Genomic DNA, 112485 nt, shown 5'->3' with positions numbered 1-112485 from the left:
CTGCACCAATCCAGTTTCCACTATTTTCAAATCTACCAATCACTGTGATCAGCAATAGCAGTGTATAAGCCCATTGTATCGGGCACTCGGGGCCTTTTCCCTTAAGGAAATGAGCCTGCTGGGTGTGTTACCCCCATTCGGTCTTCTAGGCCTTTTCCCTTAAGGAAATGAGCCCTCCGGGTACGTTACCCCCTATTCGGTCTTCGGCCTTACCAATAAAAACTTTATTAAAACTTTCAGCAGTCACATGCTGTCTGACTAATTCTTTAGTTGCCCGGAGACTTGGTGGCCATCCGGAACAACCGCTGCCATCAGTCTGTCTCCCCGTTCTAGCCTGTGAGCCCGTTGGGTAGGGACTGTCCCTATCTGTTGCTGAATTGTATTTTCCAAGTGCCTAGTACAGTGCTATGCACACAGTAAGTGCTCAATAAATATGATTGAGTGAGTGAGTGAGTGAGTGAATGAATGAATGAATGAATGAATGAACCTGGGAGGGTGCAGGGAGGAGATGGGTGAGGAGAGCAGGGCAAAGGCGGATGAAGGGGGCAAGGTGGAGATGTGTGGGTCGGAAGGCTGTAACTTGGGGGAGAAGAATGAATTGGAGACAACCTGAACCCCAGGAAGTGTTACCTCTGCAGGGTGGCCCATGGACGGACCATGAGCCGGAGAGTTGGAAGAACTGGGTCTGATCTGGGCTGTGGTCCCCTCCCAGCCTGCAGGGTGATTTGGCTGTACGCTGAACCTCTCTGGGCTTGGTTTTTGTCATCTGCAAAATGGAGAGGGGATCCCTGTTCTCCCTTTCATTCAGACTGTGAGCCCCTTGGGGGACGAGGACTGTACCTGGCCTGATTATTTTGTATCGGCCCCAAGGCCTAGCACAGTGCTTGGCATACAATAAATGCGTTCTGTACCCAATCATGGTGAAGTGGGTCCCTGCTTAGTTGGCCTGCTCTGGGCCCAAACATCCCTGTGGGCCTGGTCCAGCTCAGATGGGTGCACTACCAGGAAGGGCTTCCCGTGACCCCCGACTCAGGGCAGAACCTCAGTGATCGGCCAGCTCCCAGTGGCATATGTCCTGGTCAGCAGCTCCCCCAACCAGACCTGTTGTGCTCGGCAGCTCCTCCATCTGCATAACCAGCCCAGCCCTCACCCTCCACTTCTCTGACACTAATCTCCTCACCATTAGGCCTCATTCTCCCCTGTCCCGCCATTGACCCCCAGCCCATGTCATCCCCCTGGCCTGGAATGCCCTCGCTCAGCACATCCACCAAGCTAGCTCTCTTCCACCCTTCAAGGCCCTACTGAAAGCTCACCTCCTTCAAGAGGCCTTCCCAGACTGAGCCCCCTCCTTCCTTTCCCCCTTCTCCCCCACCCCATCCCCCACGCCGTACCTCCTTCCCCTCCCCACAGCACCTGTATATATTTTTATACGTATTTATTACTCTATTTTATTTGTACATATTTATTCTATTTATTTAATTTTGTTAATATGTTTTGTTTTGTTCTCTGTTTCCCCTTCTAGACTGTTAGCCCACTGTTGGGTAGGGACCATCTCTATATGTTGCTAACTTGTACTTCCCAAGTGCTTAGTACAGTGCTCTGCACACAGTAAGCGCTCAATAAATACAATTGAATGAATAACTGGAGCGGTCAGCAGTTCCCCTGTCTTTGTGGCTGGAGCAGTCGGTGGCTCTTCCATCTGCATGGCTGGAACGGTCAGCGGTCCCCCCATCTGTGTGGCTGGAGCACCCTATGCACCCATGAGTGGACTGTTGTCCTGGACACTGTTGTCCCAGATGCCCCCTCCCGAGCCCTGGTTCTGAGTCCCAGGTGGCCCAGGTGAGCACATGACACTCCCATGGAGGAATCCAGAACACCATGGTTCTGACTGCCCCCTTCCCTGGAACTGCCAGGGTCGAGTCCTCGCCAGCCCTGTGGAACTCTCCTTTCCTTGGCTCCTCTCCCAGCCACCCCCAGCTCTGGAGGGCACGTGGAGGAGCATCCCAGAAAGCTGGCTGGAGAAGCAGCCACCAACAGAGATTCCCCCGACCCGGGTCCTGCTGGTCCCAGCCCTGCCTTGGCCTATTGTGTGGCCTTGGACAACTCCCTGAACTTTTCAGTTCCCATTGCCCTGGGAGCCCTATGTAGCAGGGACAGGGAATGTGAACCGTCTGGTTGTCCTTGGCTCAGGGCTTGGCATAGAGTAACTGTTCGGTCCCCTGAGAGGGCAGTGAGGCCACCGAGTGAGGCCGGGGCCGGGGCCAGCCCAAGGCTGGCAGGGACAGTTCTGAGCCCTCCTGGGCTTAGGCCTTCAGACCAAGGGTGGGGCACGAGGGGCCGGGCAGCTGCGAGGGGTCCAGCCTCAGAAGGGCCCAACCTCAGGTTGCTTGAGAACTGAGCATCTGCACCCTGAATGTGGAGCCCACATGCGCTGAGCACTGAACCCACACACACTGAGCACTGAACCCATACTCCCTGAGCATTGAACCCACACACCTTAAGCACAGAGCCTGGACACCCTGAGCGCTGAAGCAGCATGACTCAATGGAAAGAGCATGGGCTTGGGACTCAGAGGTGATGGGTTCAAATCCCAGCTCTGCCAATTGTCAGTTGTGTGACTTTGGGCAAGTTGCTTAACTTCTCTGTGCCTCAGTTACCTCATCTGTAAAATGGGGATGAAGACTGTGAGCCCCACGTGGGATGACCTGTTCACCTTGTATCTTCCCCAGTGCTTAGAACAGTGCTTTGTACATAGCAAGCGCTTACCAAATACCATTATTATTATTACTATTATTATTATTATTATTATGTCTCCTGAGCACTGGGGCTGCAAGTCCTGTGAGCCCATACTCCCTGAGCAAATGAACCCATGCCCCCTAAGCACTGAGCCTACACACCCTGTGTACTGAGCCCCGTGTCCTGAGAATCGAACACACACAACCTGAGCACTGAACCCACGCACCCTAAGCACTGAGCCTATACGCCCTGAGCACTGGGCCCACAAGTCCTGAGCATTGAACCCACACACCCTGAGCAATGAACCCACATGACCTGAATACTGAGCCCACAAGCACTGAGCAATGAATCCACATGCCCCAAGCACTGAATCCACACTGAGCACTGAGCCTATATGCCCTGAGCAACGAGCCTGTGCCTCTTGAGTTCCGAGTCAATCAACCAATCAATCAATCAACCAATTGTATTTATTGAGCGCTTACTGTGTGCAGAGCACTGTACTAAGCGCTTGGGAAGTCCGAGTTGGCAACATATAGAGACAGTCCCTACCCAACAGTGGGCTCACAGTCTAGTAGGGGGAGACAGAGAACAAAACCAAACATACTAACAAAATAAAATAAATAGAATAGATATGTACAGGTAAAATAAATAAATCGAGTAATAAATATGTACAAACATATATACAGGTGCTGTGGGGAAGGGAAGGAGGTAAGACGGGGGGATGGAGAGGGGGAGGAGGGGGAGAGGAAGGAGGGGGCTCAGTCTGGGAAGGCCTCCTGGAGGAGGTGAGCTCTCCGTAGGGCCTTGAAGGGAGGAAGAGAGCTAGCTTGGTGGATGGGCAGAATGGAGGCATTCCAGGCCAGGGGGATGACATGGGCCGGGGGTCGACAGCGGGAGAGGCAAGAACGAGGCACGGTGAGGAGATTAGCGGCAGAGGAGCGGAGGGTGTGGGCTGGGCTGTAGAAGGAGAGAAGGGAGGTGAGGTAGGAGGTGGAGAGGTGATGGAGAGCCTTGAAGCCGAGGGTGAGGAGTTTCTGCCTGATGTGCAGATTGATTGATAGCCACTGGAAATTTTTGAGGAGCGTTTCTGGACGAGGACAATCCGGGCAGCGGCATGAAGTATGGATTGAAGTGGGGAGAGACACAAGGATGGGAGATCAGAGAGGAGGCTGATGCAGTAGTCCAGACGGGATAGGATGAGAGCTTGAACGAGCAGGGTAGCAGTTTGGATCAATCAATCAATCAATCAATCAATCAATCGTATTTATTGAGTGCTTACTGCGTGCAAAGCACTGTACTAAGTGCTTGGGAAGTACAAGTTGGCAACATATAGAGACAGTTCCTACCCAATAATGGGCTCACAGTCTAAAAGGGGGAGACAGAGAACAAAACCAAACATACTAACAAAATAAAATAAATAGAATAGATATGTACAAATAAAATAAATAAATAAATAAATAGAGTAATAAATACGTACAAACATATATACATATATACAGGTGCTGTGGGGAAGGGAAGGAGGTAAGATGGGGGGGGATGGAGAGGGGGACGAGGGGGAGAGGAGGGAAGGGGCTCAGTCTGGGAAGGCCTCCTGGAGGAGGTGAGCTCTCAGTAGGGCCTTGAAGGGAGGAAGAGAGCTAGCTTTGGATGGAGAGGAAAGGGCGGATCTTGGCAATGTTGCGGAGCTGAGACTGTCAGGTTTTGGTGACGGCTTGGATGTGAGGGGTGAATGAGAGAGCAGAGTCGAGGACGACACCAAGGTTGCGGTCTTGTGAGATGGGAAGGATGGTAGTGCCGTCAACAGTGATGGGAAAGTCAGGGAGAGGGCAAGGTTTAGGAGGGAAGACAAGGAGTTCAGTCTTGGACATTTTGAGTTTTAGGTGGCGGCCAGACATCCAAATGGAGATGTCCTGAAGGCAGGAGGAGATGCGAGTCTGGAGAGTGGGGGAGAGAGCAGGGGCAGAGATGTAGATTTGGGTGTCATCAGCGTAGAGATGATAGTTGAAGCCGTGGGAGCGAATGAGGTCACCAAGGGAGTGAGTGTAGATCGAGAACAGAAGGGGACCAAGAACTGAACCTTGAGGAACCCCCACAGTAAGGGGATAGGAGGGGGAGGAAGAGCCTGCAAAAGAGACTGAGAATGAATGACCGGAGAGATAAGAGGAGAACCAGGAGAGGACGGAGTCTGTGAAGCCAAGGTCAGATAGTGTGTTGAGGAGAAGGGGGTGGTCCACAGTGTCGAAGGCAGCTGAGAGGTCGAGGAGGATTAGGATAGAGTATGAGCCGTTGGATTTGGCAAGCAGGAGGTCATTGGTGACCTTTGAGAGGGCAGTTTCCATGGAATGTAGGGGACGGAAGCCCGACTGGAGGGGGTCGAGGAGAGAGTTGGTGTTGAGGAATTCGAGGCAGCGCATGTAGACAACTCATTCAAGGAGTTTGGAAAGGAATGGTGGGAGGGTTATGGGGCGATAACTAGAAGGTGAGGTGGGGACAAGGGAGGGTTTTTTTAGGATGGGAGAGACATGGGCATGTTTGAAGGCAGAGGGGAAGGAACCAGTGGAGGGTGAGCGGTTGAAGATGGAAGTTAAGGAGGGGAGAATGGATGGAGCGAGAGATTTCATGAGATGAGAGGGAATGGGGTCAGAAGCACAGGTGGCCAGAGTAGCACTCGAGAGGAGGGAGGAGAGCTCCTCTGAGGTTACTGCTGGGAAGGATGGGAGAGTAGCAGAGAGTGTTGAGAGCCGGGGGGTTGGAGAAGGGGTCGGGGGGAGTGACTTTGGAGAGGTCAGACCTCCCCAAATATGGGAGTCTATATTCCTTGGGCTTTGGGGAGGATTCAAACTCAGGATTAAAGAGGCAGACCCTGTGGGCCAACAGGTGTGATCTCCCTCAATTCTTCCCTGCTCCTCTCTGGTCCCCCTGCCCCCTCCCCCCCACCCCGGGCCCTCTGCAACTCCCCCAGTAGTCCCACCAACAGCTCAAAAAGAAATCTCTCACCTCCTCTCAAAATCCTCCCACTCCACATGTGCCTCCAACCTCATCCCTTCTTACCCTATTAAAACACTTGCCCCCTCCCTTCTGCCTTCTTTGCCTGCCATCTTCAACTGTTCACTTTCCAATGGCATCTTCTCCTCTGCTTTCAAACAGGTTCATGTTTCCCCTATCCTAAAAAAACACTCATTTTGACCCCATGACTCTCTCCAGTTATTGCCCATCTCTCTCATACCATTCCTCTGCAAACTCCTTGGAGAGGTGATATGGAGGTGTCCATATCTGCTGCTTCTACTTCCTCTCCTCCAATTCTTTCCTTGATCCCCTCCAATCTGGATTCTTCTTTCTTCTCTTCACAGAAACCACCCTTTCAGAGGTCACCATTGACCTCGTTCTTGACAAATCCAACAGCCTCTACTCCATCCTAACCCTCCTCTACCTTTCAGATGCCTTCAGCAGTGCGGAGCACTCCCTTCTCCCAGAAACATTAGCCAACCTTGACTTCACTGCACTGTCCTCTCCTGGTTCTCCTCCTATCTCTCTACCAACTCCTAATTGTGGGAGTCCCTCAAAGTTCAGTTCTGGGTCCCCTTCTATTCTCCATCTACACTCACTCCCTTGGAGTACTTCCCAAGTGCTTAGCACAGTGCTCTGCACACAGTAAGCGCTCAATAAACACAATAGAATGAATGAATGAATGAATGGAGAACTCATTCGCTCCACAGCTTCAACTCCCATCTCTACATGGATGATTCCCAAATCTCCCTCTCCAGCTCTGACCTCTCTCCTTCTCTGTGGTCTCACATTTCCTCCTTCCTTCAGGACATCTTTACTTGGGTGACCCACTGACACCTCAAACTTAACATGTCCAAAGCAGAACTCCTCATCTTCCCACCCAAACCCAAACCCTGTCCCCATCAGGACTTTCACGGTAGATGATACCACTAACAATTCTATCTCACAAGCCTTTAACCTTGGCTTTATCCTTCTCTCATTCATCCTACATATTAATTCTGTTACCAAATCCTGCCAGTTCTACCTTCACAACATTGCTTAAAATCTGCACTTTCCTCTTTATCGAAACTGCTACCACATTGATCCAACCACTTCTCCTACCCCTGAATAGTCAGTCAGTCAATTGTATTTATTGAACACTTATTGTTTGCCGAGCACTCTACTAAGCACTTGGGAAAGTACAATGCAGACACATTCCCGGCCACAGGGAGCTAACAGTCTAGGGGGACTACTCCTAGTGGATAAAGCATGAACCTGGGAGTCAGAAGGACCTGAGTTCTAATCCTAGCTCTGCCACTTGTCTACTGTGTGACCTTGGGCAAGTCACTTTGCTTCTCTGTTCCTCAGTTACCTCATCTGTAAAATGGAGATTAAAGCTGTGAAACAGCATGGTTTAGTGGAAAGAGCATGGGCTTGGGAGTCAGCAATCAATCAATCAATCATATTTATTGAGTGCTTACTGTCTGCACAGCACTGTACTAAGCGCTTGGGAAGTACAAGTTGGCAACATATAGAGACAGTCCCTACCCAACAGTGGGCTCACAGTCTAAAAGGGGGAGACAGAGAACAAAACCAAACATACTAACAAAATAAAATAAATAGAACAGATATGTACAAACAAAATAAATAAATAAATAGAGTAATAAATATGCACAAACATATATACATATATACAGGTGCTGTGGGGAAGGGAAGGAGGTAAGATGGGGGATGGAGAGGGGAACGAGGGGGAGAGGAAGGAAGGGGCTCAGTCTGGGAAGGCCTCCTGGAGCAGGTGAGCTCTCAGTAGGGCCTTGAAGGGAGGAAGAGAACTACCTTAGCGGATGGGCAGAGGGAGGGCATTCCAGGCCCGGGGGATGACGTGGGCCAGGGGTCGATTGTGGGACAGGTGAGAACGAGGTACGGTGAGGAGATTAGCGGCAGAGGAGCAGAGGGTGCAGGGTGGACTGTAGAAGGAGAGAAGGGAGGTGAGGTAGGAGGGGGGGCGAGGTGATGGAGAGCCTTGAAGCCCAGGGTGAGGAGTTTCTGCCTGATGCACAGATTGATTGGTAGTCACTGGAGATTTTTGAGGAGGGGAGTAACATGCCCAGAGCATTTCTGGGCAAAGACAATCTGGGCAGCAGCATGAAGTATGGATTGAAGTGGGGAGAGACACGAGGATGGGAGATCAGAGAGAAGGCTGATGCAGTAGTCCAGACGGGATAGGATGAGAGCTTGAACGAGCAGGGTAGAGGTATGGTGGAGAGGAAAGGGCGGATCTTGGCAATGTTGCGGAGCTGAGACTGGCAGGATTTGGTGGCAGCTTGGATGTGAGGGGTGAATGAGAGAGCAGAGTCGAGGACGACACCAAGGTTGCGGGCTTGTGAGACAGGAAGGATGGTAGTGCCGTCAACAGAGATGGGAAAGTCAGGGAGAGGGCAAGGTTTGGGAGGGAAGACAAGGAGCTCAGTCTTGGACTTGTTGAGTTTTAGGTGGCGGACAGAAATCCAGATGGAGATGTCCTGAAGGCAGGAGGAGATGAGAGCCCGGAGAGATGGGGAGAAAGCAGGGGCAGAGATGTAGATCTGGGTGTCATCAGCATAGAGATGATAGTTGAAGCCGTGGAAGCAAATGAGGTCACCAAGGGAGTGCGTGTAGATAGAGAACAGAAGGGGACCAAGCACTGAACCTTGGGGAACCCCCACAGTAAGGGGATGAGAGGGGGAAGAGGAGCCTGCAAAAGAGACTGAGAATGAACGACCGGAGAGATAAGAGAAGAACCAGGAGAGGACGGAGTCTGTGAAGCCAAGGTCAGACAGCATGTTGAGGAGAAGGGGGTGGTCCACAGTGTTGAAGGCAACTGAGAGGTCGAGGAGGATTAAGATGGAGTATGAGCTGGTGGATTTGGCAAGCAAGAGGTCATTGGTGACCTTTGAGAGGGCAGCTTCCGTGGAATGTAGGGGACGGAAGCCCGACTGGAGGGGGTCGAGGAGAGAGTTGGTGTTGAGGAATTCGAGGCAGCGCGTGTAGACAACTCGTTCAAGGAGTTTGGAAAGGAATGGTAGGAGGGATATGGAGCGATAACTAGAAGGTGAGGTGGGGTCAAGAGAGGGTTTTTTTAGGATGGGAGAGAGATGGGCATGTTTGAAGGCAGAGGGGAAGGAACCAGTGGAGAGTGAGCGGTTGAAGATGGAAGTTAAGGAGGGGAGAAGGGATGGAGTGAGAGATTTCATGAGATGAAAGGGAATGGGGTCAGAAGCACAGGTCAGCAGTCATGGGTTCTAATCCTGGCTCTGCTGCTTGTCAGCTGTGGGACTTTGGACAAGTCACTTACTTTATCTGTGCCTCAGTTACCTCGTCTGTAAAATGGGGATTATGACTGTGAGCCCCACATGGGACAACCTGATTACCTCATATCTATCTCAGTGCTTAGAATAGTGCTTGGCACATAGTAAGTGCTTCACAAATGCTATTATTATTATTATTATTATTATTATCATGTGGGATATGGACTGTGTCCAATCTGATTACCTTGTATCTACCTCAGCACTTAGAACAGTACCTGGCACACAATATGCACTTAACAATTACCTTAAAAAATGAAACAAAACAAAAAAAACTACTGCACCTACCTCTTCACTGACTTCCTTACCTCTTGTCTCTCCTCACTCCAGTCCAGACCTCACTCTGCTTCCTGGATCATTTTTCTAAAAAATGTTCTGTCCATGTCTCCCCATTCCTCAAGACCCTCCAGTGGTTTGCCTACGCATCTCTGAATCAAGCAGAAACTCCTCACCATCAGCTTTGATGTCTTCCTTCCCCTTTCCCCCACCTACCTCACCTTGCTGATTTCCTACTACATCCCAGCCCAAATAATAATAATAATAATGGCATTTATTAAGCGCTTACTATGTGCAAAGCACTGTTCTAAGCGCTGGGGGACACAAGATGATCAGGTTGTCCCATGTGGGGCTCACAGTCTTAATCCCATTTTACAGATGAGATAACTGAGGCACAGAGAAGTTAAGTGGCTTGCCCAAGGCCCCACAGCTGACAAATGGTGGAGCCGGGATTCAAACCCAGGACCTCTGACTCCAAAGCCCGTGCTCTTTCCACTGAGCCATGCTGCTTCTCCTCTACTAGTTTAGTAGAGTTAATAGTTTGCTCCTCTACTGCCAGCTTGCTCTCCATGCCCCGATCTCATCTATCTCACTTCTTACCTCTGTCCCATATCCTTCCTCGAGCCTGGAACTCCCTCCCTGTCCACATAGGCCAGACCACCACTCTCCCCACCTTCAAAGCCTTATTAAGGTCACATCTCTTCCAAGAGGCCTTCCCTGACTAAGCCGTTTTTTCCCCGGCTCCCTTTTACCTTCTGCATCCTCTCTGCACTTGGACCTGAACCTTTGGGCTCTTAGTATTCACCCTACCCTCAGTCCCACAGCACTTATGTACATACTGTAATTCATTTATTTATTTATATTAATGTCTGTCTTCCTCTCTAGACTGTGATCTCCCTGTGGGCAGGGAATGTGCCTACCAACTCTGTTGTAATATACTCTCCCAAGTGTTTAATACAGTGCTCTGCACACCGTAAGTGCTCAAGAAATATGATGGATCGATTGATTGATTGAGTGATTGGGCAGTCACACCCGCGTGCAGGGGGCCCTCAGACCCAGTAACACATCTATAGAGGTGGCCGTTTATTGTGTGGGGAGGTTCCCCCGCCCCCCAGCTGCTCCCATGGTGAGCTGGACCTTCCCTGTCCTCGCTGGCCAGGTGGGGAGACACGGAGTGGGGAATGCAGGGAAGGGGGACTTGGGGTGGAGGGCTCAGGGCCTGGCATAGAAAGGCAGGGCCAGAAGTGGTTCCTGGGGTCCAGGGTTACTGTCCTTTCCTGGTGCCCATGTCCAAGCCGGAGTTGGCAGCTGGTTGGGGGGAAGACAGGAGTGACCCCGTGGCCGAGGGCCGATTCGTCCTCGCAGAGGATGGAGGGCAGATGGCAGATGTACAGATGATGATCGGATGGATGGTGAATGGAGGAATGGGTGGGGCTGGGGGTGTCCCAGGATCCCAGCAGCGTGGAAGGGGACAGTGGCTGAGGCTTGGGGAAACTGGGGAAGGGGTCGGGGGTGTCACTGCTTCTCCACGTCCAGGTCGCCCCCTTCTCTGTCCTGGGCCGGGGTGGGCTTCTCCCCCTCCCACTCTCCATCCCGTTTCTGCTGCTCCAGCTTCTGCTCCAATTGCTTCCACTTTTCCCGCTGTTCCTGCTCCTGCTGCTCTTGCTTTTGCTTCCGCTGCTGCTCCCGCTGCTCCCGCCGCTGCTCCCGCCGCTGCTTCTTCTCCCGCTTCCGCTGCTGCTTCTGCTCCTCCTGGATGATCTGCTGGGTCTTGGCCCAGGGCACATAGTGGTAGCCCATGATGGAGAACAGGAGACACACACCCAGCAGGAGGCATGCGAACAGGAGGAACTCTGCCCACTGGGGAGAGACAGACATGGGGGTTGGACAGACGGACAGTGGATGGGGGGCAGAGGCAGTGGGGGGAGGGAGGAAGGGAAGGGAAGGAGAAGGGAAGGGGGAGATGGACAGGAAGATAGCCTAGCTGGGAGATGAACGGGGGCAGAGCAGAGATGTTGCCATCATTTCTGGCCCTTCTTCTTCTTCTTATTATTATTATAATGGTACTTGTTAAGTGCTTACAAGCACTGCCAAGCACTGTTCTAAGCACTGCCGTAGATACAGGTTAAACACAGGCCTTGTCCCACACAGAACTCACATTCTAAGTAGGAAGGAGTAGGATTGAATCCCTATTTTACAAATGAGGTAACTGAAGGCACAAAGAAGTTAAGTAATTTGCCCAAGGTCACACAGCTGACAAGAGGCAGAGCCGGAATGAGAACCCAGGTCCTTCTGACTCCCGGACCCAGGCTCTAGTCACTAGCCCATGCTGCTTCACTATGTTTTTTCTTTTGTGTTGACTCACCTCCCTCAGCCTTATCGGACAATCAGATGTGGATGTGGCAAGGAACAGTCAGTGACTGGTGACAGTCAGCTCCTCATGTGCAGGGATTGTGCCTACCAACTCTGTTTTACTATACTCTCCTAAGCGCTCAGTACAATGCCACAGATTGAATGATTGAGGGGTGGGGACCCTCCTGTGGCTGGGCCAGGCTGGATTCTGGCTCTTGGGTCCCTTGGGGCCGGCCAGGACCTTCCCCAGTGTCACCCACAATGTATCTCAGTGGTGTGCCCATATGGACATCCTTCTAGTGCCTAGGAAGAATGGTTTGGGCTTTCTGGGATGTTTTCCACAGGAGAACTCTCTTGAGCCCCTGCGGGGCTGCAGTACTGATGGATGCAAGGGTGGAAGGCAGTGGTGCTGAGAGGCTGCAAGGCTGCAAGGCTGCAGGGGCGGCAAAGCAGGGCCGATGCAGCTGTCAATCTGCTAGAAGCAGCATGGCTCATTGGAAAGAGCATGGGCTTTGGAGTCAGAGGTCAGGGGTTCAAATCCCGGCTCCGCCAATTGTCAGCTGTGTGACTTTGGGCAAGGCACTTCACTTCTCTGGGCCTCAGTTACCTCATCTGTAAAATGGGGATGAAGATTGTGAGCCCTCCGTGGGACAACATGATCACCTTGTAATCTCCCCAGCGCTTAGAACAGTGCTTTGCACATAGTAAGTGCTTAATAAATGCTATCATTATTATTATTATGGCACCAGGGGACTTCTCTGGGCCGGGCTCAGTGTCGGCACAGAGGTCAGTGGAGAGGAAGAGGAAACTCTACTCGCTGGCTGTGGGGTGGTAGTTGTCCCCAGGAAAGAAACCTCTGCAGGCTGGAGGGTCCCAGAAGCCGGCAAGTCCCAGAAGCTGGCATGTCCCAGAGGCCGGCATATCCTGGGGGTCGCTGAGTCCAGGAGGCCAGCGAATCTTGGAGACCAGCATATCTGGAAGGCCAGCGTGCCCCAGGGGCCAGTGAATCCTGATGCCTGGAGTTTCTCGAAGGTTGGCCCCTGCTTGAGGCCAGACATGTCCAGTGGGCTGCCGTGATACTTTTGTCTTCAAATACTTAACATTTCATTGAGGGCAGTCTGGGGACCACTTTCTTAGCCCTAGAGGTGAGGCATGTTATGGTGTGTTGTGGTGAGGTGTGTTGTGGTGAGTTGTGTTGCAGTGTGGTATGCTGTGGTGGGGTGGGTTGTGGTGAGGTGAGTTGTGGTGAGGTGTGTTCTGTTGTGGTATGCTGTGGTGGGGTGTGTTATGGTGAGATGTCTTGCGGTGTGGTAAGATGTGCTGTGGTGTGTTGTGGCAAGGAGAATTCATTTGCTGCCATGGCTTCAACTATCATCTCTATGCGGATGCCACTTAACTCTACATCTAATAATAATAATAATGGCATTTATTAAGTGCTTACTATGTGCAAGGCACTGTCATAAGTGGTGAAGGGAATACAAGGTGATCAGGTTGTCCCACATGGGGCTCACAGTCTTAATCCCCATTTTACAGATGAGGTAACTGAGGCTTAGAGAAGTTAAGTGACTTGCCCAAGGTCACACAGCAGACATGTGGCAGAGCCAGGATTCAAACGCATGACCTCTGACTCCCAAGCCCGGGCTCTTTCCACTAAGCCACACTGCTTCTCTTCTTCTACATCTCCTCCCCTGTTCTCTCTCCCTCCCTCCAGGCTCACATTTCCTCCTGCCTACAGGACATTTCTCCTTGGATGTCCTCCAGGCACCTGGAATTCAACATCTCCAAGACAGAGCTACTTATCTTCCCTCCCAAACCCTGTCATCTACCATCCTTTCCTGTCACTGTGGACGGTACAACCATTCTTCCCATCTCACAAGCCCATAACCTTAGTGTCATCCTTGACTCTGCTCTCTCATACACCCCACATATCCAATCTGTCACCAAATCCTGCCAGTCTCACCCTTATAACATCACCAAGATCCGCCCTTTCCTCTCCATCCAAACCACTACTACATTAGTACGATCACTCGTCCTATCCTGACTGGATAACTGCATCAACCTCCTTTCTGATCTTTCAAACTCCTGCCTCTCCCCACTTCAGTCTATCCTTCACTCTTCTCCCCAGATTATGTTTCTACAGGAACGTTCAGGGCTTGTCTTCCCCCCTCCTCAAAAATCTCCAGTGGTTGTCTATCAACCGCCGTATCAAGCAAAAACTCCTCACTATTGGCTTCAAAGTTCTCCATCACCTTGCCCCTTCTTACCTCACCTCCCTTCTCTCCTTCTCTCTCTCCCAGCCTGCACAGTCCTGTCTTCTGGTGCTAACCTCCTCACTGTAGCTCAATCTCACTTGTCTCACTGTCGACCTCTGGCTCACGTCCTACCTCTAGCCTGGAACACCCTCCCTCCTGGAAATCTGCCAAACATTCACTCTTCCCCCCTTCTAAGTCCTATTGAAGGTGCACCTCCTCAAAAAGGCCTTCCCAGACTAAGCCCCCCTTTACCTCAGCTCTTCCTTCCTTCCGCATCACCTAGACTCACTCCCTTTGCTCCCCCAATAGCACTTATGTATATGTGTATATATCTATAATTCTATTAATTTGCATTGATGCCTGTTCACTTGTTTCGATGTGTATATATCTATAATTCTATTTATTTATATTGATGCCTGTTTACTTGTTTTGATGTCTGTCTCTCCGCCCCCCCCACCCCCGCCCCGTAGACTGTAAGCCTGGTGTGGGCAGGAATTGTCTCTCTTTATTCCTGAATTGTACTTTCCAAAAGCCTAGTACAGTCATTCATTCAATCGTATTTATTGAGTGCTTACTGTGTGCAGAGCACTGTACTAAGCATTTGGAAAGTACAATTTGGCAATAGATAGAGACAATCCCTACACAACAATGGGCTCACAGTCTAGAAGGGGGAGACAGACAACAAAACAAAACAAGTTGACAGGCATTAATAGCATCAAAATAGATAAATAGAATTATATATATACACATCATGATAAATAAGTAGAATGATAAATATGTACAAATATACACAACTGCTGTGGGGCTGGGAAGGGGTAGAGCAGAGGGAGGAAGTAGGGGTGATGGGGAGGGGAGGAGGAGCAGAAGAAAAAGGGGGGCAGTCTGGGAAGGCCTCCTGGAGGAGGTGAGCTCTCAGTAGGGCTTTGAAGGGGGGAAGAGAGCTAGCTTGGGGGATGTGAGGAGGGAGGGCATTCCAGGCCAGAGGTAGGACATGGGCCAGGGGTCGACAGCGGGACAGGTGAGAACAAGGCTCAGTGAGGAGATTAGAGACAGAGAAGTGGAGTGTGCAGGCTGGGTTGTAGAAGAAGAGAAGGGAGGTGAGGTAGCAAAGGGCGAGGGGATGGAGATCTTTGAAGCCAATAGTGAGGAATTTTTGCTTGATATGGCGGTTGATAGGTAACCACTGGAGATTTTTGAGGAGCGGGGTGACGTGCCCAGAGCCTTTCTGAAGAAAGATAATCCAGGCAGCAGAGTGAAGTGTAGACTGACAACGCTCTACACGCAGTAAGTGCTAAATAAATATGATTGAATGAATGAATGAATGGTGAGATGTATTGTGGTGCATTGTGGTGAGATGTGTTGTGTTGTGGTGGGGTGTGTTGTGTTGAATTGCATTGTGGTGTGCTGTGCAGAGCATGGACCTAGGAGTCAGAGGATCCAGGTTCTGGTTTCAGCTCTGACAGTGGCCTGCTATGTGGCCCCGGGTCAGTCAGGTGGCCTCTTTGGGCCTCAGTTTCCTCAGCTGAACAATAAGGATGCTAACCTGCCTCTCCCAACCCCATGGGGCAGGCCAGGGTGGAACCCGATGCTTGCTCAGTGGCCGGCTGGCCTGCCTGCCCAGTGCCTCGGGGAAGCCACCGACCCGAGGGTGGCCGAGCTCCACCGGCTGCTGCACCTCCCTCGGCCATCATGACCCCCTCGGCTGCCACGACTCCCAACCGGGGCCGCCCCCGTACCTGCACCAGCAAGTCCATCTCCGCCACGATGAGCACGATGAGGTTTCCAAATGCCACTGTCAACAGCCAGGCTGCCTGTATCACCGACTTCATGCTGGCTGGGGCCTGCCCGACACACCAGCTTGTTAGCCCAACACCCACCTGTGGCCACCATGCCCGCCCCTCTGTCCACCCCCATGCCCATTCCTCCAGGCAGTCCCCAGGGGCTCCTCTCTCCGGAGGAGGTCGTGACCCCTGCTGGCTTCCATCTGATTTAGGCCCCTGGTTGTCCTGCCATCGTGGGCTGCCACCCATCTCTGTGCCCAGCCTGGAAAACCCCAACAGACACACAGGGAGATGCTTGCACCTTATGGGGCAAGCAGGGCAGGCTAGGCCAGGCCAGGCCAGGCCAGACCAAGCTAGACTAGGCCACAACATGACATGGAATGGTAGGGTAGGGCACAGCGGGGCACGGCAGGGCAGGGCAGAACAGAGCAGCGCATGGCAGGGCAGGGCAGGGCAGGGCAGAGCAGGGCATGGCATGGCAAGGCAGGGCAGGGCTGCACAAGGCAGGGCAGGGAAAGGCAGGGCAAGTGAGGACAAGCTAGACCAGGGAGTGGCATGGTAGGGTAGGACAGGGAAGCACAGGGCAGGGCAGGGCGGTGTGGGGTGGGGCACGGCACGGCAGGGCAGGGCAACCCGGCAACAGGATTCAGCACCACAGACCACAAGCCCACCCTCTGAGAGCAAGCCGGCCACTGGGGTCGCCCACCTCAGCATACAAGAACTCGAAGCTGGTGACAGAGAACATGACCTCGGCGGCAGTGATGAGCACATACTGCGGCACCTGCCACAGGATGGACACGGTGCTGGCCAGGACAGGGCTGGTCTTCCAGGCCCACAAGCCCTCCTCGGAATTCTGGGAGGGGTAGACAGTGGGGACACATTAAGACTGTGAGCCCTCTGTGAGGCAACCTGATGACCTTGTATCTCCCCGAGTGCTTATAACAGTGTTTGGCACGTAGTAAGCACTTAACGAATACCATCATTGTAAATATGATTGAATGAAGACTGTGAGCCCGCTGTTGGGTAGGGACCATCTCTATATGTTGCCAACTTGTACTTCTCAAACGCTTAGTACAGTGCTCTGCACACAGTAAGCACTCAACAAATACGATTGAATGAATTGAATGAATGAATGACCGGGAGCCCCCAGCACATTCGCCTTGCAGCACCCAGCAGCCTTTGCTGCATCTGTGGATTGACCACTGCCTTGCTTTGATTAAATCATTTGGGTTTACTGCTCCCAGCCCCCGTTAACCACTCCATCAGAGGGAGGATGCACCTGGGGACTGAGAACATCAACTGCCTGAGGAAAGAACCATGATAGGGACAGATTTCCCTTATTTCTCAAATTCATAGTGATCGAGAATAATCCCCTGCTGGCGGGGTAGGGGTGGGGGTGGGGGGGGGCAGGTTGAGAGTTGCCAGTTTCCCTAACTAAAGCCAAAGCTTTGAGTTTAGTGGAAAGAGCATGGCTCTGGAAATCAAGAGACCCAAGTTCTCATCCTAGTGCTGCCTCCTGGGGCCATGTCCTCAGTGCTGGTCTTTCTTTTTCTCTCCTTTTCATGGTTTTGTTTATGTTTTTTTGTTTTCCTTTTTTATGGTATTTGTTAAGCACTTACTATGTGTCAAGCACTGTTCTAAGCCCTGGGATACATCCAAGTTTGTCAGGTTGGACAGAGTCCTTGTCCTACCTGGGGCTCACAGTCTAAGTAGGAGGGAGGAGGATTTAATACCCATTTTACAGTTGAGGGAACTGAGGTATAGAGAAGTTAAGTGACTAGCCCAAGGTCATACAGCAAGCAATTGGCAGAGCCAAGATTAGAACTCAGGTCCCCTGACTCCCTCACTCTGCACATAGTATACGCTCAATAAATACTAATTGATTGGTTGGACCTGGTAGCTGGGGTCAATCAATCAATGGTATGTATTGTAAATGCTTGGGAGAGTCCAAAAGAGCAGAGTTGGTGGACACATTCCATTCATTCATTCATTCATTCATTCATTCTTTCTTTCGTTCATTCAATCTTACTGAGCACTTACTATGTGCAGAGCACTATACTAAGCCCTTGGTAGAGTACACTATAACAGCAAAGAGACACATTCCTTGTCCACGGAAGCTTACAGTCTAGACAGGGAGACAGACATTAATGTAGATAAATGAATTACAGATATGGACATAAGTGCTTTGGGGCTGAGGGAGGGGTGAATAAAGGGAGCAAATCCTAGTGCAAGGGCAAAGTGGCAGGCGGCAGGAGAAACCAGAGGATGACAAGGGGTGGTGAGGGAGAGAGAGATGATAGGGGGCAGCGAGGGAAAGCAAAGGGATGATGAGGGGGCGAAGAGAAAACAGTGAGGGAGAGACTCGAGGGGCAGCAAAAGACAGGAAGGGAGAGGCAAGATGGAGGCGAGGAAGAGATTTGAGGGACAACAAGGGAGAGATTTGAGGAGCAGTGTGGAATCAGTGAGAGGGAGGTGAGGGGGAGATTCGAGGAACGGTGAGGGGCCAGTGAGGGAGAGATAATAATAATGCCATTTATTAAGCACTTACTATGTGCAAAGCACTGTTCTAAGCGCTGGGCTCTGCGGGGCAGAGAGGGAGAGATTCAAAGAGCAGTTAGAGGGAAGTGAGGGAGAGGTCTGAGAAGCAGTGAGGGGGTGGCGCGGGAACGGCTCACCTTCATAATAAAAATCGTGTAGCTGGTGCCAAAGGTAAGTGTGCCCAGGGGCAGCGTGAACGTCTTGCTCTGGGTCTGGCATCTTGCAATGCTTTGTCTAAGTCCAGAAAGGAGGGAGGCACATCCCGATGAGACTGACCTGTCTTCTTGCCCCCTACCCTCCGCCCCCCTCACCGCACGGGAACCCACCTCTGCCAGGATGGGAGCTCAGTGGGCCTCCGGGGGTTCCCTCTTTCCAAAACATCTGTTGTCCCTGACGTCTTCTCCCTCCCCTCTCCTACCGAGCCCACAGCTCCCCGGCTTCCATCCGTGCTCCAAAGTCCGATCACAAAGGACCCAGTCCCCAGAGTGAGGACCCTTGGAGCACGGATGATCCCCTCTTCCCAGTGGGCCGTCTCTTGCCCCCTTCCCTCACTCCTCACCCGATGATAATGACAACCGCCCTGCATGTGTGGCCTGGAGAGGGAGGCCGGGGCTGTTGACCCATTACCCCTATTTGACCAGGGAGGCCGCCAAGGCTCGGGAAGCCCAGAGGCACCTGGGTTCTCATCTCAGTTCTGCGACTTGCCTGCTGGGTGACCTTTCTCCCTTCCCTCTAACTGTGAGTCCCGTGTGGGACAGGGACTTTGTCCAACCTGATGGTTTTGTATTTCAGCGAGTGCTTGGTACAGTGTTCAGTGCATAGTGAGTGCTTAAAAAATCAATCGATGGTAAGTGCTGTGCTAGAACAATACAATAGAGTTGGTAGACATTTGGCTTTCCCTGCCCACCATGAGCTTCCAATGTTAGGAGTATCATTAGGTATGCAGATTGCTCCCACTGCCTGGCCCCCCGGACTATCCCAGTGCCCCCTGGGATCCCTCTTTGCCCCTCTTCCCAGGCTCTCGGCCTCCCCAGTTGGGCTGGGCATGCCTCAGAGGCAGAGATTGAAACAGCCAGAGTGTTGGGGCCTGGGAAGGTGGACCAGACTGTATAAAGTGCGGGCCTGCTTTGTCTCCAAATATGGAATTTCTGCCTTGGGGAATGGCCTGATTTTGGAGCCCGAGGATCCTGCTTCCAGATCGGCGAGACCTTCGCTGGCAGTCTCTGCCCTTCCCAAAGGAAAGCTGCCCTGGGAGTGGAAGTGCAGGCAGTTGAGGCATTTTTTCTAGTGCTTTGATTTTTTTCCAAGTGCTTTCCCATGTGCTACCTTGTGTAAACCACACAACATCCTCGAGACGCAGGGACGAGCAGGAGAGACGGGTCCCTTTCTCCCCATTTGACGGAGGAGGAGACCGAGGCCCAGAAAGGTGGGTGGCCTTGCCTGAGGTAATCCAGCAGGCCAGCGGCAGAGCTGGGACAAGAACCTGGGCATCCCTATTCCCGGCCTGATGTTCATGCTGTGGGGCATCAAAGGGAGCCCTTGATCCTCTCTCTGCCTCTGTTTCCCTGAGGTTAAGCAGGAGAGAAGGCGGCAATCAGACCAAGCGAGAGTAAGGAGACTTCCTAGAAGATCGCCGTCCTGTGTGGAGATAGAAGGGAAGGCCATCCATGCTGCCCAAGATGGGGCAGCGAGGACAAAGGGATGGCCAAACCCCTTGGGCTAATAGTAGTAATAATAAAAAATAATAATTGTGGTATTTGTTAAGTGCTTACTATGTGCCAGACACCATACTAAGTGCCAGGGTAGATGAAAATTAATCAGGTTGGACACAGTCCCTGTCCCAAGTGGGGTTCACAGTCTCAATCTCCATTTTACTGATGAGGTAACTGAGTCTCAGAGAAGAGAAGTGACTCGCTCAAGGTCACACAGCAGACAAGTGGTGGAGTCAGGATTAGAACCCAGGTCCTTCTGTCTCCCAGGCCCATGCTCTATCCACTGCACCGTGCAGCTTCTATGGTGGGTGGAGCCTTGGGCGCCCACACTCTGGGGGCCAGGGGCAGGGGTGCTGACCTGAGGTCATAATAATAATAATACTAATAATAATAATGGCATTTATTAAGTGCTTACTATGTGCAAAGCACTGTTCTAAGCGCTGGGGAGGATGCAAGGTGATCAGGTTGCCCCACAGGGGGCTCACAGTCTTCATCCCCATTTTACAGATGAGGTAACTGAGGCCTAGAGAAGTTAAGTGACTTGCCCAAGGTCACACAGCTGAGAACTGGTGGAGATGGGATTTGAACCCATGACCTCTGACTCCTAAGCCCATGCTCTTTCCATTGAACCACACTGCTTCAGTGTGGAACCAGGTCATGTGGAGCCTGCGGGGTGAAAGGGCAGCCAGGGGACTGGAGTGCTCCAGCTGGGCCAGGATCCCCCCATCATCAGGGCCAGGACTTTTAGTACAGTGCTTAGTACAGTGCTTTGCACACAGTAAGCGCTCAATAAATATTAATTAATTAATTAATTAATTAATGACTTGGAGCCCTTAAACCCCTGGGTGGCCCCAGCTACTGTCAGCCAAACACGGTTCCCCATGGGTCCCCTCCTGCCTGTGGATGGATGGACGGAGGGGGAGTAACAGATCTAATAACAATAATAATAATAATTATGATTTTTTTAAGTGCTCACTATGTGCCCAGCACTGTTCTAAGCACTGGGATTGATGTAAGGTAGTCAGGTTGTCCAACGTGGGGCTCACAGTCTTAATCCCAATTTTACAGATGCGGTAACTGAGGCCCAGAGAAGTAAAGTGCTTAGAACAGTGCTTTGCACATAGTAAGCGCTTAATAAATGCCATTATTATTATTAAAGTGCCTTGCCCAAGGTCACACAGCAGACAAGTGGCGGAACTGGGGCTCGAACCCATGACCTTCTGGCTCCCAGGTCTGTGCTCTATCCATCATGCCATGGATCTGCGGCAGGAGGGGCCGCTGTCAGGTTGTCCCGGCAGTGGAAGCACCGAGCATCCAGGGGCTCCTGTCAGGAGACGGCCCTCTGCTCAGCGGAGGGGCCTCAGGTCTGGGATGGGGCCTCTGGTCCCAAGGGGTGCTTCTGGTCAAGGAAGAGGCTTCCTGTCAGGGGAGGGGCTGCCAGTCTGAGAAGGAACCTCTGGTCAGGGGAAGGTCCTCTGGGCTGAGGAAGAACCTCTGGGCTTGGGGAGGGGCCCCTGGTCTGGAGAGGAATCTCTAGTCTGGGAAGGAGCCTTCTAGCAGGTGAGGGGCTTCTGGTCAGGGGAGGGGTCTCTGGGCTGGGGAAGACTTCCTGGGCCTGAGCCAAGGGGCTGAACCAGGCGAAGAAGGCTAGGGCCCTGCAGGGTGTGCTCCCCACCTGGCCCACCCAAAACCTCCCCACAAAAGCCTTTTACTTTCTCTTCTCCATGATCCTGTACGCAGATACCCCGTAGTTTCCTGGAACCCAGAGAGCATCCTTTTGGTCAAGGGAGATGTTGACGTCTTCGTCCAACGTGTTAAAAAACCTGTAACCAGAGCAGGGCTGCTCGTGACTGCTCCGGATGGTTTTCCATTAAGGTGGCACTCCCTGTGGGTCTCTGGGAGGTCCTGGACTGAGTACCCCAGTGGCTGCCTATTCTCCAGACCCTCTGACAGCCCCACAGGAGGACATGGGATCTGGCAGTAGGGCTTCTGGCCTGGGAGGAACAGGAAGCCCCACCTAGGCAGAGCAGAATATTGAGAATTTCTGGTCCTAGGAACCCCTAAAACCAAAGAGGGAGCAAGGGACCAACATGATATTGAGTGCCCAAAGTATAATAATAGCAATGATTGTGGTATTTGTTAAGCGCTTCCTATATGGTACTCTTCCAAGCACTTAGTACAGTGCTTCACACACAGTACTAAGTACAGTGCTTTGTACACAGTAAGCGCTCAATCAATTTGATTGAATGAATGAATATGTGCCAGGTGCTGCATTAACCACTGGGATGGATATCAGCGCTTAGAACAAACAGTTCTTCGCACAATGTAAGTGCTTAACAAAGGCCATTATTATTATTATATAAGCAATCAGGTTGGGCAGTGTCCCTGTCCCACATAGGGCTCGCAGTCTTAATCCCCATTTTACAGATGAGGGAACTGAGGCACAGAGAAGTTGTGACTCGCACAGCAGACAAATGGTGGAGCTGGAATTAGAACCCAGGTCCTTCTGACTCCAAGGCCTGTGCTTTATCCACTAGGCCTTGCTGATTCTCCACTAGTGAGTGCTTACTATGTTCAGAACACTGTACTGAGTAGAGAAGCAGCATGGACTACTCAATAGAGCACAGGCCCGGGAGTCAGAAGGTCATGGGTTCTATGCCCAGCTCTGCCACTTGTCTGCTGTGTGACCTTGGGCAAGTTACTTAACTTCACTCTTACCTCAGTTACCTTACCTTTAAAATGGGGATTATGACTGTGAATCCCATGTGGGACAGCCTGATTACTTTGTATCTCCCCCAGCACTTAGAACAGCGCTTCATTCATTCATTCATTCATTCATTCATTCATTCATTCATTCAATCGTATTTATTGAGTGCTTCCTGTGTGTAGATCACTGTACTAAGAGCTTGGGAAGTACAAGTTGGCAACATAGAGTGACGGTCCCTACCCAACAATGGGCTCACAGTCTAGAAGGGGGAGACAGACAACAAAACAAAATATGAGGACAGGTGTCAGGTTGTCAGAATTTCAGTGCTTAGAACAGTACTTTGCACATAGTAAGCACTTAATAAATGCCATAAAAAATAAATACAAATAAAGCTAGATGCACATTATTAACAAAATAAATAGAATAGTAAATATGTACAAGTAAAATAAATAGAGTAATAAATCTGTACAAACATATATACAGGTACTGTGGGGAGGGGAAAGAGGTAGGGTGGGGGGATGGGGAGGAGGAGAGAAAAAAAGGGAGCTCAGTCTGGGAAGGCCTCCTGGAGGAGGTGAGCTCTCAGTAGGGCTTTGAAGGGAGGAAGAGAGCTAGCTTGGCGGATGTGCGGAGGGAGGGCATTCCAGGCCAGGGAGAGGACGTGGGCTGGGAGCTGACGGCAGGACAGGAGAGAACGAGGTACAGTGAGGAGGTTAGTGGCAGAGGAGCAGAAGGTGCGGCCGGGCTATAGAAGGAGAGAAGGGAGGTGAGGTAGGAGGGTGAGAGGTGATGGAGAGCCTTGAAGCCGAGAGTGAGGAGTTTTTGCTTGATGCGTAGGTTGACTAGAGATTTTTGAGGAGGGGAGTAACATGTCCAGAGCGTTTCTGTACAGAGATATTCCGGGCAGCAGTGTGAAGTATAGATTGAAGAGGGGAGAGACAGGAGGATGGGAGATCAGAGAGGAGGCTGATACAGTAATCCAGTCGGGATATGATGAGAGATTGAACCAGTAAGGTAGCAGTTTGGATGGAGAGGAAAGGGCGGATCTTGGCGATGTTGCAGAGGTGAGACAGGTAGGTTTTGGTGACGGATTGGATGTGAGGGGTGAATGAGAGAGCAGAGTCGAGGAGGACACCAATGTTGCAAGCTTGTGAGACGGGAAGGATGATAGTGCCGTCTACAGTGATGGGAAAGTCAGTGCTTGGGAAGTACAAGTTGGCAACAGATAGAGATGGTCCCTTCCCAACAACGGGCTCACAGTCTAGACGAGGGAGACAGACCACAAAACAAAACAAGTAGACAGGTGTCAAAACTGTCAGAATAAATAAAATTATGGCTATAAACACATCATTAATAAAATAGAGTAATGAATATGTACAAGTAAAATAAATAGAGTAATAAATATGTACAAATATATACAAGTGCTATGGGGAGGGGAAGGGGATAGGGCAGAGGGAGGAAGGGGGGAGATGGGAAGGGAAAGAGGAGAGGAAAAGGGGGCTTAGTTTGGGAAGGCCTCCTGGAGGAGGTGAGCTCTCAGTGGGGCTTTGAAGGGAGCTCAGGGGTCCCTTCAAATGATGAGGAGTTTCTGTTTCTACATGGTGAGTAGTTTCTATATTTCCTCTCCTGATCTCTCTCCTTCTATCCAGGCTTACATCTCCTCCTGCTTTCAAGACATCTCTACTTGGATGTCCTCCCAACACCTCAAACTTAACATGTCCAAAACAGAGCTCCTTATTTTCCCAGCCAAACCCTGTCCTCTCCTTTACTTTCCCATCACTGTAGAAGGCACCACCATCCTTCCCGTCTCACAGACCCGTGACCTTGACTTTTCCTTGAATCCTCTCTCTCATTCTCATCAGGCAAAAACTCCTCACCCTCAGCTTCAAGGCTCTCCATCACCTCGCCCCCCCCACCTCACCTCCCTTCTCTCCTTCTACAGTCCAGCCTGCACCCTCCACTCCTCTGCCGCTAATCTCCTCACTGTGCCTCGTTCTTGCCTGTCCCGACATTGACCCCCAGCCCACATCATCCCCCTGGCCCGGAATGGCCTCCTTCTGCACATCCATCAAGCTAGCTCTCTTCCTCCCTTCAAAGCCCTACTGAGAGCTCACCTCCTGGAGGAGGCCTTCCCAGACTGAGCCCCCTCCTCCCCCCCGCCATCCCCCCTGCCTTACCTCCTTCCCCTCCCCACAGCACCTGTATATATGTATATATGTTTGTATGTATTTATTACTCTATTTTACTTGTACATATTTATTCTATTTATTTTATTTTGTTAATATGTTTTGTTTTGTTGTCTGTCTCCCCCTTCTAGACTGTGAGCCCGCTGTTCGGTAGGGACCGTCTCTATATGTTGCCAATTTATACTTCCCAAGCACTTAGTACAGTGCTCTGCACACAGTAAGCACTCAGTAAATACAATTGAATGAATGAATTAATTAATTCAACCCACATATTCAATCCGTCACCAAATTCTGTCAGTCCCTACTTCACATCACTAAAATCCACTCATTCCTCTCCATCCAAACTGCTACCGTGTTAATACAGTCACTCATCCTATCCCACCTAGATTACTGCATCAGCCTCCTTGCTGACCTCCCAATCTCCTGTCTCTCCCCACTCTAGTCCAAACTTCACCCCGCTGCCCAGATCATCTTTCTACAAAAACATTCAGTATATATCACCCCACTCCTCAAAAAACTCCAGTGGTTGCCCATCCACCTCCACATCAGTCATTCATTCAACCGTATTTATAAAGCGCTTACTGTGTGCAGAGCCCTGTACTAAGCACTTGGGAAGTAAAAATCAGCAACATATAGAGACAGTCCCTACCCAACAACGGGCTCACAGTCTAGCAGGGGGAGACAGAAAACAAAACAAAACAGACAGGTGTCAATACCATCAGAATAAACAGAATTATAGCTATACACACATCATTAATAAAGTAGAGTAATAAATATGTACAAATATACACAAGTGCTATGGGGAGGGGAAGAGGGTAGGGCAGAGGGAGGGAGTGGGGGCAATGGCAGGGGAAGGAGGAGCAGAGGAAAAGGGGGCTCAGTCTGGGAAGGCCTCCTGAGAGGAGGTGAGCTCTCAGTAGGGCTTTGAAGGGAGGAAGAGAGCGAGTTCAGCGGATGTGTGGAGGGAGGGCATTCCAGGCCAGAGGTAGGATGTGGGCCAGGGGTTGATGGTGGGACAGGCGAGAATGAAGCACAGTGATGAAGTTAACAGCAGAGGAGCAGAGTGTGTGGCCTGGGCTGTAGAAGGAGAGAAGGGAGGTAAGGTAGAAAGGGGCACGGTGATGGAGAGCTTTGAAGCCAATAGTGAGGAGCTTTTGCTTCATGTGAAGGTTGATAGTCAATCACTGGAGATTTTTGAGGAAGGGAGTGACATGCCCACAGCATTTCTGTAGAAAGATAATCTGGGTAGCAGAGTGAAGAATAGACTGAAGTGGTGAGAGATGGGAGTATAGGAGATCAGAAAGGAGGCCGATGCAGTAATCCAGTCCGGATAGGATGAGAGATTGAACCAACAAGGTAGCGGTTTGGATGGAGAGGAAAGGGAGGATTTTGGTGATGTTGCGGAGGTGAGACCGGCAGGTTTTGGTAATGGATTGGATGTGTGTGGTCAAACAAAAACTCCTCATCATTGGCTTTAAAGCACTCCACCACCTTACCCACTCCTACCTCACCTTGCTTCTCTCCATCTGTAACCCAGCCCGCACACTTCGCTCCTCTCTAGTGCGAACCTTCTCACTGTGCCTCGATATTGCCTGTCTCGCAATCGGCTCCTAGCCCACGTCCTGCTTCTGGCCTAGAATGCCCTCCCTCCTTAAATCCAACAGACAACTACTCTACCCCCTTCAAAGCCTTATTGAAGGCCCATCTCTTCCAAGAGGACTTTCCAGACTGAGCCCCACTTTTCCTCATCTCCCACTCCCTTCTGCGTTGCCCCAATTTGCTCCCTTTGCTCATCCCTCCCCCAACCCCAGCCCCACAGCACTTAAGTACATACCTGTAATTTTATTTATTTGTATTGATGTCTGTCTCCCCCCTGCTGAGTCTAGACTGTGGGCAGGGAATATCACTCTTTATTGTTGTATTGTACTTTCCCAAGCACTTAGTACAGTGTTCTGCAATTCAATTCAATCGTATTTATCGAGTGCTTACTGTGTGCAGAGCACTGTACTAAGCACTTGGGAAGTACAAGTTCTGCACACAATAAGCGCTTAATAAATTTGATTGAAATACAAAAAAATGAAATGCACAGATGGAGGGGAAATCACTGGAGTTTGTTGTGGAGTGGGGAAACATGGACTGAACATTTTTGTAGAAAAATGATCTGGACAGCAAAGTGAAGTATAGACTGGAGTGGGGAGAGACAGGAGGCAAGGAGGTCAGCAAGGAGAGGTAGGATAAGTGCTTGGATTAACGTGGAAGCAGCTTGTATGGGAGGAAAGCATGGATTTTAGCAATGTTGGGAATGTAGTATCGACAGGATTTGGTGACTGATTGAATATGAGAGTTGAATGAAAGAAATGAGTCAAGGCTAATGACAAGGCTATGGGCTTGTGAGGCAGGGAGGATGGTGGTGCTGTCTACAGTGATGGGAAAGTCATGGGGAAGGCAGGGAAGGTGGGAAGATGAGGAGTCCTGTTTCGGACATGTTAAATTTGAGGTGTCAGCAGGACATCCAAGAAGAGATGTCCTGAAGGCATGAGGTAATGTAAGACTGCAGGAAAGGAGAGAGACCAGGGCTGGAGAGGGACATTTGGAAATCATCCACATAGAGATGGGCGTTGAGGCCACAGTAGCTAATGAGTTCTCCATTGGAGTGGGTGTAGATGGAGAATAGAAGGGGACCCAAAACTGAGCCCTGAGGGACTCCCACAATTTGGGGGTGGACGGCAGAAGAGGAGCCTACAAAGAAGATTGAGAATGAGTGGCTGAAGGGATGAGAGGAGAACAAGGAGAGGACAGTTTCAGTGAAGGCAAGGTTGGATAATGTTTCCAGGAGAAGGGGGTGATCCACAGTTTTGAAGGTTGCCGAGAGGTCAAGGAGGATTAAGATGGAACTGAGGCCACTGGATTTGGCAAGAAGGAGATCATTGGTGACCACTGAGAGGGAAGTTTCTCTGACGTGAAGGAGGCGGGGACCAGATTGGAGGGGATGAAGGAGAAAGGAGAGGAAGTGGAGGCAGCGGGTATAGACAACTTGCTCAAGGAGTTTGGAGAGGAATGGTAGAAGGAAGATGGGGTGAAAACTGGAGGGAGCCGTGGGGTTAAGGGAGGGATTTTTTTGGCATACAGGAGATAGGAGCAAGTTATGAGAAGCAGGGCAAGGCAGGCCTGAGACAGAGCAGGGGAGAATCGGGCTCGGTCTGTCCTCAGCAGTGAGACAAAGGGGCTGGGAGCTGGGCCAGCCAGGGACACAACCTTTCCTGCTGTCTGCCCTCCCACTCCTGTTTCTGGGCCAGTGCCTGTACCTCCCCTCCCCTGGCTGCCTCTCTCCCCCACATTGTCCCAGTCCACCCATGTGGAGGGTCTCAGCCCACTCTGCCCAGCCCAGGCACTGAGCCCTGCCCCACAGGCAGCCATGCTGGAAACCTGAGGCTGCGGCCCGGGAGGCAGGGAGAGGGGCAAGGTGATGGGCCCCTCCCGCCCCCCACCCAGCAGGGCCAGGAGCCCCCCTTCAGCTGCACCTCATGGCTGCCGTTCCTCTGGGCGGTTTGATGTCCATATCCTCCACCTGCAGCAGGGAGAGAGGAGAGTATTCATTTCCCTTCCCCAGGAGGACAGATGGGCCTTCCCTAGCTCGGTAGAGTAAGGGACAATGGTGCCCTCAGCCCTCTTCAGCCCCCTTCAGCCCTACTCAGGCCGCCCAGTTTCCCTCCTCGGCCCCGTTCACGGTTTCTGTGGGTCAAGGTTTCTGCCCTGAGAAGCAGCCATCGGGGTCCAGGCTTCTGGCCTCGAGTGGGACATAGACAGCCTCAGGGAGAAAGGAAAAGGGCAGTCCACATCCCTGACCACACAACTCACCTCCCTCAATCCCCTGGGATAATAATAACAATAATATGTCTGGTATTTATTAAGCACTTATTATGTGCCAGGCATTGTACTAAGAGCTGGGGTGGATACAAGCAAATTGGGTTGGACACAGTCTCCGTCCCACGTGGAGCTCACAGTCTCAATCCCCATTTTACAGATGAGGTAACTTCTCTGTTGTCTGTTGTCAACCCCCGGCCCACGTCATCCCCCTGGCCTGGAATGCCCTTCCTTCCCACATCCGCCAAGCTAGCTCTCTTCCTCCCTTCAAGACCCTACTGAGAGCTCATCTCCAGAAGGCCTTCCCAGACTGAGCCCCCTCCTTCCTCTCCCCCTCGTCCCCCTCTCCATCCCCACCGTCTTACCTCCTTCCCTTCCCCACAGCACCTGTATATATGTATATATGTTTGTACATACTTATTACTCTATTTATTTATTTATTTCACTTGTACATAATTATTTTATTTATTTTATTCTGTTAATATGTTTTGTTTTGTTCTCTGTCTTCCCCTTCTAGACTGTGAGCCCACTGTTGGGTAGGGACCGTCTCTATATGTTGCTAACTTGTACTTCCCAAGTGCTTAGTACAGTGCTCTGCACATAGTAAGTGCTCAATAAATACGATTGAATGAATGAATGAATGAATGAAGTGACTTGTCCAAGGTCACACAGCAGACAAGTGGCAGAGCCAGGATTAGAACCCATGACATTATGACTCCCAGGCCCTTGCTCTATTAACTGTGCCATGCTGCTTCCTAGAAGCCCCTCACTCCCACGAAATCCACTCAGCAGCCCCCCTATGGCACCCTCAAATGTACCCTCTTGAACAGGACACTGTCTTCTTCCCTTTGTGGTTTTCCAAGAGGAAGAGAGCGGGGTGGGACTGTTGGGGGGGCGGGGGCAGGTAGATGGAGAGGGAGCCCCAGCTTCCTCGGCAGCTGGCAGGGGGCAGAGACCCGGCTTCCTCCTCTTTGGGTCCCATCTGGGGGGTGTACCTGGCCAGCAGGGACCAAATGCCCACTACCTTCACTGGGAGACCCATGTGAGCCTGGGGGAGACCAGCTAGGGAGAGCCGACAGGCTCCCCTGGGTTTCCACTCCAGGCTGGGGCACCCGCTGGGTCCCTGGGAGGAGGGGTTCCTGGCTGCATCCCCAGAGGAAGGCAACCCCCAGCCCCCTCCGCCTGGCTGGCAGGACTTTCCACAGTGAATTCTGGTCCAGGCTTCAGACAAAGCTCTGACACAGGCCCCTAAGAGGCTGGCCCCATGCAGTGGCCGAGGGGACCCGCCCTCACCAGGGTGCTGGCTACGCTGTCGCTGTTGCTGTCACTGTCCTTGTGAATGACCAGGCTGTACCACTTCCTTCCCGTGATGTTGTGGTCCACATGGATGGCGGTGCTTTGGGCCTGCAGCAAGAAGCTCAGCTGCTGGTGCTTGGACCCCAGCTGCAGCAGGGAGTAGGGAGACGGGTCCTGGGGAGAGGAGACGCACTGAGTGGGGGGCCCTGGCCCTATGCAGACTGTGTCAGGGCAGGGGTCCCCTGGGGACTCCTAATCGCATCTCTCAGGAGCGGGACAATGGTCCTGGAGTCCAGGGGGTCCAATGTCTGAGCTCTTTTGCTCTGGGCACTGAGGTGCCCGGCATCAGTCTGCAGGGCCCCGTACCCAGCCGAGGCTCCCCAGAGGATGGGGAGATGGGAGGGACCAGAGCCCCTGTGGGGCTGGGCTGGGGGAGCTGGGTGTTGTGGGGGCTAGAACAGGAGGCGCATAGCTGCTCTTTCCCAGACAAATGGGTCCAATCTCTAAAATCCAAACCATCAAGGGGAATTTGTACCTTATTTTCCCTAGACAGAACGGAGACCAAAGTCCTTTCTGCACTCCCCACCCCTGCCTCCTTCCAAGCTTTGAATAAGCACTGCCCTGCAAGTGGTGGGGGTGGGGAGTCCCGATGCCCTCCCCAGGAGACATTGCCCTGCTCGGCCTTTTCCGAACCTGGGAGCCCCTCAGGCTAGAGATCAAGGTTCTGGAGGAGCCCCTCCACAGCATTATTAAGGTCACATCTGCTCCAAGAGGCTTTCTCAGATTGAGCCCTCTTTTCCCCAGCTCCCTCTCCTTTCTACATCATCTCTCCACTTGGATCTGTAACATTTGGGCTTATAGTATTCACCTCACCCTAGACCCCCAAATCACTCATGTCCATATAGATAAATTCTATATTATAAATTATTTATATTAAAGTCAGTCTCCCCCTCTAAACTGTAAATTCGTCATGGGTAGGGAACGTATCTGCCAACTCTACTGTACTTTCCTAGGTTCTAGTCCCAGCTCCGCCACTGCTGCTGCGTGACCTTGGGCAAGTCACTTCACTATGCCTCAGTTACCTCATCTGGAAAATGGGGATTGAGACGGTGAGCCCCATGTGGGACAGGGACGGTGTCCAACCTGAATTGCTGGTATCCACTCTAGCGCTTAGTACAGTGCCTGGCACACAGTAAGCACTTAACAAATACCATTATCATTATTATTATTATTATTTAGTACAGTGTTCTGCACATAGTAAGCGCTCAATAAACACTACCGATGGAATGATTGAGAGGGGAGGGGAGCCTTAGCTGGACCACTGTCCGCTCCTCACCCTGAGCTGAGCATCTTTAGGGGCCCAGTCTACATGGGCCTCCAGATCCTTTGGCCAAAGAGGACAAGGATGTTTGAGGCCCCACATGCCCCCTGCCCCCCAACACACACACCACGGATCACTGGTCCAGCTCCTACTCACCTGGAAGGGGACGATGGGTTCCAGGAACAGCAGAGGGTCTCGATAACCCTGCAAGATGACACGCACCTTGCCATCCGCCAGGTTCAGGATCTGCAAGAGGCTCTCATTGAGGCCCAGCCTGGTCCTGGTGGTTTCCTGTGGAGATGGGGAGAGTCTCACCCAAGCTATGCCATAGACACATCTGGGCCACACCCAAGCTATGTCCAGGCCGTGCTGCAGCTACATCCAGGCCATGCCCAGGCCACACCCGAGCCATACCCGGGCCACATTCAGGCCCCACCAGAGCCATATCCAGGCCCCACCAGAGCCATTCCCATCCCACATAGGGGCCAAGTCTGGGCCCCACTACCGCCTCATCTGGGCTACCCCCAGACCCCACCGCAGCCACATCCAGGCCACGACAAAGCCCATGTCTGGGCCCCACTTGAGCCACGTCACAGCCGTCACCCTTAGAGCGGTGCCCTCCGCCACAGCAGGTCCAGCTAGTGGGCCCAGAGCCCGGCCGGCCCGGCAGATGAAGTGTCCCCTAAATCTGGAGAAGTTGCGGCCCCAAGAGGCTGGCCTGCCGGCTTGACTGGATCTCAGGGTGCTCAGCCTCCTTCCCCACAACGTGCGCTCAGCTATTGCCACTGCCAGGATGGCTGGAAAGCTGCAGGGCTGGGGGGCTGGAGAGCCAGGGGGTTGGGGGGTTGGGGGGCTGGAGGGCAGGGAGGGCTGGAGGGCTGGGGGCTGGAGGGCTGAAGTCCCTTCTAGACTGTGAGCCTGTAATTGGGTAGGGATTGTCTCTATCTGTTGCTGAATTGTACTTTCCAAGCACTTAGTACACTGCTCTGCACACAGTAAGTGCTCAATAAATACAATTGATTGAATGAATGCATGAATGAATGAAGGGCTGAAGCGTTGCCTAGGCCAGGACTCTGGTCCTTCAGGGGAGCCGGCCGGGGCTGGGCATCCCAGACTTGGTGTACGCACTCACATTCACTTTTATCTCAACGACCGCCGCCATGGCGAAGGCCAGGGCCGCCAGGATCATGCCAACCACCATCTTCCTGATGGGCCTGTGGGGAGAGAGAGGGAGCCACTGGGGAAACTGAGGCAAGGCAGCTACTCCAAACTTCCCCTTTGCCGCTCCGGCCTGGGCCGACCCATCATCGGCTGTTGGTCGTACTTACAGAGTGCCTACTGAAGGCCAAGCATTGGAAACATATTTACCAATTCTGCTGTATTGTCCTCTCCCAGGCACTCAGTACAGAGCTCTGCACACAGTAAGCACTCAATATATGCCTCTAATCGATTGACTGACAGTCCCTGCCTTCAGAAACTTATGGTCTAATACGTGCAGAGCACCGTACTGAGTGCCTGGGAGAGGACAGTAGAGCTAATAGAGATAGGTCCTGCCCTCAAGGGGCTTACAATCTACTGTGTGCAGAGCACTGAGAAGCAACATGGCCTAGTGGAAAGAGACTGGGCCTAGGAGTCAGAGGACCTGGGGTTTAATCCTGGCTCTGCCAATTGCCTCCTGTGTGACTTTGGACAAGTCACTTCACTTCTCTAGTTTTCAGTTTCCTCCTCTGTAAAATGGGGATTCGACACCTGTTCTACTTCTTACATAGACTATGATCCCATGTGGGACAGGGACTCTGTCCAACATGATTAACTTGTATCTACCACAGCGCTTAGAACAGTGCTTGACACATAGTAAGCATGTAATAAATGCCACCATCATCACGGTACCGAGCCCCTGTACTGAGCACAATAGAGCTAGTGGACATCGTCCCTGCCCTCAAGGGGCTTACAGTCTCTTGCGTAGAGCACTGTACTGAGCATTTGGGAGAACACAATAGAGTGTGTAGATGCATTCCCTGCCCTCGAAGGGCTTGCAACCACTGTGGGCAGGGCACTGGCCAGGTGGATAGCACGGGCCTGGGAGTCAGAAGGAGCTGGGTTCCAATCCTGGCACCACCATTTGTCTGCTGTGTGACCTTGGGCAAGTCACTTAACTTCTCTGTGCTGCAGTTACCTCATCTGTAAAATAGGTATTAAGAATATGAGCCCCATGTGGGACAGGGACTGTGTCCAAACTGATGGGTTTGTATTTACCCCAGCTCAAAGAGCAGTGTTTGACACACTGTAAGCACTTAACGAATACCATAATTATTATTATTGTTATTTTTATTATTAGGAGAGGACAATACAGCTACTAGACATGGTCCCCTGCCCTTGAGGAGTCTAGCCCAAATCCTAGGCCCAAGCTGAGCCCCAAGGCCTAGAGTCCACACCCAAACAAAAGCCCCAGTGTGATCTGCCTTGCTTCCAGGGGACTCTGTAGTCCCCAAAGCCCTCAGGGCCCACACCCACAAGACAACTGCTCATCCCACCCCCTAAGGGAGGGAGAGGCCCAAGGCAGGTTCCCACGGTCCGGCCTGAGCCTGGCCCATCCCGATCTGACCTGTGAGAGCCCTTCCTGGGCCGGGATCGGCCCTCCACGTCTCCCTCGGACCGCCACACCCGGCCTCTTCTAGGAAGCCCTCCCTGCAGAGGTGGGAACAGGAGCTGTGTCCACCTCCCGGAACACAAGCCCTACTTGTACAACCGCACCCCACCGCGCCCTCTGTGCCCTCTGCTCCTGCGCTCCTGCCACTGCCCTGGCCGAACCCGGGAATGGGGCCCAGCGGAGGGAAGCGGACAGCTCGCCCCACCCTCCACCTCTGCACCATCTGCTCCAGGAGGAGAAGCAGCCTGGAGGTTGCCAATGGGGAGCTGGACTGGTCCAGCCTGGGGTAGGGGGCAGGGAAGGCAGGGGTGGTGGCGGGGGAACCTGTGGAACCAGGTGACTCTCACCCAGGTGAATTGGCCTTTCCTTGGCTGAGCAAGAGCTCCTCCCAGCAAATGGACCCTTTTCGCCTGAGAAACAGGGTGGCCTAGTGAGAGGAGCCCAGGCCTGGGAATCAGAGGACCTGGGTTCTAATCCCGAGTCTGCCACACGACTGCTGTGTGACCTTGGGCTAGTCACATCACTTCTCTGTGCAAAATGGGGATTCAATGCCTGATACTATTCTCCTTCATAACAATAACAATAATAATGACAATTGTGGTATTTGTAAAGCACTTACTATGTGCCAGGTGCTGTACTAAGCACTACAATGGATACAAGCAAATCGGGTTAGGCAGAGTCTCTGTCCCATATGGGGCTCACACTCTTAATCCTCATTTTAAAGATGAGACAAATGAAGCACAGAGAAGTGCTTAGAACAGCACTTAGAACAGTGCTTTGCACATAGTAAGCGCTTAATAAATGCCATCCAAAAAAAACAAGTGAAGTGAGTTGCCCCGGGACACACAGCAGTCAAGTGGTGGATCCTGGATTAGAACCCAGGTCCTTCTGACTCCCAGGCCCGGGCTTTATCCATGCTGCTTCATTATTAGTATGGTATTTGTTAAGCACTGTTCTAAATGCTGGGGAAGATACAAGTTAATCAGGTTAGACACAGTCGCTATCCCACATGGGGGTCACAATCTAAGTAGGAGGGAGAAGGATTTAATCACCATTTTACAGTTGGGGAAACTGAGACACAGAGAAGTTGAGTGACTTGCTCAGGGTCACAGAGCAGGCAATTGGAAGAGATGGGATTAGAATATAATAATAATGATGACATTTGTTAAGCGCTGGGGGGGATACAAGGTAATTACATAATAGTACATATTACATATTACATATGTACACATTACATATTACACACTTCATTCATTCATTCATTCAATCGTATTTATTGAGCGCTTACTGTGTGCAGAGCACTGGACTAAGCGCTTGGGAAGTACAAGTTGACAACATATAGAGACGGTCCCTACCCAACAGTGGGCTCACAGTCTAGAAGGGGGAGACAGAGAACAAAACAAAACATATTAACAAAATAAAATAAATAGAATAAATATGTGCAAATAAAATAGAGTAACAAATACGTTCAAACATATATACATATATGCAGGTGTAGTGGGGAGGGGAAGGCGGTAAGGCAGGGGGATGGGGACGGGGAGGAGGGGGAGAGGAAGTGGGGGCTCAGTCTGGGAAGGTCTCCTGGAGGAGGTAAGCTCTCAGTAGGGCCTTGAAGGGAGGAAGAGAGCTAGCGTAGCGGATGGGCGGAGGGAGGGCATTCCAGACCAGGGGGATGACATGGGCCGGGGGTCGACGGCGGGACAGGCGAGAACGAGGGACAGTGAGGAGATTAGTGGCAGAGGAGCACAGGGTGCAGGCTGGGCTGTAGAAGGAGAGAAGGAAGGTGAGGTAGGAAGGAGGGGGCGAGGTGATGGACAGCCTTGAAGCCGAGGGTGAGGAGTTTTTGCCTGATGCGTAGGTTGACTGGTAGCCACTGGAGATTTTTGAGGAGGGGAGTAACATGCCCAGAGTGTTTCTGGACAAAGACAATCCGGGCAGCGGCGTGAAGTATGGATTGAAGTGGGAAGAGACAGGACAATGGGAGATCAGAGAGGAGGCTGATACAGTAATCCAGACAGGATGAGAGCTTGAACGAGCAAGCTTGAACACACGTACATATTACATATTACATATACACATATTACATGTTTACATACATTACAGACAAGGTAACATGAGAAGCAGTGTGGCTCAATGGACAGAGCACAGGCTTGGGAGTCAGAGGTCATGGATTCAAATCCTGGCTCTGCCAATTGTCAGCTGTGTGACTTTGGGCAAGTCACTTAACTTCACTGGGCCTCAGTTACTTCATCTGTAAAATAGGGATGAAGACTGTGAGCCCCACAGGGAACAATCTGATTACCTTGTATCCTCCCCAGCGGTTAGAACAGTGCTTTGCACATAGTAAGCACTTAACAAATGCCATTATTATTATTATTATTATTATCAGGTTGTCCCACATTGGGCTCACAGTCTTAATCCCCACTTTACAGATGAGGTAACTGAGGTAACTGAGGCCCATAGACTAATAATAATAATAATAATAATAATAATAGCATTTATTAAGCACTTATGATGTGCAAAGCACTGTTCTAAGCGCTGGTGAGGTTACAAGGTGATCAGGTTGTCCCACGGGAGGCTCACAGTCTTCATCCCCATTCAACAGATGAGGGAACTGAGGCCCAGAGAAGTTAAGTGACTTGCCCAAAGTCACACAGCTGACAAGTGGCAGAGTCAGGATTAGAACCCATGACCCCTGACTACCAAGCTCATGCTCCTTCCACTGAGCCACGCTGCTTTCAGGTCTTCTGACTCCCGGGCCCGGGCTCTTTCCACTGTGAGCCCTGAATGGGACCTGATTATCTTGCGTCTACTCCAGTGCTTGGTACATTGATTGGCACATAGTAAATGCTAAACAAATACCACTATTATTGTTATTATTACTATTTTTATGGGCACTTTCATTCATTCAATCGTATTTATTGAAGCGCTTAGTACAGTGCTCTGCACATAGTAAGCGCTCAATAAATACGATTGATGATGATGATTTATTGAGCGCTTACTGTGTGCAGCGCACTGTACTAAGCACTTGAGCACTGTTGAGGAAATCTCCATGAGGGCAGGGGCCACAAAGCTTTTTCAGAGATTTAGATGCTCTGAAGATGAGAGGAAACACAGAACGACCTGAGGAAGCTGAGCTACTGGGCTAATAACAATAATAATAATAATAATAATGATATTTGTTAAGCCCTTACTATGTGCTAAGCACTGTTCTAAGCATTGGGGTAGATAGGAGGTAATCAGGTTGTCCCATGTGGGACTCACAGCCTTCCTCCCCAGTTTACAGATGAGGTAACTGAGGCACAGAGGAGCTAAGTGACTTGCCCAAAGTCACACAGCTAATAAGTGCTTAGAACAGTGCTTTGCACATAATAAGCACCTAATAAATGCCATCATTATTACTATTATTATTAAGTGGCAGAGCTGGGATTAGAGTCTCCGAACTTCTGAATCCCAAAGCCCGAGCTCCTTCCACTAAGCTGCACTGCAGCTTCCTGGTCAGCGAGGGCCAAGGAGGGACAATTGCAGCTCTGCACCAAGCTCTTGGGTGCACTGGGCACTTGCATACTCTCCCAATCTTTGATAACTGTCCTTCACGATGCCTCTGTTCACCTGACAGACAATTACTGTCCCCACTTTCAAGACCTTATTGAAGGCACATCTCCTCCATGAAGCCTTCCCTGACTCAGCCCTCCTTTCCTCTTCTCCCACTCCCTTCTGCATCGCTCTGGCTTGCTCTCTGTATTCCCAGACTCTCAGCACTGATGTACATATTTGTAATTTTATTTATATTTATGTCTGTCTCCCCCTCTAAACTGCAAGCTTGTTGTGGGGAGGGATTCTGTCTGTTTATTGTTATATTTGACTTAGCTCTGCACACAGTTAAGTGCTCAATAAATACGACTGACTGACTCACTGACTGACTGACTCAGTGGCTCTTTGGAGCAGAGCACAATCAATCAATCAATCAATCGTATTTATTGAGCGCTTACTATGTGCAGAGCACTGTACTAAGCGCTTGGGAAGTACAAATTGGCATCACATAGAGACAGTCCCTACCCAACAGTGGGCTCACAGTCTAAAAGCACAACCAATGCAAGTACCAAGCCTGGCCTGTTCCCTGCTCTCAAGGAGCTTCAACTCTAAGTGGGGAGATGGGCAGACTTAAACCCTCTACCACATAATCATTGGGCAGATGGGGGATTTCCATCAGTGGTCTGTTCTTAGCACTTGTGAACTTAGCACTTTTATACTTTGCATGGTACTTCTCCCCTAACCTCCCCTTTACCCATGTTTACTCTGATATGGTTGAGGATTTATTTGGATCACTCTGCTTGAGAATACTTTCATGCCATCTCCCTCATTAAGAGTCAACACTCCTATTGGCAAGGAACTCGTCCTTTTCTTGATTTAAAACTCTGCAAATGCTTAGTCCAGTGGCCTGTCCTCAGTGGTCTGCCCCTTGCATTAGTCCCTTCTCTTCAATCCATCCCTTCTGATCGGTTTTGTTGATTCAGTCATTCATTCAATCATATTTATTGAGTGCTTACTGTGTGCAGAGCACTGTACTAAGCGCTTGGGGACTACAAGTCAGCAACATATAGAGACGGTCCCTACTCAACAACGGGCTCACAGTCTAGAAGGGGGAGACAGACAACAAAACAAAACATATAGACAGGTGTCAAAATAGTCAGAAAAAAATAGAATTAAAGCTATATGCATATCATTAACAAAATAAATAGAATAGTAAATATGTACAAGTAAAATAAATAGAGTAATCAATCCGTACAAAAATATACAAGTGCTGTGGGGAGGGGAAGGGGGTAGGGCAGTCCGGGGAGGAGGAGACGAAAAAGGGGGCTCAGTCTGGAAAGGCCTCCTGGAGGAGGTGAGTTCTCATTAGGGCTTTGAAGGGAGGAAGAGAGCTAGCTTGGCAGATGTGTGGAGGGAGGGCGTTCCAGGCCAGGGGAAGGATGTGAGCCAGGGGTCGACGGTGGGACAAGCGAGAACAAACCACAGTGAAGAGGTTAGTGGCAGAGGAGTGGAGGGTGTGGGCTAGGCTGTAGAAGGAGAGAAGGGAGGTCAGGTAGGAGGGGGCAAGGGGATGGAGAGCCTTGAAGCTGAGAGTGAGGAGTTTTTGCTTGATTCACAGGTTAACAGGCAGCCACAGGAGATTTTTGAGGAGGGGAATCACATGCCCAGAGCGTTTCTGTACAGAGATAATACGGACAGCAGAGGGAAGTATAGACTGAAGTGGGAAGAGACAGGAGGATGGGAGATCAGAGAGGAGGCTGATGCAGTAATACAGTCGGGATAGGATGAGAGATTGAACAAGCAAGGTAGCGGTTTGGATGGAGAGGAAAGGGCAGATCTTGGCGATGTTTTGGAGGTGAGACCGGAAGGTTTTGATGACAGATTGGATGTGTGGGGTGAACGAGAGAGAGGAGTCAAGGATGACACCCAGATTGCGGGCTTGTGAGACAGGAAGGATGGTAGTGCCGTCTACAGTGATGGGAAAGTCAGGGAGAGGGCAGGGTTTGGGAGGGAAGATATGGAGCTCAGTCTTGGACATATTGAGTTTTAGATGGTGGGCAGACATCCAGATGGAGATGTCCTGAAGGCAAGAGGAGATATGAGCCTGGAGAGAGGGAAAGAGAGCAGTGGGTAGAGATGTAGATTTTGTCTCTAGGCCCAGTTGATTGCCTCTTTTCTGATCACCCAACCTCCTGTCTCTCCCCACTTCAGTCTATGATTCACTCTGCTGCTGGGATTATCTTTCTACAGAAATGCTCTGGGCATGTCACCCTTCTCCTCAAAAATCTCCAGTGGTTGCCTACGAATCAAGCAAAAACTCCCCCATCTCCCCCCTCACCATCACCCTTACTCCCTCCCTCTGCTCTATCCCCATCCCCACCCCACAGTTAGGGGAAGCAGAGTGGCTCAGTGGAAAGAGCCCGGGCTTTGGACTCAGAGGTCATGGGTTCAAATTCCGTCTCCACCACTTGTCAGCTGTGTGACTTTGGGCATGTCACTTAATTTCTCTGTGCCTCAGTTATCTCATATGGAAAATGGGGATTAAGTCTGTGAGCCCCCGTGGGACAACTTGATTACCCTGTACCTACCCCAGAGCTTAGAACAGTGCTTTGCACATAGTAAGTGCTTAATAAATGCCATTATTATTATTATTACATATGTACATATTTATAATTCTATTTATTTTATTAATGATGTGTATATAGCTGCTGAGAGCTCAGTTACTCCAGGAGGCCTTCCCAGACTGAGCCTCCTCCTTCCTCTCCCCCTCCTCCCCCTCCCCATCCTCTGCCTTACCTCCTTCCCCTCCCCACAGCACCTGTATATATGTATATATGTTTGTACATATTAATTACTCTATTTATTTATTTATTTTACTTGTACATATTTATTCTATCTATTTTATTTTGTTAATATGTTTTGTTTTGTTGTCTGTCTCCCCCTTCTAGACTGTGAGCCCACTGTTGGGTAGGGACCATCTCTATATGTTGCCAACGTGTACTTCCCAAGTGCTTAATACAGTGCTCTGCACACAGTAAGCGCTCAATAAATGCGATTGAATGAATTGAATGAATGTAGCTATAATTCTGTTTATTTTTATTGATGCCATTGATGCCTGTCCACTTGTTTTGTTTTGTTTTGTTGTCTGTCTCCCCCTTCTAGACTGTGAGCCCGTTGTTGGGTAGGGATTTTTTCTATTTCTTACTGAATTGTACTTTCAAAGTGCTTAGTACAGTACTGTGCACATAGAAAGCACTCAATAAATACAATTGAATGAATGAATAACCTTGTTAAAGTGAACAAGAGAAACTGTGATGACTAGAATATCTAGGTGTGGTAGAATACCAAAGGTTGGAAAGCGTTGGGGGAAGGCTTGGATTCCATTTTGTCTGGCCAAGCCAGTATTTGCTCAAAGTGGGCACAACACATATCCTCCTCTCCTTTGTTTTAGCCTGTTCAGGTGTCTGTTTTAATGGGATATTTGGTACATCTAGGTATTTAGCCAAGATGAAGACAGGTGAGGATCTGTGACCTGCTTCTCGGTAGTGTTTCTCCATCAGAACCCTATAATGGAGGGAATCACGCAGGGTCGAGCAATTAGCCCCAGTAGAAATTTACTGCTGTTTGTCTTAAGGTATTTATCATGTATTGTGGTCTTTGATCACATGAGAAGCTAAGGTGCTGTACCAACTGCAAATCAAGGAACTCTGTATTGCTTGGAACTGAGTTGGCCTTGACTAGTAGAGGAAATGCTGCCTGTCAACCACTGCTCCCTACTAGCACTAGTAGAAACCAACTTGTCTCTGACATACCGGCTTAAACACAACACAGAACCTGTGAAGATTTCTTCGACATAGCTCATTAAATGCTTTTACTTCTCCTCTTCCTTCACCTCCCCTTTCTCCTCCTCCTCCTCCTGTTTCTCCTCCTTCTCCTGCTCTTCCTCCTCCTTCTGCTTCTCCTCCTCCTCCACCTATGACTACTCATCTATTTCCTGGACCAAGAGTGAGGGAAGAAGATTGGCTTAGTGGAAAAAGCCTAGGCCTGGGAGTCAGAGGACCTGAGTTTTAAACCTAGTTCCTCCACTCGCCTGCTCTGTGACCTTGGGCAAGTCACTTCACTTCCCTGAGCCTCAGTTCTCTCACCTGCCATATAGGGATTCAATCCCTGTTCTCCCTTCTACTGAGACTGTGAGCCCTCTTTGGGACCTGTATCCACCCTAGTGTTTAGTCCAATGCTGGGCATATAGCAAGAGCTTAACAAATACCATTATGATTATGACTGTGAGTATGATGATTACAGGGAGAGGAATCTCTGCCAATCTGTAATCATCCACCAAGCTAGCTCTCTTCCTTCCTTCAAAGCCCTACTGAAAGCTCACCTCCTCCAGGAGGCCGTCCCAGACTGAGCCCCCTCCTTCCTCTCCCCCTCCTCCCCCGCCCCATCCCCCCACCATACCTTCTTCCCCTCCCCACAGCACCTGTATATATGTATATATGTTTGTACATATTTATTACTCTATTTTACTTGTACATATTTATTCTACTTATTTTATTTTGTTACTATGTTTTGTTTTGTTGTCTATCTCCCCTTTCTAGACTGTGAGCCCACTGTTGGGTAGGGACTGTCTCTATATGTTGCCAACTTGTACTTTCCAAGTGCTTAGTACTTAGTACTTAGTACTGTGTGCTCTGCACACAGTAAGTGCTCAATAAATACAATTGAATGAATGAATGAATGAACTGCAACTCATCTCTGACAAGTTTGGCTCTGAGGCTGATGGCAGCAGCCCTCCCTGGTTTGTGGAGAGCAGGCCAGGAGGCTGGCTCCCCCCGGGCAAGGGAAAGGCAAAGTGGCCTCCGCTGGCCACTGAACACTTACGTAAACTTGATTCTGCAGGCTTTGATCAGGGGGTAGACTCCCAGCTCAAACGTCGGAATAAGGATAAGCATCAAAATGGAGTTAAGCATCTGTGGCACCAGAGAAGCAGGCTTAGGGTGCGCCCGTCTGACCAGCTACTCGTTTCCCCTCCAGATTTCACCGGGCCCAACTCCGTGCTGGGCAGGCCTGCCATGGATGACACTCTCTCCCTCCCCGAGCCCACCCTTCTCATCCCTCCAGTGCTGATCGGCCCAGCAGCCGGCAAAGTGAATCAGTTCATCAATCAAGCCGTTTGGCTGGCAGGTAGGGCAGGATGCTCAGAGGAGGGAGGGAGCGAAGGAGGGAAAGAGAGGGAGGGGCCAGGGCCTTGGAGGGGCAACCCACTGCCTTCTTACCTGGACCTGGTCGGGCTTAATCACAAACAGGCCCTGAAACAACAGAACTGGAGAGTTAACAGCACCATTTTAGCATGACCATGAGCATGAGAGGCAGCGCAGCCTAGTGGAAAGACCGCAGGGCTGGGAGTCAGAGGACATGGACTTTAATCCTGGCTCTGATGCTTATTATTAATAATTAATAATTAATTAATATTAATTAATTAATAATTAATAATAATAGTATTTGTTAAGCGCTTACTATGTGCCAAGCACTGTTCTAAGCACTGGAGTATCTACAAGGTAATCAGGTTGACACAGTCCATGTCCCTCGTGAGGCTCACAGCCTTGATCCCCATTTTACAGATGAGGTAACTGAGGCAAAGAGAAGTTAAGTGACTTGCTCAGAGTCACACAGCAGACATGTGGCATAGCCAGGATTAGAACCCATGACCTCTAACTTCCAGGCCCACTGTCTTTCCAAAAGGCTTTCCTGATGGGTGACATTGGGCAAATCACTTTACTTCTCTGTGCTTCTACTTGGATGCCCTGCCGTCACCTCAGACGTAACATGTCTAAAACAGAACTCCTTATTTTCCCACCCAAACCCTGTCCTTCCCGACTTTCCCATCACTTTAGACGGCACCACCATCCTTCCTGTCTCACAAGTCTGTAACTTTGACATTATTATTCACTCCTCTCTCTCACTCAACCCACATATTCAGTCCATTACTAAATCCTGTCGGTTCCACCTTCACAACATCATTAAAATCCACCCTATCCCCTCCATCCAAACTGCTACCACGTTAATCCAAGCAATTATTTTATCCCACCTTAATAATAATAATCATGATGGCATTTATTAAGTGCTTCCTATGTGCAAAGCACTGTTCTAAGCGCTGGGGAGGTTACAAGGTACTCAAGTTGTCCCACGGGCATGGGGCGGGGGGGCTCACATTTTTTACAGATGAGGGAACTAAGACCCAGAGAAGTTAAGTGACTTGCCCAGAGTCACACAGCTGACAACTGTCAGAGCTGGGATTTGAACCCATAACCTCTGACTCCAAAGCCCATGCTCTTTCCACTGAGCCACGCTGCTTCTCTTGATTACTGTATCAGCCTCCTTGCTTATCTCCCTGCTTCCTGTCTCTCTCCACTCCAGTCCATACTGCTCTCTGCTGCCCAGCTCATTTTTCTACACCCCTCTCCTCAAGAACTACCAGTGGTTGCCCCAATCTCCGCATCAAACAGAAACTCCTCACCATTGCTCATTCACCTTGCCCTCTCCTACCTCACCTCACTACTCTCCTACTACAACCCAGCCTGCACATTTTGCAGAGAAGCAGCATGGCTCAGTGGAAAGAGCACAGACTTAGGAGCCAGAGGTCAAGGGTTCACATCCCAGCTCTGCCAATTGTCAGCTGTGTGACTTTGGGTAAGTCACTTAACTTCTCTGTGCCTCAGTTACCTCATTTGTAAAATGGGGATTGACTGTGAGCCTCCGTGGGACAACCTGATCACCTTGTAACCTCCCCCGTGCTTAGAACAGTGCTTTGCATATAGTAAGCATTTAATAAATGCCATCATTATTATTATTATTTTGCTCCTCTAATGCTAACTTACTTGCTTTACCTCGATCTCATCTATCTCACCACCAACCTCTCATCCAAATTCTGCCTCTGGCCTGGAATGCTCTCCCTCCTCATATCCGACAATGACTCTCCCCACCCTTCAAAACCTTATTGAAGGTACATCTCCTCCAAGAGGCCTTCCCTGACTAAGTCCTCCTTTCCTCTTCTCCCACTCCCTTCTGTGTTGCCCTGACTTGCTCCCTTTGTTCATCCCCCTTCCCAGGCCCACAGCACTTGTAATAATAATAATAATGATGGCATTTGTTAAGTGCTTACTATGTGCAAAGCACTGTTCTAAGTGCTGGGGAGGATACAAGGCGATCAGGTTGTCCCACGGGGGGCTCACAGTCTTAATCCCCATTTTACAGATGAGGTAACTGAGGCACAGAGAAGTTAAGTGACTTGCCCAAGGTCACACTTATGTGCATATCTACCATTCATTTATTTCTATTAATCTCTGTCTCCCCCTCAAGACTATAAATTCACTGTGGGCAGGGAATTTGTCTGCTTATTGTTATATTGTAGTCTCCTAAATGCTTAGCACAATGCTTTGCACACAGTAAAGAGCTCAATAAATAAGATTAAATGAATGAGAATGGGCCACCTCCCCATGGGTCAGTGACGGGCAAAGCAACCTCACTAGCTTTGTGAGGGCATCTGTGCACATTTACCCATTTCCCGAGGAGCCGGGCCCAGGATGGCGGCCCTTCTCCCTTTGTGCCCAGAAAAGCAGCCGGTCATGGAATGTCCGGGTTGCCCTGCTGAGGAAGGCCAGCTCCTCTTGGATGGGGAAAGGCCCTAGGAGCCTCTATGGGTTGTCTGTCTCCCAAGGACCATACTTGGCTTACTAGTAGCCCATGACTGCTGAAATGAACACTGCCTCCACCAATTATCAACGTGGCCACCCAGAAGCCAAAACTGCCAGGGTTACCTGGGCTGGATGAAGAATAAGGACAAGGTCTCCCTGTCTCCTCCCTCCCTCCTGTCCACTCACCATGTTGCCATCCATCCTGGTGGCCTGCAGAGTCCAGCGGGAGCCCTAGGGAGGAAGGTCCAGTATGAGTACTGGAGGGTGGGGCAGGAGGTGCCCAATCTCCAGGAGACCCGAGGTGAGGCCAACAGTGTGGCTTTCAGCCCGTGTGTATCTGTCTCTCCCTTGTTACCCAACAGACCATCCCCAGCCCCCCTTTACAGCCCCAGTCAAGTCATTTCTTCTTCAGGATACCTTCCCAAACACATTTCTCATCTCCCCACACTGGTCTCCCTCCTCTTTGCATCACCAATGCACTTTGGGCTGTCCCCTACTAAGCACTTTGATACTTGTCCCACCCCAAAACATTTCTCCTATCTGTAATTTCTTTTAATGACCGTCTCCCTGACTCCAGGACAGGGATGGTTTCCTCCAGTTGCGTTGTGTTGTCTCTCCCATACAGTGCTCTACACAAATACACTGACTGATTGATTGTCCCCAAATGTCATTCTCCTCCTTGTTTTACTTAATCGTTATTCCTTCTCTGCTCCTCTCCCTTCATTTTGTCTTCCCCTGCTTCTTGCTCCAGGTTCAGAGGAGTGTCATGGGAGAAACAGCACTGGGGGAGACAGGAGAGTGGGAGAAGAGTTCAGCCATGGCAACTAATGTTAGAGTCAGTGGGACAATGGGTCCTGGTTTAAGGATGAGGGGGACGAAAGGGGAGGTGGGGAGAAGGAGAAAGAAGAGGAGGAGGAGGCAGAGGAAGAGGAAGGGGAGAAGAATGGGAGGAAGGGGAGGTGAGGGAGAGGAGGAGGAAAAAGAAGAAGGGGGAGAAGGGAGGGAGAGGAGAATGAGGAGGAGAAAAGGAAGAAGGGGGAGGAAAAGAAAGAGGACAAGGAGGAAGAGGAGGGTTGAGGAGGGGAGGAAGAGGAGGAAGAGGAGAATGAGTCGGGGAGGGGGTAAGGGGGAAGAGGAAGAAGAAAAAGAGTGTGGGGAGGAGGAGGAGGAGAATGAGTGGGAAGAGGAAGAGAAGGTGGAGTAGGAGGAGGAGGAAGAAGAGGATTTTAAAACTCTCCTTGGCCTTTGGCCCACCCTCCATCCCATTGGTACGAAGTCTGAAGTCCAGAGCTGAGACTCAGGATTCAGGGCTCTACGGTATCTGAGAAGAGAGGGAGGAAAAGAGGGAGGGAGGGAGAGAGAGAGCATGGGGGGAGTCAGGGAGGAGGAGGGCAGCCTCCCTCCCACCAGTAGGGACTCTGGGAAGAAGCCGAGTGAGCCAAGGGCAGAATTCTTTGAGTGCAGGGGACTCTGTAGTCCTAAAAATCCTCAGAGCCACTGAGCAATGAGTGCCTGGTCTCAGATGAACACATTGATCGATGGATAGATCGATTGGTCAGCTCTCAGAGAGAGCCCTCTGCCTGGACCCAGCAGGGGGGCAGGAAGGGAGAGGATGAGGGAGAGCTGGATCCTGAAAGGGCCTTCTTACCTGCTGATTAAAGAGAGCCCAGAACATGGGCAGCGGTGTGAGGAGAAACAGCATGCGGGTGAGCGCCTTCACCTCTGCAATCAGTTGCTTCTGCAGAGGCAGGAAGGAGAAGGGGCAGCCTGACCGCCAGCCCCTCTAATTAGGGCCGAAGGCCCAGGAATCCTGGGGGACCTGGAGGGATGGGTGGGACACCAGGGCTGGAAGGGGAACTGTCTCTGAAGGGGAGAGTGGCAAGACACCAGGCCAGAGAACCAGGGGCGTATTGGAGTGTCCTTTCATTCAGTTCATTCATTTGCATTTACTGAGTGCTTACTGTGTGCAGAGCACTGTACTAAGCACTTTCCCAGATCTTTGAACACAGCAGGGCCCCCTGTCTGTCTGTCCATCTGGCATGTCTGGCCTGGGATAATCAGACTGTGGTAAACCAGGGGAGACAATCTGTCTGGCCCGGGAAAATTGGGCTGTGGTGAGCCCAGGAAAGAATGTCTGTCTGTCTGACCTGGGACAACTGGGCCATGGTGAGCCCAGGGGAATTCATTTCTCTGTCTAGCTTTGGTCAATTAAGCCAAAATGGGCCCAGGTGAGTCTGTCTACCTGTCCAGTCTGGGATATTTGGGCCATAGTGAGCCCAGGGGAGTCTGTCTATCTGTCTGACCTGGAATAGCTGGACCGTGGTGATCCCAGGGGAGTCTGTCTGCCCATCAGGTCTGGGGCAACTGAACCATGTTTAACTCAGGGGAGTCCATCTGCCTGTCTGACCTGGGACAGTCAGGCAGTGTTGAGCCCAGAGAAGTCTGCCTGTCCACCTGGCCCGGAACAATTGAACCATGTTGAATCCAGGGGAGTCTGTCTGTCCGTCTGGCCTGGGACAGTCAGACTGTGATGAACCCAGGGAAGTCCATCTGCCTGTCTGACCAGGGTTGGTCAGGAAGGGTTGAGCCCAGAGGAGTCTGTCTGTCTGTCTGTCTGTCTGTCTGGCCAGGGACAATAGGACCGTGGTGGGCCCAGAGGGATTTCTTTGTCTGTCTGGTCATGGACAATCAGACTGTGATGAGCCCAGGGGAGTCCATATGTCTGTCTGGCCTGGGACAGTCAGACTGTGGTTTGCCCAGAGGAATCTGTCTGTCTGGACTGAGGCATTGGGCTGTGGTGAGCTTAGGGGAGTCCATCTGTCTGTCTGGCCTGGGACAATTGGGCCATGGCAGACACAGGAGGTCTGTGGTATGGACACAGAACCTGGGTTTATGTTAGGGCCGGGCTGGACAGCCCACTACTTCTCTGGAGCTGAGAGGCCCCTGGGCCTCCCTCTCTCCCCAAGAACAGTCCTGGATCCTGGCCAGGCTCCCAGGACCCTCAGGCTGACCACGGAGAATATGACACCAGGAACAGTGTACTCAGGCCCTAAGCACCCTCTTTTTTCCTTTTTTTAATGGTATTTGTTAAGTACTTACTATGTGCCAGGCACTGAACTAAGCATTGGGGTAGATACAAACTAGACAGTTTGGACACTGTCCATAACACATATGAGGCTCACAGTCTTTATTCCCATTTTATGGATGAGGAAAAGGAGGTACAGAGCAGTGAAGTAACTTCCCCAAGATCACACAGCAGGCAAGTGGTGGAATTGGGATTAGAACCCAGGTCCTTCTTACTCCCAGGACTGAGCTCTATCCACTAGGCCATGCTGCTTCTCAGTGAGAAACCTCTTATCATCAGCTTGGCCTGGCCAAGCGAGGGGCTGGGCCACCAGAACTGGGGGGAAGAGGGGTGCCGGGGCTTGGGTCCCACCCTCCCAGCCTAGTTCCTTCCTAATGACAAGAAAATATCTCCAGGGACCAGGGAAGGAGGGAGAGAGGAAGGGAGGAAGGGAGGGAGGAAAGGGGCCTCATGCCCCACTTCCCGTGCCCCCGGGGGCTTCTCGCCATGGACTTACTGGATATTTCTCAGCTGCCCAGTCCAGCCAGTGTTCTCTCTTAGGAATCTGGCTGGAACGATTCCTCAGCCGGTTGCTGAGAGCAAACTGGGGGAGAGGGCAGAGCCATCAGGGCAGGGAAGCAGAGAGGCCCGGCCCCCAATACCACCTCCCTCCATTTCGCCCAAAACCCAATTCCCACTCAGTCCTGTCTGCACAGCCTCATTCCCCTGTTCCCCCTGTCAGTTCACATGGCTCCCTCACCTTTGGCCTGTCAGTCCACATAGCTCCACCCCACCCCCCTCCTCTACACACAGGCCCCTCTCCCCCTACTACTCCCCAGCCCAAGGTCTTTCTAATCTGGGGTGCAAGGGGGTGATAAGGTTCTGACCCCAGAGACACCTGTTACCTGTGCCCCCTGCCCCTCTGACCCTGGGTCTTCCCCACAAGACCTCGACTTGGCCCCCTGTGGCCTCAGGCCCAGGGAGTATCCGATTCCTCGTCCAAGATCTGCCTTTCAGCCTGGAGCAGAGTCCGGGCTCGAGTCTGGACCTCTACCCACCCGCCGGTCCGGCCCTGCTGTGCCACGTGGCAGAGCTGCAGGGCCAGCACGGCCCACCTCTCCCATCCCCATGGCCTGGAAGACTGGAGGAGGCTGCTGGGAACCCACTGCAGGGAAGAACATGTCTACTAATGCTTTTGTACTGTATGCTCCCAAGTGCTTAGTACAGTTCTCTGCACACAGTAGGTACTCAATAAATACCACTGATTGATTGATTGATTGATTGCTCCAGGGTGGAGCCCCAAACCCCTCATGGGGTCCCCTGAGGCCAGAGAGCCCATGATCAGACAGATTCCTGTCCACAGCTCCCTGGGCAGCTTCCCCCCCTTAAAGTAAGAGGAAAACCAGAAGGAAGCAAGCAACAAAGCCCAGTGTCTCTCACCTCGATGCACTTGCAGACTTCTAACAGGAAGTTTTCTTGCAGGGGCCGTTTGTTGTACATTTCGATTCCAAAAGCAAACACAACTGAAACACACACATACACACACACACACACACTCCTGTCAACACTCACAGGGGGCAGTTGGCTCTGTGAGTGCACCTGGGAGGCTCAAGGTTCCATGAGCCCTCTTTGCCTCCAGCCAGCCAGGAAGACAATGCAGGCAGATACATCTTGCTCGTCTGGGCTCCAACGATGGAGTCTTGGGTCCAGATGGCGTACCCCTGACTGAGTTGGGGACCACGGGATTGGCATGCCATCTCCTGTTTCCAATTACTCCCACAGAGACACCAGGAAATAATTAATAATTACAATTATCCTGATCATGGCATTTGTTAAGTGGTATCATTCTCATCCGCAGCCTTCCGGGAACCGTGCCCCAGTCAGGGGTTTCCCAACCCTAGTCACGGGGCGTTTTTTCTCATTCCTCACCCAATCTGCTCTGCCTCAGTCAGCACCCGGCCCCAGTCAGGGCCTCCCTCAGTTGGCACCTCCCCCAGCCCAGGTTCTGTCCCAACTCCTGGGATATGGAGCTCTGGCCCACGGCTCCCCCAGCCCCGCACCTGCCTGGAGACACCAGGACCAAAGCTTGGCAGCGATTCTAGGGATCCAGGGATGGGGGAGCAGGCCATCCCTACAGGAGAAGCCCACCCTACATATGAGGGCTACCACTGTGGCCTGTGCTCTGGAACTGGCTGGCTCAGTCCCTTTTCTGGGCCCAGAGGCCTACCCCAGTGTCCCAACCAGCCTGGGACCTTGTCCTGGTCCAGCACCCCTTCCCAGTCCAGGGCCCCATCCCAGCACACCAGGCCCGAACCCCCTCCCAGGCCAGCCCCCACCTGGCCCAGGCCCCACCTACACAATGCCATGAGCATGAAAATTCCCGGGAGTCCGAAGGCGAGCATGTAGCAGTCACTTCCAAAGCAGGTTACATCCTCTGCGGAAGAAGAAGAGAGTGTGGGGGTGACTGGGGGGCTCCCCTCCCCGGACCCCCGGCCACCGCCGCTCCCCTGCCACTCCTCCTCATGGGGTCACTGTGGTCCCAGCATTAAACTCAAACTCTCTCAGTAAATACAACAGATTGACTGATTGAGAGTGGGTTGGTTGAAAGGGTGGGGCAGCAGGGCCTGGGACTGAACCCCTTCAATTATGCACTCGGAATATTTGTCTGTGGTCCCAAGCTTGTTGACTTTCCTCCACTCCTCCTCCCTGTTAGCCCTTCGACCATGAGCCCTGGAAGGGCCCCACCTGTTTATCAGTTTCCCTCCCATTCTCCCTTCCATGGCCCTGTCCCTCAAAAGGACTCAGCTTAGCTGCTCTCTAATTGATCAGGATAAGGGTGAAAAGTGCCTGGGAGTCAGAAGGACTTGGGTTCTAATTCCAGCTCCCCTGCTTATCTGCTATGTGACCTTGGGCAAATCACTTCATTTCTCTATGCCTCAGTTAACTCATCTCTAAAATGGGGATTGAGACTGTGAGCCTCATGTGGGACAGGGACTGTGCCCAACATGATTTGCTTGTATCCACCCCAGAGCTCAGTACAGTGATATAGTGGATAAAGCACAGGCCTGGAAGTCAAGACCTGAGTTCTAATCCTGCCTCCCAAGTGACATTGGGCAAATCACTTTACATCTCTGTACCTCAGTTCCCTCATTAGTAAACTGGGGATTAACACTCTGAGCCCCATGTGGAACATGGACAGTACCCAACCTGATCAGCTTGTATTGACCCCATTGCTTAGTACAGTGCCTGGCACATAGTAGGTGCTTAAAAAATTCCATTTAAAAAATCAGTTGTATTCATTGAGTACTTACTGTGTATAGAGCACTGTACTGAATGCTTGGGAGAATACAATATAATCAATCAATGAATCAATGGCATTCATCGAGTGCTTACAATGTGCAGAGAACTGTATTAAGCACTTGAAAGTGTACAGTACACCAGAATTAGCAGTTATGCTCCCTGCCTATAATGAGTTTATAGTCTAGATGGGAAGATGGACATTAATATGAATAAATAAATTATGGCTATGGATATAAGTGCTGGGGGGTTGAGGGGGGAGGGTGAACAAAGGGTGCAAATCCAAGTGCAAGGGTGATGCAGAACAGAGTGGGAGAAGAGGAAATGAGGTTTTAGCCAAGGATGGCTGCTTTGGAGAAGAGGAGTTTTATTGTAGAGAAACAAATAGATTATCACTGGGAGAAATGTGTGCTAAGTGGATGACACAAGAGGAGAGCGGATTCCCGCCAAGGCTGGAATTCCTTGCACTGGTGCTACGCCCACACTTTTCTTGGCGCGAGACTCTTGAAAACACAATCTGGGTGTATCTCCAGTCAGCAGTGCTTGTTGCCAGGCCCTCGGGTCAGCCTTGGCCTGGCTGCTCGCCCCCGCTCTGCACAGCCCCCACCCTGGCTGGGGTCCGGACCGTCCTCACCTCTCAGTGTGGGGGTCACGTACATCGACAACAGGGCTGCAAAATTCACCACGAGGTACGCCACTGAAAACACCCTTCTCCTCTCTTTTCTCTGAAACAAAATAAGGCAAGTTATCAGTAGTATTGCCAGGAAATCAGACAAATATTGACCACTGTCCTCTGTACTCCAAGATGTTGCTGATTGTCAATCAACCAGTAGCAAGTAATAATAATAATAATAGTAATAATGATGATGATGATGGTATTTATCAAGCTCTTACTATGTGTCAAACACTGTTCTAAGCTCTGGGGTAGATACAAGGTTATCAGGTATATGCAGTCCTGGTTCCATGTGGGGCTCACAGTCTTAATCCTCATTTTACAGATGAGGGAAGCACAGAAAAGTGAAGTTACTGATCCAAGGTCACACGGTAGACAAATGGAGGAGCCAGGATTAGAACCCAGGTCTTTCTGGCTCCCAGGTCTGTGGTCTACCCACTAGGCCACACTTTTTCTCAAGTACTGAGTGTGTTCTCTGTGCACACCACTACACTAAGCGATTGTGCGATTTTAGGGAGCTAGCACCTAATGGTGCTAATTTTCTTAATAAAGTAGTTGGCCAGGTCATTGGGGGCAAGGGATGGGGGAGGCAGGGACACGGGGAGCCTGAGGAGGGAGTTAAATGTGTGGAACAACTGGTGAGGGTGATGGGCATGGGTGTCAATAAGGGAAGAGAAATAGTTTTGTTGGGCAGAGGAGAGGGCAGAGTTAAAGCAAGCGAGGATAAACTTAAAGTGGACAAAGTCAGCCTGATATTTAGATTTCCTCCAGCAGCGTTCTGTGGCTCGAGCACAAGGGCAAAGGAGACATACTGTGAAGGTGATCCGGAGCTGTGGGTTAATGGTACGAGAGCGACAAAGGGACAGGGGAATGAGTGAGTTGAGATCAGTAGAGAGTTCAGTATACTAACACAAAAGGGAGGAAAAGTAAGATGGGGAGATGAAAGATTTGTCAGGGAGGTGATGTGGTTTTAGGAGGGCTTTGAAGATGGGGAGAGTGGTGGTCTGTTGGTTATGAAGAGGGTGTGAGTTCCAAGCCAGAGGGCGGATATGGGCAAGTGGTTGGGGGCGAGATAGATCAGATCAAGGTACAGAGAGTAGGTTGGCATCAGAAGAGCGAAGTCTGTGGGCTGAGTTGAGAGAGCAGAGAGATGAGCTAGGACGAGGACAAGTTGGTTGAAAGCTTTAAAGCTGACGGTGAGTAGTTTTTGTTTGATGCAGAGGTGGATGGGCAACCATGAGAGGTTCTTGAAGAATGAGAAGCAGCAAGGCATAGAGGATAGAGCATCAGCCTGGGAGTCAGAAGGACCTGCGTTCTAATCCAAGCTCCCCTACTTGTCTGCTTTGTGACCTTGGGAAAGCCACTTACTTACTCTGTGCTTCAGTTACCTCATCTCTAGAATGGGGAGTGAGACTGTGAGCCCCACATGGGACATGGACTGTGTCCATCCCGATTTGCTCGTATCCACCCCAGCGATTAATACAGTGCTTGGCACATAGCAAGTGCTCAACCAATACCACAATTATTATTATTATTAAGTCCCTTCACTTCTCTGGGCCTCAGTTACCTCATCTGTAAAATGGGGATTGAGACTGTGAGCCCGATGTGGGACATGGACTGTAGTGCAATCTGATTAGCTTGTATGTAACCCGCTGCTTATTACATTGCCTGACAATAAATCAATCAATCGTACTTATTGAGCACTTACTGTGTGTAGAGCACTGCACTAAGCATTTGGGAGAGTGTAATATAACAATATAACAGACACATTCCCTGCCCACAATGAGCTTACAGTCTAGAGGGGGAGGAAGACATTAATATAAATAAATAAATAAATTACAGATAAGGTCGTAAGTGCTGTGGGGCTGGGAGAGGGGATGAATTAAGTGAGCAAGTCAGGGTGACACAGGAGGGAGTGGAAGAAAAGGAAAAGAAGGCTTAGTCAGGGAAGACCTCTTGGAGGAGCTGTGAAGGTGGGAGGGAGGGGGGCAAAGGGGAGGAAATTAATTGTCTGTCAGATATGAAGAGGGACGGTGTTACAGGCCAGAGGAAAGATGTGGGTGACAGATCGTTGGGGAGATTGTAGAGATTGAGGTACAGAGAGAAGGAGGAACCAAATATGCAGGCTGGGCTGTAGTAGGACAGTAGCGAGGTGAGGTAGGAGGGGGCAAGGTGATTGAGTGCTTTAAAGCCTATGATAAGGAGTTTCTGTTGATGTAGAGATGGATGGGCAACCATTGGAAGTTCTTGAGGAGTGGGGAAAAATAGACTGAATATTTTTGTAGAAAAATGATCCAGATAGCAGAGTGAAGTATGGACTGGACAGGGGAGAGACAGGAGGTTGGGAGATCAGCAAGGAGACTGATACAGTTAATAAAGGTGGCATAGGATAAGTGCTTGGATTAATGTAATAAAGGTGGCATAGGATAAGTACTTGGATTAATGTGGTAGCAGTTTGGATGGAGAGGAAAAGACAGATTTTAGTGAAACTGTGAATGTTGAACTGACAGGATTTAGTGACGGTCTGAATATGTGAGTTGAATGAGAGAGAGGAATCAAGGATAATGCCAAGGTTATGGGCTAGTGAGACAGGAAGGATGGTGGTGCTTTCTACACTGATGGGGAAATCAGGGGTAGGTCAGGGTTCTGTTTTTGACACGTTAAGCATGAGGTGATGGGAGGACATCCAAGTAGAGATGTCTTGAAGGCAGGAGGAAATACGAGACTGCAGAGAGGGAGAGAGATCAGGAATGGAGATGCAGGTTTGAGAATCACCTGCTTAGAGATGGTAGCTGAAGCCATGGGGGCAAATGAGTTCTCCAAGGGAGTGGGTGTAGATGGAGAATAGAAGCGAACCCAGAACTTAACCTTGAACAACCCCACAGTTAGTGGGTGAGAGGCAGAGGAGCCCGCGAAAGGAACTGAGAATAAGCGGAGAGAGATATGAGAGAAGAACCAGGACATGACAATGTCAGTGAAACCGAGGTTCAATAATTTTTCCAGGAGAAGGGGGTGATCAACAATGTTGAAAGCAGCAAAGAGGTTCTAGCAGGAGGATGATGTAGGGGCCAAGTGGATTTGGCAAGAAGATAATAATGATAATAATAATGATGGAAGAGAAGCAGTGTGGCTAAGAGAAGCAGCATGGCTTAAGTGGAAAGAGCCTGGGCTTGGGAGTCAGAGGTCATGGGTTCTAATCCCAGCTCTGCCACCTGTCAGCTGTGGGACTTTGGGCAAGTTACTTAACTTCTCTGTGTCTCAGTTAACCTCATCTGTAAAATGGAAATTAAGGCTGTGAGCCGCATGTGGAACAACCTGATTGCCTTGTATCTACCCCAGTGCTTAGCACAGTTCTTGGCACATAGTAAGTGCTTAACAAATACTATTATTATTGTTATTGTTATTATTATTATTTGTTTAGTGCTTACTATGTTTCAAGCACTGTTTTGAGCACTGGGGTAAATACAGCGTGGCTTAGTGCAAAGAGCTCGGACTTGGGAGTCAGAGGTCATGGGTTCTATTCCCGGCTCTGCCACTTGTCAGTTGTGTGACTTTGGGCAAGTCACTTAACTTCTCTGTGCCTCAGTTACCTCATCTGTAAAATGGAGATTGACTGTGAGCCCCACGTGGGACAACCTGATAACCTTGTATCTATCTCAGCACTTAGAACAGTGCTTGGCACATAGTAAATGCTTAACAAATACCATCACCATCATCATTATTATCATTAAGCTAATTAGGTTTGACACAGTCCCTGTCCCACATGGGACTCCTAGTCTTAATCCCCATTTTACAGATGAGATAACTAAGGTACAGAGAAGTTAAATGAGTTGCTCAAGGTCCACACAACAGGCAACTGCTGAGCCAGAATTGCAACCTAGGTCCTTCTGCCTCCTAGAACCATGCTGCCTCGTGACCTTTGAGAGGGCGGTTTCTGTGGAGTGAAGGGGACAGAAACCAGACTGAAGAGGGGTCACAAAGAGAATTGGAGGAGAGGAACTTGAGACAGTGAGTGTAGACAACTCACTCAAGGAATTTGGAGAGGAATGGTAGGAGGGAGATGGGGGTGATAACTGGAGGGAGCCTTGGGGTCAAGGGAGGGGTTTTTTAGGAAGGGGAGACATGGACATGTTTGAAAGCAGTGCGGAAGAAGCCACTGGAGAGTGAGCAGTTGAAGATAGTGGGTAGAGGAGGGAAGAAGGGAGGGGGCAAGTGTTTCAGTAAGGTGCGATGGGATGGGGTCAGATGTGCAGGTGGAAGGAGTGGATTTAGAAAGAAGGCAAGAAATCTCTAGAGATACTGTTGGGAAAGATGGGAGAGCTGAAGGAGGGGCAGGGGAGATTTTAGGGAGATCACAGCTGATAGCTTCTATTTTCTCAATAAATTATGTAGTCAGGTCACTAAGGGCAAGAGATGGGGGTTTGGGGAGGGAGTTCAACATCTGAAACAACTGGCTAGGGCAATGGGCATGGGTGTCAATAAGGACTGAGAAATAATTTTGCTGAGCAGTGGCGGGGGCAGAGTTAAATCACATATGAAAAGCAGCATGGCTCAGTGGAAAGAGCACGGGCTTTGGAGTCAGAGGTAATGGGTTCAAATCCCGGCTCTGCCAATTGTCAGCTGTGTGACTTTGGGCAAGTCACTTCACTTCTCTGTGCCTCAGTTCCCTCATCTGTAAAATGGGGATTAAGACTGTGAGCCCCCCATGGGACAACCTCATCACCTTGTAACCTCCCCAGCGCTTAGAACAGTAAGCACTTAATAAATGCTATTATTATTATTATTAGGATGAGATGGGTTTAATATCTAGATTTCTGCCACAATTTCTCTGCAGCTTATGCAGAAGAGCAAAGGAAGTGGTCTGTGGAAGTGATCCAGGGTTGTGGCACATGTTGTTGTCAAATGCTGTTGAGTCATTTCTGACCCATGGAGATTCCATGGACATATCTTCTCCAGAATGTCCCATCTTCATCAGTTATCATTCTGGCATGTAGTCCATTGCTTTCTTCTGCACAGTAAAACAACTTCAGTCTCTGCTGCTGTCTTTGATGAACATTTTGATCACTTGACTCTTTCCCATAATGCTGCTGCCGAGCACAGGTGAAGCAACTTTGCTTGATGCTTCGGCTTATGAGATAACTAAGGTACAGAGAAGTTAAATGAGTTGCTCAAGGTCCACACAACAGGCAACTGCTGAACCAGAATTACAACCTAGGTCCTTCTGCCTCCTAGATCCAGGTTGCTGATGAGAGACTATCTCTCAATGGCATAGCTGTAAGTTTCATCAGTGTACACATACTCTCCTACCATGATAAAGCACTGATTCATAGGCGAGGCTGTGGTACATATTAACTGCTTAACACATACCTTAAAAAGGGGGAACAGGGACTGAACGATTCTTTAGAAAAATGATCTGAGCAGTATAGTGAAGTTTGGACTGGAGAGGAGAAAGGCTGGAGGCAGGGAGGTGAGCGACGGGGCTGATGCTGTAGTTGAGATGGGAGATGACAAGTGCTTGAACCAGTGTGGTGGCAGTTTAGATGGAGTTTAGTACAGTGTGCTGCACACAGTAAGCACTGAATAAATACCACTGAATCGTTGATGGAGAGGAAGGAGTAAATTCTAGAGATGTTGTGGACAAGATTCTGTGAGTGAAGAGGTAGAATTTGGAGTCATCGCAAAGAGATGGTCATGGAAGCAAGGGGAGCAGATGAGGTCCCCGAGGGAGTGGGTGGAAATGAGGACAAGAAGGGGTCTCAGAACTGAGCCTTGAGGGATTCTTCCCACCCACCGCCCCAAAATGATTCATAAAATTTAAAGAGGGTATATGTGTGTGCTAGATGTGTATGTGAGTGTTTGTAGAAGAAGTTGGATGTGCTGTTACTACAAGGGATGAAGACTCTGGAAAAATCTGTAATTTTCACCTTGGAATGGCCTTAGTGACCCTCCCTGACATATGAAGAATGGTTTGCTCTCGCCAGAGCCGGAAACATCTGCAGGTCAGCAGAACCTGTCCCAATCAGTACCAGAGAGAGATAAAACGAGTCCGTCATGTTAAACCATTCTGGGTGTTCATAATAATAATAATAATGGCATTTATTAAGCACTTACTATGTGCCAAGCACAGTTCTAAACACTGGGGAGGTTACAAGGTAATCAGGTTGTCCCATGTGGGGCTCAAAGTCTTCATCCCCATTTTACAGATGAGGTAACTGAGGCAGAGAGAAGTTAAGTGACTTGCCCAAAGTCACACAACTGTCAACTGGTGGAGCCGGGATATGAACCCATGACCTCTGACTCCAAAGCCCGTGCTCTTTTCCACTGAGTCAAGCTGCCTCTCTAACGAAGTGCGTTCTACCAAGGGGGCCAAAGGACTTAGACCTTCGGGACCAGTCCATCATCTGACATCCAGAGCATGGTGATTTCTCAGCTGCAGATGGCCAACCCCTGCACCTTAGCCAGACCAACTAAGAGTGGGAGGAAGCGGGTGTATGTGTGTTTGGGTATGTGTTTGGCATGCATGTGTGTGTGAGGAGGTGTGTATGTGCATGAGGAGGCATGTTCACTCACTCCCATGGTGACCTCATTCGCTCCCACAGCTTCAACTATCATCTCTAAGCTGATGACACCCAAATCTACATCTCTGTCAATCAATCAATCAATCATATTTGTTGAGCGCTTACTGTGTGCAGAGCACTGTACTAAGCGCTTGGGAAGTACAAGTTGGCAACATATAGAGACAGTCCCTACCCAACAGTGGGCTCACAGTCTAAAAGGGGGAGACAGAGAACAAAACCAAACATACTAACAAAATAAAATAAATAGAATAGATATGTACAAGTAAAATAAATAAATAGAGTAATAAATATATACAAACATATATCCATATATACAGGTGCTGTGGGGAAGGGAAGGAGGTAAGATGGAGGGATGGAGAGGGGGACGAAGGGGAGAGGAAGGAAGGGGCTCAGTCTGCGAAGGCCTCCTGGAGGAGGTGAGCTCTCAGTAGGGCCTTGAAGGGAGGAAGAGAGCTAGCTTGGCGGATGGGCAGAGGGAGGGCATTCCAGGCCCGGGGGATGCCGTGGGCCGGGGGTCGATGGCGGGACAGGCGAGAACGAGTCACGGTGAGGAGATTAGCAGCAGAGGAGAGGAGGGTGCGGGGTGGGCTGTAAAAGGAGAAAAGGGAGGTGAGGTAGGAGGGGGCGAGGTGATGGACAGCCTTGAAGCCGAGGGTGAGGAGTTTCTGGCTGATGTGCAGATTGATTGGTAGCCATTGGAGATTTTTGAGAAGGGGAGTAACATGCCCAGAGCGTTTCTGGACAAAGACAATCCGGGCAGCAGCGTGAAGTATGAATTGAAGTGGGGAGAGACACGAGGATGGGAGATCAGAGAGAAGGCTGATGCAGTAATCCAGACGGGATAGGATGAGAGCTTGAACGAGCAGGGTAGCGGTATGGATGGAGAGGAAAGGGTGGATCTTGGTGATTTTGCGGAGCTGAGACCGGCAGGTTTTGGTGACAGCTTGGATGTGAGGGGTGAATGAGAGAGCGGAGTCGAGGATGACACCAAGTTTGAGGGCTTGGGAGACGGGAAGGATGGTAGTGCCATCAACAGAGATGGGAAAGTCTGGGAGAGGGCAGGGTTTGGGAGGGAAGACAAGGAGTTGAGTTTTGGACATGTTGAGTTTTAGGTGGCGGGCAGACATCCAGATGGAGATGTCCTGAAGGCAGGAGGAGATGCGAGCCTGGAGAGACGGGGAGAGATCAGGGGCAGAGATGTAGATCTGGGTGTCATCAGCGTAGAGATGATAGTTGAAGCCGTGGGAGCGAATGAGGTCACCAAGGGAGTGCGTGTAGATCGAGAACAGAAGGGGACCAAGCACTGACCCTTGGGGAACCCCCACAGTAAGGGGATGGGAGGGGGAGGAGGAGCCTGCAAAAGAGACTGAGAATGAACGACCGGAGAGATAAGAGGAGAACCAGGAGAGGATGGAGTCTGTGAAGCCAAGGTCAGATAGCGTGTTAAGGAGAAGGGGGTGGTCCACAGTGTCGAAGGCAGCTGAGAGGTCGAGGATCTCTGTCCCTGCTCTCTCTCCCTCCCTTCAGGCTCTTGTCTCCTCCTGCCTTCAAGACATTTCTATCTGGGTGTCTGCCCACCATCTAAAACTCAATATGTTCAAGACTGAACTCCTTATCTTCGCTCCCAAACCCTGCCCTCTCCCTGACTTTCCCATCACTGTTGATGGCATTACCATCCTTCTCATCTCACAAGCCCGCAACGTTGGTGTCATCCTCGACTCCGCTCTCTCGTTCACCCCTTACATCCAATCCATCACCAAAACCTGCCAGTCTCACCTCCACAACGCCAAGATCTGCCCTTTCCTCTCCATCCAAACTGCTACCCTGCTCGTTCAGTCTCTCATCTTATCCTGACTGGATTACTGCATCAGCCTCCTCTCTGACCTCCCATCCTCCTGTCTCTCCCCACTTCAATCTATACTTCATGCTGCTGCCCAGATCATCTTTGTGCAGAAACACTTTGGGCATGTTACGCCCCTCCTCAAAAATCTCCAGTGGTTATCAATCAACCTACGCATCAGGCAAAAACTCCTCACTCTCGGCTTCAAGGCTGTCCATCACCTCACCCCCTCCTACCTCACCTCCCTTCTCTCCTTCTCCAGCCCAGCCTGCACCCTCTGCTCCTCTGCTGCTAACCTCCTCACTGGGCCTCGTTCTCGCCTGTCCCACCATCAACCACCGGCCCACGTCCTCCCCCTGGCCTGGAATGCCCTCCCTGCGCACATTCGCCAAGCTAGCTCTCTTCCTCCCTTCAAAGCCCTACTGAGAGCTCACCTCCTCCAGAAGGCCTTCCCAGACTGAGCCCCCTCCTTCCTCTACCCCTCCTCCCCCTCCCCATCCCCCCACCTTACCTCCTTCCCCTCCCCACAGCACCTGTATACATGGTTGTACCTATTTATTACTCTATTTATTCTACTTGTATGTATTTACTATTAAATTAATTTTATTTTGTTAATATGTTTTGTTTTGTTGTCTGTCTCCCCCTTCTAGACTGTGAGCCCGCTGTTGGGTAGGGACCGTCTCTATATGTTGCCAACTTGTACTTCCCAAGCAGTTAGTACAGTGCTCTGCACACAGTAAGAGCTCAATAAATATGACTGACTGAATGAATGAATGTATGTGTGTGAAGTGGCTTGTGTTGGTGTGTGTGTGTGGTTTGTGTGGGGGTGTGTGTGAGTGTGTTAGAGAATCATACATGAGTAGACAAAGAATGAATCCATATAACTGTGATTTGCTAGGTTCATCAGATCCAAATCCTAGTAATGGGAAACTGTCATAGAAAATGAAGGGATGGGAGGCATTCATTCATTCATTCAATCGTATTTATTGAGTGCTTACTATGTGCAGAGCACTGTACTAAGTGCTGGCTACCAATCAACCTGCGCATCAGGCAAAACCTCCTCACTCTCAGCTTCAAGGCTCTCCATCACCTTGCTCCCTCCTACCTCACCTCCCTTCTTTCCTTCTACAGCCCAGCCTGCACCCTCCACTCCTCTGCCGCTAACCTCCTCACTGTGCCTCGTTCTCACCTGTCCCGCCGTCGATCCCAGGCCCACATCCTCCCCCTGGCCTGGAATGCCCTCCCTCCACACACCGCCAAGCTAGCTCTCTTCCTCCCTTCAAAGCCCTACTGAGAGCTCACCTCCTCCAGGAGGTCTTCCCAGACTGAGTCCCCTTCTTCCTCTCTCCCTCCCCATCCCCGCCCCCCTACCTCCTTTCCCTCCCCACAGCACCTGTATATATGTTTGTACAGATTTATTACTCTATTTATTTTACTTGTACATATTTACTATTCTATTTATTTTATTTTGTTAATATGTTTTGTTTTGTTGTGTGTCTTCCCCTTCTAGACTGTGAGCCCGCTATTGGGTACGGACCTTCTCTATATGTTGCCAACTTGTACTTCCCAAGCGCTTAGTACAGTGCTCTGCACACAGTAAGCACTCAATAAATAAGATTGAATGAATGAATAAGTGCTTGGAAAGTACAATTTGGCAACAGGTAGAGATAACCCCTACCCAACAATGGGCTCACAGTCTAGAAGTTAACTTTAGAGTTATAGAATTAGAGAACCCAAATGAACTGCACTAGGAGATAGAGGGATGATTCACACATATATATTAGAATCACAGTATCTTGTTTCAAAATGTACTTAAAATATATGTTGAGAAGCAAAATGGCCTAGTGAATAGAGCACAGACCTGGAAGTGAGAGCTCACCTGAGAGCTCACTTCCTCCAGGAGGCCATCCCAGACTGGGCCCCCTTTTTCCTCTCCTCCTCCCCTCCCAATCGCCCCTCCTCCCTCTGCCCTACCTCCTTTCCGTCCCCACAGCACTTGTATATATTTGTACATATTTATTATTCTATTTATTTTACTTGTACACTTGTCCTTGGTGTCATCCTCGACTCCGCTCTCTCATTCACCCCACACATCCAATCCATCACCAAACCTGCCGGTCTCACCTCCACAACATCGCCAAGATCCGCCCTTTCCTCTCCATCCAAACCGCTACCTTGCTGGTTCAATCTCTCATCCTATCCCGACTGCATTACTGCCTCAGCCTCCTCTCTGGTCTCCCATCCTCCTGTCTCTCCCCACTTCAGTCTATACTTCCCTCTGCTGCCCGGATTATCTTTGTACAGAAATGCTCTGGGCATGTTATTCCCCTCCTCAAAAATTTCCAGTGGTTGCCTGTCAACCTACGAATCAAGCAAAAACTTCTCACTCTCGGTTTCAAGGCTGTCAATTCACCTCGCTCCCTCCTACCTCACCTCCCTTCTCTCCTTCTCCGGCCCAGCCTGCACCCTCCACTCCTCTGCCGCTAACCTCCTCACTGTGCCTCGTTCTCGCCTGTCCCACTGTCGACCCCCAGTCCCCATCCTTCCCCTGGCCTGGAATGTCCTCCCTCCACACATCTGCCAAGCTAGCTCTCTTCCTCCCTTCAAAGTCCTAATGAGAGCTCACCTCCTCCAGGAGGCCTTCCCAGACTGAGCCCCCTTTTTCCTCTCCTCCTCCCCATTCCCCCCGCCCTACCTTCTTCCCCTCCCCACAGCACTTGTACATATTTGTACAGATTTATTACTCTATTTATTTTACTGGTGCATATTTACTATTCTATTTATTTTGTTAATGAAGTGCATATAGCTATAATTCTATTTGTTCTGACGATTTTGACACCAGTCTATATGTTTTGTTACGTTATCTGTCTCCCCCTTCTAGACTGTGAGCCCGTTGTTGGGTAGGGACCGTCTCTATATGTTGCCGACTTGTACTCCCCAAGTGCTTAGTACAGTGTTCTGCACACAGTAAATGCTCAATAAATACGATTGAATGAATGAATTCATTAACAAAAACCATTTCCCCGCTCTGACGGTAAGCTCGCTGTGGGCAGGGAATGTATTTGTTTATTGTTGTATTGTACTCTCCCAAGCACTTAGTACAGTGCTCTGCTCAATAAATACGATTGAATGAATGAATAAAAAGAAGTGTGGCAGAGCAGTGGAGACACTTCCACTTTTCCCCTCCAGAGCAGGTGTCTTCTTTGACGCCTGGCCCCTTCCCTGCATGTGCCTGCATTGCAAAGCACTCTGGGATCATTTGTAAAAGGAGCCTGCCACCCTTCACTGCAGTTTAGGGAAGTGCCTGGAAGCTGGGCCTGGCATGATTCCCTTCCCATGCAAATAGTTCCGTCATTTCTTAGGTCTTCTGGGTCCCCTTCTATTATTCATCTGCACTCATTTCCTAAGAGGACTCATTCGTGCCATGGCTTTGTGGGCAGGGAATATGTTTGTTAACTGTTTGCTAACTGTTAATTGTTGTGTTGTACTCTCTCAAATGCTCAGTGAATTGCCGTGCACTTCGTAAGCACTCAATGAATACAACTGATTGATTGATTGAAATGGCAGAGTCAGGATTAGAACCCAGGTCCTTCTGAGCACAGAGCACAGAGCACAGGTCCTTCTGAGCACAGAGACCCGTGCTCTTTCCACTAAGCCACGCTGCTTCTGAAGTATCCATATATATTCTGGGGATCCTAGGACCCCTCAACCTCCCTACAGCCAATCAGAAACCTAAGAGTCTTGGCAGGGTTCCATGCACAGGGAGGAACCCCAAAAACGACAGGGTCCCGGCAGGTAGACTCCTCCCCAGCCCGCCCACCCCGAGCCCTGCAGACACCCAAGAGCTCCTGCCATCAAACCTCAATTTCCAGGAGTCCAAAGGACCCGAGCATTGGCTCTGCAGGTTGGGGGGGCCACTGGAGGCCATTATCTAGAGAAGTGCTATGGGCCACCTCCCGGGTGGACCAGCCCATTCCTCCCTCTGAGGCCAATCTCCCCCACCCACCCACTCCTCCCTCCTTGAAAGGTAAATCAAAGAGACGGAAGATGCTCCAGTCTTACTTGCTGTTCGTGAAACTGATCTCCAATGAACGCTAATACGCAGGGCTTTATGGTCCCTGCCCCTAAGGCGAGCAGAAATAGGCTTAGCACAGCCAGGAACCTGCCAAGGAGACACAGGACAGAAACTGTTGGTGTTGGGCACTGCTGGAGTGAGGTAGGAGGGTTTACTGAGCACCCATGGAGAGCTATGCGCCGTACTAGGTACTTGGAAAGTACAAGACAGGGGGCGGTCATGTCTCCGGCTGCCGGGACTCCGATGTGGGGCTCATTCAGGCCCCAGCTCCCCCCTAAAAGCCCACTCTGGGGCCTGGGACCACTGTCCGGTCGACTTTCCTGGGGAGGTCCCAGACACCCGGGGTGAGAATAGCTGCTCATTGGCTGCTCAGGCAGGAAGAGCGGGATGACTGACTGCAGGGGCCTGGGGGGATGACAGATAGCAGGTGGACAGGCCCATAGACAGAAAGGCATCGCCTCAGTCTCCTACCCCAAGACCTGGGCCTCTCTGCCCCTCCCCGCATCCTTCTCCCTTGCGCCATCAGAGCTTCCCCTGGTCCATCCATCCTTCACCATTCCCCAGGCCCCGGGTGGGTCAGGAGTCGGGGCAACCCATCCAGCCACCCAGGAGGGGTCGGGCAGTGGGGAGGGTTCCGGCTCAGGGCAGCCGGGCCCAAGGGAAGGCCATGGAAGCTGGGGAACCGCCCAACAGTCCGGGGCCAGGGAGATGGGCCCCTGCCGAGGACCTCTTCCAGCCTGACCTCCCAGGCCTGCACCCCTCTGCAGTGGACCCCGCTGCAGCCCAGGCCGCATCTCTGTGCGGCCTGGCCACCAGTCCAGCCCACCAGCAGGACCATCTGGCCATTCGCTCAGACCCTCGGAGTCCCTTGCAGCAGGTGTACAGCCCAGGGTGGGAGCCCCTCCGACCGATCATTGGGCACTCACGTGTGGATCACCTGGCCTCCTTCCAGGGGCACTGCACTGAGGATGAGCAGCATCTGGCCCAGTAAGTACACGCCATGGAACGAGGCGATCGTGCTGGGGAGACAACATGGGGGGAATGATGCTGACCTCTGCCCTCGGGGGCTCAGCCCCACCCAAGACCCCTCATCAAGGACCGGAAGGCTTGTCTTCTCTCCATGGATCTGACCCGAAGAGACTGGCAAGTGGCATACGAGCCTGGCTGGGGCAGACTGATGGGCTCAGAGAAGTGCCTGGCCCAGAGCTCTGTACACATAGGCGACCTATCATAATGGTGGCATTTGTTGAGTGCCTACTATGTGCCAGGCACCGTACCAAGTGCTGGGGTAGGTTCAAGATAATCAGGAGGACAGAGTTCCTGTCCCATACGGGGCTTACATCCTAAGTGGCAACTTGTTGCCAACTTGTACTTCCCAAGCACTTAGTACAGTACTCTGCATACAGTAAGCACTCAATAAATACGATTGAATGAATAAGTGGGGGGGGGAGAGGAGGCACTGAATCCCATTTTACAGATAAGGAAACTGAGGTGCCGGGAAGTGAAGCAATTGGTCTGCGGTCACCCAGCATGCGAGTGGGGAAGCTGGGAGCCCAGGTCACCTGACCCCAGGCCCAGGCTCTTTCCACTAAGCTACACTGTTTCATGCACTGCCCAAGAAATGCTACTAAATGATTGAATGAGTGAATGAATGAACAAATGAATGAGTGAATGGATGAATGGATGAATAACTGAAAGGAACACACAAGAAATCTCCGAGCTTTAACTGATATTCATCATCATCATCATCAATCGTATTTATTGAACGCTTACTATGTGCAGAGCACTGTACTAAGCGCTTGGGAAGTACAAATTGGCAACATATAGAGACAGTCCCTACCCAACAGTGGGCTCACAGTCTAAAAGGGGGAGACAGAGAACAAAACCAAACATACTAACAAAATAAAATAAATAGAATAGATATGTACAACTAAAATAAATAAATAAATAAATAGAGTAATAAATATGTACAAACATATATACATATATACAGGTGCTGTGGGGAAGGGAAGGAGGTAAGATGGGGGGATGGAGAGGGGAACGAGGGGGAGAGGAAGGAAGGGGCTCAGTCTGGGAAGGCCTCCTGGAGGAGGTGAGCTCTCAGTAGGGCCTTGAAGGGAGGAAGAGAGCTAGCTTGGCAGATGGGCAGAGGGAGGGCATTCCAGGCCCGGGGGGATGATGTGGGCCGGGGGTTGATGGCGGGACAGGCGAGAGCGAGGTACGGTGAGGAGATCAGTGGTGGAGGAGCGGAGGGTGCGGACTGGGCTGTAGAAGGAGAGAAGGGAGGTGAGGTAGGAGGGGGCGCGGTGATGGACAGCCTTGAAGCCCAGGGTGAGGAGTTTCTGCCTGATGTGCAGATTGATTGGTAGCCACTGGAGATTTTTGAGGAGGGGAGTGATATGCCCAGAGCGTTTCTGGACAAAGATAATCCGGACAGCAGCATGAAGTCTAAACACCATGCCAACCTTGTTCACTTCAAGTTTATCCTTTCCTGCCTTAACTCAGCCCTCTCTTCTGCCAGACAAAACTATTTCTCCTCCCTTATTGACACCCATGCCCATCACCCCCGCCAGCTCTTCCGTACATTCAACTCCCTTCTCAGGCCCCTGGTTCCTCCCCCTCCTCCTTCCCTCACCCCCAATGATCTGGCCTCCTACTTCATTAGCAAAATTAAATCCATCAGGTCCGACCTCCCCAAAGTCTCTTCCCCCCTTTCTCCATCCCCCCGGCTCTCAACACGCTCTGCTACTCTCCCATCCTTCCCAGCGGTATCCTCAGAGGAACTCTCCTCCCTCCTCTCAAGTGCTACTCCGGCCACCTGTGCTTCTGACCCCATTCCCTCTCATCTTATGAAATCTCTCGCTCCATCCCTTCTCCCCTCCTTAACTTCCATCTTCAACCGCTCACTCTCCACTGGCTCCTTCCCCTCTGCCTTCAAACATGCCCATGTCTCTCCCATCCTAAAAAAACCCCTCTCTTGACCCCACCTCACCTTCTAGTTATCGTCCCATATCCCTCCTACCATTCCTTTCCAAACTCCTTGAACGAGTTGTCTACACGCGCTGCCTAGAATTCCTCAACAACAACTCTCTCCTCGACCCCCTCCAGTCTGGCTTCCGTCCCCTTCATTCCACGGAAACTGCCCTCTCAAAGGTCACCAATGACCTCCTGCTTGCCAAATCCAACGGCTCATATTCTGTCCTAATCCTCCTCGACCTCTCAGCTGCCTTTGACACTGTGGACCACCCCCTTCTCCTCAACACGCTATCTGACCTTGGCTTCACAGACTCCGTCCTCTCCTGGTTCTCCTCTTATCTCTCCGGTCGTTCTTTCTCAGTCTCTTTTGCAGGCTCCTCCTCCCCCCTCCCATCCCCTTACTGTGGGGGTTCCCCAAGGTTCAGTGCTTGGTCCCCTTCTGTTCTCGATCTACACTCACTCCCTTGGTGACCTCATTCGCTCCCACGGCTTCAACTATCATCTCTACGCTGATGACACCCAGATCTACATCTCTGCCCCTGCTCTCTCCCCCTCCCTCCAGGCTCGCATCTTCTCCTGCCTTCAGGACATCACCATCTGGATGTCCGCCCGTCACCTAAAGCTCAACATGTCGAAGACTGAGCTCCTTGTCTTCCCTCCCAAACCTTGTCCTCTCCCTGACTTTCCCATCTCTGTTGATGGCACTACCATCCTTCCCGTCTCACAAGCCCGCAAACTTGGTGTCATCCTCGACTCCGCTCTCTCATTCACACCTCACATCCAAGCCGTCACCAAAACCTGCCGGTCTCAGCTCCGCAACATTGCCAAGATCTGCCCTTTCCTCTCCATCCAAACTGCTACCCTGCTCATTCAAGCTCTCATCCTATCCCGTCTGGACTGCTGCACCAGCCTTCTCTCTGATCTCCCATCCTCGTGTCTCTCTCCACTTCAATCCATACTTCATGCTGCTGCCCAGATTGTCTTTGTCCAGAAACGCTCTGGGCATATTACTCCCCTCCTCAAAAATCTCCAGTGGCTACCAATCAATCTGCACATCAGGCAGAAACTCCTCACCCTGGGCTTCAAGGCTCTCCATCACCTCGCCCCCTCCTACCTCACCTCCCTTCTCTCCTTCTACTGCCCAGCCCGCAACCTCCGCTCCTCCACCGCTGATCTCCTCACTGTACCTCGCTCTCGCCTGTCCCGCCGTCGACCCCCGGCCCACGTCATCCCCCGGGCCTGGAATGCCCTCCCTCTGCCCCTCCGCCAAGCTAGCTCTCTTCCTCCCTTCAAGGCCCTACTGAGAGCTCACCTCCTCCAGGAGGCCTTCCCAGACTGAGCCCCTTCCTTCCTCTCCCCCTCGTTCCCCTCTCGATCCCCCCATCTTACCTCCTTCCCTTCCCCACAGCACCTGTATATATGTATATATGGTTGTACATATTTATTACTCTATTTATTTATTTATTTGTTTATTTTACTAGTACATTTCTATCCTATTTATTTTATTTTGTTGGTATGTTTGGTTCTGTTCTCTGTCTCCCCCTTTTAGACTGTGAGCCCACTGCTGGTTAGGGACTGTCTCTATGTGTTGCCAATTTGTACTTCCCAAGCGCTTAGTACAGTGCTCTGCACATAGTAAGCGCTCAATAAATACGATTGATTGATTGATTGATTGATTGAAGTATGGATTGAAGTGGAGAGAGACACGAGAATGGGAGATCAGAGAGAAGGCTGATGCAGTAGTCCAGACAGGATAGGATGAGAGCTTGAATGAGCAGGGTAGCGGTTGGGATGGAGAGGATATTATGCCTTTTTGTGGTGTCTTCTTCAAAGACACAGGACATTTATGTATATTGAAGCTTCTTGTAGAGAGGGGACAGGCCACTTCTTATTCTCTACTTCCTAAGAGTCTGGCACAGGGCACCTCATCAAGTTTTGTATTGCTTTGGTACCCATTAAGCACTTATCATGTGAAAAGCACTGATCTAAGCACTGGGCTAGGTACAAGCTAATCAGATTGTACATAGTCCCTGACCGACAAGGGGATTTCAGTCTATGGACTGATGAGGAAACTGAGACCCAGAGAAGCAGAGTGACTTGCTCAAGGTCACACAGCAGACAAGTGACAGTACGGGGTTTAGAACCAGGTTCACTGACTCCCAGGCCAGGGCTCTTTTTACTAGGCGACAATGCTTCTCCTGTTTCTCCACATGGTGTTCAATAAATAAATAAATATATGTTGCCAACTTGTATTTCCCAAGCACTTAGTACAGTGCTCTGCACACAGTAAGCGCTCAATAAATACTACTGAATGAATGAATAAATGCTACTGCTATTACCGTGGAATTGCCACCATAGGGGTTCTGTGGGTCCGGGCCTGGTGTACTGCAGTTGGCAAACCAAGGCCTCTCAGGAAGAATGTGACAAAGCCAGGGATTGGGAGGAAAGGAGTCCCAGGTGACTGGGGGATGGAGCAGATTTCATCTCAGGACAGGCTGGCTGGGGGGTTGGGAAAGACAGAGGTTTCTGGATGAGTCCCAAATCTACAACTCCAGCCCTGATCTCCCTCCCTCTCTGCAGTCGTGCATTTCCTCCTGCCTTCAAGATATCTCTACTTGGATGTCCTCCCTTCACCTCAAACTGAACACGTCAAAAACAGAACTTTTTATCTTTCCACCTAAACTCTGTCTTCCCCATGACTTTCCTGTCACTGTGGACTGCATCACCATTCTTCCTATCTCACAAACCCAGAGCGTCGGTGTTGACATCAACTCATCTCTCTCATTCCACCCATATATTCATTCATTCAATTGTATTTATTGAGCGCTGACTGTGTGCAGAGCACTGTACTAAGCGCTTGAAAAAGTATGCCACGACAATAAACAGTGATATTCCCTGCCCCCAGCAAGCTCACAGTCTAGCTCACAGTCTCAACTCATGAAATCTCTCGCTCCGTCCCTTCTCCCCTCCTTAACTTCCATCTTCAACCGTTCACTCTCCACTGGTCTTCTAGACTGTGAGCCCACTGTTGGGTAGGGACTGTCTCTATATGTTGCCAACTTGTACTTCCCAAGCGCTTAGTACAGTGTTCTGCACACAGTAAGCACTCAATGAATAGGATTGATTGATTGGTTCCTTCCCCTCTGCCTTCAAACATGCCCATGTCTCTCCCATCCTAAAAAAACCCTCTCTTGACCCCACCTCACCTTCTCATTATCGCCCCATATCCCTCCTACCGTTCCTTTCCAAACTCCTTGAACGAGTTGTCTACACGCGCTGCCTCGAATTCCTCAACACCAACTCTCTCCTTGACCCCCTCCAGTCTGGCTTCCGTCCCCTACATTCCATGGAAACTGCCATCTCAAAGGTCACCAATGACCTCCTGCTTGCCAAATCCAACGGCTCATACTCTATCCTAATCCTCCTCGACCTCTCAGCTGCCTTTGACACTGTGGACCACCCCCTTCTCCTCAACACGCTATCCAACCTCGGCTTCACAGACTCCGTCCTCTCCTGGTTCTCCTCTTATCTGTCCGATCGTTCATTCTCAGTCTCTTTTGCAGGCTCCTCCTCCCCCTCCCATCCTCTTACTGTGGGGGTTCCCCGAGGTTCAGTGCTCGGTCCCCTTCTGTTCTCGATCTACACTCACTCCCTTGGTGACCTCATTCGCTCCCACGGCTTCAACTATCATCTCTACACTGATGACACCCAGATCTACATCTCCGCCCCTGTTCTCTCCCCCTCTCTCCAGGCTCGCATCTCCTCCTGCCTTCAGGACATCTCCATCTGGATGTCTGTCCGCCACCTAAAACTCAACATGTCCAAGACTGAACTCCTTGTCTTCCCTCCCAAACCCTGCCCTCTCCCCGACTTTTCCATCTCTGTTGATGGCACTACCATCCTTCCCGTCTCACAAGCCCGCAACCTTGGTGTCATCCTCGACTCTGCTCTCTCATTCACCCCTCACATCCAAGCCGTCACCAAAACCAGCCGGTCTCAGCTCCACAACATTGCCAAGATCTGCCCTTTCCTCTCCATCCAAACTGCAACCCTACTCGTTCGAGCTCTCATCCTATCCTTTCTGGACTACTACAACAGCCTCCTCTCTGATCTCCTATCCTCCTGTCTCTCCCCACTTCAATCCATACTTCACACCGCTGCCCGGATTGTCTTTGTCCAGAAATGCTCTGGGCATGTTACTCCCCTCCTCAAAAATCTCCAGTGGCTGCCAATCAATCTGCACATCAGGCAGAAACTCCTCACCCTTGGCTTCAAGGCTGTACATTACCTCGCTCCCTCCTACCTCACCTCCCTTCTCTCCTTCTACAGCCCAGCCCGCGCCCTCCGCTCCTCTGCCGCAAATTTCCTCACCGTGCCTCGTTCTCACCTGTCCCGCCGTCGACCCCCGGCCCACGTCATCCCCCGGCCTGGAATGCCCTCCCTTTGCCCATCCACCAAGCTAGCTCTCTTCCTCCCTTAAAGGCCCTACTGAGAGCTCACCTCCTCCAGGAGGCCTTCCCAGACTGAGCCCCTTCCTTCCTCTCCCCCTCGTCCCCCTCTCCATCCCCTCATCTTACCTCCTTCCCTTCCCCACAGCACCCGTATATATGTATATATGTTTGTACATATTTCTTACTCTATTTATTTATTTATTTATTTATTTTACTTGTACATATCTATTCTATTTATTTTATTTTGTTAATATGTTTGGTTTTGTTCTCTGTCTTCCCCTTCTAGACTGTGAGCCCACTGTTGGGTAGGGACTGTCTCTATATGTTGCCAACGTGTACTTCCCAAGTGCTTAGTACAGTGCTCTGCACACAGTAAGCTCTCAATAAATACGATTGATTGATTGATTGATTGATAGAGTAGGGGAGACAGACATAAATTGAATTAAATAAAATTACAGATATGAACATGAGTGCCTTGGGGCTGGAACGGGGGAAGAGCAACGGGAGCAATTCAGGCAACACAGAAGGGAGGGGGAGCTGAGGAAAAGTGGAGCTTAGTCTGGGAAGGCCTCTTGGAGGAGATGTGCCTTCAATAAGGCTTTAAAGGGGGTGGGGGGGGAGGGAGGGAGTGGTTGTCTGTCGGATTAAAGAAGGCAGGGCATTCCAGGCCAGAAGCAGGACATGGACTAGGGGTCAGCAGTGAGACAGGTGAGACTGAGGCACAGTGAGAAGGTTAGCACTGGAGGAGCGAAGTGTACGGGCTGGGTTGTAGAAGGAAAGAAGTGAGGTGAGGTAGGAGTGGGCAAGGTGATGGAGGGCTTTAAAGTCAATAGAAAGGAATTTTCGTTTGATACAGAGGTGGATGGGCAACCACTGGAGTGTTTTGAGGAGTGAGTTGACATGTTCAGAACGTTTTGTGTAGAAGAATGATCTGCGCAGCAGAGTGATGTATAGACTGGAGTGGGGAGAGACAGGAGGCTGGGAGATCAGCATGGAGGCTGATGCAGTAATCCAGAAAGGATAGGAGGAGTGATTGTATTAACATATAGCAGTATCGATGGGAGAGGAAAAAGCAGATTTTAATGATGTTGTGAAGGTGGGACTGACAGGATTTGGTGACAGAGTGAATATGTGAGTTGAATGAGAGAGAGGAGTCAAGGATAATGCCACAGATACGGGCTTGTAAGACAGGAAGGATGGTGGTGCTGTCTATAGTGATGGGAAAATCATTCATTCATTCATTCAATCGCATTTATTGAGCACTCACTGTGTGCAGAGCACTGTACCAAGTGCTTGGGAAGTACAAGTTGGTAACATATAGAGATGGTCCCTACCCAACAGCGGGCTCACAGTCTAGAAGGGGGAGACAGACAACAAAACAAAGCATATTAACAAAATAAAATAAATAGAATAAATATGTACAAATAAAATAGAGTAATAAATACATACAAACATGTATGCATATATACAGGTGCTGTGGGGAGGGGAAGGAGGTAAGGTGGGGGGATGGGGAGGGGGAGGGGGGAGAGGAAGGAGGGGGCTCAGTCTGGGAGAGGACAGGGTTTGGATGGGAAGATAAGGAGCCCCATTTTGGAAATGTAGTTAGAAGTGGTAGTTGAAGACATGGGAGTTAATGAGTTCTCCAAGGGAGTGTTTGTAGATGGAGAATAGAAGGGGACCCAGAACTGAACCTTTAGGGACCCTCACAGTTGTGGGGTGGGAGGCAGAGAAGCCTGCAAAATAGACTGAGAATGAACGGCCAGAGAGATAAGAGGAGAACCAGGAGAGGACAGAGTCAGTGAAGCCAAGGTTGGATAACGTTTCCAGGAGAAGGGGGTGGGCCACAATGTCAAAGCAGCTTAGAGGTCTCCTCAAGGCTCAGGCCTAGGTCCCCTTCTATTGATGATGATGATGATGGTATTTGTTAAGTGCTTACAATGTGCAAAGCACAGTTCTAAGTGCTGGGGAAGTTACAAGGTGATCAGGTTGTCCCCGGGGCGCTCACAGTTTTAATCCCCATTTTTACAGATGAGGTAACTGAGGCACAGAGAAGTTAAGTGACTTGCCCAAAGTCACACAGCTGACAATTGGCGGAGCCAGGATTTGAACCCATGACCTCTGACTCCTAAGCCTGTGCTCTTTCCACTGAGCCATGCTGCTTCTCTAATTCTTCTTCTATTCTCCATCTCCTACAACAATCCAGCCCACACACTCCGCTCCTCTACTGCCCACCAATTCACTCTATATTGCTCTGCTCTCTGTTCCCATTAAACCCTTGCTTACACCCTCTCTCCCGGCCGGCACTCCCTCCCCCTTCAATAAATCAAACAATCATTTATTGAGCACTTACTGTGTGCAGAGCACTATACTAGGCACTTGGAAGAGTACAATATAACAGAGTAGGTACTTTCCGTGCCCACAATGAGTTTACAGTCCAGAGAGGGAGACAGACATTAATAGAAACAAATAAATTACGGATGTGTACCTAAGAACTATGGGGCTGTGGGAGAGGTGAATTAAGGGAGCAAATCCAAGTGCAAGGGTGATGCAGAAGGGAGTAGGAGAAGAGGAAATGAAGGCTTAGTTGAGGAAGACCTCTTCAAGATGTTCTTTTAATAAGAAAACTGCTCTCCCTGTTTTCAAAGCACTTCTGAAATCACTTCTCAGGCTGTCCCTGATTATTGTCATTTTTCTCTTTTCCCAACTTGCAACCCCCACAACTACTACCTTGTCACTTCTTCAATCTGTAATCTATTTTGAGTCAGTTTCCTCGGTTAGATGGGGAGCTCCTTGAGGGCTGGGAGCATGTCTTCCAGGTCATTCATTCATTCAATCGTATTTATTGAGCGCTTACTGTGTGCAGACCACTGTACTAAGCACTTGAAAAGTACAATTCAGCAACAGAGACAATCCCTGCCCACAGTGGGCTCACAGTCTAGGAGGGGGGAGGCAGACATCAAAACAAGTAAACAGGCATCAATAACATCAATATAAATAAATAGAATTAAATATATACATATTAATATAAATAAATAGAATTATAAATATGTACATATATACGCACCTCTCTCAGGGTCACACCTGGGGGGTTTCCAGTACTCTACCAGTCTTGGATGCGGGAGGGAGAGTCCAGGAGAGGCCTACCCATTCCATTCCCAGCTTGGGCAGTGGCTAGCAAGTGGAAAGCAATCTGCTACAGGTCAAACTCACCCATGCTGGGCAACAGCAGCATGGGAGAGAGTCGAGGGCGGAGACTCAAGTTTACTGTGCAGAAGGAGGCAATGGTAAACCACTTCCATATTTTTACCAAGAAAACTCTATGGATACACTACTAGAACAATTGCAGATGGACAGCAGGGTGTTCTGGGAGAGATGTGTCCGTGGTGGCACTATGGGTCAGAATCTACTCGACAGCATAATTCATTCATTCAATCGTATTTATTGAGCACTTACTGTGTGCAGAGCACTGTACTAAGTGCTTGGGAACTATAAATCAGCAATGTATAGAGATGGTACCTACCCAACAACAGGCTTACAGTCTAGAAGGAGGAGACAGACAACAACAGAGAAGGCAAGACATATATACACAAGTGCTGTGGGGTGGGGTGGGGGGAGTAGAGCCAAAGGAGTGAGTCAGGGCAAAGTCGAGGGAGTAGAGGAAAAGGGGGGCTTAGTCTGGGAAAAAGATGCAGTTCTACTATATCCTCCCAAGCACTAATCCAGAAGATCAGCACACAGTGGACACTTAATACATTCTGTTTATTGATCTCCCCTGAACATGTAGCGGACACAGTGTTCAGTACACAACACTGTTGATACCAACCTACAGTCTATTTACTCAGAGGGCAGTAACACAGGTGGTTCTAGTCTGTCCGGTTTAGCCGTTAAACTCCTGGTTTTCTCTCCCCTCCCCCTACTGCTAACCGGTGTCTCTTCCTTTTTCAGGTCAAACTGATTTATCTCCCAGCCTCCTGTGTCTCCTCGAGTATTTGCACTGCTTGCTTCTCCCCTCCCCCCAACCTCCCTGACCGCCCCCCCTGCTCCGGACTAGGGAGAGGAGAGCCAGTAAACATTTATTCAGGCGGCAAATTGCTTGAAAACAATGGCTTAAGTTTCCAGGCCAACCTACTCACAGTGCTTCTGAAGCAATTTCCGTCCAGAGCTGGACTGGACCTGGCCACTTTGGAGGCTCTCAGGGCCCCTGAGGCATCTTGAGAGTTTATATCTAGCGGCCAGGCGGGGTGGACCAGCCCGGCCCAGACTCGGTTCTTTCTTTCTTTGTCTCCCTCTCCTCTCTCCACTTCACATTTCTTGGCGGTTGCTCAAGCCAGCAGGGATTTCCCCTCTCCCCTTCCCCCCGGGTCCCAAGCCATTCCCAGGGAACGGACCCAGTCCAAGTCTTCAATGCTGATTGGCTCCAGGCTGCCAGAAGAGCCCCACTGCCAGAAACACTTTGGGCCAAACCAGCAGAGACCGCAAGCCTAAGGAAAACCAATGACCTGAGCGGTTATATTGCTACAGTATACTCTCCCAACCACTTAGTAAGGTGCTCTGCACACAGTAAGCGCTCAATAAGTATGATCAATTGGTGGGAGAGCACCATGGACGCCAGGGCATTTACTGCGCACGGTTCCGTGGGTTCCAAGACCACGCTTGGACATGCTGGGCTTAACTTTATTTTTCCAACAGGCTTTCACACCCTTGACTCATTTTACCCTCACAAGGTCCCTGAGAGTTAGAGAAGGAAGCAGACGTTATTGCCCCCATTTCCTGGACAAGACCATTGTACTGCACTCAGCTAATGCAACCTACACTCAGTACCTCCATCTCATCAATGTCAGATTTGCTGTTGATCCCTCACCCATGTTCTCTCCCCCTTCATATCTGAAAGACTACTGCTCTCCCCACCTTTAAAATCCTCCTAAAATCATATCTCCGCCTTGTGCTCTTCCCAGACTAAGCCCTCATTTCCCCTACTGCCTCTCCGGTTTTTCAATGGTGAATTTGTAAATTGCTTACTATGTGTCCTCTAAACAGTAAGTGCGTCACAGGCAGGGACCGTATCTACCAACTCTGTTACATTGTTCTCCCCTAAGTACAGGACTCTGCGTATAGTAAGCGCAGTTTGATATTTTAAGCAATGCGGTAGATACAAGATAATCAGGTCGGACACAGTCCCTGCTCCACTTAGGACTCACAGTCTAAGTAGGAGGGAGAATAGGCATTGAGTCCCCATTTTGCAGATGAGGTAACTGAGGCAGAAAGGAGTGAAATGACTTGCCCAAGGTCACACAGCAGACAAGTGGTAGAGTTGGGATTAGAACTCAGGTCCTCTGACTCCCAGGCCTGTGCCCTTTCCAGTAGGCCTCGCTGCTTCCCTATGTGTCGCCTATGCATTTGGATCTGTCCCTTTGGGAATTTTGTTGGATATGAAGAGGGAGGGAGTACCAGGACAGAGATGGGCAAAGGTTCGTAGGCAAGATTGATGAGATTGGGATACAGTGCGTAGGTTAGGTTGGGGTTAGAGGAGGGAGGAGATCAGCAAGGTGAAATGGTGGGGAGAAAGGAGGTCAAGTGTTATATCTATCAATCAATCATATTTGAGTGCTTACTGTGTACAGAGTACTGTACTAAGCCCTTGGGAGAGTAGTATATAACAGATGATGGTACAGAGCGAATATTACACACAGTGCTCAACAGAGCACTCCACACTCAGTAGGTGCCCCAGCAAACCTTGTCCCTGGGGTCCCCTCTGGTTTCCCTTCAACCCCAGGACTCTAGGACTCCAGGCACCCTGATTGGGCTGTTCAGCGCTTAGAACAGTGCTTTGCACATAGTAAGCGCTTAATAAATGAATTATTATTATTGTTATTATTATTGGGGGAGGGGGAGGGAAGGGAAGGAGCTGGTGGGCCAGAGATGAGAGGGAGGTGCTGATCCCATCAGAAATGGGCAGACCACGAAAGGCCAGGGCTGCCGCCACGGGATGAGCCATGCAATTCTGGCTATCGCACCAGGCAAGGATGGAACAGGATGGCCAAAGATACCACAGATGGTCACAGGGAAGGCCAGATGGGTGAGACAACGTATTTTGGATGCCACTGTCAGACACAGAAGACTCAGTCAGTTACTCTATTTATTTATTTATTTATTTATTTTACTTGTACATTTCTATCCTACTTATTTTATTTTGTTGGTATGTTTGGTTCTGTTCTCTGTCTCCCCCTTTTAGACTGTGAGCCCACTGTTGGGTAGGGACTGTCTCTATGTGATGCCAATTTGTACTTCCCAAGCGCTTAGTACAGTGCTCTGCACATAGTAAGCGCTCAATAAATACGATTGATTGATTGATTGATTGACCCTTGTGCTTGCCAAATCAAGACCCCACCTCTCCCAGATGGCTGGCTCCAGATCAATAAACTAGGCAGGTGTAGTCGCGCCCCATCGATACCCGGGATGGGCAGAGACACATCAAATCACTACTCGGATGGATGTAGACACACTGGATTGATGCACTTACAGTCCCCTAGACTGTAAGATTGTTGGCAGCAGGGAATGTGTCTACCAACTCTGTTATATTGTACTCTCCCAAGCGCTTAGTACAGTGCTCTGCACACAGTATGCACTCAATAAATACGATCGATTGGGATGGATGTAGACACACTAAATCAATACCTGCAGTGGGTGTTTACAACCCACTGGTTTCAGCTTGCTTTCACAAGAAAGTTCTGAAGAAATGCACAAGGGAAAGTGGCTACACCCCCGACATCAATGTGCAACCTATTGGCACAAATAGCTCTGTACTGGAGGACTGGCAGATTGCCAATTAGTTCTCATTTAGCAGAAGGACTCCAGGGGATAGTTAGGAAATCTAGAGCTCAGTGAGTTTTACTCGTAAGGCTGGCAAAGCCATAAAATCTCTATTGAGTTTAGGAACAAAGAGCGCTTGGAAAAACCCAATCTGTGGTTTCTGAAAAAGGCCATGAGCCTTCCTCATCAGCTGGAGGGTGATGAGGTCAAACAGAATGGGGAGGACATGATATGGACAGTTTCCAAAGGCCTCTCACGTGGTTCCTCACCAAAGGTTGTGAAATGGGAATTGTGGGGATAAAGATCTGTCAGGATTAGAAAACAAGCTAAAGTAGAAATTGGCAGGGAGGAGGCAAGGAGGCTTAGTGGAAAGAGCTCGGGGATAAAATAATAACAATAATTGGGACATTCATTATTATTACAATAATAATAATAACGGTATTTGTTAAGCACTTACTATGTGACAAGCACTATTCTAAGCACTGGGTAACTGAGGCAAAGAGAAGTTAAGTGACTTGCCCAAAGTCACACAGCTGACAAGCGGTGGAGCTGGGTTTAGAACCCATGATCTCTGACTCCCAAGTCTGTGCTCTTTCCACTAAGGCACGCACTACTATGTGCCAAGCGCTGGGGCGGACGTGGGATAATCATTAGAGAAGCAGCATGGCTCAGTGGAAAGAGCATGGGCTTTGGAGTCAGAGGCCAGGGAGGACCTGAGTTCTAATCCCAACTCTACCACTTGTCTGCTGTGTGACCTCCTCTTCTATTTCCCATCCTCCTGTCTCTCCCCACTTCAATCCATACTTCATGCCGCTGCCCAGATCGTCTTTGTCCAGAAACGCCCTGGGCATGTTACTCCCCTCCTCAAAAATCTCCAGTGGCTACCAATCAACCTACGCAAAACTCCTCACCCTCGGCTTCAAGGCTGTCCATCACCTCGCCCCCTCCTACCTCGCCTCCCTTCTTCTCCAGCCCAGCCTGCACCCTCTGCTCCTCTGCCACTAATCTCCTCACTGTGCCACGTTCTCGCCTGTCCCACCGTCGACCCCCGGCCCACGTCATCCCCCTGGCCTGGAATGCCCTCCCTCTGCACATCCGCCAAGCTAGCTCTCTTCCTCCCTTCAAAGCCCTACTGAGAGCTCACCTCCTCCAGGAGGTCTTCCCAGACTGAGCCCCCTCCTTCCACTCCCCCTCCTCCCCCTCCCCATCTCGCTGCCTTACCTCATTCCCCTTCCCACAGCACCTGTATATATGTACATATGTTTGTACATATTTATTACCTCTATTTATTTTACTTGTACATATCTATTCTTTTTATTTTGTTAATATGTTTGGTTTTGTTGTCTGTCTCCCCCTTCTAGACTGTGAGCCTGCTGTTGCGTAGGGACCATCTCTATATGTTGCCAACTTGTACTTCCCAAGCGCTTAGTACAGTGTTCTGCACACAGTAATCGCTCAATAAATATGATTGAATGAATGAATGAATGAAAGGTCATGGGTTCAAATCCTGACTCCGCCACTTGTCAGCTGTGTGACTTTGAGCAAGTCACTTCTATTCTCTGATCCTCAGTTACCTCATCTGTAAAATGGGGATTAAGAGTGTGAGCCCCCCGTGGGACAACCTAATCACCTTGTAACCTCCCCAGTGTTTAGAACAGTGCTTTGCACATAGTAAGCACTTAATAAATGCCATTATTATTATTATTATTGTTATTGTTATTATTATTAATTCATCCATTCATTCATTCAATCGTATTTACGGAGCAGAGCATTGTACTAAGCACTTGGAAAATACTATTTGGCAACAGATAGAGACAATCCCTACCCAACAATGGGCTCATAGTCTAGAAGCAGGAGACAGACAACAAAACAGAACAAGTAGACAGGCATCAATAGCATCAAAATAAATAGAATTATAGATATATAGACATCATTAATAAAATTAATAGAATAATAAATATGTACAAATAATAATAATAGTGGCATTTATTAAGTGCTTACTATGTGCAAAGCACTGTTCTAAGCGCTGGGGAGGTTACAAGGTGATCAGGTTGTCCCACGGGGGGCTCACAGTCTTAATCCCCATTTTACAGATGAGGTAACTGAGGATCAGAGAAGTTAAGTGACTTGCCCAAAGTCACACAGTTGACAATTGGCGGAGCCGGAATTTGAACCCATGACCATGACCTCTGACTCCAAAGCCCGGGCTCTTTCCGGCCACCTGTGCTTCTGACCCCATTCCCTCTCATCTTATGAAATCTCTCGCTCCATCCCTTCTCCCCTCCTTAACTTCCATCTTCAACCGCTCACTCTCCACTGGTTCCTTCCCCTCTGCCTTCAAACATGCCCATGTCTCTCCCATCCTAAAAAAACCCTCTCTTGACCCCACCTCACCTTCTAGTTATCGTCCCATATCCCTCCTACCATTCCTTTCCAAACTCCTTGAACGAGTTGTCTACACGCGCTGCCTAGAATTCCTCAACAACAACTCTCTCCTCGACCCCCTCCAGTCTGGCTTCCGTCCCCTTCATTCCACGGAAACTGCCCTCTCAAAGGTCACCAATGACCTCCTGCTTGCCAAATCCAATGGCTCATACTCTGTCCTAATCCTCCTCGACCTCTCAGCTGCCTTTGACACTGTGGACCACCCCCTTCTCCTCAACACATTATCTGACCTTGGCTTCACAGACTCCGTCCTCTCCTGGTTCTCCTCTTATCTCTCCGGTCGTTCTTTCTCAGTCTCTTTTGCAGGCTCCTCCTCCCCCTCCCATCCTCTTACTGTGGGGGTTCCCCAAGGTTCAGTGCTTGGTCCCCTTCTGTTCTCAATCTACACTCACTCCCTTGGTGACCTCATTTGCTCCCACGGCTTCAACTATCATCTCTACGCTGATGACACCCAGATCTCCATCTCTGACCCTGCTCTCTCCCCCTCCCTCCAGGCTCGCATCTCCTCCTGCCTTCAGGACATCTCCATCTGGATGTCAGCCCGCCACCTAAAGCTCAACATGTCGAAGACTGAGCTCCTTGTCTTCCCTCCCAAACCTTGTTCTCTCCCTGACTTTCCCATCTCTGTTGACGGCACTACCATCCTTCCCGTCTCACAAGCCCGCAACCTTGGTGTCATCCTTGACTCCGCTCTCTCATTCACCCCTCACATCCAAGCCGTGACCAAAACCTGCCGGTCTCAGCTCCGCAACATTGCCAAGATCCGCCCTTTCCTCTCCATCCAAACCGCTACCCTGCTCATTCAAGCTCTCATCCTATCCCGTCTGGACTACTGCACTAGCCTTCTCTCTGATCTCCCATCCTCGTGTCTCTCTCCACTTCAATCCATACTTCATGCTGCTGCCCGGATTATCTTTGTCCAGAAACGCTCTGGACATATTACTCCCCTCCTCAAAAACCTCCAATGGCTACCGATCAATCTGCGCATCAGGCAGAAACTCCTCACCCTGGGCTTCAAGGCTGTCCATCACCTCGCCCCCTCCTACCTCACCTCCCTTCTCTCCTTCTACTGCCCAGCCCGCACCCTCCGCTCCTCCACCGCTGATCTCCTCACCGTACCTTGCTCTCGCCTGTCCCGCCATCGACCCCCGGCCCACGTCATCCCCCGGGCCTGGAATGCCCTCCCTCTGCCCATCCGCCAAGCTAACTCTCTTCCTCCCTTCAAGGCCCTGCTGAGAGCTCACCTCCTCCAGGAGGCCTTCCCAGACTGAGCCCCTTCTTTCCTCTCCCCCTCGTCCCCCTCTCCATCCCCCCGTCTTACCTCCTTCCCTTCCCCACAGCACCTGTATATATGTATATATGGTTGTACATATTTATTACTCTATTTATTTATTTATTTATTTATTTTACTTGTACATTTCTATCCTACTTATTTTATTTTGTTGGTATGTTTGGTTCTGTTCTCTGTCTCCCCCTTTTAGACTGTGAGCCCACTGTTGGGTAGGGACTGTCTCTATGTGATGCCAATTTGTACTTCCCAAGCGCTTAGTACAGTGCTCTGCACATAGTAAGTGCTCAATAAATACGATTGATTGATTGATTGATTGATTTCCACTGAGCCACGCTGCTTCTCTAATATACACAAGTGCTGTGGGGTGGGGAAGGGGGTAGAGCAGAGGGAGGGAGCAGGGGTGATGTGGAGGGGAGGAGGAGCAGAGGAAAAAGGGGGGCTCAGTTTGGGAACGCCTCCTGGAGGAGGTGAGCTCTCAGTAGAGCTTTGAAGGGGGGAAGAGAGCTAGTTTGGTGGATGTGAGGAGGAAGGGCATTCCGGGCCAGAGATAGAACATGGGCCAGGGGTCGGCTGACAGGTGAGAACGAGGCCCAGTGAGGAGGTTAGTGGCAGAGAAGCCGAGTGTGTGGGCTGGGCTGTAGAAGGAGAGAAGGGAGGTGAGATAGGAGGGGGCAAGGTAATGGCGAGCTTTGAAGTCAACAGTGAGGAGTTTTTGCTTCACACGAAGGTTGATAGGCAACCACTGGAGATTTTGAGTGGGGTGACATGCCCGGAGCATTTCTGTAGAAAGATAATCCAGGCAGCAGAGTGAAGTATAGACTGAAGTTGAGAGAGACAGAAGGATGGGAGATCAGAAAGGATGTTGATGCAGAAATCCAGTCAGGATAGTATGAGAGATTGTACCAACAAGATAGCGATTTGGATGAAGAGGAAAGGGAGGATCTTGGTGATGTTGTGAAGGTGAGACCAGCAGGTTTTGGTGGTGGATTGGATGTGTGGGATGAATGAGAGAGCGGAGTCGAGGACGATCATAATCGTGTCAGGCACAGTCCGTGTCCCACATGGGGCTCATGGTGTAGGGGGAGGGAGAACAGGTATTGAATCACCATTTTTCAGATGAAGAAAATGAGGCCCAGAGAAGGAAAAGCCAGGATAAGAACCAGGTGCTGAGACTCCTGGCCTGGTTGGGTCCAGCCCCATGCTTTTTCCCACAGGCCGTGCTGCTTCTCGATGCCCCTCAACATCTAGGAGAGGAATCAAACTGGACAGGTCATCCTGTCCTGGCTACCCCATGGCATGGCCCCTATGTGTTTTACCAAGTTCCTAGTCCTGACAGCTCTCTTCCCCATAGCGGATTGCATCCCAGCTGCTCTCTTCCCCATAGCGGATCGCAGTCCCCAGCAGAGAGGCCACTTAATAATAATAATTGTGGTTTTTGTTACGCTCCTACTATATGCCAGGCACCGTTCTAAGTCCTGGGGTAGATACAAGTAAATCCGGTTGGACACAGTCCCTATCCCACATGGGGCTCACAGTCTTAATCCCCATTTTACAGATGAGATGACTGAGGCACAGAGAAGTCAAGTGACTCGTCCAAGGTCACACAGAGGAAAGTGGTGGAGCCAGAACTAGAACCCAGGTTTTTCTGCCTTCCAGCCTTGTCTCTCCGTTAGGCCACGCATTTCAGACTGGCACTGCTTTAAAACACAGATGCCTCTACTACTACACTCCTCCAAGGCACCCCCAAGACACACAAACAAACACACGCATGCACGCAAATGCACACTTAGCTCCCAAGCATCAAGAAGCTTCCAAGCATCACGGACCTCTTCATGCATAGCAGTGATGTGTGTCCAGAGTTCACCTGGGTTACGGTCCTGATTTGGCTCCTGGGTGCTCTCACAACTGAATTAAGCACTGGGATAGAGCTAGGATTGTCAGATCGAAATAGCCCCCATTGCCTTTATGATGGAAGCTCTTTGGGGCCAAAGATCATGTCCACCATCTCAGCTGCACTGTGCTATCCCAAGTGCTATCACGGTAAGTGCTCAGTAAATACCATGACTGATTGGTTGATTGACTTGTCCCCTTACAGCTCACAGTTGCAGAGAGTGGGGAACAGGGATCTGGGTCTCCTTGTATTGAGAAGGAAACGGAGGCCCAGGGTGGTTTGGGAACTTGACTGAGGTCACCATAAGGCTGGTGGCCAATGCTGGGCCTAGAACCCATGTTTTCTGACTCCTAGCTTCATGCCCGATTCATCAAGTCAGGCTGCCTTGCTTCCCAAACTCCGATAGAAATCTGGCATGGAGGAGGAGAAGGTGGAGCAGGAGGAAGAGAAGGTGGAGGAGCAGGAGGAGTTTTAGCATCATCCAAGTAACGCACGAGTCACGTATCCTGCATGCCGGGCACCTGCTCATGGTATGAGCCTCACCCAGGGACCCACACGGAGGAGTAGATGGCGATGCCTGTGGTTTGTGCGGTGCCGCTCAACCTCTCAGCCCTGCCCAGTGGAAGGCAAGCAAGCAGGCGCTGGATGGTGGCACATGGCAGAGTATCCCTACGGGTTCTTTTTCTCCAGGACCTGCTGGTGGCCCCATGGGCCCACAGCACAAAACCAATGTCCGCCAGCTTCCCACTGATGCCTCCAAACGCACCACCAACGTCCTTCTGATATCTCCCCCAACATTCTGAGACCTCCCAATGCCCCCCATCACCGACGTTCTGCTAACAGAGAGAAATGTTCTCAGCTGGTCTGTAGCAGAGTGGTGGTTGCAAAGGGAGGCTCAGACCCAGGAAGTGTGAGTCACTCCTTAACCGGTATTTACTGAGCACCTACTATGTGCAAGGCTCTGTACTGGGTGAATGGGATAGCCCAGCAAATGTAAAATTATGAACTGTATGGAGAAACCTAATGGAGAGCCTCAAAGAACAATGGTCAGGAGGAGCAGCGGTGGCATTTAATGAGTGCCCACTTAGTGAGGTGCATTGTAGTAGGAGCTTGGGAAGTGGCACATTCCCTGCCCACAAGGAGCTTCCACGTGAACGGTCCGGAGCTGGTAGGGTGGTAAGGGAGACAGGCTCAAAACGACATGTTAGAAACCCATCTGGGCATCATATTGTCCTATAAAGCCAAGAAGGGAGAGCACATGGAGGCAGGAAATGATCCTGGGGAAGAAAACAGAGAAGTTGAATCAATCTATCAATCAATCAATCAATGCTATTTAATGAGTGCTTACTTTGTGCAGAGCACTGTACTGAGAGCTTGGGAGAGTACAATACAATATAGTTGGAAGACACAATCCCAGCCCACAGGGGCTTCCAGTCTGCAGGGGAAAACAGACATTTTAATAAATTATGGCCAGGGGGTATAGACATAAGTGTTGTGGGGCTGGGGTGAGGGTCAAAGTCGAATATGGGAAGCTTTGCAAAACACCTTCCTCCTCAGGCCCCCTGTCTCCAGCCTCCTCCATCCCTTGGCCCCAGGGACCTGGTCACTTACTTCATCAATAAAATTGACACTATTAAGAGTGTTCTACCAAAACTCTCCCCTGCTCTTCTCCATCCCCTCCCTTCTCCTGCCCCTTCTTCAACTCTCCCATCTTTCTCAACACAATCTCCAGAGGAAACCTCCTGCCTTCTCTCAAAATCCACTCCCTCCACCTGTGCATCTGACCCCATTCCTTCACACTTTATCAAAAGTCTAGAAGGGGGAGACAGACAACAAAACAAAACATGTGGACAGTTGTCAAGTCATCAGAACAAATAGAATTAAAGCTAAATGCACATTATTAACAAAGTAAATAGGATAGTAAATATGTACAAGTAAAATAAATAGAGTAATAAATCTGTGCAAACGTATATACAGGTGCTGTGGGGAGGGGAAGGAGGTAGGGCGGGGGGATGGGGAGGAGGAGAGGAAAAAGGGGGCTCAGTCTGGTAAGGCCTCCTGGAGGAGGTGAGCTCTCAGTAGGGCTTTGAAGGGAGGAAGAGAGCTAGCTTGGCGGATGTGCGGAGGGAGGGCATTCCAGGCCAGGGGGAGGATATGGGCCAGGGGTCGACGACAGGACAGGCGAGAACGAGGTACAGTGAGGAGGTTAGTGGCAGAGGAGCAGAAGGTGCGGGCTGGGCTGTAGAAGGAGAGAAGAAAGGTGAGGTAGGAGGGGGTGAGGTGATGGACAGTCTTGAAGCCCAGAGTGAAGAGTTTTTGCTTGATGCATAGGTTGACAGGCAGCCACTGGAGATTTTTGAGGAGGGGAGTAAAATGCCCAGAGTGTTTCTGCACAAAGATGATCCAGCCAGCAGTGTGAAGTATAGACTGAACTGGGGAAAGACAGGCGGATGGGAGATCAGAGAGGAGGCTGATGCAGTAATCCAGTCAGGTTAAGATGAGAGATTGAACCAGCAAGGTAGCAGTTTGGATGGAGAGGATAGGGCGGATCTTGGCGATGTTGTGGAGGTGAGACCGGCAGGTTTTGATGATGGATTGGATTTGAGGGGTGAACGAGAGAGCAGAGTCGAGGATGACACCAAGGTTGTGGGCTTGTGAGACGGGAAGGATGGTAGTGCCATCTATAGTGAAAGGAAAGTCAGGGAGAGGGCAGGGTTTGGGAGGGAAGATAAGGAGCTCAGTCTTGGACATATTGAGTTTGAGATGGCGGGCAGACATCCAGATGGAGATGTCCTGAAGGCAGGAGGAGACACAAGCCTGAAGGGAGGGAGAGAGAGCAGGGGCAGAGATGTAGATGTGGGTGTCATCAGCATAGAGATGATAGTTGAAGCCATGGGAGCGAATGAATTCACCAAGGGAGTGAGTGTAGATAGAGAACAGAAGGGGACCAAGAACTGACCCTTGAGGAACCCCTACAGTAAGGGGATGGGAGGGGGAGGAGGAGCCCGCAAAGGAGACTGAGAATGAATGGCCGGAGAGATAAGAGTAGAACTAGGAGAGGACGGAGTCTGTGAAGCCAAGGTTGGATAGCGTGTTGAGGAGAAAGGGGTGGTCCACAGTGTCGAAGGCACTGTTCACACTCCAATGGCTTCTTCCCCACTGCTTTTAAACATGCCCATATCTCCCCATCCTAAAAAAATTCTCCTTTGACCCCACAGTTCCCTCCAGTTATGACCCAATCTCTTTCCTACCATCTCTCTCCAAAATTCTTGAGTGAGCTGCCTACACCTGGTACCTCAAGTTCCTGTCCGCCAATTTTAAGAAGCAGCGTGGCTCAGTGGAAAGAGTACGGGCTTTGGAGTCAGAGTTCATGGGTTCGAATTCCGACTCCACCAATTGTCAGCTGTGTGACTTTGGGCAAGTCACTTAACTTCTCTGTGCCTCAGTTACCTCATCTGTAAAATGGGGATTAAGATTGTAAGCGCCCCGTGGGACACCCTGATCACCTTGTAACCTCCCCAGTGCTTAGAACAGTGCTTTGCACATAGTAAGTGCTTAATAAATTCCATCATTATTATTATTATTATTTTCTCCTTGACCCTCTCCAATCTGGCTTCCATCCCCGTCGCTTCACAGAAACAACCCTCTCAAAGGTCACCAATGATCTCCTCCTTGTCAAATTCAACAGCCTCTACTCCATCCTAATCCTCCTCTACCGCTAAGCTGCCGATGACACTGTCGATCACTCCTTTCTCCTGGAAACATTAACCGATCTTAGTTTCACCGACACTGTCCTCTCCTGGTTCTCGTCCTATCTCTCTGGCCACTCATTCTCAGTCTCTTTCGCGGACTCCTCCTCTGGCTCCCATCCCCTAACTTGTGGGGTGCCCTTCAAGGCTCAGTTCTGGGTCTGCTTCTTTTCTCCATCTACACCCACTCCCTTGGAAAACTCATTCTCTCACATGGCTTCAACTATCACCTGTATGTCGATGACACCCAAATCTACATCTCCAGCCCTGATCTCTCTCCCTCTCCCATCTTGCATTTCCTCCTGCCTTCAAGACATCTCTACTTGGATGTCCTCCCATCACCTCAAACTTAATATGGCTAAAACTGAATTTCTTATCTTCCCACTGTTGACAGTACAACCATACTTCCTGTCTCACAAGCCTGTAACTTTGGCATTATTCTTGACTCCGCTCTCTTGTTCCCCCCACATATTCAAGCCATCACTAAATCCTGTCAGTTCTACCTTCGCAGCATCACCAGAATCTGTCCCTTCCTCTCCATCCAAACTGCTACCAAATTAATGCAAGCACTTATCCTATCCTGCCTTGATTCTTGCTGACCTCCCTGCCTCCTGTCTCTCCCCAATCCAGTCCATACTCCATTCTGCTGCCCGAATCATTTTCCTTCAAAAACATTCCAACAATGTTTCCCCACTCCTCAAGAAACTCCAGTTGTTGCCCATCCAACTCTGCATCAAACAAAACCTCCTCACCATTGGCTTTAAAGCACTTAATCATCTTGCCCCTCCTACTTCATCTTGCTACTCTCCTACTACAACCCAGCACGCACACTTCATTCCTCTAATGCTAACCTTCCCACTGAACCTCCATCTCATCTATCTTGCCACTGACCTCTTGTCCATGTCCTACCTCTGGCCTGGAATGCCCTCCCTCCTTATATTCATTCATTCATTCATTCAATCGTATTTATTCATCATCATCATCATTTATCACTCATCATTTATACATCATCGTCGGCATCATCATCATTTATTGAGCGCTTACTGTGTGCAGAGTACTGTACTATGCACTTGGGAAGTACAAACCGGCAACATATAGAGACGGTCCCTACCCAACAATGGGCTCACAGTCTAGAAGGGGGAGACAGACAACAAAACCAAACAAGTAGATAGGTGACAATACCATTAGAATAAATAGAATTACAGCTACATATCAGACAGATAGTTGCTCTCCCCCATTTCAAAACCTTGTTGAAGGTACATCTCCTCCAAGAAGCCTTCCCTGACTAAGCCCTCCTCTCCTGTTCTCCCACTCCCTTCTGCACCACTCTTACTTGCTCCTTTATTCATCTTCCTCCCCATCCCCACAGCACATATGTACATATATGTATATATCTGCAACTTACTTATTTATTTAATCTATTTATTTATTTATTTATTCATTTATATTAATGTCTGCCTCCCCCTCTAGACTGTGAGCTCATTGTGAGCAGGAATGTGTCTTTTGTTGTTATATTGTACTCTCCCAAAAGCTTAGTACAGTGCTTTGCACATAGTAAGCGCTCAATAAATATGATTGAATGAATGAATGAATGGTGCCGAATACCAAGACTGTGAGGTCCGGGTTTGGGAGGGTGGCGTTGGCGATGGCAATGGGAAAGTCAAAAAAGGAAAAGGGTTCAGCGCCAATTCATTCATTCATTCATTCATTAAATCGTATTTATTGAGCACTTACTATGTGCAAAGCACTGTATTAAGCACTTGGGAAGTACAAGTAGGCAACATATAGAGACGGTCTGTACCCAACAACAGGCTCACAGTCTAGAAGGGGGAGACAGACAACAAAACAAAACATGTAGAAAGGTGTCAAAATCATCAGAACAAATAGAATTAAAGCTATATGCACATCACTAACAAAATACATAGAATAGTAACAACAGACCTTCTCTGACTAAACCCTCTTTTCCTCTTCTCCTACTCTCTTATCACCCTGACTAGCTCCCTTTATTCATTCACACTGAGAAGCAGCGTGGCTTAATGGAAAGAGCACGGACTTCGGAGTCAGAGGTCGTGGGTTTTAATACTGGCTCCGCCACTTATCAGCTGTGTGACTTTGGGCAAGCCACTTAACTTCTCTTTGTCTCAGTTACCTCATCTGTAAAATGGGGATTAAGACTGTGAGTCCCATGTGGGACAAACTGACTACCTTGTATCTACCCCAGAGCTTACAATAGTGTGTGGCACACAGTAAGTGCTTAACAAATACCATCATCATCATCATTTATCCCCTCGCCCAGCCCCACAGCCTTTAAGTACATAACTGTAATGTATTTATTTATATTCATGTCTGTTTCCCCCTTTGGCTATAAGTTCTTTGTGGGCAGTCCGCTATACTGTTAAATCGAACTCTCCCAAGTGCTTAGTATAGTGCTCTGTACGTGGTAAAAACTCAGTAAATACGACTGACTTGCTGACTGACTGATTCAGGGACCAGAGGTCAGATTCAGCCTGGGCCCCCTTCGGTCATCTCAGGCCATGGAGCCATGAGTGAGACTCCCAGGGAAGGCCCCCAACAGATAGGGCTGTTGTCTCCATCAATCCTTGGCCCGTCAGAGTCCTGTGTGCAAGTCCTGGATCCTTGGGCCACAAATCCCAGGCTCCCCCTGGCCGGGTGGGCAGGACCAAGGGGCTCTTCTTAATAGTAATAATAATAAGAAGAAGAATGGCATTTATTAAGCACTTACTATGTGCAAAGCACTGTTCTAAGCACTAGGGAGGTTGCAAGGTGATCAGGTTGTCCCACAGGAGGCTCACAATCTTCATCCCCATTTTACAGATGAGGTAACTGAGGCCCAGAGAAGTTAAGTGACTTGCCCAAAGTCAACAGCTGACAATTGGCGGAGCTGGGATTTGAACCCATGACCTCTGACTCCAAAGCCCATGCTCTTTCCACTGAACCATGCTGTTTCTCCCCAGGGTCCTGGGCCAGAAGTCAGGCAACCAGAAGCCTGCTTCACTGCATCACGAGCAACCCGAACACTCTCCCCTTCTTTCCCCATCCCTGGCCCAACCATTCATTCATTCATTCATTCATTCATTCAATTTAATCATATTTACTGAATGCTTATTGTGTGCAGAACACTGTACTAAGAGCTTGGGAGAATACAATAGAACAATAAACAGACACATTCCTTGCCCTCAATGAGCTTATAGTCTAGAGGGAGAGACAGACATAAATATAAATAAATAAATGACAGAAATGTACATAAGTGCTGTGGGGCTGGGAGGGGAGATGAATAAAGAGAGCAAGTCAGGGCAACACAAAAGGGAGTGCGAGAAGGGAGAAAGGAGTAGGTTCAGTGACCTTTCCTCCAGCTCAGTTTGCATTCTGAGCTACACATGTCCAGTCAATCGAGGCCACGAAGCCACAAGGCCTACTGGAAAGAGCTCGAGCCTGTGAGTCAGAGGACCTGAGTTCTAATCCCGGCAATGCCAATAGTCTCCTATGTGACCTTGGGCAAGTCATTTAAATTATCTGTGCCTTGGTTACCTCAACTGTAAAATGGGGATTAAATACCTTTTATCCCACCTACTTAGACTGGAGCCCCATGTGGGACAGGGACCATATCTGATCTAATTAACTTGTACCTATCTCAGCGCTTAGGTCAGTGTATGATACATGGTAAGCGCTTAACTAATACCAACAAAAAAATCACTCAGTGGTATTTATTGTGCACTTTCTGCGTGCAGAGCCCAGGCGTGGAAGTCAAAGGACTTGGGTTCTATTGCCGGCTCCACCACTTGTCTGCTGTGTGACCCTGGTCAATTCACTTCCCTTCTCTGTGCCTCAGTTACCTCACCTTTAAAATGGGGATTAAGCCTGTGAGTCCCATGTGGGACAGGGACTGTGCCCAACCTGATTACCTTGTATCTACCCCAGTGCTTACAACAGTGCTTGGCACATAGTAAGCGCTAAACAAATACCATTATTATTACTACACATTTGTGAAAGTTCAAATCGATAGAGTCAATAGTGCGCACAAGCTCACAATCTAGAGGGGAAGACAAAGATTAAAATAAATTACACATGGGTATGTAAATAAGTGCAGTGGGGGTGGGGGATGGATGAATAGCAAAATGTTTAAGGGGAAAAGACCCAAGGGCTTAAGTGACGTCAAAGGGAGAGAGAATAGGATGGGGAAAGAGAGGTAAATCAGGGAAAGTTTCCTGGAGAAGATGTGATTTTTAGGATGGCTTTGAAGGTGGGGAGAATGGAGGTCTGTTGGACAAGAAAGGGGAGGGTGTTCCAGGCCAGAGGGAGGATGTGGATGAAGGGTCGGGGGTGAGATAGATGCTAAGCGCTTAGTACAGTGCTCTAAACACAGTAAGTGCTCAATAAATACGATTGAATGAATGGACGCGATTGAGGCACTGTGAGTAGGTTGGCGCCAGGGGAGTGGAGTGTGTGCACTGGGCTGGAGATCGGTGAGGTGAGGTTGGTGGGGAGAGCTGTGCATTTCTCTCCTCAGCTCAGTGACCTTCCCCCGGCTGAGTTTGCCTGAGAGTCAAGCGAACCCCAGCCCACTCCATCCCCTCCCCTTCCATATTTCCCTTTCCGTATTTCCTCACGCTTGGAGGGACCCCTCCCTTACTTGTATCTCCCCAGCCACGAGTCAGCGATGATGGCTCCCAGGATGCTGATGAAGTAGCACAGGCCACTGAAGGCGTGGTACACAGCCGTGGATGAATTCTCATTCCACTTGAGGAAGTACATGAAATACAGAGTCAGCACAGCTACAGAGAGGTGGGAGACAGCAAAAGGAACAGACTGAAGTCATGTGCACTGTGAAGGCAGCAGCTGAGTGACGCTCAACACCCCCACCCCCGAATCCCCCAATCCCCAGCTACTACCCCCAGAGTTGGCCCAGCAGGAAAGGAGGCAGGGAGAACTTCTTCCCCACAGGTGGCACAGACCAGGGGGGTGTCCTCCCACCTCTGCTCCCTAGTGCCTCAGGACACACCGAGCCACTCTCCCTGCCAGGAGAGAAAAACACCCACAGAATTGCCCCAAGGACCCAGCCCCAACTGCCTACTCCCCCTGACACCCCTCAATTCACGACCCCTTCAGTAATGAGGCACCCTACAGCCAAGCAGGGAAACTAAGGCCGATCCTTCCCCTCCCCGCAGCTGGGAGGGTTGTGTTCGGTGGGGTTAGAGTGAGGAAGGGGAAAGCATCCCACATTCCCAGCATCACGACTGGGAACAGAGAATGCATGCCATCCCATCTCATTTCCCAAAACCCACCCAGGTGCATGCCCTGAGGAAGCAGGAGGCATGGGCCGGGCCTCTAGCCTTGGGGCACTGGAGGGCTTTCTACAACATGAAAAGCATCATGGTGTAGTGAATAGATCACGGGCCTGGGAGTGTGCTCTGCACATAGTAAGCACTCAATAAATACGATTGAATGAATGAATGAGTCAGAAGGTCATGTGTTCTAATCCTGCCTCTGCCACTTGTCTGCTGGGTGACCTTCTCTGTGCCTCAGTTCCCTCATCTGTAAAATGGGGACTAAGATTGTGAGCCCCACATGGGACAGGGACTGTCTCCAACCCAATTTGTCTGTATCCACCCCAGCGCTTAGTTCAGTGTCTGTCACGTAATAAGCACTTAACAAATACCATAATTATTATTATTACAATGAACTCTGGTGCCAGTTTTCTGGGGCCCTATCCCTTTCACCCTTGGCCACACCACACCCCTCCCCACCTGCCTAGGCTGGGAAGGAAGGCCTCCAGGAAGTGGTATTTTTCCCTCTGTTAGGCCTGAAACTGCAGAAGCCAGTCCAGTTAGGGGGGCAGTGTGACTAGAGTTTGGCGGGGGACTGAAAGGGAGCCCAGGGTCCGAGTGACTGGAGGGGAGCGGGGGGGCGGGCGACATGAAGGAAGGATGACTGGAAAGGAATAAGGAGTCCTGAGGGGGTAGATGGAGAGGAGTGGGGACCCTGGGGTGTGGGGTGACTCCTCACTATTGGCTTTAAAGCTCTCCATCATGTTGCCCCCTCCTACCTCACTTGTCTTCTCCCCTTCTCCATCCCAGCCCACACATTCCACTCCTCTGGTTCTTCCTTTCTCACTGTATCTCCATCTCACCTCTCCTGCCACTGACCCCTGGCCCACATCCTACCTCTAGCCTGGAACGCCCTCCCTCCTCAAATCCACCAGACAATCACTCTCACCCCCTTCAAAGCTCTATTGAAGGTGCACCTCCTCCAAGAGGCCTTCCCAGAGTAAGCCCTACTTTTCCTCATCTCCCACTCCCTTCCACGTTACCCTGACTCGGCCCCTTAGCTCTTCCTCCCTCTCCCTGTCCCACAGCACTTATGTATATATATCTATAATTCTGTGTGTTTATATTGATTCCTGTTTACTTATATTGAGGTCCTTCTCCACCCCTCTAGACTGTGAGCCCATTGAGGGGGGGGATGGGGAAGCAGCATGGCTCAGTGGAAAGAGCCCGGGCTTTGGAGTCAGAGGTCAGGGGTTCAAATCCCGGCTCTGCCGTCAGCTGTGTGACTTTGGGCAAGTCACTTAACTTCTCTGTGCCTCATTTACCTCATCTGTAAAATGGGGATTAAGACTGTGTGCCCCCCGTGGGACAACCTGATCACCTTGTGACCTCCCCAGAGCTTAGAACAGTGCTTTGCACATAGTGAGCGCTTAATAAATGCCATTATTATTATGATGATTATTGTCTAACTTTATTGCTATATTGTACTTTCCAAGTGCTTAATACAGTGCTCTGCACACAGTAAGCGCTCAATAAATACGATTGATTGATTGATTGAATGAATGAATGAATGGAGAGGGTGGGGAGCCCACTGGAGAGGGGTGACTGGAGCGAGAGGCCGGTTCAATCAATCAATCAATCAATCAATCGTATTTATTGAGCGCTTACTGTGAGCAGAGCACTGTACTAAGCTCTTGGGGCCAGCAGGAGAGCTGGCGGGGGGAGTGTGGATTCCAAAATTATAATAATAATGGCATTTGTTAAGCGCTTATTTTGTGCCAGGCACTATACTAAGCGCTGTATCTGACAAAGGTGCAAGATGGACAGGGTAAGGGAAGGAGTACAGTGCTCTGCACACAGTAAGCACTCAATAAATACGATTGATTGATTGATTGATTGAGTAGAGGGAGGAGGAGGGGGCATCTGTATATCAGTAAGCGTTTTTGCCGCCAAACTTCCCAATGCCCCAAATTGGTGCCGGGAAGACGGCTGGGCGGCGGCCCGAAGGAAGCCCAGGGCAACAGCTCCAATGCGTCGCCAACGGGTCGGGGCTCCGCGATCTCGGGGCGCTACGGAAATCTGCCCGGCAACGCGCAGACAGCCAATCACTAAGCGCTTAGTACAGTACTCTGCACACAGTAAGCGCTCAATAAATACAATTGATGATGAGGACTGTAGGGCCCGTCCGCTCCAACAGCCAATCGCCGAGGAGAAAGGCAGGCCGAGCACGGTCCCCTTCCCTCCTCCGCCTCCCCGGTGCTAATTGGAGGGCCCGGGAGAATAATAATAATAATAATGGCATTTATTAAGCACTTACTATGTGCAAAGCACTGTTCTAAGCGCTGGGGAGGATACAAGGTGACCAGGTTTGTCCCACAGGGGGCTCACAGTCTTCAACCCCATTTTACAGATGAGGTAACTGAGGCCCAGATAAGTTAAGTGACTCGCCCAAAGTCACACAGCTGACAATTGGCAAAGTCGGGATTTGAACCCATGAACTCCAAAGCCCGGGCTCCTTCCACTGAGCCACACTGAGAACCTAGGCCAAGGGAGAGAGCAGGCTGTGGGAAAGCGGGGCGGGGGTAAGCGTCGCTGAGTGGCACTGGCTGCCAGGCCTCCATCCTCGTGCTCGGCTTTTGTCGTGGTGCCCTTTCGCACCTACGAGGGTCCCTGCGTCACCCGGAGCACAAGGGCCCCGATTCCCTCCTCACCCCACTATTCGCCCCCCAAACTCCTGTTCACTCCACCATTGGCTCCCTGAGCTCCTCCGTGACCCATCTTTCGCTGCCCGAGTGCCTCTGTGACCCATTGTTTGCTCCCCAAGCTCCCTGTAACCCACCATTTGCTCCCCGAGCTCCTCCACACTCCACCATTCGCTCAGCGAGCTCCCTCGTACCCCACCATTCTCTACCCGAGCTTCCCCTATGCTCTGCCCTTCACTCCCCTGCACCCTAACCTCCTCTGTTCACTACCCCTCACTCCCCCGGAAGCTCAAGGGAGCTAGGCCTGCTCTCTCCCATGGCCTAGGTTCTCCCGGGCCCTCCAATTAGCTCCGCCCCAAGTCCCCGAACCCCACCATCCACTCCCCAAGCTTCCCCCATACTCGTCCTTCAGTCCCCATTTCCCACCATCTGCTCCCCGAGTTTCTCCCACATTCTGCCCTTTGTTTCCCCGAGGTGGGGCAGGTAGGGGAAGCAGGGAACAAGTGATGGAGGCGGCAGACAGGTGGAGACTGGGGGCAGGGACAGGGGGTAGAAGCTGGCAGAGGGTGGGTACAGGAGGTGGAGGCCAAGGCCATAGGTGGGCGGAGAAGGGAACCAGTGTGGATGTCATGGTTGGTCATTGTGCCAGGGCACAACCCTGGGGCCCCTGGCAGGACCCTGGCTGAGTTACAGGAAGTGAGTATTGGCTGGGCCATGGCGAGGGATGGGCAGCTTCCAGCCCAGTCCCTAGTCCTGTGCTCCTTCGCCTAACCTCATGGTCAGAGGGCAATCCTCTGGCCTCTGGTCCCCGTGATGCCGCTGGTGGTGATCCCTGCCTTCTACCCCCAACCCCCCGCATGGCTCCTGGACACCGGATTGATCCGATTGGTACCTTTTGTGCCATGGAAGGCAAAGCGCTCTGCAAACTCGCTAACCAAGATGAAGATGATGCCCAGCGGGAACCTGTGGGTTCTCTAGGGGAACAAAAGAAGAGGAGTTTGGGGGAGGGCAGGACGGGAGGACTGGAAAGAGAGGATGGGACGAAGGGCAGGATTGGGAACAGGGAGAAGGGCAGGGTGGAGCAGGGGTCCAAGGACGAGAACGTGATGGGAGGGGAAGAGCCTTAAAGCTCTCTCTGCCCCCTTGGACTGGCCAGGAGCAACGTCTGCAGCCTAGAGTTGCAGGGCAAGTGAGATTGAGTCAACATTTTTACATGCACCTGCTGTGAGCCTTCTGTTGGCAGTGCTGTACTGGATGCCTGTTGTGAGCAGAGCATTGAGCTGGGCACCTGCTTTGGGCACAGCACTGTGCTGGGTGCCTGCTGTGGGCAGACTGCTGTATTGGCACTTGGGAACATACAATAGAATGACATGGTCTAGGCTAGGGGTGCCTACAATTAGTCAGTCAATCAATCAATGGTATTTATTGAGTGCTTACTCTGTACAGAGCACTGTACTAAGCACTTGGAGGAGTCCAATACACCAGAGTTGGTGGACAGGTTCTCTGCCCACAAGGAGCTTACAGTCTAGAGGGGAGGCAGACACTAATATAAATAAATTATGGGAATGTAATTTATGTAGTCTACCCTAGAGGCACTTGCAGTCAATCTACGCTAGCATGGTCTAATGGTTAGAGCATGGGCCTGGGATTCAGAAGGACCTGGGTTCTAATCACGGCTCCACCACTTGTCTGCTGTGTGATCTTGGGCAAATCACTTCACTTTGCTGTGCCTCAGTTACCTCATCTGTAAAGTGGGGAATAATAATACTTATTATTATTATTATCATGGTATTTGTTAAGCTGCTTACTATGTGCCAGGCACTGTACTAAGCACTGGGGTGGATATGAGCAAATCTGGTTGGGCACAGTCCCTGTTCCACGTGGGGCTCACAATCAATCTCCATTTTACAGGAGAGGTCACTGAGACCCAGAGAAGTGAAGTGGCTTGCCCAAGGCCACACAGCAGACAAGTGGCAGAACTGGGATTAGAACCCATGACCTTCTGACTCTCTGGCCCATGCTCTATCCACTATGCTGTGCTGCTTCCCTTAAAACTGTAAGCCCTATGTGGGACAGGGACTATGTCAAATCTGCTTAGCTTGTATCGACTCCAGTGCTTAGAAGAGCGCCTGGCACATGGTAAGTGCTTCACAAATACTATCATTATTATTGGGTATCTACAGTCAGTCTACACTAGAGGTGCTTTAATCCAGTTGGAAAAACAACCTCTGGACACAAGTAGCCTCAACCCCAGTAGGATAAAGAATCACTTCCCCGACCAATACCACCCAGCAGCACCACTCAGGACACATACCTAGGGGTATTTCATTTCTAGATTGTTCTGAGGAGCTGGTGACATTCTCCCTCCTCATCATAGTCATGGTTCTGTTCTCCTCCTGGCTGTGGCTTCTCTGTCCTCCCCTGTGTCTCACCGTTTCATTGTCAGTGTCAGTCTGGTTTCTGTTGTGTTTCCCCAAGTGCTTAGTACAGTGCTTTGCACTCAGTGCCAGCTCTGTATAATAATCCCTGTGGCATTTGTTCAGCACTTACCATGTGCCAAGTACTGTCCTAAGCACTGGGAAAGATACAAGGTCATCAGATCAGACTCAGTCGCTGTCCCACATGGGGCTCCCAGTCTCAGGGGGTGAGAGAACAGGCATTTAATCCTCAGTTCAGGGATGAGGAAACTGAGGCCCAGGAAACTTAATTGATTTGCCTAAGGTCACACAGCAGGCAAGTTACTATTCTATTTATTTTGTTAATGATGTGCATCTAGCTTTACTTCTATTTATTCTGATGACTTGACACCTGTCCACATGTTTTGTTTTGTTGTCTGTCTCCCCCTTCTAATAATAATAATAATGATGGCATTTGTTAAGTGCTTACTATGTGCAAAGCACTGTTCTAAGCACTGGGAGGGATACAATGTGATCAAGTTGTCCCATATGGGGCTTACAGTCTTAATCCCCATTTTTACAGATGAGGTAACTGAGGCTCAGAGAAGTTAAGTGACTTGCCCAAGGTCACACAGCAGACTTGTGGTGGAGCCAGGATTCGAACCCATGACCTCTGACTCCAAAGCCCATGCTCTTTCCACTGAGCCACACTGCTTCTAGACTGTGAGCCCATTGTTAGGGATCATTTCTATATGTTGCCAACTTGTACTTCCCAAGTGCTTAGTACAGTGCTTTGCACATAGTAAGTGCTCAATAAATACGATTGAATAAATGAATGAATGAAAGTGGTGGAGATGGACTTAGAACCCAGGTCTCCTGGTTCCCTGGCCCGAACTCTTTCCTATAGGCCATGCTGCTTCTCATTGATTGATTGATTTCCTTGTGATTTTTGTCATTTGTTTCCCAGATGGCTGGTGCAACAGCATGGGCATTAGTCAGCCAGGGAAGGCCTTCCGGAGGAGGTAGCTAAAGGATTGGCATTCCCAGGTAGATGAGCAGTTAGTCAGGGAAGACCTCTTGGATGAAGTGACTTTTGAGGTGGAAAGGGATGTTATTTGGTGGATTTGGGCAGGAATAGCAGTAGTAACATTTATTGAGTGCCCACCGTACTTACTAGATACTTGAAATGTAGAGAATAACAAATGCCCTCCCTCCCCCATTCCCCCTCGACAAGGAACTTAGGAACTTACATGGATGATTTCCAAGCTGGACACAGAAGAGTCAGAAGAGAGGATCAGGTTGGACGTGAACTTCGGAGAACTTAAGAACTGGGATGTGCCAGGAGAAGAGAGAGGTTTCAAAATCTACTCCATCCCCCCGGGCTCTGAGCCCATCTCTTCCCTTTTTATAAGACCCTTGCATCCACCCTTCCTCCCTCCAAGACCGCCATCTTCAACTGCTGCCACGTGGTTTCTTTTCTTCTGCCTTTAAACCCACCGTTGTCTCCACCCACCCTAAAGTACCCTTCTTCGCTAGGCCCACCATACCATCTCCCTCCTCCCACTCTCTCCTTGGCCCTGTTCACAGTGGCTTCAGTCCCCTCTGCCTTTTGGAGGCCAATCTCGCCATCACCAGTAACCTGCCCTTTGCCAAAGTCATCGGCCCCTATTGCATCCTGACACTCCTCAATCTTTCGGTTTCTTTAGGCACTGGAGACCACCACCTCACCTTGGTTTCTCTGACCCCAACTTCTCCGATGGGAAGTCCATCCGCTCCGCCCTTACAGCTCCCCCCTATCTTTGAGGCACATGGCACACTTTTGACTTTCTTCTTTTTCATGGTATTTTTAAAGCACTTCCTATGTGTCAAACATTGTTCTAGGCACTGGGGTAAGAACAAGTTAGTTAAGTCAGATTTACAGTCTAAGAAGGAGGGAGGAAAGGTATTTAATCTCCATTTCACAGTTGAGGAAATGGAGGCACAGAGAAGTTAAGTGACTTGCCCAAGGTCACCGAGGAAACAGTTGGCAGGGCTGTGATTAGAACCCAGTTCCACTGACTCCCCAGTCTGTGCTCTTTCCACTAGGCCATGCTACTTCTTCTCCTCCCTCCCCCATCACTACCTCGCAGACTTTGCTCAAACCACTTTCCTTGTCTCTTTTTCATCTCTCTCGCTGCTGACTTCATCCTCCCGCCCTTCCTCCTGCCTGAAAATCCTTCCCCTTCACACTTCTCCCCATCTTCAAAGTTCAATTACAATCTTACCACTCGATCAATGTTATTTGTTGAGCACTTAGTGCGGAGCACTACGAAAGGGTTGGTAGATACGATCAGCCAATCCGTCATATTTATTGAGCACTTCATGTGAGCAGAGCACTGTACCAAGCGCTTGGGAGAGTATAGTATAACAGAGTTGTTAGATACATTACCTGCCCACAAGGAGCTTCCAATCTAGAGGGAGAAAGATAATAAAACAATGATAGATGAGGAAGCAGCCAAGAATAAGATAGTGTTCATTACAGTTGTGGGTGTTTTTTAGCAGGGATTAAGTGCATGGATGATGCAGAAGGGAGGGGAAATAGGCTGGGAAGATGAGAAAATAGTCAGGGAAGGCTTCCTGGAGGAGAAAGGATTTCAGTAGGGGTTGGAAGGTATACAATGTGCTGATCTGTCAGAGGCAGCATGGCCTAATGAATAGAGCAAAGTCCTGGGAGTCAAAGGACATGAGCTCTAATCCCAGCTCAGCCAATTGTCTGTTGTGTGACCTGGGGCAAGTCACTTCACTTCTCTGTGCCTCAGTTTCATCATCCACAAAATGGAGATTAAGACTGTGAGCCCGGTATGGGACAGGGACAATGTCCAGACAAAATTGCTTGTATCCCCCCAGTGTTTAGTACAGTGCCTGACATATAGCAAGCACTTAACAATATTATTATTATTATTATTATTATTATTATTATTATTATTATATAGGAAGACTTAGTTCCAGGCAGGAGGGAGGGCCTGAGGAAGAAGTCAATGGCAACAGAGGTGTAAGTGGCACTCATTTGTTCAATCGTATTTATTGAGCACTTCCTGTGTGCTGAGCAATGAACTAACTGCTTGGCAGAGTACAAATGAACAATAAACAGACACATTCCCTACCCACAACAAGCTTACAGTCTAGAGGTGGAGGCATACATTAACATAAATAAATAAATGACAGATATGTACATAAGTGCTGTGGGGCTGGGAGGGGGGATGAATGAAGAGAGCATGTCAAGGAAATGTAGGAGGGAGAGAGAGAAGAGGAAGGGGGAGGGAGGGCTTAGTAAGGGAAGGCCTCTTGGAGGAGATGTGCCTTCAATAAAGCTTTGAAGTGGGGGAGAATAATTGGCTGTCGGATATGAGGAAGGAGGGTATTCCAGGCAAAAGGCAGGATGTGGGTGAGAGGTTGGTGATGAGCTAGATGAGATCAAGATAGAGTGAGAAGGTTAGCATTAGAGGAGCAAAATTAGCAGGCTGGGTTGTAGTAGGAGAGTAGTAAGGTGAGGTAGGAGGGGACAAGGTGATTTAGTGCTTTAAAGTCAATGGTGAGGAGTTTCTGTTTGATGTGGAGGTGAGTGGGCAACCACTGCAGGTTCTTGAGGAGTGGGAAAACATGGCCGAAATGTTTCTGTAGAAAAATGAGCTGGGCAGCAGGGAGAAGTATGGACTGGAGTGAGGAGAGACAGAAGGCACGTAGGTCTGCAAGGAGGCTGATACAGTCATCCAGGTGGGAAAGGATAATTTCTTGGATTAACAATCAATCAATCAATCATATTTATTGAGCACTTACTGTGTGCAGAGCACTACTAAGCGCTTGGGAAGTACAAGTTGGCAACATATAACGAGGTAGCATATAGCATTAACGAGGTAGCAGTTTGGATGGAGAGGCTAAGGTGGATTTTAGTGATGTTATGAAGGTAGAACCGACAGGACTTAGTGATAGATTGAATATGTTGGCTGAATGAGAGAGAGGAGTCAAGGATAACACCAGGTTTACTGGCTTGCAAGACAGGAAGAATGGTAGTGCCATCTACAGCGATGGGAAGGTTAGTGGAAGGACAGGGTTTGGGTAAGAAGATAAGGAGTTCACTTTTAGACATATTAAGTTTGAGATGGCAGGAGGACATCCAAGTAGAGATGTCTTGAAGGCAGAAGGAAATGCGAGATTACAGAGAGGGTAAGCGATCAAGGCTGGAGTTGTAGATTTGGGTGTCATCCACATAGAGGTGTTAGTTGAAGCCATGTGAGTGAATGAGAACTCCAAGGGAGTGGATGTAGATGCAGAATAGAAGGGGATCCAGTACTGAACCTTGAGGTACTCCCACGTTTATGGGGTGGGAGACAGAGGAGGAGCCCACGAAAGAGATTGAGAATGAGCAGACAGAGAGGAGGAGAACCAGGAGAGGACCATGTCAGTGAAGCCGAGGTTAAATAATGTTTCCAAGAGAAGGGGGAGATCAACAATTTCGAAGGCAGCTGAGCAATTGAGGAGGATTAGGATGGAGTAGATGCTGTTGGATTTGGCAGGAAGAAGATCATTGGTGACTTTTGAGAGGGCAGTTTCTGTGGACTGAAGGGGACGGAAGCCAGATTGGAGGAGGTCAAGGAGAGGAACTTGAGACAGCGGGTGTAGACAACTTGCTCAAAGATTTTGGAGAGGAATGGTAGGAAAGAGATGGCATGACAACTGTAGGGAGACGTGGGGTCAAGGAAGGGATTTTCTAGGAGAGGGGAGACAGGGGAGAGGGGAGACAGAGAATGTTTGAAAGTGGTGGGAAAGAAGCCATTGGAGAGCGAACAGTTGAAGATGGCAGTTAGGGAGGGAAAAAAGGAGGGGACAGTTGTTTCGATAAGTTGTGAAGGAATGGCATTGGGTGTGCAAGTGGAGTGGAGTGGAATTCAAGAGAAGACAGGAGATCTCCTCTAGAGAGACCCCTGGGAAAGATGGGAAAGTTAAAGAAGGGGCAGGAGGAGGGAGGGACTGAGGAGGGACAGGAGAGATTTTTAGGGAGATGACATCTGAAAAGTATCATTTTTTTCAATAAAGTAGGTGACCAGGTCATTAGGGGCAAGAGATGGGGAAGTCAGTGGGATGGGGGGGGGGGGGTTGTGGAGGGAGTTTAGCATCTGGAACAACTCGCAAGGGTAATGGACATAGGTGTTAATAAAGATGGAGAAATAATTTTGTCAGGCAGATGAGAAGGCAGAGTTAAAGCAGGCAAGGATAAACCTGAAATGAACGAAGTAAGCCTGATATCTAGATTTCCACCAGCAGCGCTCAGTGACTTGGCACAAGAGTGAAGGAGGTGGACTGTGGAGGTGATCCAGGCTGTGAGTTAGTGGTATGAGAATGACAAAGGGATGGGGGAACAAGTGAGTTGAGTTCAATAGAGAGGGTGGTGTTGAGAGCATCATTTGGTCATCAAGGGAAGGTAGTTTGGGTAAGGAGGCTAATAAGCCTGTTGTGGGCAGGGATTTTCTCTATTGCTGAATTGTACTTTCCAAACACTTAGTACAGTGCTCTGCACACCATGAGCGCTCAATAAATATGACTGAATGAATGAATGAGTAAATGGGGCATGATGAGTTGAGAAAATTGGATGGGTCAAAAGATTGGAGGTCTACTTGGGGGAGCAGCATGGATTTGCAGGGAGGAGGTGCGTTTGAGAGAAGGCAGGTGAGGAGGTTATGTTCAGATAAAGGGATTTCAGAGTTGTTAAGGGTGGAGATTGTGCAGTGGCTAGAGATGATGAGATCGAGTGTGTGTCCAAGTTGGTGACTGGGTGAGGTGGGGTGGAGCAAGAGGTCAGTGGAATTGAGGAGTGATAGAAGCAGGTGACGGAAGGGTCAACTGGAGCATCTCTGTGGATATTGAAGTCTCTGAGGATCAATGTAGGCATGGAGAAAGAGAGAAGGAATGTGAAAAAGGGAGCCAAATGGTTAAAAAATTTGGAGGTGAGACCTTGGGCGGGGGCCGGGGGGGGGCGGGGGGCGGGGGCGGCGGTAGATGACCATGACTAATATCTGGAGTGCGTGGTAGAGGAGGGCAGAAGTGTGTGGGCCGGATTGGAGTCAGAGAGAAGTGAGGAGAATTAAGGGAGAGAGAGCGCAGTGGGTACCTTGAACCTGGAGTCCCTCAAGGCTCAGTTCCAGATCCCCTTCTATTCTCCAGCTAGAGAACTAATTCACTTCCACGGCTTCACCTGCCCCCTCTCCATGAATGATTGCCAAATCTCCATCTCCAGCCCTGATCTCGCTCCCTCACTGCAGGCTCACATTTCCTCAGGACATCTCTCTGTGGTCCTCCCTCTGCCCATCCGCCAAGCTAGCTCTCTTCCTCCCTTCAAGGCCCTACTGAGAGCTCACCTCCTCCAGGAGGCCTTCCCAGACTGAGCCCCTTCCTTCCTCTCCCCCTCGTCCCCCTCTCCATCCCCCCCATCTTACCTCCTTCCTTTCACAGCACCTGTATATATGTATATATGTTTGTACATATTTATTATTCTATTTATTTATTTATTTATTTATGTTACTTGTACATATCTATTCTATTTATTTTATTTTGTTAGTATGTTTGGTTTTGTTCTCTGTCTCCCCCCTTTTAGACTGCGCGCCCACTGTTGGGTAGGGACTGTCTCTATATGTTGCAAACTTGTACTTCCCAAGCGCTTAGTACAGTGCTCTGCACACAGTAAGCGCTCAATAACTACGATTGATGATGATGTCCTGCAGACACCGAAAGTTAATGTCCAAAACAGACCTCCTCACCTTCCCACCCAAACCCTGTCCTCCCTATGACTTTCCCATCAGTGTGGACAATATCACCATCCTCTGTGTCTCACAAGAGAAGAAGCATGCCCTAGTGGAAAGAGCATGGGCCTGGGAGTGAGAGGATCTGGGTTCTAATCTTGGCTCTGTTGATTGCTCTGCCAATTGCTTGCCCTATGACCTTGGGCAAGTCACTTAACTTCTCTGTGCCTCAGTTTTCTCAACTGTAAAACGGGAATCATTCTCCCTCCTACTTAAGACTGTGAACTCCCATGCCGGACAGGGACTGTGTCCAACCTAATTAACTTGTACCTACCCCAGTGCTTAGAACAGTGTTTGACACACAGTGAGCACTTAATAAAGTGTCATAAAACAAAAACAAGTAAGCCCATAATTTTGGCATTAGCCACGACCCTTTTCTCTCATTCAATCCACATATTCAATCTGTCACCAAATTCTGTCGATTCTACTTTCACAACATTGCCAAAGTCCACCCTCCCCTCTCTATCCAAACTGTTACCAAGCTGATCCAACCACTTATCCTATCAACTATTGGATTTTCCTCCTCTCTAATCTCATCATGCCCCATTTATTTATTCATTCATTCATTCATTCAATCGTATTTATTAAGTGCTTACTGTGTGCAGAGCATTGTACTAACTGCTTGGGAAAGTACAATGCAGCAATAAAGAGTGACAATCTCTGCCCACAACAAGCTCACAGTCTAGAGTGGGGAGGCAAACAACAATGCAAGTAAACAGACATCAATCCCCCACCCTACCTCCTTCCCCTCCCCACAGCACCTGTATATATGTTTGTACATATTTATTACTCTATTTGTTTTACTTGTACATATTTACTATTCTATTTATTTTCTTAATGATGTGCATCTAGCTCTATTTCTGTTTATTCTGATGACTTGACACCTGTCTACATGTTTTGTTTTGTTGTCTGTCTCCCCCTTATAGACCGTGAGCCCGTTTTTGGGTAGGGACCGTCTCTATATGTTGCCAACTCGTACTTCCCAAGCACTTTTGCTTTGCACACATTAAGCGTTCAATAAATACGATTGAATGAATGAATATATACATAAGTAATGTGGGGTAGGGCCGGGGGGAGAGCAAAGGGAGCAAGTCAGGGTGAGGCAGAAGGGAGTGGGAGATGAGGAAAAGTGGGGATTGGTCTGGTAAGGCCTCTTGGAGGAGATACGCCTTCAGTAATGCTCTGAAGGAGAAGAGAGTAATTGTCTGGTGGATTTGAGGAGGGAGGGAGCTCCAGGCCAGAGGTAGGATGAGGGCCAGGGTCGGCAGCGAGACAGGAAAGATGGAGTCACAGTGAGAAAGTTAGCACCAGAGGAGCAAAGTGTGTGGGTTGGGTTGTAGAAGGTGAGAAGCGAGGTGAGTTAGGAGTTTGGAGGAGTTAGGAGTGAGTTATCGCCCCATCTCCCTCCTACCATTCCTTTCCAAACTCCTTGAACAAGTTGTCTACACGCGCTGCCTCGAATTCCTCAACAACAACTCTCTCCTCGACCCCCTCCAGTCTGGCTTCCATCCCCTACATTCCACGGAAACTGCCCTCTCAAAGGTCACCAATGATCTCCTGCTTGCCGAATCCAACGGCTCATACTCTATCCTAATCCTCCTCGACCTCTCAGCGGCCTTCGACACTGCGGACCACCCCCTTCTCCTCAACACGCTATCCGGCCTTGGCTTCACAGACTCTGTCCTCTCCTGGTTCTCCTCTTATCTCTCCGGTCGTTCATTCTCAGTCTCTTTTGCAGGCTCCTCCTCCCTCTCCCATCCCCTTACTGTGGGGGTTCCCCAAGGTTCAGTGCTTGGTCCCCTTCTGTTCTCGATCTACACGCACTCCCTTGGTGACCTCATCCGCTCCCACGGCTTCAACTATCATCTCTACGCTGATGACACCCAGATCTACATCTCTGCCCCTGCTCTCTCCCCCTTCCTCCAGGCTCACATCTCCTCCTGCCTTCAGGACATCTCCATCTGGATGTCTGCCCGCCACCTAAAACTCAACATGTCCAAGACTCAACTCCTTGTCTTCCCTCCCAAACCCTGCCCTCTCTCTGACTTTCCCATCACTGTTGATGGCACTACCATTCTTTCCATCTCACAAGCCTGCAACCTTGGTGTCATCCTCGACTCCGCTCTCTCACTCACCCCTCACATCCAAGCTGTCACCAAAACCTGACGGTCTGAGCTCTGCAACATTGCCAAGACCCGCCCTTTCCTCTCCATCCAAACCGCTACCCTGCTCATTCAAGCTCTCATCCTATCCCGTCTGGACTACTGCATCAGCCTTCTCTCTGATCTCCCATCCTCGTGTCTCTCCCCACTTCAATCCATACTTCATGCTGCTGCCCGGATTGTCTTTGTCCAGAAACGCTCTGGGCATGTTATTCCCCTCCTCAAAAATCTCCAATGGCTACCAATCTGCGCATCAGGCAGAAACTCCTCACCCTGGGCTTCAAGGCTGTCCATCCCCTCGCCCCCTCCTACCTCACCTCCCTTCTCTCCTTCTCCAGCCCAGCCCACACCCTCCGCTCCTCTGCCGCTAAACTCCTCACCGTGCCTCGTTCCCGCCTGTCCTGCCGTTGACCCCCGGCCCACGTCATCCCCGGGCCTGGAATGCCCTCCCTCCTCACATCTGCCAAGCTAGCTCTCTTCCTCCCTTCAAGGCCTTAATGAGAGCTCACCTCCTCCAGGAGGCCTTCCCAGACCGAGCCCTCTCCTTCCTCTCCCCCTCGTCCCCCTCTCCATCCCCCCGTCTTACCTCCTTCCCTTCCCCACAGCACCTGTATATATGTATATATGTTTGTACATATTTATTACTCTATTTATTTATTTATTTATTTTACTTGCACATATCTATTCTATTTATTTTATTTTGTTAATATGTTTGGTTTTGTTCTCTGTCTCCTCCATCTAGACTGTGAGCCCACTGTTGGGTAGGGACTGTCTCTATATGTTGCCAACTTGTACTTCCCAATCGCTTAGTACAATGCTCTGCACAGTAAGTGCTCAATAAATACGATTGATTGATTGATTGATTAGGAGGGGGTGAGGTGATGATGTGCTTTAAAGCCAAAGGAGAGGAGTTTTTGTTTGATTTGGAGGTGAACAGGTAACCACTGGAGATTTTTGAGTTGGGAGGTGACACGTCCTGATCATTTCTGTCGAAAGATAATGCGGGCAGTGGAGTGAAGTTTGGACTGCAGTGGGGAGAGGCAGGAGGTTAGGAGGTCAGCAAGGAGGCTGATGCAGTAATCTAGGTGGGGTAGGATGAATGATTGTATTAACAAGGTAGCAGTTTAGATGGAGAGGAAAGGATGTATTTTAGCTATGTTGTGAAGGTTAAACCAACAAGATTTGGTGATGGATTGAATGTGTGGGTTGAATTAGAGGATGAGTTAAGGATAATGCCAAGGTTACTGGCTTGTGAGACAGGGAAGGATGGTGGTGTCATCTACAGTGATGGGAAAGTCTACACACAGCACACACAGCCCACAGCATTCATGTATATATGAATATATAAGATTTTAATTTATATTGATGTCTGTTTACTTGTATTAATTTTTTCTCCACCCCCTAGACTGTGAGCTCACTGTGGGCAGGGATTGTCTCTTTATTGCTGTATTGTACTTTCCAAGTACTTAGTACTGTGCTCTGCACAAAGTGAGCACTTGGTAAATATGATTGAATGAATGAATGAATAGGGGCTCATAGTCATAAGTAGGAGGTAGAACAGATGTTGAATCCCTATTTTACAGTTGAGGAAACTGAGGCACAGAAAAGTTAAGTGACTTGCCCAAGTTGACATAGCAAGCAATTGGCAGAACAATCGGCAGAGCTGGGATTAGAATCCAGGTACTCTGACTCCCAAGCCTGTGTTCTTTCCACTAGCCTATGTTGCTTCATTCATTCATTCATTCAGTTGTATTTATTTAGCACTTACTGTGTGCAGAGCACTGTACTAAGCACTTGGAAAGTGCAATTCAGCAACAATTAGAGATAATCCCTACCCAACAACAGGCTCATAATCTAGAAGGGGGGAGACAGAAATCAAAACAAGTAAACAGGCATCAATAGCATCATTATAAATAAATAGAATTATAGATACATACACATCAGTAATAAAATAAATAGAATAATAAATTTGTGCATACTTACACAAGTGCTGTGGGACAGGGAGGGGGGTAGAGAAGAGAGAGGGAGTCAGGGCGATTGGGAGGGGCACAGGCTCACCCTCAGGGCATGGTTGCTGGGGAACACAGGCTGACCCTCTGGGTGAGGATACTGGTTGGACACAGACTGACCCTCAGGGCAAAGATGCCAGGGAACACAGGCTGGCCCTCAGAACAAGGACACCAAGGAATATAGGCTGACCCTTGTGGGGAGGAGGATGGGGGACATAGGCTGACCCTCAAGGTGAGCACAACAGAGAACACAGGCTGACCTTTGGGGCATATATGCTGGGGGGACTTGGGCTGACCCTTGGGGTGATGATACCAGGGAACACAGGCTGACTCTCAGGGCAAGGACACCAAGGAGCATAGGCTGACCCTCGGGGTGAGAATGTTGGAGGACACAGGCTAACACTTGGGGCAAGGATGCCAGGGGGTCACAGGTTGACCCTCGGGGTGAGGACACCAAGGGGCACAGGCTGAGGGGTGACCCTGTGGGTGAGGATGCCTGGGGCACAGGCTGACCCTCGGGGGAAGGACACGTGAGGTGGGGTGGGGGTGGGGAAGTCTAATCCTTTGGGCAAGGACACCGAGGGACACAGGCTGACCCTCGGGGCGAGGACACTGGGGGGCACAGACTGATTCACATTGCCACAGTGAAGTAAAGCCTAAGCCTGTTCTCGTTCTTCCAGCCTAGCCAGGAAATACCTTAGAAACGTGTCCCTTTACGGTGGTCCCCTCCTGCTCTTCCCCCGGATTGGGAGGGGCCGTGGTAGCATTTTCCGGGGCTGCCCCCGGGGCTGCCATCCCTAACTGCTAGCATCGCCAACGGCCTCAACTGCTGCCTCCAGAACCGCCCAGAATTCCAGAGCCCTGGTCACCATTCCATCCTCCCCATCACCACCCCCCACCGACCACTGGGGTACAACCTAGTGACTGCCCAGCGACCACCCAGCAGCCATTCAGAAAACCCCCTGAGGCCACCTGCTGACCTCCTAGGGACCACTCAGTGATCATCTAGTAGCCTGACGATTCCATCCAAACTTCTACCTTGCTGATTCAGTCTCTCATCCTATCCCAACTGGATTACTGCACCGGCCTCCTTTCTGATCTCCCATTCTCCTGTTTCTCCCCGCTTCAGCCTATACTTCACTCTGCTGCCCGGATTATCTATGTACAGAAATGATGTGGGCATGTCACTCCCCTCCTCAAAAATCTCCTGAGGTTGCCTGTCAACCTATGAATCAAGCAAAAACTCCTCACTCTCAGCTTCAAGGCTGTCCATCTCCTCGCCCCCTCCTACCTCACCTCCCTTCTCTCCTTCTACAGCCCAGCCCACACCCTCCACTCCTCACCTGCTAACTCCTCACTGGGCTTCATTCTCACCTGTCCCACTGTCGACTCCTGGCCCATGTCCTACTTCTGGCCGGGAATGCCCTCCCTCCACACATCCGCCAAACTAGCTCTCTTCCTTCCTTCAAAGCCCTACTGAGAGCTCACCTCCTCCAGGGGACCTCCCAGACTTAGCCTCCCCCACTTCCTCTGCTCCTCCTTCCCTCCCCATTGGCCCCTCCCTCCCTCTGCCCAAACCTTTTCCCCTCCCCACAGGCCTTGTGTATATTTGTACATATTTATTACTCTTTATTTTATTAATGATGTGTATATAGCTATAATTATATTTATTCTGATGGTATTGACACCTACTTGTTTTGTTCATTCATTCATTCATTCATTCATTCATTCATTCAATGGTATTTATTGAGAGCTTACTGTGTGCAGAGCACTGTGCTAAGCGCTTGGGAAGTACAAGTAGGCAATATATAGAGACGGTCCCTATCAATCAATCAATCAATCGTATTTATTGAGCGCTTACTGTGTGCAGAGCACTGTACTAAGTGCTTGGGAAGTACAAGTTGGCAACATATAGAGACAGTCCCTACCCAACAACGAGCTCACAGTCTAGAAGGGGAGACAGACAACAAAACAAAACATGTAGACAGGTGTCAAAATCGTCAGAACAAATAGAATTATAGCTATATGCACTTCATTAACAAAATAAATAGAATAGTAAACATGTATAACTAAAATAAATAGAGTAATAAATCTGTACAAATATATACAAGTGCAGTGTGAAGGAAAGGAGTTAGGGCAGGGGGGATGGGGAGGAGGAGAGGGAAAAGGGGGTTCAGTCTGGGAAAGCCTCCTGGAGGAGGTGAGCTCTCAGTAGGGCTTTGAAGGGAGGAAGACAGCTAGCTTGGTGGATGTGTGGAGAGAGGGCACTCCATGCCAGGGGAAGGATGTGGGCTGAGGGTCGATGGCAGGACAGGCGAGAACCAGGCACAGTAAGGAGGTTAGCGGCAGAGGAGCAGAGGGTGCAGGCTGGGCTGGAGAAGGAGAGAAGGAAGGTGAGGTAGGAGGGGGCGAGTGGATGGACAGCCTTGAAAGCAAGAGTGAGGAGGGTTTTTTTGATTCGTAGTTTGACAGGCAGCCACTGGAGATTTTTGAGGAGGGGAGTAACACGCCCAGAGTGTTTCTGTACAAAGATAATCCGGGCAGCCGAGGGAAGTATAGACTGAAGTGGGGAGAGACAGGAGGATGGGAGATCAGAGAGGAGTCTGATACAGTAATCCAGTCAGGATAGGATGAGAGATTGAACCAGCAAGGTAGTGGTTTGGATGCAGAGGAAAGGGCGGATCTTGGCGATGCTATGGAGGTGAGACCGGCAGGTTTTGGTGACAGATT

At 50.0% G+C, this 112485-nt stretch overlaps 1 protein-coding gene across 5 annotated transcripts; it reads right to left on the bottom strand.

The window, feature by feature from the left end:
* Positions 1-10409: 10409 nt before the first annotated feature.
* On the bottom strand, positions 10410-110560 carry LOC119933402 (solute carrier family 15 member 2-like). Of its 5 annotated transcripts, none has more exons than XM_038752904.1 (23): positions 110452-110560; positions 100002-100079; positions 97248-97329; positions 93020-93161; positions 65682-65774; positions 64743-64842; positions 52224-52314; positions 50649-50726; positions 49733-49815; positions 48810-48896; positions 46877-46966; positions 45415-45459; positions 42811-42843; positions 42416-42504; positions 32483-32564; positions 31507-31641; positions 30027-30203; positions 28391-28437; positions 21689-21799; positions 18402-18498; positions 16433-16579; positions 15682-15786; positions 10410-11201 (listed from the first exon to the last, which is right to left on the bottom strand). In XM_038752904.1, exons 1-23 carry the CDS (start codon positions 110548-110550, stop codon positions 10857-10859), a joined length of 2436 nt encoding a protein of 811 aa, XP_038608832.1. In that variant the 5' UTR covers positions 110551-110560; the 3' UTR covers positions 10410-10856. The 5 variants fall into 5 exon arrangements, with proteins under 5 accessions (XP_038608832.1, XP_038608841.1, XP_038608850.1 ...); XM_038752913.1 differs by lacking the exon at positions 42416-42504 and adding an exon at positions 33956-34038; XM_038752922.1 differs by lacking the exon at positions 30027-30203.
* Positions 110561-112485: the final 1925 nt, after the last annotated feature.

The sequence above is a fragment of the Tachyglossus aculeatus genome, chromosome 1 (assembly GCF_015852505.1).
Source record: "Tachyglossus aculeatus isolate mTacAcu1 chromosome 1, mTacAcu1.pri, whole genome shotgun sequence".
In the NCBI taxonomy this organism is placed as follows: Eukaryota; Metazoa; Chordata; class Mammalia; order Monotremata; family Tachyglossidae; genus Tachyglossus; species Tachyglossus aculeatus.
Note: the sequence above shows the minus strand (reverse complement) of the source record. Positions and strands in the feature narration are given on the sequence as shown.

Coding starts and splice junctions, on each gene's coding strand:
- LOC119933402 (XM_038752904.1), bottom strand. CDS start 110,550: ATGGCAGCCCCGGGGGCAGCCCCGGAAAATGCTACCACGGCCCCTCCC. Junction 49,816..50,648: donor TTTCATGCTCATGGCATTGT/GTAGGTGGGGCC, acceptor TGTGTGTTTCAG/TTGTGTTTGCTTTTGGAATC. Junction 32,565..42,415: donor GCCTGCAGAATCAAGTTTAC/GTAAGTGTTCAG, acceptor CTCTCCCCACAG/GCCCATCAGGAAGATGGTGG.